The sequence below is a fragment of the Perognathus longimembris genome, chromosome 10, assembly GCF_023159225.1.
Source record: "Perognathus longimembris pacificus isolate PPM17 chromosome 10, ASM2315922v1, whole genome shotgun sequence".
Lineage (NCBI taxonomy): Eukaryota > Metazoa > Chordata > Mammalia > Rodentia > Heteromyidae > Perognathus > Perognathus longimembris.
This window is the reverse complement of record NC_063170.1, coordinates 70,564,280-70,688,950: the sequence shown is the minus strand read 5'-3', so window position 1 is coordinate 70,688,950 and position 124,671 is coordinate 70,564,280. Positions and strand designations below refer to the sequence as shown.

At 62.7% G+C, this 124,671-nt stretch overlaps 2 protein-coding genes and 1 long non-coding RNA gene across 5 annotated transcripts; 2 read left to right on the top strand and 1 right to left on the bottom strand.

Annotated features, from left to right (window-relative positions):
* Positions 1–8,327: 8,327 nt before the first annotated feature.
* On the bottom strand, positions 8,328–9,588 carry LOC125358856. Its single transcript, XR_007212410.1, has 2 exons — positions 9,362–9,588; positions 8,328–8,792 (listed from the first exon to the last, which is right to left on the bottom strand). It is a non-coding gene; the product is annotated as an uncharacterized LOC125358856 (long non-coding RNA).
* A 2,052-nt stretch (positions 9,589–11,640) lies between these two features.
* Positions 11,641–26,095, top strand: Hdac11 (histone deacetylase 11). The gene is made up of 10 exons (XM_048356342.1): positions 11,641–11,823; positions 12,604–12,752; positions 14,952–15,052; positions 20,708–20,824; positions 21,601–21,643; positions 23,195–23,271; positions 23,744–23,806; positions 24,524–24,620; positions 25,395–25,573; positions 25,788–26,095. Coding segments are annotated over exons 1-10 (1,044 nt in total). The 5' UTR covers positions 11,641–11,821; the 3' UTR covers positions 26,004–26,095.
* A 30,549-nt stretch (positions 26,096–56,644) lies between these two features.
* Positions 56,645–97,172, top strand: Fbln2 (fibulin 2). 3 transcript variants are annotated; one of them, XM_048356332.1, is made up of 18 exons: positions 56,645–56,717; positions 69,895–71,232; positions 79,304–79,415; positions 80,350–80,479; positions 81,831–82,011; positions 83,740–83,949; positions 84,366–84,479; positions 84,575–84,676; positions 86,274–86,414; positions 89,002–89,136; positions 90,006–90,143; positions 90,967–91,110; positions 91,199–91,327; positions 92,191–92,316; positions 93,885–94,001; positions 94,353–94,481; positions 95,109–95,232; positions 96,420–97,172. In XM_048356332.1, the coding sequence occupies exons 2-18, from the start codon at positions 69,909–69,911 to the stop codon at positions 96,775–96,777; spliced, it is 3,714 nt and encodes a 1,237-aa protein (XP_048212289.1). In that variant the 5' UTR covers positions 56,645–56,717; positions 69,895–69,908; the 3' UTR covers positions 96,778–97,172. The 3 variants fall into 3 exon arrangements, with proteins under 3 accessions (XP_048212289.1, XP_048212290.1, XP_048212291.1); XM_048356333.1 differs by lacking the exon at positions 86,274–86,414; XM_048356334.1 differs by lacking the exons at positions 91,199–91,327; positions 92,191–92,316.
* The last annotated feature ends 27,499 nt before the right edge of the window (positions 97,173–124,671 follow it).

Genomic DNA, 124,671 nt, shown 5'->3' with positions numbered 1-124,671 from the left:
TCCCGGGGCGGCCGAGGGGCGAGGGGCCAGGGCCGGGCGCGCTCCCGGGGCGGCCGAGGGGCGAGGGGCCAGGGCCGGGCGCGCTCCCGGGGCGGCCGAGGGGCGAGGGGCCAGGGCCGGGCGCGCCCCCGCGTGAGGCGGGGGGGGGGGGGAGGAGCGGGCGCGCGCCTGCGGAGCACCCCGGGGCCTCGCCGGAAGCCCAGGCCGCCTTGGCCCCTCCGGAACTAGGGGATGGGGGCGCCTGAGGTTCACCCCCAGAGCCTGGGGCAGGGGGAGACGGTTCCGTCCCTGCGGGCAGCCGGGGCCTCCCGCAGGGCATACGCGGACACGGCTGAAGGAATCCTGCGTGTACACGGCAGCTGCCTGTGCGTGCGCCCCTGGCCAGAAGGAAGGTGAGCCCGTGAGCAAAGCCAGGCCGGGCCCCGGCGCGGGAGGGCGGGAGCCATGGCCCATCAAGGAGACATCAGTAACACGGATCTCAGGCAGCACCTTTGGGTTGTCAGTGATGGCAGGTAATGGTTTACAAAGAAACATTCACATTCTTGGACAGGTAGCCCAGAGAAAGGAAAACTAAGATTCACACAGGTTCATACACCTAAGAGGATTCGCAGTGAACCCCACTTCCTTCCGTGGGACCCTCCTCGGGGTTTCTCTGAGGAGAGAGGGAGCTAAGCACACCATTTGTCCCCGAGGCACAGAGACCTTCAGGAGCAGAAGAAATCACAGACTAGTGTGAGACAGTTTGTCTGCCTGGCAAATAAAATAAGGAAATATTTCCTGCAAGCTGCTATCAGTGCCTCCCAAACTTCTGTCATTTCCTAGCACCCTAAAAAAATTTTTTTACAGTATCTGAATACCACCTGTACTGTTATTTCCTGTTTGTCTTTAAATCGAAGTGTTTGCAAATGTTTAAGAAGCAAGATTTACTCTTTCTATAAATAGAAAACCAGTATCTGTTGCCAAAATAGAAATAGAAATAGCCATGAAATAAATAAAGGAAACAGAGATGTTAGCCCATTACAACAACCTGCTGTTTCCTGTGGCAGGCTCAGGGCCCGAGACTCACCCCCAGTGCCCAGGGCTCGTTCTCAGGGCCCGAGACTCACCCCCAGTGCCCAGGGCTCGTTCTCAGGGCCCGAGACTCACCCCCAGTGCCCAGGAAGCTCCCAGGTCCCTTAGTTGGAAGTTGTCAAACACAAGAGCCAGCCACACCAGCCTGTCTATAGCATGTCAGTATTGAGGGAATTTTTTAAGCAATTAACTTTTTCCTATTAGGAACAAGTAGTATTTTTTTTCAAAATCATTTTACAAGCTGAGCTTGATGGCATCCATCTGTAATCCTAGCAACTCAGGAGGCTGAGGCAGGAGGGCTGAGAAGTTTGAGGCTAGCTTCAGCAAAAAGAGGTGGTGAGGGCTGGGGATATGGCCTAGTGGCAAGAGTGCTCGCCTCGTATACATGAGGCCCTGGGTTCAATTCCCCAGCACCACATATACAGAAAACGGCCAGAAGTGGTGCTGTGGCTCAAGTGGCAGAGTGCTAGCCTTGAGCAAAAAGAAGCCAGGGACAGTGCTCAGGCCCTGAGTCCAAGCCCCAGGACTGACCAAAAAAAAAAAAAAAGAGGTGGTGAAACTTTGTCTCAAAATAAATAACAAATAGGCTGGGAGATTTAGCTCAAGAAATAGAGCACTTACCTAGCATGCACAGGCCTGGGTTAATTCCAGAATTCCATTGTGCCATGGTGGGGAGAAGGGAGGATAATTTACATTGGAGAGCCTCAAACAGTTACAGAAGTTGACAGACTACGAGAAAGCCGAAGTGTCCATTGCCTGCCACAGGCCATAGCCTGCTCTGCCCCTTCTGCAGCCGGGCTTCCCCTGTCCCATTTGGAACAAAGAAGGACATCCTAGCCTTCCACTGGTGTCTCTACAATATGTATATTTACAGCCACAGTGCTGCCACAATGCTGCTTGAGGGCCTTGGGCGATTTTCTCAAGGACTGAGAGCACAGACATGACTAGATGTTTGCAGCATCACTGATAGTAGCCAAAAGGTGGGGCGTAACCCAGGGTCATCCACAAACGGGCCAGCAGACATGCTGTGTGCGCGTGTGGAATGCTGTGCCGCCCGGAAGTGGAAGGGAGGCAGTTCTGCCGCATGTGACAACCTAGCTGAGCCTCAGGCGCCCCGGGCTGAGCGAAGGAAGCCAGCCGGAACAGGACAGCCCACCCACGATTCCACTGACCCGAGGGTCTCAGAATCCTTGCATCCATAGACAGAACTGTGACTGCCGAGGGCCGGGACAGCGGGTACGGAGCGCAAGAGTTGTTCCTTAACGGGGCTCCCCACACCTCCATTTGTGAGATGAAAAAAAAAAAATCAGGAGCTTGGTTGGAAAACAGTGTGAACATAGTGAATACTACTGAACTGGATACACTGAAAAACAAGATGGTAGCCGGGCCCTGGGGGCTCACGCCTGTCATCCCAGCCACTCACAAGGCTGAGATCTGGGGATCATGGTTTGAAGCCAGCCCAGGTAGGAAAGTCCATGACACTCTTATCTCCAATAAACTACTCAGAAAAAGTGAGACGGGGCGCTGTGGCTCCAGTGGTGGAGTGCTAGCCTTGAACACAAAGACGCTCAGGAACGGCACCCAGGCCAAGACTTCAAATAAATAAATCAATAAAAGTGGTGGTAACTTTATGTTAGGTATATTTTTATCATAATTTCAAAAAAGATTTGGTTAAAAAGAAAAGTGGCAGCAGCTTTCGAACTCACACCAGGGTTTTGTTTTTTTTTAGGGATGTGTATCTCACTTTCTTCTAACATTGTTTAATGCTGTCTGTGTATGGCCATAAAACAACCTTAAGTCCATCTGTATAGTTGTGCATTTCCCCATGGACAGTGCCCACTCTGCCATCTCCGGAGTGGGCTGAGCCCACACCCACCGAGAGCAGGCTGCCCCGCCACACACACTGGGCAGCTCACAGGGAAGCCCTGCGTGCAGGCAGGCCAGGCTGGGGCTCCGCTATCCACTGGCCCCGTGCCTGAGAAGGTTACTGAGTTACTAGCAAGATTGCCAGGGGCTTACGCCTGTTATCTTAGTGGTTTGGAGGCCAGCCTTGGGTAGAAACCCACGAAACTCCCCCTCCACACGCAATGCCCAGCCCTGAGTTCAAGCCCCGTGACTGGCCAAAAAACCCAACAGTACAAAAAAGGCTGGAGGCATGATTCAATCGTAAAGTGCCTGCCTTGCTAGTTCAAATCCAGTACCGCCAGCATAAAACAAAAGGATGATCACCTGGATGTGAACTTGGTGTTGGGGGGGTATAGTATAGGGGCAAAGGTGAATTACACACACACAGAGCCGACACCCTCTAAGGTTTGCTGCAAAGAACTGACAATGGGATTTAATAGGAGGAAATGAAGTATTAATATGCAGAATGAGGGGCAATCACAGTACAGGAAGGAATTGTATGGTGTGATTACATATCGGCCCGACATGATCCGGGAACTGCTAGATCCCTCTTCCTACAGGGTGGGGGTCAGAGGGACGGCTAGTTGTGGGGCCTGTGAATGGCTTGGAGAACAGAGTGGGACAAAGCCATTGGGCGGGGAGCAGACCGAGCACGTAGACGGCAACAGTGGCTGACTGGAGGGGGACAACTTCATTCTCTAGGAAGAAGAAGAAAAAAAGTCAAATTGTCAACACACAGAAGGAAATCACGGAATTGCAGCAAGCTGTGTTTTTCTTGTTTCTGAAGAATCTTCCCGAGGATGATGGTAGCAAGCCTGGGCAAAGACTGGGGGAACTGAAAATTGCCTCTTCCAAGTTCAGGGAACAATTTGGTCTGCTAGCCGTTATTGGAAATATTTGAGACCAGATGTGCTGCAAAAGGTATTCATTCTAGGGGCTGGGAAGGTGGCTTAGTGGTAGAGCGCTTGCCTAGCATGCATGAAGCCCTGGGTTCGAGTCCTCAGCACTACATAAGCAAAAAGCCAGAAGTGGTGCCATAGCTCAAGTGGTAGAGTGCTAGCTTTAAGCAAAAGAAGTTCAGAGATGGTGCCCAGGCCCTGAGTTCAAGCCCCAAAGGACTGGCCAAAGGGGGGCAGGGAGAATGAATTCATTTTAGATGGCAGCAGCAGTGGGGGGCGGGGGTGGAGACCATCCTTATGTTTCTACTCACAAAGGCTTAGGAGAAGCTTCCTTTGCGGACACACTGGGGTTTCTGTAGTCAAACTAAGATGCTTACTATGCCGGGTGCTGGTCACGCCTGTAATCTTAGCCACCAGGAGGCTGAGATCTGAGGATCGGGGTTCAAAGCCAGCCAGGGCAGGGCAGGAAAGTCCAAGAGACCCTTATCTTAGTCAACCATCAAAAAGTCAGAGGTGGAGCAGGGCCTACTAATGAAAGGGTTAGCAAATAGCGGGGGGGGGGGGGGGAGGGGAGGGGGAGAATCTTGAAGACATCAAGCTCAGTGAAAGCAAACAATGAAAGCAAGGCCAAATTCCCCGTGACTCCATGTCTGCCAGGTGTCAGGGTGGGCAACTCCATAGAGAACGGTAGGTGGCTGACAAGTCAGGATGAGGAGGTGGGGGACAGGAGGGGGTGAAAGGGAGTGACAGCCTGGCTTTCCTGAGCAGAGAGGGTATTCTAACATCAGAGAGTGGGCATGGCGCACAACTCTGTAAATATACTGAAAACTACCAAGCACTAGTCTTTTTATGATTGCATATTAAATGTCCAAATGGAGTTTTGTGATTATTTCCACATATATTATTATCTTTTGGTTTGTGTAAGTCAGAAAAAGGCACACTTCAGCCCTAAATTCCCGGCCAAAGCTCCAAATATGTTACCAGAAATTTAGGGTCCTTATGTCTGGCAAGAGAATAATTCAGGCGACGCAAGTATAATAAAGGTGATAGAAAAGTTTATTAGAAAAGAAATATGGCAATGATTTACTGCCCCACCATCTTTATTTCCTCACCCTTTCGTCCTTCCTTCCTTGTTCTTTTGTAACCCCTGCTCCCCTTTTCTTGCCAGGCAGGTTTGGGCCTATCAGCTTATCTTGCCATCTGCAGCTTGTACAGGCTTCAGTTCCCGTGGCATCCCTAAGCCTCGACTCTCTTTCTCTGCTCTTTCTTTCCTAATGAACTTTCTAGTGGCTTGTTAATTCTGAGGGGGTTTTTTTTGGGGGGGGGGTCAGTTGTGGGGCTTGAACTCAAAGCCTGGGCGGTGCATGAACCTCTTTGTGCTCAAGGATGGCGCTCTACCACTTGAGCCACAGTGCTACTTCCGAGTTTTGAGTAGTTAATTGGAGATAGAAGTCTCACAGGGATTTTTTTTTTGGGGGGGGGGGCGGCGGGGCTGGCTTCGAAGTGTGATCCTCAGACCTCAGCCTTCTGAGTAGCTAGGATTGTAGGTGTGAGCCACTGGTGGCCTCCTAGATTTTATTACGTTCATTTCTTATGTACTTTTTAATTATAAAAATGTTCTGGGCACCGGTGGCTCATGCCTGTAATCCTAGCTACTCAGGAAGCTGAGATCTGAGATTGAGGTTTGAAGCCAGTTTGGGCAGGAAGTCTGTGAAACCAATCTCCAATTAACCACCAAGAAAACAAAGTGGAGTTGTGGCTCCAGTGGTAGAACAAAATAAAAGTGGTTGAGCAAAACAAAAGCTCACCGACAAAACCTAGGCCTTGTGTTCAAGCTCCAGCACCAACAATGTGTGTATATGTGTGTGTGTGTGTGTGTGTGTGTGTGTGTATTCATGCATGGGTTCCTGATTTTATCCCCAACACTATAAAGAACAACAACAAGGGACCTAGAGTAGAGCCAGGCACAAGCGGCTCATGCCCTATGAACCTAGTTCTTGGGAGGCTAGGAATAGGAGGATCCTATTCAAGGCCAGGCTGTGTGGAAAAGTTGAAGAGATTCCCTTCTCAGAAAACTCAGGTAAGAGTTGTGCTTAAAGGGAAAACATTTTTCATTCAAAGGACAAATTATACTCCTGAATTAATTATTGGGAGACTTAAGGTTCAAGTCCAACCTGGGTGAAAGGTTAGAAGAACCCATTTTAAACTATAAACCTAGCGTCTGTAACCCCAGTCACATGGGAGGTGTAGCTAGGAGGATTGGCTCAAGTGCAGATTCCCCAACTCCCCCCCAGATTCTGGCTGGGTAGGTTCTGAGGACTAGGGGAGGGGCAGGTTGTTGGGAAGGGGTGTATGTGGAGCACTGTCTCATCATTAGTTCCCTGCAAGGAGTGGTGGCCCCCACACCTGCCTTTCATCCACTCGCCTAGGCAGAGCCACTTAGAGCTTCTCAGTGTGCTCTTTACGGTGACTTGTTCAGGATCATTTGGGCAAGTATGTAAAAGACCACTTCTAAAAAGCAACTTGTGTAACGTAAGCTACTGCGACAAGATGCCTGTGACAGGAGTCAGCAACCCCCATCATCAAGGAGCAAGGCTGCGGATATGCCCCCCGGCTCCTGGACCCCCAGGACCTCCCTGGACCAGACCCCAAACATCACTCAGCAGGGACCCACCTGGGTAAGAAAAAAAGAACCTCCTGGCTCGGCAGGACTGCTTATCCACAGCGCCGCCTGCAGGCAGCAACGAGAACACCCGGTGGAGTAGGGTAGGAAAGGGCTCATCGGGTGGTGGGTGGGTGGGACTTAGCCAGCTAGCACAACTCCAACTGCACTGTAGTCCATTCACCTGTAGATCACCTCAACTAAGAATTCAGGACCCGCTACCGCTTGGAGGTTGCTCGTCCTCGAAGGCCCAAGTGTTACAGGCTTAGGCCCCAGAGGGCTCCACTGGGAGGTGAGGTGGGGTGCGGTGGGGGCTCATGGGACATCCTTAGGCCAAGGAGAGCGACTCCAGGGACTCCTTTTGACTCACAAAGGCCGTGCTTTGCACCACGTGCTCTCACTAGGATGTTCTGCCTTTGATACTAAAGACAACACATTCAGTCTTGGACTGAATCCAGTGTCATGAGCGATAAACCTTGATTCATAAGTTGATTTCCTCTAGTGTTTTGTTATAGTGATGGAAAACTAAGAGAACGTGGAAGCCTGAGAATTAACACCCTCTCTACCACCATCCCTTTTCCTGGGGCTTGAACTCAAGGCCTTAGTTTAGCTTTTTTCTCTCTCTCACACACACACACAATATGGTCTCCACCCCTTGAACCACACCTCCACTTCTGGCTTTCTTGCTAGTCAATTAGAGATAAGAGTCTCCAGGATGTGTCTGCCCAGGCAGACCTTGAACTTCCATCCTTAAGCTCTCAGCCTCCTGAGTAGCTGGGATTGCAGACGTGAGCCACCAGTGCCCAGTTGAAAAGGAGACTTTTCATCGTCACTGGAGTCCAGAGAGAGGCAGAGGCCCACCCCGTGACAAGGGGGGCCAACTGCAGAGTTCCAGTGCCTGGCCCCCAGGTTCACCCTCCGTGACAAGGGGGGCCAACTGCAGAGTTCCAGTGCCTGGCCCCCAGGTTCACCCTCCGTGACAAGGGGAGCCAACTGCAGAGTTCCAGTGCCTGGCCCCCAGGGCTGAACCAGGGACTGGCTGTGAAGCCCTGGGAAGCCACTGATGTTGAGGGGAGCAGCTGCTTCCCCTCTCTCTGGGTAGCCTGCAAGCCCCTCCCCTCCCAGCTGTCCTGGGCAAAACCTGAAGCAAGGCCACAGCTGTGCAGAGCTGGCAGTGCTGACAGGGAACTGCTGAGAGCACAAACGCTCAGGAAGCAGCTAATTAAGCAGGAGACTCCAATTAAGAAATCATTCGATTGTCTGAAGCACACCCCGGCAGCCATGGTGTGGCAGAACCAGACAGAACCAGACGCTTGCTCATGCATTAGCACCCTGCACGGCTGCTTTTTCCGGGGCTATGAAATGAGGACAGTAGGCTGGGGGTTACTGGGGTACCCCTCTGACCTCACCGTGAGGGCAGATCGCTTCCCCCAACGTGGGAAAAAGTCCCTCTGCATTCATGCATCTGCCTTCCCCTCTCCACTTTCATCAGGATGCCAACTATTCTCTCAGTTCCGGTGGATTTGCATTCTAGCCTATGAGCTTAAAATACCTGAGTGCCCCTGCCGGTATTGGGGCTTGAACTCAGGGCTTGGCACTCTCACTTAGCTTTTTTACTCAAAGTTGGTGCTTTACCACTTGAGCCACACCCCCACTTCTGGCCTTTCTTTGGTTAACTGGATGTAAAAGCCTCATGGAGTTGCCTGCCTTTGAACTTTGGCCCTAAATCTCAGCTTCCTGAGAAGCTAGGATTATTGATGTGAGCCATTGGTGCCTGTCTTTATTTTTTGTAATACTCCAACTTAATTCCTCTGTCCAGATCTCATGTCTGACCATTGAAGGATGTCCCACCCCTCTCCCTTCTCTCTGGATGATGCACCCAAGCCCCAAAAGGATTCAGTGTAGTTCCAGGTCCCGGGTAGAAAGAGGTCAAGCAGCCCCCCCCCCCCCCCGTGAAGCACCGTGGCTACTCTCTGGGCCTCAGGCGTGGTCGGTGGCTGGTTGCTATGGAGATCTTCTTTCAATCTGCTGAGGGCAGTGTGTGGTAAATGGCAGCAACGAGAGCCCCAGTGATTTCTGCTTCCTGGTGCTCCAGTACCTTGGCAGTGTCTCTCGGGCACTGGCTGTAGCCTTGGCCATGTGACTTGTTTTGGTGAATGGAATCAAGGAGAGTGAATCTGAGAAGAAACTTGGAGGAGCCTTTAATGGCTGTGGCTGTGGAATCTTGCTGCTTGCACGAGGACACACTGGGCTAGCTGTTTGGGGCAATGCCAGGGCATGTGTGAACTCTGTGGAAATATGGCCAGATGCCCAGGGACACCAAGGACCTTCTGAGGCATCTGAGAGCAAAGAAACTAGAAATGCATGCACAGGGACAAAAGACAATCGTGCAATGGAATATAGCATGGGCATTAAAAAGGTAGTAGTAGACCAGGGCCTGCTGATGTTGGGGTATCTATAAAGATGTGCTTTAGATTTTAAAAGGCAAAGTGCAAAACAACAGGCAGTGTATTTCTGTGTGTGCATCTGGGGTGGCGAGTGGCAGTTGTTTGGTGTTTGTCTCTCTGCATCCGTGCAGCTAGGGGAGCACATGTCATGTTTGTTGCTGGCAGCCCTGTGCGCTAATGAGTTCCCACAGCCCTGGAATTCCCTGAGCACCAGTCCTTACAAGGCAGGGCAAGCCTTGGGCTGCCAGGACCCCGGAGCAGAGGGCTGGCTTCACGCCACCAAATATGTCAACGTCCCTGAGGATGAGGCTGGAGCCTGGTGAGGTTGTACAAGGGGTTACAGTGGAGGCAAGGGCTTTAGCTTTAGGGGGCACTACCTGGTCACCAGGATGGACCAGCTCCTTCATTTAGGGTGCACATGGTGGGCAGATGTGGCTAGGATTGAGGCCCAGGTTTCCTTGGTGACAGACCCTGCGATGCTCCAAGTCAGCAAGGCCTCTGCAGGAAATACAAGGGGCAGGAGGCAGGGGCATGTTAAAGGCCAACTCACGCCTGCTGCTGAGTTGGCTCAGGGAGAACTGGAGGAATCTTCAAATTGCCGAGAACATCAGTGGGTTTTTTTCCCCCTGCTTAACTCCTACCCTGTACCTCACTTGCCATGTGTGTTAGCTTTCTATCACTGTAACACATGTCTGAGCTAACAAAAAAAAAAAGAGGGAGGGGTTAATTCTGACTCATAGTTTTGGAGGTTCCAGGTTGTGATCTGTTGGGCCTGTGGTTTTAGGCCTGTGGTAAGGCTCTAGGAGTATGTGGTTGAGCAAAGATACTCGCATCATGGCCAGGAAGCAAACGAGAAGGTAAGGAGGGACCTGGTCCTTGTATCCCCTTCAAATCAGTCCCAATGCCCCCACCCCCCGGCCCCAGGTAGTCAGCTCTATTACCAGGGCAAAATAGCTGAGATGGCCCACTTAACAAAAGGAGAGGTTTTTTTCTTTCCCTTTTCCAGTCCTGGGGCTTGAACTCAGGGCCAGGGCACTGTCCCTGAGCTTCTTTGCTCAAGGCTAGCGCTCTACCACTTGAGCCACAGCACTGCTTCTGGCTTTTTCTGTGTATGTGGTACTGAGGAATCGAACCCAGGGCTTCACTAAGCCACTTTCCCAGCCCAAGAGGAGAGGTTTGTTTGGCTCCTGGTTTCAGAGTTTTCAGCCCAGGGTCAGTTGGCAATAAGTTACAATGGGGTTGCATGGTGGGGGAAACCACTCGCCTCCTGGTGCCTGAGATGCAAACATAGAGGGGTGGGGACAGGGTCCCAGTGAAATGGTAAGTGTAGGTAACTGTAATAGGTAAATTCAGAAGGATGTGTTAGGGCCCAGGGCTTTTAAAGAATCATCTTGCAGTGGAAGGCATTGCTGGCTAGGTGAGTGGAGACCCAACTATGGAAAATCCAAAATTTACTTCAAAAGTCCCAGCTGTAGAGTAATGTCCCACCCCGATATCCTTCCTGATCTCTCAGTCTTGGCAGGGGTTGGGAGGGGAGGAGGAGATAGACCCAACTGAGAACTACAGTTCAGATCTGCAGACCCACAGCTAGACATTACTCACGGGTGCAGAAATAGAGGACAGGAGAGCTGAAGCAACTTGCCCAAGGTCATTGGGCTGGCACGTGGCCTAGGCTGGGTTCAGTTCAGGCCTGAACCTCACGGTAACATCGATGTGTTGCCAGCACCCCTGCCTGGTAGGAGGAAGCTTGGAGCACCAAATGCCACCATACAGTCATGGGCAGTCATGGGTAGAAGGTACAGGGCCACGCTTGGCCACCCCACCCCCCACCCCAGGAACCCCAGTGCCCGGCTCCTGGCAGCCCTCTGGTCAGCTGCTTCTGTTTGTTGGCAGAGACAGCTGGGCCAACAGAGGTCCATTGTCTCTGTCCTCTGGGCTCTATTGTTGGGCCTCCTCCCGTGGCAGCCCGCAGTCACCCCCAGTTGTCCCTCAGCTCAGCCTGTGGGGGGCTGAGACGGGGAAGGTGAGGTTCCCTTACTCTGTCCTATCTAAGCAGGAGGGAACCGAGGCTCACAGAGGACTGCTGAGGGATGGTGACCCCAGGCCCGGCTGCCAGAGAGGGCCGCCCGGGGCTCCGCAGGTCAGATGACAAGTAGCCCCCACCAACCTCTCATGGTCCAGAGAGCGGGGAGACCCAAGCCCAAGGTCACACAGCGAGCTCGGGGTCAGCTGCCGGGAAGGCAGCAACGTTCCCACCTCCCAGCTTCTCCCAGTTTCTCCGCAGCTCGCAGCTCGCAGCTCGCAGCTCGCAGCTCGCAGCTCGCAGCTCGCAGCTCGCAGCTCGCAGCTCGCAGCTCGCAGCTCGCAGCTCGCAGCTCGCAGCTCGGGAGAAAGGAAAAATAAGCTGGAAGCGTGGGTGGGTGGGGTTACGATGGCCACGCCTCGGGGGCGGGGCGCCGCCGCGGGTTCCACCCCTCGCGACGAAGGAGCTACAACCCCACGTGGCCCGCCTACCCAGGGGCGTGGCCTTCCGGGCCAGGTGGAATCCCATTGGGTATCGGCCCGAGGTAGGCGGGACATCGCGCGGGATCGGCTCCGGGGGCGTGGCCTTCTGCGGGCCGGCGAGCTGGGCTCGGGATTCTAGTGTCTGTGACGCAGCGCGGGGCGTGGGACGGGAGAAGACGGACCTACTCAGGCCCCGCCCCCGGCAGCGGCGCCGGGGCGGCCTGGGGGCGTGTCCTAGGCGGGCCACGCCCTCCCCGCCCGCCCCGCGCTGCCCCGCGCTCCACCCTCCGGGCCGCGGAGCTTCGGCCAGCGCTGGGAGGGCCGGCCCCGGGATGTGAGTGTGGTGGGGCGGGGGCTCGGGGAGGGGCGCTGGGCCCGGCCCGGGGGGCTCCTGGGCGGGGAGCGAGTGCGCGGCCCACGGGCCGGGCAGGTGCCGGCCTACTCGGGCGAGCGAGGGCCGCGCGGGCCCGCACCCTCGGCCGCCCCGGGCGCCCGGCCAACCCGCGACCCGGGGGGGCTCGCGCAGGACGGGGGTGGGGGGCTAGCGCCCTGCGCCGGGCTGAGGCCCCCCCTCGCCGACCCCCAGCTGTGAAACGCCCCTTCACGGGGGAGGCTGGAGCGTCTCTAGCTAGCACCTGTGTGGCCGCTGCAGGGGCGCGATGCGGGGGGGCCACCGCGCGAGGAGGGCCTGAGGTGACCCCGCTCCTGGCCGGCCCGGGCTGAGTCCCCGCCTGCGGTCTCCGAGCGCCTTCCGCGCGCATCTCCTTAGATACACGAGCTCGGTCTGTGCCACAGCCGTGCCTCCCGGTGGAGGAACTGAGGCCTAGGGCCCCACGGCTGCGGGGTGCCGAGGTCTGGGGGCCGCGGCTTCTCCACAGACCTGCTGTGTGACCTTGGGTACACCTGGTCCTTGAGCAGCCCCTGGTGGGCTTGGAGTGCCTGTCTCCCAGGCTGCTGGGTGGACCAGCTAGGAGTTGGGTTCTAGGAAAAGCAGGCAGGGCTCCGTGAGGATCTGATCTTATTCCTGTTGCTGCAGCAGTCCGGGGTAGGGGGTAGGGGAGGGGCGGCCTTGATCCACACTGAGGTTTTCCTGTCTGTCCTGTGCATACTGAAGGCCACACGTGACCCAACTGTACCACCATGTGTCAGAAAAGCGCTGGCCCATCGTGTACTCTCCACGCTACAACATCACCTTCATGGGCCTGGAGAAGCTGCACCCTTTCGATGCTGGAAAATGGGGCAAGGTGATCAATTTCCTAAAAGGTATGCAATGCCCTTCCACCCCCAGCCCTTCAACCTTGCTTCCTTTGGCCCACCTGTCCTCCCCAAACTCGTCTCCACACGAGCTTCAGGACCCTCACCCCCAGCTGCAGACCCCAGACTGCCTTCTGCACCTGCTGTCAACACGATCTTGGCAGTAGAGTCCTAAGCCTGACATGTCTTGTGTCACCCTCCCTCTGGTTCCTGTCACTGTGGACATATGTCCCGCCTCTGCCCCAGAGGCCCAGTAAAAGGAGCTCATTAAAGCTGTACATGGGAGGCTGGGCACTGGTGGCTCACACCTGTAATCTTAGCTGCTCAGGAGGCTGAGATCTGAGGATCGTGGTTTGAAGCCAGCCCGGGCAGGAAAGTCCATGAGACTCTTATCTCTAGTTAACCAGCAAAAATCCAGAAGTGGATCTGTGACTCAAGAGGTAGAAGGCAAGCCTGAAGCAGAAAAAGTTAAGGGACAGCACTCAGGCCCTGAGTTTAGGTTTCACCACTGTCACACATACATAAAGCTGGACATATGGAGGCTGAACTTTGGAGGAATCCAATGTCCCTTCTGAGAGTCCAGCCCTGTTGATTTATCCACGGGGGAAACTGGAGCCAGAACAATTGGAACATGGCCAGAGCCACACAGCTGCAACGTGGGATTATGGTGGGGAAGTCAGCTCCAGGACCAAGGTTCCTGGCTCGTGTTTGGCTATGGCTCTACTGGAGGCACTGGAGTGGTCTGAGTTGGGGAGGGGTTTTCCTGCACCGGGGTCCCTTCTTTGGAGCAGCAGGAAGGATTGTCTGGCATACGATGAAGCACTGCATGTTTTAGAAGTGCCCGCCCATGCTGTGGAGGAAGTTTTGCTTTGCAGCCAGTCCATCTTTAACACCTAAGCCCATCTCCCTTCGAAACAGATCTAGAGCAAGGAGTGGGCATCTTGCAAAACTTAGCATCAGCTCAGGGATTAATAACACTGTTTGCTTCCATTGGACTTTTCATTTCTGGCTCTTCTATTTATGGCAGGGGATACTGGCTTTCCATTTACAGTAGTGAGCAAACTGAACACTCAAAGAAAAGACGATGTAGAAGGAAGGAACATGGATAACAGGCGATGACGGAGGGCGAGAATCATCCTGCCTCTTGCCTCCTGCCCTGTCCCCTTTGCCCTTCTTGGGGGCCCCTGTATCACCCAGCAGCTCCCCAGAGGGACTCCCTGTCTTCCACTCCTGGGAGCCAACAGTTGTTTCTGTTCCCTTCTCTCCTCTGGGGATGAAGGGAAGGGAGGTGGGGCCACATGGCTTGGGGCCTTGGATGCGTGGATGCGTGGCAGGAAAGGAGCTGGCCCTTTGCGGGAGGCACTGGAGACCGTGGGGTGTTGCGGGAGGGCTCCCCACCTGGATCTGTATGTGGAGAAGGTTTGCAGCCAGTTGGTTTCAAGTCAGGACTCATTGAAGCTGGTGATGTGTAGAGCAGTGCTGTGGTCCAGCCGCGCGGCGGGCGCGGTGGGTGGGAGACCCGGCCCGCTCTCAGCCGCGTTGGTGAGGCCTGGAAGCGGGGCTGGCCTCTCAAGCGTAAGCTGCCCGCCTCTCTCGGGACTCGGCCCTCCCCTCACACACTTGCTCCATTATTTACTGCATACTGCCTCTGACTCTGCCTCTATCTTAAAGACTAATTTAAGTTGGTTTTAAAAGGAAACATTATGTCATCTGAGTGGGAGAAGGCAGTTTTACTCGCTTTAAATAGAAGGCTGTGATTTAAAAAACAAAACAAAAAAAGAAATGCAATGAAAACAGAGAGTAATTCAGCCGTGGCTGTCCTGGTGTCCACAGGCCATGGGTGGCAGCGAGGTCCCTTGCTTGTGAGGAGAGGTGAGCGGGGTCGGTCAGGCTGTGCCGAGGTCCCCGAGGCCCCTGGTGGAGGCAGAGTGTGAGCGTGGGCGCTGGTGGCCGTGTGCCGTCGGCCTCGGGAAGCCATCCACCGGCACCGGGGCTCCCGGGGGTGGCACACGAGGACGGCCGTGTGCCCAGCGTTCAATGTCCTGGGTCAGAGGGCCTGGCCATCTCCCCCCCCCGCCCCCCCCCACGGGGCACGGCAGGCAGCCTGCTAGCCAGCAATGTCTATCTCTCCTGCAGCCAGCTGGGGGGTGGGGGCTGGGCTGGGCCTTGAGGTGGCAGAGGGAACCACAGCTCCCTTTGTGGTTCCAGAGGAGAAGCTCCTGGCCGACAGCATGCTGGTGGAGGCTCGGGAGGCCTCGGAGGAGGACCTGCTGGTGGTACACACAAGGCGCTATCTCAACGAGCTGAAGGTACAGGGCGGTGACCGGAGGGCGGGGGGGGGGGGGAAGCGGGGGGGCGGCCAGAGGGAGCATGGGCGTCTACTCCGTGGATAATGGACCTCCGTGTCTCGGGGTGTAGGAAAGCAAGGATGGTGGAGGCAGAAGCTTCCAGGGGCTGGGGGCTCTACGGACAGGTCTTGCAGATCTCTGCCTGGATTGGCCTGTTTTTACGTTGGGCTCGAGTTGAAGTTCTAAGCGCTTCTTGTAAAGACTTGTTGAAAATGTGTGGGCTAAAGACTGGTTTAGAGCTCCCCCGGGGTCTGGCAGGGAGAATAAAGAAGCAGTCAGGCACGAGGTCGCTGGGGTGGACGGCAGAACTCCAGTCCTCCCCACGTGGGTGTCTGCCACAAAGCTTCTCTGTGGGCCCCACAGGACCAGACCACCCAGCTTTCCAAGAGAACCTTGAAATGCAGATCCTTAGGCAGAGCCCCCGATTCCTTCTTAGTGCAGCTCGGAAGTTTTCAAGCCCCAGCAGCCCACACTGGGTCTTTAATTGCTGGGTTGCGCTCTCTTTCTGGGGGGTTCACGGAGCTCCCCCCGGGGTCCACACTGGGCTTGTCACGGGGTTATCAGCACCTGCAGCGGCCCGCCCGGGGAGGGTGGCGGCCGACCCGCCACTGCGCCTCTGCCCCAGGCTTCCTGCCCTGGAGGTTAACAGCACCCTCCACGCAATGAGAAGAAAAGCCCCGGCTCAGAACCAGGCTGGGCCTGCTCGAGGCCACCTGGGCAGGGCGGGGGTCACGCGGGGTGGGGGTGGGGCGGAAGCTCTGCCCGAGCATCCGTCATGGCGACTGCTCTTCCTCCTCTGGTACCCGTCCCGAGCCGTGGCAGTTCTAGATGGAGCTGTGAGCTCCTGAAAGATTACCAGGAGGAGGGTGCGGCCCGCCTCCCGGGAGACGGAGGTGTGTGAGGTGTTGGCAGAAAGCCTGGTGCGGCTGCCCTGGTTTCCGGGGGCCCAGGCATGCGCGGTCACAGGCCGCAGCCCGGGGGGCCAGGTCAGAAGGACAAGCTGCCCCAGTCCAGAGGGCGCGGAGAGTGTGGGACGGGGCTCTGAGGCAAGACAAGGACAGAGCAGAACAGAGTAGGGCCAGGATGAGGCCAAGAATGAGGAGATAGGCTCTAGCATACCCCCCCGCCCCCGTTTGTAGGGCCTTATGGGAAATCGCAGGGCAGGCTGCACGCCCTGCCCTGCCCTGCCCTGCCCCCCTCCCCTCATTTCTGAGAGCAGGCTATTCTGTAAAATAATTATTCTGAAAGATAATTTCAAAAGCATGAACAGGTAGTGTCCCAAATAGAAAATCAAGGTCAAGGGCGGGAGAATTCAGACATGCCAGCGCAAAGGGCTCCACAGGTGCTGGTGGAGCCGCACACTGCCTTAGAACTCCACACAGTGGGAGCAAAAGCAACAAGATGGTTTCTGTAACACCCCAGGCCTGCGGGCTGTGGAAGCAGTGTGGGTTTTGTTCTGGGTACCATGGACAGTTGTGGGAGGGGGAGGGGGCAGAAGGTGTGGCATTAGGGCTATAGTTCAGAGCGGCCCCCTCTCCTGCCTCTCCCTCCTCTGCCCCACGCCGGCTCTGGGCTCATGCCTGCCCCTTCACTGCTGTGGCCTTTGCCACTCATTGATGATTGGAGTTGGAATAGCGACCTATGATCTGCAAGGTGACATCAGTGCAGGGAGCACCTGCTGTGTGCAAGGCCCCGTGGAGGGGCAGTTGGTTGGGCCGGGCCAGCACTGGGTCCCGGTCTTCCGCTGACTCCAATGAAAGTTTGCCCTCGGGAGCAGGGCAGTGTGTGCAGCAGCCAAGAGCGTGTCACTGCACGCTGCGTGCAGCCAGTGCTCAGGACGTGTCTTCCAGCAAGGACCCCGTGAGCACGACACTCTATCCACAGCGCCCGTGTCCCTCCTGGGATGGAGGGGAAAGCCGCGCAGTCGCTGCTGACCCCGCCCTGTCCGGGCAGCCTCGAGCTTTTGGTGCCAGCCCCCGGCACCCGGCCCGTCTTGAGCATTTTACTTTCTTACGTGTGTGCCGGTACTGGGGCTTGAACGCAGGGCCTCATTCTCTCATTGGCCTCTTGTGCTCAAAGCTGGTGTTGTACCGCTTGAGCCACAGCCCCACTTCCAGGTGGCATGAATATGGTATGAAATGAAAGTCCAACTTCTCCCCTCCCCACGTTCCTCCTTCCCCCCTCTCGTCCCTCCTCCCCCCACCCCATGCTTGTGGACATTCACTCCCTACGGCATCACTTGTTAAAAACTGAATTTTCCTCAATGGATGTTCTTGGGGCCTTTGTAGGAAATCAAATTGGACAAAAAATATGGGCTTATTTCTGGATTTTCATTTTTAAAGTTTTTTTATTGTAAAGATAATGTACAGAGGAGTTATGGTTATGTAAGTCAGGCAATGAGCACATTTGTTGTTGTTGTTGTTATTCGTAGGGCTTGAACTCAGGGCCTGGGCCTGGTTCCAGAGCTCTTTTGCTCAAGGCTAGCACTCTACCACATTAAGCCACAGCTCCACTTCTGGTTTTTGAGTGGTTAATTGGAGATAAGAGTCTCATGGGGACTTTGAACCACGATCCGGATCCTCAGATCTTAGCCTTCTGAGCAGCTCGGATTACAGGGGTAAGCCACCAGCACCCAGCTAATACATTTTTTTTCTTGCCAGTCTTGGGGCTTGAACTCAGGGCCTGGGCAGTGTCCCTGAGCTTCTTTAATTCAAGGCTAGCACTCTACCACTTGAGCCACAGCTTTTTCTGTTTATGTGATACTGAGGAATCAAACCCAGGGCATACTAGATAAGCCCTCTACTACTAAGCCACCCTCCCAACCTGTACATTTCTTTTTGAACAGTGTCACACCTCCCTCATTTTCTCCCAGTTTCCCCCTCCAGACTGTTTGGATTTTCATACTGTTCATTTGCTCTGTGTGTCTGTTATGTCAGTGCTGTACTATTTTGGTGACCGTAGCTTTGTAGTAAGGTAAAATGTGGAATTGTAATCCTCTAGCTTTGCCTTTATCAAGATTGTTCTGACCATATCCAGTCCCTTAAGAGTCCCATGACGCACAGGACCACCTCCTTGAAAGCCTTGGGTAGCACAGTGTTGCACCGAATCTGTAGGCCTGTAGAAGTTCTGCTATCCTAAGGAAACTTGGTCTTCAAGTGCATAAATGTGGACTATTTCCCAGTCATTCAGGCCTTCTTGATTTCTCTCAGCAATGTGGTAGATTGCTGTGGGTAAGTCTTGCACTTCTTGTATACACTCATTTGAGACATTTTTATTCCTTTTGATGCTATTGTGAATGGGATTGTCTTCTTCGCTTCCTTGCTAGTGCCTAGGAATGCAGCTTCTGGGTGTAGATCGTATATCCTGCAACTTTGCCAAATGCGTTTTTGTTTTTTTAGCTTTAATAGCTCTGTGTGCATGTTCCTTGCACTCTTCTATGTATCACTTCACACCCTTGGTGAATAGAGACCATTTAACGTCTTCCTTTACAGTACAGATGCAGCTGATGGATTGATGATTGATCGGTTTTTCTTGCCTAGTCCATTTGGCTGGAACTCCAGACGGTTGAGTAGAGATGGCCAGGCAGGAGACCCTGTGGAAAGCTTTCAGTCTTCTTATTGGGTGTGCTCACTGTGGGTAGTTGGTTTGTTTTTAATAAATGCCCTTCACCGTCCTGGGAGAGTTTCCTTCTCCAAGTGGGTTTAGTGGTTTTTATGCTAGACAAGTGCTGGATTTTTGTCAGACTTTCTCTGCACTTGCTGAGGCGTGTGCTCCTGGGTTTCCCTCTTGTCCTCTCTCCTCCTGTGTGCTGTTTGGCTGGTGGAAGGGCTCCCCCAGACGGTCGGGGGGGGGGGCACTCTGAGTGGGTTTGCAGCCAATCCCTCCCCGGAGCTCTTCTTGTTTTAACCACAGTGGGCCAGGCCTCTGCCTGAGGAAGTCGGGGGACCCCTGTGCACCCCTGTGAACCTGAGTGGCGGGGATCAGGTCTCGGGTGGGTTCTGCAGTTTGCGGTGCCCGTCGGAGGCTGCTTAGGGTGGAGGCCCCGTCATGGAGCAGCGGAAGCTGCTGGGGCATCTTCAGGGAGCACGAGTCACTCGGCCTGTGGTGTGCCACGTTCCTTACGGCGGTGACACGTCAAATCAGGCCCGCATCAGAATGGCTGGAGGGCTTGCCTCAGCCCCACTGACTGCTGGGCGCACTTGGCTTTGAGCCCTGACATCCGGGGCGGGCTTTGAGGATCTGCCGTCTTCACACATCCTCAGGTGACACAGAAACTGCACACTGGGGACGCCACAGTCCAACAAGCAGAGCTACGGGTTGGGAGCTGGGTGACTGTGGTATCAGGAGAAACTTATGGCAGCTGCGGAGGGTGCTGGGCACTTGGGAGCCCACACAGGCCCCAGGGGCTCTCGCTCTCTCTCTCTCCCTCCCCTCACCCCCCCCCCCGCCCCACGCTTTTCCTTCTCTCCTCCTTGCTTGTCATGAGAGGGCTTGAACTCAGGGCTCAACGCTGCCTTGAGCTACCACTCTACCACTTTGAACCACAGTGCCACTTCCGGTTTTCTGGTGGCTAGCTGGAGGTAAGAATCTCACTGGCTTTCCTGGCTAGGCTGGCTTCCAACCAGGGTCCTCAGATCTCAGCCTCCTAGGTAGCTAGGGTTACAGGCGTGAGCCGCTGGCTCCTGGCTTCTTATCTCCTTTTTCGTCCCTGGAGATACTAAAGAAGTCGGGGACATCACTGGCGGTGGCTCTCTGCTGCTCTGCGTGACCTGAGAAGCTCGCCTGACCTGTCCTAGCTCCGCCCACTTCTCATCCTGGTCTTGCTTCTCTGCCCCAAGTTGCCCTTCTACCTTGACCCTTGTTCCCTGTTCACCTGCAGGGGGCGCCCCCTCCACCAGGCCTGCCTGTCTCCCTCCCTCCCCTCGGTCATAGTGCTTCCCATGCCCATCAGCACCGCTGGCTTGTTCACCCTGCCAGGCTCCCAGCACGGCAGGACCCCACGGCCACCGGCATTGTCTCGCAGGCCCTGGCTCTGTTTGCAGTGAGTGTCTCCAGACCTCATCCAGCTCCCCCTGCTCTGCCCCGGCCGCGGGAGAGCCGGGAGAGCCCTGTGCATCCTCAGCGGGGCAGATGATGGCTTCCGCTGGGGGCTGGAGGTCCACGCCACGCCCTGCCCCTGGCCTTGGGACACGTGTGTCTGGGTGCTCGGCAGACCCTCAGCAGCTGGGGCAGAGACGGGGTCTGGAGGCCTTCCCACGGGGGAAGGAGGCTGACGCCCCCCTTCCCAGCCCCAGTGCCACCGTCTGGACGGCTTCCTCCGGCCAGCCGAGGTCTGTCCCCTGGCGTGAAGCTCTCCGCAGTCCTTGTTCTGGGCACTAGAGGGCGGCCGCGTGCTTCGGAGTGCTTCCCAGCGCTGGGGAATTCGGAACTTGCTCTAAGAAATACCCAACTGCTTCTCCCTGCACCCAGAGCCCAAAGCGTGGCTGGCCCGGTGGGTGTCGGGGTGGCTTGGGCTCTACTTTCTAACCAGAGAAAAACGCCGACCAGAAGGGGTCTCGGGGAGCCTTGGGACCACCCCCAGGCCGGACAGGGGCTGATTTCCATTTCTCTCCACAGTGGTCCTTTGCCGTCGCCACCATCACGGAGATCCCCCCTGTCATCTTCCTTCCCAACTTCCTGGTGCAGAGAAAGGTGCTGAGGCCCCTCCGGACCCAGACGGGAGGAACCATAATGGTAGGCGGGACAGGGGGCGCAGTTCCCTCCCCACGTCCCCTGCTTCCCCCTGCCCCCCCACCCCCACCCCCACCCCCGCCTTTGCCCCGCACTCTCCTTCCCACTGAGCAAAATCCCAGCCATTCATTCCTCCAGACCCAGCAACCATGAACCTTTCTGCAGAAAGCTTTCTTGTTTGGGGAATTGGACTTCGGGGGGCTCTTCCTTCCCCACCCCCCAGCACAGTTACCGTGTTTGCTGGTATAGAAGACCCACCTCCACATCCCTCACCCCCACCCCAGGTCTGTTCTACCCCTGGGCTCTCGTGTACATGGCACACGGAGCCAAACGGAGGGACATTTAACCCACCGTGAAAACAGTATCTCTGAGCCACTCACTGCAAATTAAGTTTTCCTGCAGGATTACAGCAACAGGTCCCACCATATTTCCATGACAAAACACGCTCTTGTTTTCTTCCTCTGAAAGCCACCTTGAGGCAGGTCACTGGAATGCATTGCTTCCTTCCACTGCTTGCAAGTCACAGCGGGCCTCGGGCCGCCCTCGGTGCGCCTCCCCTCCCGCCCGCCTGCTAAGGGCTCCGGCCTGCTGGGCTGACCCACTGGGCTGGTGGGTGAGGCGCCCCTGGACCTCACCTTGCAGCCTCTTCCCGCCCCAGAGCTGGCCAGAGCCCTGGCGGGCAGGGGGAGAGCTCAGGGAGGAGGGAGGGAGGGAGGGAGGGAGGGGAGGGGCTGGCTGCCTGCGTCCCTCACGTCCCTCACGCGATGCTTGTCTCCAAGGCAGGGAAGCTGGCCGTGGAGCGAGGCTGGGCCATCAACGTCGGTGAGTGCCCGGTCTGGGAGCCCCCGAGCCTCCTTAGGAGGGCGCCTGAGGGGGGCCTGCAACCTCCTGATGTCTGCACCCCAGCTTTCACACCCCCAGGGGCTCCCTTTCCCCCTCCCAGTCAGTCCGTCCTCCTCTGTGTGGAGCGATTCATCGCATCCTGGGGCCGCCTGCTCAGGGGTCCTAAGAGGTACTTCATATAATCCAGTCCCACAGGATGGGCTGGGGGGGGCGGTCCACACACACTCCTGTCCCCGTCATTGCCCCTCCTGGAGCACAGCAGCATGCCACAGGTGCACAGGCCCTTCCCTCCCAGCCTGGGGTCTGAGCTGCATAATTGTCACCAGGCCATGGCGCCAGTGAGGAGCTGGCCCGAGCCCCGTGGCCCGGAGCCCTGGCTCCTCTGTGAGCTTACACGGCCAGCCTGGTTCTCCTGCTGCTTGGCGTCGCCGGGGCCCAGTGAAGTCTGGTCTAGCGTGGGGTTCTGATGTTCTGCTGCACAAAGCAGTGATTCACGTCTGTGTCCACGGCGTGGCGGGCCCTGGGCCCGCTCCCCGCCTGGAAAGCGTTATGGCCCTCCTTGAAGTTAGGAGGCCGGACCCGGGCCACCCTGGGTCTGAATCCTCCTGCTGTCATCACTCGGCTGTGTGGCCCTGGGAAAGTTGCTGGTCCCCTCTGTGCCCGGCTTAGGTGTCAAGTGGGGCCGGTGATGACGGCATCCTCTCCTGGCTGTAGGGAGGCTTCTGCAAGCTGAGTCCAAGCCCAGAGGCTGGTGGCCTGTGGGTGGAGACCCGTCCTTGTCCCTGCCTGTGGTTCCTGCCTGTGGGTGGAGACTTGTCCTTTGTGTGCACACTTGCTGGCTGGTGGTGATACAGGGAGAGGCCTGTGGACTCCGGGCCTCTGGGCTCACTCAGATCTGAAGGAGGACAAATCATCCCCTTTGCCATGGCTGCCTTTGGGCAGCCATGACCAACTATGTACACCCCCTAGCTCTCCCCAGCCCCCCGCAGCAGAACCCGGGCCCAGGGCAAACTAAGCACACCCCCCCAGCTCTCCCCAGCCCCCCCCAGCAGAACCCGGGCCCAGGGCAAACTAAGCACACCCCCCAGCTCTCCCCAGCCCCCCCCCCCGCAGAACCTGAACCCAGGGCAAACTAAGCACACCCCCCCCAGCTCTCCCCAGCCCCCCCCCCACTGCAGAACCCAGGCCCAGGGCAAACTAAGCACACCCCCCCCAGCTCTCCCCAGCCCCCCCCCCCCCCGCAGAACCTGAACCCAGGGCAAACTGGCTCTGGGCGACTGCCTTCCAGATGGGGGCTGCCAGGGCTAGCCCAGCGTGGTGGGGACGCCGAGGGGATCCCACCCTCCCCGCGGGGGGCTGTGAGTGGATGCCGTGGCTGGCAGGCAGTCTCCTTGGGAGCGGGGCGGCTCGTGTGGCCTGCTCAAGCGCTCCACCCACCGGGCAGGCTGGTCGCTGGGGAGGGAGGGTGGGGACTGGGTGGGGTGTGCCTCCACCCCGCCCTGACCAGGGCTGCCGTCCGCCCTCCCGCAGGGGGCGGCTTCCACCACTGCTCCAGCGACCGCGGCGGCGGCTTCTGCGCCTACGCTGACATCACGCTTGCCATCAAGGTGTGTCTGAGCGTGTGGGGCCTCGCCGCCGAGAGCTCACCCCGGAGTCCTCCCCGGGGCCCCCAGAGAAAGGAAGTGGGTCTCAGGGTGGGGTGGTCACCAGCCCTGAAGCATGGGGTAGGCCGCCATGACCCCTGCCCGCCTAGGGCTTACGGAAGCTGGTGAGCCAACAGAGCCGGCACGGGTGCGGGCAGAGCGGGAGGCCTGGCAGGCAGGGGAGGGGCACCAGGCCTTTGTCTTTGGAGGGGGAGCAGAGTTGGGGGGATGAAGTGGTAGGGCTGTGGGGTTCCCCTCGTGTCCCAGGGCAGCCTGGGAGATCGGGGCCTGCCCTCCTCCGGGGCCGCCCTCACCACCGGCTGCCCACACCTGGGCGCGGGGCGCCTCCCTGCCGGCCTGCGGGCCCCAGGGCCTGTGACCTCCGTGGACGCTGTGGCCCTCTGTGGACTCCACGCCTCCTTTCTTCCCTGGGCAGTTTCTGTTTGAACGGGTGGAGGGAATCTCCAAGGCCACCATCATTGACCTGGACGCGCATCAGGTGAGGGTCCTCTGGGGCCTGCTCTCCCCCCCACCCCGGGGACTCCCTCCCTCGGGCATGCTCACGGCGGGGGCTCCTGCTTTCCTCAGGCTGGAGGTGAGCCCTGGGCGTCCCAGTGGAGGGGGGGAAGGGCCTCCTCGGTGCCCTGGAGCCCTGGGCTCCGCCCTCCCGCCCGCCCCCCACACTGGGATGGCCCTCCCTGAAGCCCAGTCCGCCTGTGCAGTGTCCTCTGCTCGCGAGCCCCTGGGGTGCCAGCTCCTGCCCTGAGCTCCTGTGACTGGGGACCCGCCCCAGCAGGCTCCGGGGTCCCCAGGCCCCCGAGGCTGTCAGAATTGATGGTGTCCAGGTGCCCCTCGCAGGACTCTGAACACAGGGCTCACTGCGCTGGCGGTCGGGGCGAGTACAGTGGGCGCCCGGGGGCTCCGCACCCCCGCCTGTTGTGGACCCTGTCCCGAGTTCCCGTGGCACTAAGCCCCGGAACCAAGTCTCTCTCTCACGTGTACACGCACGCACGCACGTACCCCAGTTTCTACAGAGGATTCACTTGGTGCTGTGACCGGGCTGCCAGAGGCCCAGGGGCTGGGTGTCTAGGTCACACCTCTGTGGAGCAGCTCCTGCTGGGAGACCATTGCCCAAAGGGCGGATGGGAATGCCCAGGCGTGGGGGGTCCTGGGGTCCAGAGGGACCTGCCGTAGCGGCGGCCGTGGCCTCCCACAGGGCAACGGGCACGAGCGAGACTTCATGGGTGACAGACGTGTGTACATCATGGATGTCTACAACCGCCACATCTACCCCGGAGACCGCGTCGCCAAAGGTGAGCTGCGGGGCAGGTGGGGCCGGCGGGCTGCTCCGGCCTGCCCGCCCGCAGGAGCTCTCCCAGAGCGGGCTGGGCCTGGCTGCGCACACCAAGGGGGTCTGTGGTTCGTGGGTCTGTGGTTCAGGGCCAGCGCTCGGTGCAGAGGGAGAGAAGGTGAGAAGAGGATACAAAACTAGGCGGAAGCAGCAGTTCAAACAGAGGACTTGCTCGAAATAGATAAAGGTGGGCTAAGCTTAGACTCAGAAGGCAGAGATTATTGAGCCAAGTGTGCAAGACAGACCCTGCCCACGTGGCAGGTGGGGGGCCTGGCGGTCAGGCGCCTGGCCGGGCAGCAGGTGGGGGTCTAATGGTCAGGTGCCAGGTGCTCTTCATCCCCTTACTGAAAAGGAGGCATGGTTGCTGGCTCCTGGTTCCAGGGGTTCATGGCTGCTAGCCCAGGTAGCCTTTGGGTCTGTGGTGAAGTGCACCACCCCTCCAACCCTTCCCCCACCCCCCTCGGAGATGTGAGGCAAAGCTGCTCGAGGGAGTCTGGGAGCAAGGGGGCAGCGCCTTCGGGGTCTGCGCAGTCTCCGGGCGCGCAGGTGAAGTGGCTCCTTCCCCCCCCCCTCCCCGCACCCCAGCCAGCAGCTCTTGCTGCTTTTCCAGCTCAGTTGGAGAAATGAGAGGCCCACTGGTCTGACGTCAGATCCATGAGGAGTCCCCCTACCATTTCCCATCCTGAGCCTCCGTTTCCTGCCCTGCCCACTGGGACTCTGGGTGTCTCCCTCCCAGAGGCCATCCGGCGGAAGGTGGAGCTGGACTGGGGCACGGAGGACGAGGAGTACCTGAGCAAAGTGGAGCGGAACGTGGAAAAGGCCCTCCAGGAGCACCTGCCCGACGTGGTGGTCTACAACGCAGGCACCGACATCCTCGAGGGGGACCGCCTCGGGGGGCTGTCCATCAGCCCAGGGGTGTGTCCCCGCGCCCCTTCCCAGGAGGCCATCTGGGGGGGGCTGCTCACCAGCACAGGGGTGCATGCTGACCCTCGGATGTCCTCGGGCTCAGGGCGTACTCTGGGGATCCAGCAGCAGCCGAGAGGGTGGACCTGGGCAGCCGTGCCGAGAAGGACGGGGGTAGACTTAGGGCAGGACTTCCATCTGAGCCGCCCTCCCCACCTCCCCGCAGGGCATTGTGAAGAGGGATGAACTGGTATTCCGGGTGGTCCGGGGCCACCAGGTCCCCATCCTCATGGTGACCTCAGGCGGGTATCAGAAACGCACGGCCAGAATCATCGCAGACTCCATCCTGAATCTGCACGACCTGGGCCTCATCGGGCCCGAGTCCCCCAGCGTCTCGGCACAGAACTCGGACACGCCGCTGCTGCCCCGCACCGTGCCCTGAGCGCCGGTGTCCCGCGTCTCCCCGCCTGCCTCCACCCTCGCGCGCCGCCCTTGCTGCTTACTGTCGTCTAACTTCCCGGGGCTGCGGGGGCAGCACCCGCGAGCCAGCAGGGGCTGGAAGGGCCGAAGGGCCGAAGGGCCGGGCCCGGCAGCTCCTCCGCCCCCCACCCCCCACCCGGTGCCCAGGTTCTCTAGGTCTCCTGACGTGGCAGAAGGCAGAGCCAGTTCCGGGGAAGCCCCCACGTGGGGTGGTGGGCAGATCGGCATTCCCGGAGGACAGGTTGGGCCCCGGCTGCAGGGAGGGCCCCCGGGGTGCCGGGGTGACCAGGTCCGGTGGAGGAAGTGCCGTCTCTGCCTTCGCTCCCCCGGAGGGCGAGTGTGGACAGGCCTGGCGCGAGGGGCCAGGGCACGGCCTCGGCGGGCTCCGGGCTCCCGGCCAGCAGGCAGGCGCCCCGGGCGGGTGTGGGGGCCTTTGGAGAGCAGCTCAAGGGTTCCCAGTGGGATTCCCCACAGTGAAGCAAGGCCCGGGCTTGTGGCGAATGGGGGTCCCGAGGATTCGCACCTCCCCCTTCGGTCGCCCTGCTGGGTCCCGGAGGCGGTCTCGGGAAGAATTCCTGGCTCCCAAAGGGGCAGCGGTCCTGGAGGAGGCCGCTGAGGAGATGGGGGGCAGAGGGGGCCGGCGGCCCAGCAAGGGCTGCAGGTGCTGCGCCCGGGAGGGGCTTCCTGGCGTCGGGGGCCGGTCAGGCCGGGGCGGGGCGCAGCCGGGCGGGCTTGGGGGCTGCGCGCTCCACGGGCCTCACCCGCAGTGCCCAGTTCCCACCTCTCCCTGTCCAGGGCCTCGGGCGTGTCTGCCCCTACGCCGCTCTGAGGAGGCTGAGCAGGGGGAGTGTGCGCCCTCCTAGCCGGTGACCGCCGCCCTGACCAAAGGCGCAGGGGGAGAGCCCAGCGGCCAGCCAGGCCGCGTCAGCCTTGGTGAGCCCCACCCAAGGCCCGTGGGTCGTTACCATCTGGGGTGCTTCCCCCTCCACAGTGTCTCACGCCCCCTAGGCGGGAGGATCACAGGTTGCCCCAAATCTCGACCTACTAGGCCAGACCCCGAGCTCTAACTGCACAGAGTCATCCCCTTGTCGTGCCCTCTGCCGGACTCCAGGCCCCCGCGGGGACAGCTCGTCATGGGGTGTTTCCTTCCTAGAGAGTCGCGAAGCGTGGTTGGACAGGCCGCTGTGTGTTCTTGCGGTGAACAGCCCCTGCCTTCCAAGAACTACTGGAAATAAAGGGTTTAACTTCACAGAGCACAAGACTTGAGTGGGGGCAGCCACGGGCGGGCGGGGGGTGGTGAGGCCAGGCACTGTCCCCTGCCTCCGTGTGCCTGGCGACACCGCTGGCTGCGGGCCGCCCGGGCTCGGGAGTTGGGGCTCTGCTCTCCATGTGGCCTGGTGGAGATGGCTTCCAGCAGAAAACAGCAGTGCCCAGCTGTGGCAGCCCCCCTCGGGGCCCCCAGGAGTCCCGGCTCACACAGTCCTAATGGGGAGGGGGGCAGACACGGGAAGAGTGGACCCGCCCGGACGCCCAGGGCATAAACAAAGGCTGGTGCTGGCAGGGCCCCCCTGCCTAGCGGGACTCCCAGGCAGATCTGAAGGAGGCCCCTTGGCGGCCTGCCTCTGTTCTCTCAGCCAGGACCTCCTCCGGGTGGCTGCCCTTGAGTCGGGTCCATTCAGCCCAGCCGGCCCTGCCCAGGGACGCCCTGCCACCCCAGAGGGGCTGTCACGTGACAGCGAGGCGACAGAACTCAGCCTCACCCACCCCTCGAGAGCGGGGCGACTGCCTCCCCCAGCCTTGGTGTACTCATCTGTAAAATGGGGTGAAGTGACTTAACGTTTGCCAGGTACTTAAGTAAAGCACGGGGTGAGCACCCCAGGTTCCTGTGAGAAAACCGGGGTGACAGGCGCAGTAAGGGGCAGTGACGACTGACCACACGAGGTGTGGCTGACATCCGGCCCCCAGCGGCGGGGGGGGGGGGGGAAGGAAAGACAGGTGAGAAGGCAGGGGAGCAGGCGGAAGGGAGGGGTGGGGGGAAGGAGGAGGGGCGGAGGGGGGAGGCTGGGGCCTTTGGAATGCTCATCGGCGGGGAAAACACACTGAGCGTCCTGAAGGCTGTCTGGCTTTCTGCTTCCATTTTTGAAGAACGAGGCGGTGGTTTCTGGTGGAGCGGAGCGGCAGCTGCGAGGTGCCCGTGGCTTGGCATATGCTGCCCTGGGGACCCCTGCTCCACCCGCACGGTGGGTGCTGGGGGCTGCGGCCGGCCAGCCACGGGGGGCGGGGAGGAGGCCACTGGGGTCCCCGCTTCGCTCTGGCTCTCTGCAGTCAGATTGTTTGATGGGGAACATGCGGTCCAGTGAGGCTTCTAGGAGCCTTCTGGAAAGCAGGGCCCACCTCCCGGAGGGCGGGGCCCGTGCCCAGCATGCCCTGCGAGCCACGCTTGGAGTGGTCAGTGTGAGGACCCGGGAGTCCAGCCCCGTGAGTGCCGACTCCCAGCAGGCCCTGACCCCGGTCCTCGCAGCTCGGGGAGCCTGCAGGCGTTGCCCAAGCTGCTCCATGCAGACGCCCCCCACCTGCTGAAGTCTCCCAGCAGACCTGGCGGCACGTGCCGCCTCGCAGCCCCAGGGTACATGGAGTGAGTGGCCTTGAGCTTGAGCGGCCGTGCTCTGCACGCGAGGGGGGACGGCGTCTTCTGGCCAGCGTGGTAGCGCTGGGTGGGGAGGGGTCCTGGGCTCTCCTCCTCCTCCCGGAACATCCCGGCTCCGAGAGACAGGCTGCAGGTGTGCGCTTGGACCTGGAGCCCAAGGCACGATGGGGCTTGCGGGGGGCTCCTGCTGGGAGGGAGCGGAGGGGGGGGTGGTGCCAGGAGCCCACCTCCTCCTCGGCCCTCCAGCGGGTGTGCGCAGCCCAGGCTGGCCGTCTGGGTAACTGATACCCAGGCAGCCAGACAAAGTCGTGGCGTGCGCCTGAGAGGCTATTTTGTCTAATATGCTAAAAGGCCTTTGGAAATTCCCGAAGCCCATCTGGTCCTCGTTACCCCAGCGTATTGCTGCCTCTCCAGCCCGCAGACAAGGGAGCACTTTTATTTCTGCACTTGGAGCTCAGGAATGTGCCTCAAACGCAAGCCCGAGTTCCTTGATCGCACGCCCCCACGCCCGTCATTCTTTTACGGGGCCACTGCTCCTTCCCCCTCAGTCCTAAGGTCCCACCCCCCCCCCCAAAAAAACCCAGAGTGGCTTGGAGGCCGCCCCCTTGGCTTTGTGATGTTCCCCAACTCCTGAAACACCGAGTACCGGCCTGGTGCACGGTGGATAACCCTACACGCGGGCTTCCAGCAAGTTCTGCCGCTAGCTTTGTAATGGGGAGGGGATGCGGGTCCCGTCTCCCCGGCCCCTCGGCCACCCAGAGCCTCCCCCAGCACCAGCCCCGGTGCGCAGAGCCTTCCGGGGGGCCAGGCCGCCCTGCACTGGCCTCTGGGTCCCTCGGGGCTCCCACGGGCCGCGCCGAGCCACTCCCTCACCCAGGGCCCTCCCCCGTCAGGCGGGCTGACTCGGTGGTCTGGAGCCAGCCGTGTCCTCCCCTCCCCCCTCCCTTCCTGGAGGAAATTCAAGTCCGTGGGCCCAGGTGGGAGCTGTCACACCGGCCCCTCAGGAGCCGCGTGGGGTCAAGCGCAGGTCGTACCACGCGGCGGCTCCTCCACTGGGCAGGGAAGCACCTCGCTGGCCCCTAGGAGGTCAGAGGTGACCCTGGCTCTGGGGACCCCATAACTTCCCCCCAGAAGCCTGAAGAGCCGTCCCTGGGCTTCGGTGATGGGGAGGGGCAAGGCGAATAAGCTGCTCCTCATTAAAGTGGGGTTGACACCCAGGACGAGTGAAGAAAGCCTTGTCCAGACCAGGAGAGTTGGGGGTGGCTTGTTACGGAGCATAACTTGGCCTGACCTGACCGATACAGTGTGACTCCAGCTGTCCCAGAGTCCCTGCCTAGACAGATTCTGAGTTACTGAATTCTCACCAAAAAGATAGTCTTCCTTCAGTGTGAATGAGTATAACTCGAGGAATAAGAGAGAGAGACAACGTGTCTACTTCATTTCTCCTTAAAATGGCTATATTATAACTGTTGCTGCTTAAAATAGTTATAACTGTTGTTGCTTAGAAGGAGAGGTGGGAATTACCTGGGGAGTTCACACATGTGAGGCTGAGGTTGGATACATAATAGCACTGTAGAGGACAGGGTAGTGTCTGCCGGGGTCCAGGTCCCAGCTGCCCCCGGGGCAGGGGGAGCGGCCCCTCTGGCTGAGGCCCTGACCCCACTCCCAGTGTCCGGACAGCTCTCTCCCACAACCTGAATAGCAGGGGCTCCGGGGAAGGCTTAGGGGATGGCTACGACTTTGGAGTCAGAAAGTCAGAAGCGGGGTCTTGACCCCTTGATAAGCGACCCCCACCGGGAACCGCAGGGACCATTTCTCTGAGACGGAACTGCTGATTCTGTGTGAGGGACCAGGTGTGTGTGTGTGTGTGTGTGTGTGTGTGGTGTGCGTGCGTGCGTGCGCGTGTGTAACAATCGGGGCACACGGGTTCAGCTAAGTGGCCTCTGTCAGCAGGGTGGTCTGGCAAGCTCGAGGTACGTGGTAGGGGCTCCGCCTCGGGGTTTGACTCTTGATGCTTCGCTGAGGGCCCGTGGCGACTTGTTTCTCCCCTGGGAGCCTTGGGTTCCCCGCCTGTGCCACGGGGAGCCCCCATGGGAGGGGTAGGCAGGTGGAAGGGGTGTTCTCGCTACTGCCGGTTCCACTGCTTTTCCTGCTGGACAGTGCGGGGCAGGGTTGGGCTTGTCTCCACCACATGAGCCACCAAACAGACTCCCGGCGAGCACCCTGCGGTCCGCTCAGGGCGTGGGGGGGGGGGGGGTACCTGCTGGTGCTGTTGGCGGGGTTGTCGGCCTGCTTGTGGCCCCCTACCTCTGGTGCACCTCCGAATCCGTGAGCCCCCTCCTGCCCTGAGCAGGCCTTCCCCCCCCCCCCCCCCCCGCCCAGCTTCTGGAGCCAGCTGCTTGGCACCAGCAGGACGTGGAGGAGGAAGGGAGCCCCGGGCCCCCCAGCCACCCTGGCTGGGCCAACACCACAATTGTTTTTCCACGCGGAGCGTCCAAGGAGCGGCTGGCGGCCAGGCGTGTGAGGCGGAGGCTGGGGAGAGGCGGCCGGCGCGGAGGAGCCAGATTCTCCCCGCGGATCCGCAGGGTGCCGGGCTGGGGAGGACCGGACGGCGCTGGCCAGGGACCACCGCCCTCGACGGCAAGGGGGCCACCTGGCCCCGACCGCCTCTGCCCGTGTGCAAATGGGGAGAACATGGGCAGTCAGCCCTTGGGGAGGCACGACTGGGGGGCCTGGCGCCCGATGAAGGGCTGCAGGAAAGAGGTTGTGATGTGCATTGCGATTGCGAGTCGCTCCAGCCCGGGCCCAGCCTCACCGCGGAGGCCCGTGGCTGCCTGGCGTGGCCTCTGCGTACCACAGGTGCCACATGCACCGTCCGCACCGCAGGGGCGGCCGTGGAGGGGACTCCTTCCCTCGCGGCCCCTGGCCTTGGAGGGGACCCACAAAGTAGAGACAGGGCCCTGAGCCCTGCGAGACCTCGCACCCCAGCAGCCGCGGGCACCGTGGAGCACTGGTGCTCTGGAGAGCCCGCGTCCCACCTCTCATCACACAGGAGAAAAACAGCAGGGGCGGGGCCGCCGGGTCGCCCCGTGCAGCTGGACAGATGTCCAGCGGAGCCAGGGTGCGGCCAGGCCACGCTCCCCAGGGCCCGGCTGGGGAACACGCCGTCCCGACCTCTGGCTGCTGTCCTTGCAGTTGTTTGGCGGCCGCGCTAGCTCCCACCCTGCCCTCGGTGCGGGGCCCAGCTCCCGGGCCTGGCTGCTCCCGCATGACCTGGGCTTGTGTTCTGGGTTACCTGGCATGGGCCCTGGACCTCGCAGGGCCGCCATCTCTCACCTCGACTAAGAGCCAGCCGTGCCCTTCCATCTTGAGGTCCCGGTTGGCCAGGAAGCTTTCGGTGGGAAGCGGAGGCAAGGAGCCAGCATCCGCTCAGAGCCCGTCGGGCCCGGTGCCCCGCGGGCCTTTCCTCCCCTGTTGGTATCAGGTGCCCGGCATCTGGCTCACCAAGCGGCCCCACCCTGCCTGCTCCGGGGCAGCTGTGCCCCTGCCCAGAGCGGGCGCAGGCGGGGAGAGGGCTGCACGCCCCCGCGCAGGGCCGGGCCCCAGGGGCCCAGAGACGCACCAGTCCAGCCAGAGCCTGCCAGGCTGAGGCCCGTGTGAGGAGGGAGCCGGCGGAGGTCCAGGAGCCGCAGGGGAGCGGGAAGGGGACACACCAGCTGAATGCGGGAAGAGGTTTGGCCACCACAGACACGAAGGGCCGGGAGGTAGCTGGTGCTCAACGCAGAGGGGCTGGGAGCAGGGGTGGGGAGGGGGTGTGTTGGGGCTGGGGGGAGATGTTACAGTCACTCAAGCATTGGCTTCCAGACCTTGCACACCTGCAGGCCAGTCCTCCATGCACTCTTGAGTGATACCAGTCGGTTCCGGGCTGTTCCAGCAGGGCAGGTGAGGAGGTGGGGAGGAAAAGGCGAAGGCAGGGTGGAGGTGGGGTCGGGGTGGGGGTGGGGTCGGGGTGGGGGTGGGGTCGGGGTGGGGGTGGGGTCGGGGTGGGGGTGGGGTCAGGGTGGAGGTGGGGTCAGGGTGGGGGTGGGGTCAGGGTAGGGGTGGGGTCAGGGTGGAGGTGGGGTCAGGGTGGGGGTGGGTCAGGGTGGAGGTGGGGTGGGGTGGGGGTGGGGTCGGGGTGGGGGTGGGGTCGGGGTGGGGGTGGGGTCGGGGTGGGGGTGGGGTCAGGGTGGAGGTGGGGTCTGGGTGCAGGATCACCCAGGACTCGCACCCACGACCAGAACATCAGCAGCACGCAGCCCATGGGGCTGGGAGTCCTTAGCTGCGCACCGCGTCTGCTCTCCACCATGGGATGGTAAAGATCAGCAGGGAGCCGCGGCAGGGCTGGGTTTTTCAAGGTAGAAGCGATGCATTCGACAGCACAGACGCAGGGGTCAACACAGGGGGCAGAGCAAGTCACAAATGGGTTAAGCAAGCCGTTTACGGAAGCAGAAGTTTGTAGTCAGGCTGACCTTATATCAACTTCATTTTAGCAACTGTTACCATGTACCCCTGGTATCAACTGAGCAAGCAGGAGCGGGCTAAACCAATCCAGTACTCAGTCATACGTGAGCCAACCTGGCAGTCGCCAGGGCATTTCTGTAACAACTACTATGGTTATTTGTGTAATGTATTACTGCGATCATCGTTACAATCCGTCACTATGGTTGCCACCTAGATACAGAGAGGAACAAGGGCTACATAGGTTTTTAAATGTCTCACAGGTGGGGCTGCAGCCCTCTGGCATGGAGTCACCAGAATGGAGTTATAGAAGCTAAGAGTTAACTCGAAGACAGTGACATTTTACAAGCCCTATTGTTTCTAGGTGCTGTGGGGGGTGGGGTGGCGGGGGGGCTGCAAGGGAGCCCGCGGGGGGTGAGCTGAACATTTCCCAAAGGATGCCTGGACTACCACCAGCTCAGCGAGCTTCCAGAGGTGGCGAGACACACGAGGGTGCTGGGCGGGAGGCGGGGGCACCTGCTGGGGGCGGGGGGGACATCCAGCCAGCTGGCAGCCAGAGGTGAGAGCCAGGGAGCCGGGACCAGGCGTCCAGGCCTAGGGCTGAGTCTGAATGGGCCAGAGCGGCTCTCGGGGCGGGCTGGGGACAGCTGGGGACAGCCAGGCAAGCCGCAGCCTGAGGCCTGGGGCCTAGCAGCGGGGTGCTCTGGGCTCCGGGTGCCTCGAGGGCCTGAGCCGTGCTCTGGGCTGGGCTGTGGGGCCTGTGGCGCTCTCCCTCCCCCGTGACTTCAGCCCCCCTCCTGCTGGCAGCACCCCGAACCCGCTTCCTCCTGCCACTGCGGATATGCCAGCCAGCCTGCTGCCCCTCGGCCCCTCCTCTCCCTCCCTGTGAGTCCGCTCCCCTCCCACCCCAAGCCGCGCCAGGCTGAGGCCTCCCGGGAACACCCTCCTATCGGCAGCACTGGGGACCGGCAGGAAGAGGGCTGGGTGGGGCTGAGGGCTCGGCTTCTGTCCTCTGTACTGCCGGAAGACTGGGGACCTGGTCAAAACTCGGATGGGCACGTTCTCAACACAGTGCCGGCAGCCATCCCTCTGCGAATTCTCCAGCTCCGCTTTGGGGGGAGCAGGGGCATTGGGGGGGCTGCCCGGCTGGGGAGCCTCCACGTACGGATGTCGGTGGTCCACAAGCCTCCCCAGGCCCATCCTGGAGCCGCCCAGCGGAAGCAGCGTTCCCCAGGGACACCCCCAGGAGGAGGGCACAGGGGACGGGTGGCCCCGGAAGCCATTCTAGCACAGGAGGTCTTCCTGGATGGAGGAAGAGACAGGTGAGATATGCCTTGGAGAGAAAACAGTGCGTCCTTGTGTTAGGAACAGCATTCTAGGTAGAAGGAATCGCATGTTCAAAAGCCGAGGGGCATGGAGGAGTTTAGTATCTTCCAGAAACGGTAGGTAGGCAGGGGCTGGAAGCCTCGGGGACTGAGGACAGGGGCTGAGCACTAGTCCTTCGGTGCTTCTCCCTGCTCCAGGTCCCTCCCCTGCCCCCCCCTTGTTTCAAAGCCAGCATTTCTCTTAGGGAGCTAACGAGCTATAGACTTGGGGCGCTCCTGAGCCCTGCCACTCACTAGCTCTGAACCAATTACTGTTTCCGGGTTTTAGTTTCCCTAATCTAGAAAACGGGCGTGAGCCTCCTTTCGCTCAGAACCGTTGGGAGTTAAAAACACCTACGCTTTGCTAAACGGGCTCCCGGGACTGGCAGAGTAGAAGCCCCAACTGGAAAAACAGAACAAAATAGAACATGGTCAGAGCGAGTTTCTCGCTCTCCTCCTCCCCCTCCAGGCCCCCATCCAGGCAGAGCCGCGGGCCAGGAACCTGGACGCGCTGTCATCCCCGAAGGACCCCGCTGCCTCCGCGAGCCGGGCGTCCACATCTGTGAGTGGTGTTGCCGCAAGGATCCGTTCAGAGTGTCGGCAGCCATTCCCCTCACTCAGGGGTGGCCCCCCTCACTCAGGGGTGCTCCCCCTCACTCAGGGGTGCTCCCCCTCACTCAGGGGTGCTCCCCCCACTCCCCTCACTCAGGGGTGCTCCCCCCACTCAGGACCATGGCGCTACCCAGGTGGAATTCAAGCGGCGAGGAGAAGTTCCCACAGCACTGCCGGGTCCTTGGGCGCCCAGCGGGCAGGGGCTGAGCTGCAGACCCAGAGGCTCACAGTTCCGGCCCCGGAGGGAAAGGGGGCTTAACCCAGGCTTTAGCCATCGGCTGCCCTTGCCATTCCACAACGTGGCGCCTAGCCATGTCCCTGGAGTCCCTGGAGCACCGGTGTCAGAGCTCTCAGGCCTGCCGTGGTTGGGGTCCTTGTGGTCAGGTGTGGCTGTTCCCCGAACTCTTCTCGCCACCAGAGCCTACGGTGCCTTCTCCGTAGCTCTTCACACCTTCTGTCCTTCTTAGCCTTGGCCCGCCCTCCCCACCTCTCCACGTGTGCCTCCACTGGGCGTCTCTCTCCCCTCTGTTCCAAACCCCTCCCAGGCATCCTTGTGCCCTGTGGTTGCCCGACGGCAGGGCAGTGGCTGGTGTCCGTCTCTGCCTCCACTGCTTCCTTCCTGTCATACCTGCTATGGCTCCTTGAGTCCTGCTCCTCCTATAGCCGGAGCGGGGCGGGGCGAAGGCGGCCCACCATCCCAGCAGCCCCGCCTGCACGGAGGGCCGTGTTTGCCCGGTCACAGGAAGCGCGGCCCCTCCGGCCTGGGTGAGACCTGCGGCTCGCTCATCCTGCACTGTCTGCAGCTGCTCTGGCTTCGCCGCAGCCCCTGGGCCCGCACAGCTGGAACTTGTCCCCAGATGTGCGGTGGGGGTTCCCCAAAGCTGCGGCGGGGTCCTCAGAGGGACGGCAAGGTGTCCACAACGGCCAGTTGCCACTCGAGGACCTGCCGGGCGGGCGGGCGGGCCTGCTCAGGGTGCCTGGTCCCCAGGAAGCATTACAAAAGAGTCTTCACAGCAAAGAACCAAGGGAAGCTCAACACAGTACCAACAACCCGAATGGACTCTAACAGTGCTTAGTGATGCTTCCCTCCGGCCCCAGTGCCCAGGGTGAGGCGGGTCTTCTGGCTGGCTCAGTGACAGTGGCCCACTGGACTGCCCGCCACTGAGGCTGGGAGGAACAGCGCCCGGTAAGATCCCAGTGCTTCCCCAGCTGCAGAGCTTTCCAGGCTCTTCCGGGAAGTTCTTATTGGATGGAGGGATTCCAAGGCACAGGCAGGGGAGCGTGGGAAGGAGGCAGGGGTGCCTCGTCCAGGAGTAACAGGGTGAGGAGCGGGGGTGCCCAGTCTCAGAGGCACCCACCTGGCCCCTGCCCAGCTGGCTGAGAGACCTGTCTCCTGTCCCCCCACCGCCATGGCCTTGCCCGTCTCTCTGGCTCCTCGGGAAGGTATCAGTCCCCAGACAGAGATAACAGGGCCGAGGGAAGCCGGCGACACCTGAGCTGTGCAGCCAGATAGATCCCCGGATAGATCCCTACGTGCCGGGGCCAGCACCCCTTCCCGAGAGCCCCAAGACGCGGAGCCTGTGGGCTGGGGGCCCCTCCCCCTGCGGGGCGGCACACTGTCCCCAGCCAGGCACTGGTGGGGGTCTTGTGGCGGTCACAGGCAGTGGCAGGCGTGAGGCTGGGCAGTTCACAACGGGCTCTACTTCCAGCGATTTCTGAGAACAAAACTTGCCATGCCTCTGGCAGTGACCAACTGCATGCACAACAAAAACTGTCCATCAGAGGAAAAGCAGTTGAACAAAACGTGGTCTGTCCATCCAGTGGAATAGGATTAGACCATGAAAAGGAAGGAAGCATTGTCTGTGCTTCAGCTGGGATGGCTACACTTAGTAAGAGAAGATGACTGACTGTCACAACAGCGCACATCACGTGTGGTTGCCGGCAAACCCATAGAGACGGGGAGAGCAGGGGGAGCGGGGGACAGGAGGGCCACTAGATAAGCGTTCTCATCTTCCTCATGATGATGGTTACGGCAAGGTCCACCCCGGAGGGCTCCATGCAGAGGCCCCCCACCTGCTCAAGTCTCCACCCAGTTACCTGGGTAACCAGCAGACCTGGAGGCAGTTACCTCCCCCTTCCCTGAGGTCACATGCTAATCCACCTGCCCCTGCCCTAGATAAGCCAGGGCCCGTTGGAGGTCGCCCCTCTCTCTCCTCTCGCCATGCCAGCAGTTCGGTAATAAACTTTTTTTCCTGCCTGAATACCGCGTGGCGTTCTCCTTTATCAGCTACCTACCTTAATAAACCTAACAGTTATACTAAAGCCACTGACTCACACTCCTCAGCGGCTGGCTTGTGCAGTTTGTGAGTTATATCCCGGTGGAGATAGCTCAAGTGTTGTGAGGTCCACGGACCAACAGGCAGCGAGACACTCATTAGAAAAATTAAACAAAGAATTTTATTGAGCGAGAAAGTCCTGGCACACCAGGACTGCAGTTTGGGATCTCAAGATACAGTCCTGGGCCACCTCCGAAGGCTGCTTATATACCCAGAAACCACAGGAATTTTTCCCTTTAGCTTAACCACAGGGACTTGTTACGTGGGAGAGGTGTCAGTCACACAAGTCAGGGCATCCTGACCTTCACTGGAAGTTATCTAACAACCAGGTGGCCAAACGGGATGAAACTTGGGGGGCGGGGCGGGGGGGGCGGTTACAGGTGTAATCAATACAGAGCAAAACAAGTTCAAAGCAAGTTGGGTAAATACAACTACACAACTTTACAGCAGGGGCCGGCTTCGGGACAGCTTCACATAGAACGCTACAGAACAGTATTAGCAATACTTTGCTGTTGAAAGCTAGCATAGCAGCAGATGCATTATCTTTATCACGTCACCGGAACGGTCTTCATTTGTTAAAAACGAGTGAGCTGGTTTTAAACAGCGAGGTCCTTTGAACATCGTCAAAATGCGATGGATGGCCTTGGAGTTAATGTGTGGGTGCCTGTGGGTGCTGTGCCCTCTGAGCCTCGGTTTCCCCGTGCGTGACACGGGGGTCGCCACTGAGCTCCTCCGCTCTCGGTGTGCAGTGTGTGGACAGCTTGAGCTCCGTGCCTGGGGCCATTGTCCTCCGTCCCCGTCCCCGTGCTGGTATTCGCAGGGTCCAGACCATGTGGATAGCAATCCTCAGACGTGCTCTGCCCGCCCCCCCCCCCCCAGAAGATTCACAGGGTCCAGACCATGAGCATAGCAATCCTCAGCCGTGCTCCGCCCCCTTTCCCTTGCGGTCACTGGCATGGAGGATGTGTAAGGCATGAATCAGGGCCAGGGCACAGTTGTACTTGTGGCCATGTGGTCTGTCACTGCAGTCATTAGCTGCATTAATCTCGACACTCGAGTACGCATCTTTGTCACATTCTGGGAAAGGGTGCCGAGCGCGGTGACCTTCGCCTGGAATCCCAGCACTGAGGAAGCCGCGGCCTGGGGAGGGCGGTGGTTGAGGACGGCCGGGCCTCCGTGCGCGAGGCCCTTGTGAAATGAGGACACCAGGAACAGATGGAGTATAACGGTCTCTTGGAAAAGCATGGGTGTTGTCTGAGTTGAATGAATTAGCAAGCTGTTTATGCGGATTTGTTGTTTGGCAGATCCTTTCTTGAAAATGAGAAGAAAAAAAAAAAAGCCCTGAATGAAATGAATTGTCACCTAGGGGAAAACAACTGACAGGGATTTGTTGCCAGTGATAAAATTCCAGCTTTCAAGTGTAAATTCGGATGTTTGCGAGCTTGTGTCCCCAGCAGGAGTCAACACTGTGACTTTTCTAAAGAGATGGACGGGAGATCAACAACCACCTGCTGTGTTTAGTTCCGGCGGCGGGCGGGCCCCCCATCCACAGGCCGAGGTGAATGAACGCTCCCCCAGAGGGTGCTGCTGCAAAACCATGTAGCCCTCCCCCCCGCCCCCCCCCCAGCCCGGAACAGGGTCAACCGCTGAATTTCCAAGTAACCAAGAGGAATATGTCGTCCGTCCGTGTGGCCGCTGATTCCACGTTACCACATGTCGAGTTGGGGAATGATAGCAAAGGAAAATATTTATAATTAATTATCTGACGCAGTTCTTCAAATACTCCACCCTTTCCAGACTCCGTATCTGCAGAAAGCCAATTTCCTCACACAGTTCAATGAAATCCCATGTCGTAACGTAGAGACACAGCAGCTGTTTCCAGTTAAGCCAGGCACTAAAGGGATTGGAAAAAAGAATGCACCGTTTCCCTGTTCATATTGATTTTTTAATCTGAAAAAACTAGCTATTTTTATAAGACGTTATTTATGTAAACGTGTGGTTCTTATCACTTGGAAATAAATTGAGAAGCGAATGTCTCAGCGTTTCCGTTTCTGTCTGTGATGACAGAGCACCCGTCCATACGGTGACAGACACGAGGCCCCCGAGGACTTCAGAGCCAGTGCAGCAGGCTTGCGGGGGACCCGGGGCCTGTGGGAGATCTGTGGAGCTGGTCGCCCTTCCTCGGACACATTGAACCGGGCATCTTGTATTTCATTTACAAATGCCATCTAGCAGCCTGCGAGAGGGAGAGGCCGGGCCAGGCTGAGCTGCCCTTGGCCCTGGGCGCGTGTCCGGGAAGAAGGGAAGCTCGGGTCTGCTCTAGGAAGTCGCGTGTCCATGCTTCTCCCAGCGCCGTGCAGCGGGCCGTGGCACCGGGGCGGTGCCTTTGACCTTGACCCTAGAGCCCATGTTTCTAGTCCTTTCACACTGCGGGTCCAAGGCGGCCGGCCCAGAGCCTGGCACGGCTGATGCTCCCCAGGAAACTTCCTTCCTTCCTGGAGAGGACAAGGAGCCATGGGGGAAGGGATGGCCCAGGAGCAGAAAAACAAAGGCCTCTTGTGCTGGAGGGAGGCCCGGGTTGGCCTTGCGGGCCAGGGATTAGGGTCATCAGTCTGCTGAGCGGGCCTGGGCTGACCCTGGCTCCCCGCTGCGCTGCTCCAGCTCGGGTGGGGGTGGGGAGCTCAGGGCCGCAGGAGCCGGGCAAAGCCTCTTCCTCCCACACCTCCTGCCCGCCACCATGGTTTGGAACCCCTGGGGTGGGCCAGGCACAGTCTGTGTGGGGCACACAGTCGGTGTGAGGCTGGCCGGACCCTTCCCCAGCCGGGGTGGCGGGGAGGGGCCCTCTGTCGCAGGAAGTGTGGGGCACACCTGGAAGTCAACTAGCTGGCCCCGAGACTGACTGGCGAGGGGGACCAAGGCTGGGGCTGGTAGGAATTGTTGCCCCGGACGGGAGGGTGAGATGGCAGAACAGGGGGCGCTGCCAGCAGCTGGCTCCAAACAGCCCCGCACACAGGACTGCAATCGATAACGCACCTGAGCCAAAGCCAGTCGGCTCTGCTTTTTATCTTCATCTCGCTGGACGCAACGCAAAAGAAGAGAGAAGCAAACTTCTCCCGGCAGCCATCATAGCTGTCACGCACACGCACACGCACACGCACACAGCGGTGTGTGCTTCCCATTGGCATCTGTATACTTGATTGTAGTAAGGACGGAATTGAAGGGCGAGTCCCAGCCCCGCAGGCAGCCCCGGCCCGGCGCGCGGGAGTCTCCCGTGAGCACATGTGTGGGGATGTGGGGGGGGAGACTGTGGGGTGTCGGGTGGGGATGTGTCCAGGGGGCTTCCGCCAGGGTCACGGGAGCGGCCTGCCCCGGCCACGTGGCCCATGGGCGGCGGGTTTCACTCAGCCAGCGGCCTCTCCTGTGGCTCTAAGGGCCAGGAAACAGGACCCGAGTGCCTTCCCTCTGCTTTCCAGAGCCCCATGGGGGGTCCTTATGGGGTGTCAGGGGCAACAGGGCCAAAGGCAGACCCGGGACGAAGTGCCCTTGCTGGCAAGTGTGCCTTTTAGTTCCGACATAAGATGTCATCATTTCAGGAGTATTACTGAAAAGAACTTGATTGTTCAGAGCCGGGATTTTGAAAACAACCCACTCAGAGTGTACAACCTTTCTGTGGCCAATCATAAGAACCCCGGGGGGGGGGAGGGAGGGGGAGGGAGGGAGAGGAGGGAGGGAGGGAGGGAGGGAGAGGAGAGCCAGGTGTGGGGAGAAGAGGACAGAGCGTGTTGCCAGTAGGGGATAGAAGGAGGAGTTTGCCAGGGCCACCGCTCCGTGTTCTGCACAGTGTGACTCTGTTCTGTGACCCATGGCCATTCCCCTAGGTGGACAGCTGTGCCGGTGCTGCGAACGGTGACCGCCTTGCTGGCCTCCTACGTGGGGCTACCAGTTTCCCAGTCTCCTTCTCTTATACAGAGAAGCCTGTAGCCTCCTCCTCCTCCTCCTGGTCCTCCTCCTCCCACCAGATCCCCTGACGTCCTACTCTTACTTTCAAATAAACTTCCCTCTGCTCCCACTTCTCCTGCCGTATAATTTTTTATGTGGTAGAGACAAGGAATTCAAGATTGAAAGGATAGATCCTGCCATCCCAGAGGACCATGCGGAGATAATCACAGGCAGGAGAAGAAGGTTCACAAGGAGGTTTATTAGTGGGGCCATAGTTCCCACGGGAGAGGGAGCTACATGGTGCCTGCACCTTATCCGGGTGGCAGCTTCCCTCTGGGGGTAAAGGGGAAGTAGGTAGGTGGTGAGTAGGAGTGGCTCGTTAGGTATGGGTGGATCTGGGGCTAATGGGAGGAGCTGAGGACCTGAGGCTAGGGAAATGCTAACAAAGATCCTAAGATGTATCATTAGCTCTTCCACTCAAGGCTGGAGCTCTACCATTTGAACCACAGCTCCATTTGGCTTTCCATTTGGTTAAATGAAGATCATCGTCCCTTGGATTTTCCTGCCTGGACTGGCCTCAGATCTCAGCCTCCTGAGTAGCTAGGAGCACAGGCATGAGCCGCTGGCCACGGCAGTTCGTGGGACGAAGGGAAAGCAGACTCAGGAGGCTGTGGAGGACTTGAACATCCATGGGTTTGGGCCTCTGAGGGGCCTGGGAACCAAACCCCTGAGATGGGAGGAATCCAATTAAGGAAGTTCCTTTCCATCCCTGCCTTGTGCGATGGTCCCTTTCATTAAACCACTCTAGGATCTCGTGCCTATCTTCTTTGTTTGCCACCCCGCTGAGCCAGAGGCCAGGCTCCTCGGGTGTTCAAGGGCCTTGGCGTGCTGTGCTATCTTTTTTGTGACAGCTGCCTTTCCTGGGCTACTGATTGTTTAATGTCTGCGGGTGAGCCTGGCCTCTCCTTTTTTTATTTTTATTTTTGTGTAACATCCATTGCTCAACCAGAGGCATCAACCCCACCCCAAGCTGGGCTGGCCTGGAGACTGAGGGCCAGGAGAGGGGGGTGGGGGGTGACTGGGAGTCTGCATGGGAGGGGCTTTCACAAGCCCAGGAGGCCAGCAGTCACTGGTGATGTCACCGGAGGGAGCCTTTTCGGGGGCCTTGACTGGGGGGTGGGGGTGGGTGGGGAGTGGGGGGGTGGGGGGGACCTCACCCTTCTGCTTACCCAGTGGCTCAGGCCTGTAATCCTAGCCACTTAGGAGACCTGAGGATCTCAGTTTGAAGCCGGCCTGGGCAGGAAGGTCTGGGAGACTCTTATCTCCAATTAACCATTCAGAGTACCCCTCTGCAGGGGCTCCGAATGGAAATGCCATCATTTATTGAGCGGCTTTGGAGGCTCTGGGGAAACAGAAGAGAAAGAATTTTCTTTTCCTTCCATCTGCCCCGGGCCCTGGCCTCTGCTGACCCCGGTGTTCTCCGAGTGTTCAGCTAGAAGACCTGCGCAGGCCGCTGTCACCTGGGAGTCCCTTCCCCTCTCCGCCTGGCTGGGTGGCCAGTGCCCAGGGGCCTGGAAAGGACAGGGCGGTGCAGACCGTTGTTCTCCAAGGCTGGAGATGGAGTGGAGGAGGCCAGACTTCCTGCGTCCTCCACATTCCACCTTGGTGCGGCCTCTGTCTCGGGACAGCAGGGTCTGCTTCTAGAAGCACTGGCTCTGTGGGGCAGGGGTGGCCCCTTGACCCGAGGGCATTGAGGGCATTGGGCTGCTGGACGCCCCTCCCCCCAGCCCAGCGCCTCCTCCCATCAGGACGCTGGTCCTCCTGGTCCTCCCTGACCCGGCTTCCGGTCAGTGAGTGCCGCCTTCCATTGTGGGGGCCACCCTGAGAGTCTGAAGGGACCGTTGGATGGACACCCCCGCGGCCCGCTGTGCCCTGTCCCAGAAGCCAGGCGCCAGAGCAGCCCTGGCGGCTCCCGACCCCTAGGAGCCACGCAGAACGCGTCTCAGCGTTGTCCCTCCAGGGGCCAGGGTTCTGGGCGTTGGTTGGTCCAGCAACCCTGCACCTCCCTTTTGTGGGCTGTTCCCGGAGGCTGACATCCACCCTGCACGCGGGCGGGCCCTGTGGGGGCCCCTGTGACCGGGGCTCACGTGAGAGCAAGGGCGGAGCACGAGGCCGCAGCCCTTCCAGCCGTCCTTCAGAGACGAAGGAGGAGAGGAGCCGACCCTCGGGGCTGCGGGCCGCCGCCCGGTGCACGCTCTTCCCCGGCCCGCGTGGCCAGGGTGTGTGCAGGCGACTCCCTCAGAACTGGAACGTTCTCCTGCAGCAGCACCCACACTCAAAGCCCAAGCGCAGTCACCTGAGGGGGCCTATGTGGTCCAGGGACGGAACTCAGGCCTCGTGCACACCAGGCAGATGGTCCACTACTGTGCCCAGCACCCTGCCCGGACTCCTGACGGCTCAGGTTAGCGTCGCTCGCGGTAGGAGGCTGCAGACAACAGGCTCGCCCGGCTTCGATCATTCACCTCTGACATCTCTGACCCCAGGCTGCGGGTCAGTTGCATGGGGGCTACGGCGTGCAGCTGTGAGCTGTCCCAGCTGTCCGCGGACCCCCCACCCCCAGCCCCCTGGGGACAGACCGTTGGGAGGTTTCGGGGCAGGGGTCCTGGGCGCTGCCCAGAGGAGTCTTCTGGTCTGAGCCTGGAGGACACGCGTTCCTCCTCCCGGTAGGAAGTTGGGAGCAGTTTCTGGGTCGTGGCGCGGTACGTACACGTGTTCTGCTTTAGGCCTTCCTGCCAAACGGTTTCCTGTGACTTCCCCTGCAGGGGATGGGAATGCTAGTCGCTTTATTTCCCTGCCCACACTCACTCTTTTGGTCTTCTGCCTTTGAGTAGGTGTGTCCCCGGCCTCCTCCCACAGTGCTGGCCTCCTCCCTCCGTGGCCTCCATCTGCTTCTCGCAGGCAGGCAGGCAGGCAGGCAGGCAGGCGGGGAAGGCGTGGAGGGCCCGTCCTCGCTGCCCACCACTCGGGGCCGGGCTCTGAGGTGGGTTCTGCAGCAGACCTCCGCCGTGGTGAGGACCAGCAGATCTCTGGACAACGGTGTGCGGATGGGGGATTCCGTCCCTGTGAGAGGAACTCACTTCCCCCTGGGCATCTGGGCAGGGGCCAAGCACGGTTAGAGCCCTTCGAATAGGTCAAGTCACTGTGCATATTAATGGAAGGCTTTTATTGCAGACATCCTGACAGCTGTGAGACCTTTCCTGGTGCCTGGAGCAGAGCACTGAGGCCGGGCCGACTCCACCGGCCGACTCCACCGGCTGGATGCCCTCCCGGCAGCCCGGCCCCGGCCCGAGCACAGCTCCAGCTCCGGAAGGCTCTGTCCCAGCAGCTCAGCTCTGCCCTTTTCTCCATTATAAACCACAGGAAGGCAGGACGGCCCTGCCGCCATTCCCACCCAGGCCAGAGGGGGGCGCACTTCCCCTGGGGGGGCAGCAGAAGGCAGTGATTGGTGCAGACACAGCACTTCATTTGCATAGAGGGCTACTGTGATTGGTGCAAGCCCAATCCCTCATTTACATGAAGGTCTACCACGATTGATACAAACTCCTGCCACATCTCCCTTCTAGCTATATAATCAGGCTGTTTGGCTCACTTGCCAAATTAGCTAGGAGGCACCTGCCTGTCTGGTTCTCCTGGAGCTGCCACATTTAGGCCCAATAAAATCTCTCCCTAACCAGGCACCGGTGGCTCACGCCTATAATCCTAGCCACTCAGGAGGCTGAGATCTGAGGATCACAGTTCAAAGCCAGCCTGGGCAGGAAAGTCTGTGAGACTCTTATCTCCAATGAACCACCAGAAAACCAGAAGTGGCGCTGTAAAGGCTCAAAGTGGTAGAGAGCTAGCCTCGAGCTGAAGAGCTCAGGGACGGCACCCAGGCCCAGAGTTCAAGCCCCACAACCGACAAAAGCACATTAAATAAACAAATAAAATTTCTCCCCGGTAGCCTGTTGCTGCGCGCTGTGATCTTTGTCGTTGGTAGAGCAGTGGTAGCTGCGAGGCCCCACCCTGGCTGACGAGCCGGGGGCAGAAGCCACTGCAGGGGGTGATGGAGGCGGTGAGGGAGGGCAGAGAAGGCTGAAACACTGACTGCTGGAGGAGCCGCCAGGCCCGCACTCCCGAGGCCTGCCCAGGAGCCACCTGCTGCGGCTTCCCACCGCTGCGGGAACCGGGCACTGCAGCTGCTGGGGCCTCTCAGGTGAGAATCCTGGGGCTGAAGCCGCCCTGGCTCCCGGCCTGGAGCCCTCAGCCTCTGGGTCAGCAGTGCAGCCTCCGAGCCTGGGCCCTCGGGGGCCAAGGGGCCTGGGGAGCAGAACCCCCGCGGGCTGAGGGCAGGCTCACCTGCGCTGACCCCTGCCGGGGTCCAGGCGGGGCTGCGTGGAGGAGGATATCTGCCCCAGAGACTGTTGGGAGCTTGGAGGGCGGGGGGATGTGCTCGGCGGCAGAGAGCGTGGAGGCCGTGGGCGGGGGGTGCAGTCGGGCGGGCCCCCTCCTGCTGGCTGACCTTGAGGGCTAGGGCCTATGATGGCCGAGGCCCCCCCAGCTCCTGGGCTGTAAAACGGGCCTGGTAGCCATCCTGGAGAAGATGGCGCGTTGAGTGGGTCCCTCCGCCTGCCGGGGCCGGGGCTGGGGCCGGGGCTGGAAGGGGTGCTCTCCCAGGAGGCCGTCGCATCTGGAATTCTGGGCAGGAGAGGCACTGGGATGATGCTTGTCCACCGCCTCCTCCCCCCACATGTTGGCATCTGGTTTTGTTCAATTGGAGCCAAGCTGGGTGGGGGGCGGGGGTGTTCCACCCACAAACCGAGGGAACAAGGCTCCTTTGTCTGGTCCTGGAGCCCGGAATTGTGGGTTGGACCTCACGCCAGCCATACAGGGCACTGTCTGTGGTGGGAAAGACACCCGCGTTCCCCTGTACTCGATGGAGAAACTGAGGTAGGGAGGAAAGATAAACCCACCCAGAGAGTTCCATGTGCTGTTAGTGGGGCAGGACCAGACCCCAGCTCCCTGGCCCCACACCGTGCTCTCCACTTCCCCCCCACCCCCGCCAGCTCCTGTGGGCTTCCGGGGGGTCCACAGACCCCTCCTCAGGCTCAGGAGCGGACTGTGCAGGGCTGCATGGCCAGAGACGGGCAAAGGCAGAGCCCGCCAAGCCCACTGGTCAAGACGGCTGGGGCGCGTGGTCTGGGGGGGGGGCGGTGGGGGGGCCAGGAGAGCTCCCTAGAGGAGAAGATGTGGACACGGAGACCAAAACTGAGGAAGACGCCTGGCAGCATGGGCGTGGGGCTCCGGGGATGGGGGGATGGATGGGGGGCGTGGGGCCCCGGGGATGGGGGGATGGATGGGGGGGGCGTGGGGCCCCGGGGATGGGGGGATGGATGGGGGGGCGTGGGGCCCCGGGGATGGGGGGTGTGGCTGGCCAGTGGCACGGCGGCGGTGGCACCCACAGTCACAAAGGCCGCAGAGAGCAGGGCCAGGGAAGCAAGGGAAGGCAGAGCGCGGCTGCAGGGGAGAGGAAAGGGAAAGAGGCAGGAAATGGCTCTTATCGAGCGTGGAGACACAGGCTGGAGCCAAACCATTGCCGGGCCCTGCTGCAGGGCCAGGCCGCGGGGCGTGGGCCTCCCTCCCAGGCCCACGGGAGCTGGGGGAGGGGGGGAGGGCGGGGGAGGGCTTCACCCGGGTGACACCGCTCAGCCAGACTGGGCTTGGGAAATGGTGATTACGAGTAAGAAAACAATGTTTTAAAGGGCAAACACCATGAGCAGGAACCTCACAGAAGGGGAACTGCAGACAGCTGGCAGGCAGACGTCCAGTGTGGCACGCACTCTCCTCAGCGGGGAGGAAGGGGCGTGCGCGCTACAGCCGCACCCAAGAGCCGGCCTGCCTGCCGCGCCTCCCAAAGGCAGGTAGTGGGGAGGAGGGGGGCAGGACGTCGGGCGCGAGCCGTGGAGGGGAGCGTGCGCAGACCCCAGACCCGGCACCGCTGTCTTACAACACCGTGCATACGTCGCCGGAGACACGCAGAACAAGCTCCATTTCAGCCGTCAGGAGACTAACTGAACGTGCTAGGGCCCGTCGGCGGAGTATCACGCAGCACAGATGAAGGACAGCGGCACCTGTTCACGGCTGGCTCTGCCCCGCCCACGCGGCTCGGGAAGGATGCTTATATCTGGGTCTCTGTATCAAGTTCAAAGGCAACTTGAACGCGGCCGGCTAGGTCACTTTCCACGGAAGGGAACGAGGGGCAGCATTGGCACTGAGCAGGACCGTGAAAAGGAGTGTGGTTGGGATGTCCCTGCTTTTCACGGCCATCTTGCTGGGGATTTCAGCTATGGGAAATGGGCTCCTGTCCCGTTCCCTCTGACAGGCGGACATTTTTTCAATGGGTGTAACCTGCTTTTGTAATTACTAATCACTGACCACAGGCGAGTCACTTTCCCCCCTGGGCCCATCAAGCTCCTATTGTGGCTGCCAGGCCTCTGGTACCCAGCCTAAAGAGGGCCCCAGACCCGCCGTGGGTCTCTCTGGGCTCCGCTGGCCCCTGCCGGGAGCCCCTCGCGGAGGAGCTCGATGGGGTTCACTTGCGTCTGTTGGGGATTCTGCAGAGAGCACACTTTTTAGAGTGTGTGTTAAGTAAGTCGGCGACAGTGTCGGAATCCACTGAGGAAGTCAGTGGCCTGGTACCCCAGGGTGCTGATGGGAGGCCCTGCCGGGGCCGTCTGAGGATTCCTGTCCGTCACCTGCTGTGGAGAGGCACCGGCTCCCTCGGGCATCAGAGGAGTGAGTGCCCGGGTCGGAGCGGTCGGCACAGCCCATTCCGGCTCTGTGATTGGTTCAGGCCCGAGCACCCGCCCCAAGCCCTTCCAATGGGAGTGACTCTCAGGCCCCGTGGGCGGGCTCTCCACTGGGCAGGACTGGAAGAGCTCCTGGAGCTCCTGGACATCTCAGTGAGCATGGGAAGCGGCCTTGGTGGAAAATGGAGAGGAGCAGGGTAATGCGAAGGGACAAAGTGCTCGTGGTGACGCGGCTGAGTCCGGTTCCCGCTGTGCTTCAAGTCCCCCCTTCTGATCTCTCAGGACCAAAGTCACGATGATCTCCCTTTTGCTGACGCATACGGAACTGACGCGTACTATGGCTGGTGCAGGAGGCCCAGGTGGACGCCTTTCCCAGCTCACCAGTGATAACCTTTTGATCCTGAAATGGGGTGGGGGGCTCACTCCAGCTCATCCCTCTCCTGGGCTCCCAACATCCCTGCACACTTTCTCTCTGAGGGATCCTCTGGATCCTGCTATTTTCTGGGGATCATTTCATCTTTGGAACACCTGATCACGCGGAGACAGGGTAGAGAATGGGGCTTGGAGAAGGCAGAAACCTCGGTGAGCAAGTCGCAGCCCGGCGCAAGCCTGGCCCTCCCCGGCTCCCACCACGTCTCATCCGCTCTGTGAAATCTGTGTCGGCTCCTCCTGCTTCCATCTCCCTGTGTGCAGCCAGCGGCGAGTTACTCATCTGCTGCAGGGCCCCGGCAGGGCCAGAGACCGGTGCTCGGGGAACCCTGGCTGCGTGCTTACCATGGTCCAGCCTCCTTCCAAGCACCTCACCAGCTGAGGCAGGCGGGCATTTTCCCCTAAGGGGGGCCATCTCTCCAGGTCCCCAGGCTAGTGCGTGCAGAGCTGGGACACAGAGCTCAAGCCTGGGCAGCTGGGCAGCTTGAGTCTGCTTGTCCCAGCATGTTCCCCCGCCCTCGTACGAATGGGGGGGTGGACGGGTGCTGAGGCTGCGCTCCCACGAGAGCAGTGCCAAGGGCAGGGTGAGGAGCCGGGACTGGCCTGTCAGGAGCCCAGGCTCAAGGCTCAAGGCTCAGCTCACGGGGGACATCTCCACTTCCAGGGGCGGAAGCCAGCTAGCCAGCGTGGTCAGAGGGGTGGGTTCTGCCCGGGCCTGGCCAGAGCCTTGGCGAGGAGGCCGGAGGGAGAGGCTTCCTGTGGTGAAGATGCTAGATGGGCTGCAAAGAGAGCACGGGACCAGTGGGGCGGGTTGGCACGCCTGCCCTTGGTGGCCAAGCCGGCTGTGGGGTGGAGGGGCCCGCTCGGTGAGGTGCTTTGATGCGCCATCCCCAATGGCCACCACCAGCTCAGGCCGTACGACCTGGGGACTAAGCAAAGGTCGCGGTGTGCAAGGGGAACTGACTCCATGAGCTGCGGGCAGGGGGCACCTCGCTGCCGTCACCGTCCCGGGGCAGGGACACAGACAAATGCCCCAGTCCTGGCTGAGAAGGCTGGAGCAGGCAGGTTTAGAGGATCAGAGGACGAGGACCCCGAGAAAGGACGGGGGACCCCAAGGAGAGCCTCATCTCTATGCGAGGAAGACGCCTCTCAACATGGAAGCGTGGGTCCTCACTCCCCATCGCCTCCTCCTTCCTAGCTGAGGGGCCTCGGCTCCTCCCCTAAGGCCGGGGTTCCGAGCCGCATCCCCGCTGGCCTCAGTGGCAGAGGAAAGCCTGCACCTGCTGAGCACAGCCCTGGAGGAAGGCAGCTGGGACTGAGCTGCCCGGCAACCCCCTGAGGGGGAGCAGGACCGGGGTATGACCCCCCCCAGCTTGTCATCTGCTGGGGAGGCCAGGGGGGGCACTGGACAACCTTCAGGGCAGGAGGTGGGGACACAGGGGGTGGCTGCTGTTCGTTTGTGATAATTTTGCCAAGCTAGGGAGAGGCAGGGAGAGGCTCTGGGCACAGCCTGCCTGGCTCTGACACTTGTGCTGGGTGAGGAGGAGGAGGAGGACCGTGGGCAGCAAGGCCTGGCGCCTGGCTCGGTCCCTAGGACGTCAGCCGGCTGACCCGGGCGCCGGAGAAGCTTCCTGCTGACCAGGGCGGGTGGGAGGTGCTCCACACCTACAGTTTCTGTGCTCTGTCCCTGGCTGGAAGTAGCCTGTAGTCAGACATGAGGGTGGACCTACCAACGAGGGGTCGGTCACCTGGGCAGCTGCAAGGATCTGAGAGACGCGTCCTTGTCACAGTCATCTGATGGTTCTGATCCTCAGTCAATAGATTCAGGTGGGGCCTGGACCTGCCAGGTCATGGGAAACTTCTGGAAGGAGATTCCTGGGAAATCCCACACCACCCCCAAGGCCCTGGGCTGGTCCTTGGCCTGGGCTGTATGGGGTGTGGTGGCAGAGAGGCTCCAGTGAGACGGGAGGGGAACGGCGATGAGAGTGTTAGACGCGGGGTTAAGAACCCGAGGATACAGGGAGGACAGGTAGGTTCTATTCCCGTGTCAGCCAGAGGAAGCCATTCCAAGCACAGCCCCGGAGCCCGAGAGCCCAGGAAAGTACTGGTAACACCATCTCCACCAAATTAAACAAAGACTCCGTGTGCAGAAAGTTCCCAAGTGGAGCTCGGACCGGCTCCTGCAGCGGGAGCCTGGCAGTGCAAAGCTGGGCCTCGCTGGTGTATCCAGAGAATTCCTAGAAATGATGGAGGGCTGCCTGGGCGGCAGAGCAAGCCCAGAGGGCGTGTGCCAGATCTCAGGGGTGCCAGCGGCAAAGCCAGTGCCACAGCCGCAGCCCCCCACCCCGGCCAGGGCCAGGAATGGGCGCCGGTGTGGGCTGGGGGAGCCGGTGCCACCTTGGGCCATGAAGACCAGAGGCACTTGGGTTCTTCTCTGGTCCTTGGAACTTCTTAGAGGTGGCCGGGTGCCCCCAATGCAGATGTAAGGTTGCTCTTTAAATCACTTCCGTTTTCTCTTTTGTTGTGCAGGTCCTGGGGATTGAACTCAGGGTCTGAGCACTGTCCGTGGGCTCCTTTTTGCTCAAGGCTAGCACTTTGCCACTCGAGCCACAGCGCCACTTCTGGCTTTTCATGTGATTAATTGGAGGTGAGAGACTCGTGCACTTTCCTGCCTGGGCTGGCTTCAAACTACAATCCTCAGACTCTGCCTCTTCCGAAGCTAGGATTACAGATGTGAGGTACAGGAGCCCAGGCTGGACCCCTGCCACTTGAGCTAGAGTGCTTTCAACCTTTTGCTGATTGATTGGAGACCAAGTTTCTTGGATTTGCCTGACCAGGCTGGCCTGGAACCCCAGTTCTCAGATCTCAGCCTCCTGAGAGGCTTGGATTATAGGCGTGAGCAACAAGCACTCAGCTTACATATGTTTACCAAAATCACAGCCAGCCTTTCCCATTTCTCAGATGGGGAAACTGAGGCTCCGCGTAAGCAAGAGCCTGGCAAGCCCAGGCCTCCCATCTGCAGGCTGACTCTCCTGGTCCGTCGGGGTTTTGCTCTGTGCGCTCAGGCAATGCTTTCCCTCTCCAGGCTGCTCCAGAGGGAGGGGCCTCCGAGACCCCTCAGCCCGCTTCCCAGTCTCTGAGGTCAGTACCCCGCCCCATCCCTCTGCCGGCGGGGCCAAATCTCCTCCAGGGTGAGCAGAGCATCTGAGAAGTGCCAGCGACTTCATCAGGCTCCGCGGAGGGCTGGGCGGGCTGAGTCATGACTGAGGGGGGCCACGGGAGGTAGGGCTGACCCTCCCCAGACGGGAGGCGTCAGGCCGGGCAGCGGTCCTGGAATAAGCAGAGAACTTGGGAAAGGGGAGGAAAAGGAGTTCTGCCTCGCCCACCGACTCTTTCTTTCCGTGCACCCCCTCCATGCACCTTAATCCCCCCCCACCCTCACGACCATCCCCCCTCCCCTGCTCTAGGGAGGGAGACCGTACTAGCCCAGCTGTGCATTGAACTCCAGTGTGTGTGTGTGTGTGTGTGCGTGTGTGTGTGTGTGTGTGTGTGCAAAATAGCTAACTCAGAATAAGATAGCCCGGCCTGGTGGAAGCTTCCAGAGGCATTTGTGGGCTCCTGGAAGGGAGACCTGGGAGTGAGTGGAAGGGAGACCTGGGAGTGAGAGGATTCAGGCTGTGGACAGAGGCCTGGCTCTGGCCTGCCCTTCCCTGGGGGGGGTCTCGTTCTGGGGGTGGTGCTGCGTCTTCTGGCCGCAGGCAGAGCCCCTGGCTGGGTGCACACCCTCTCCTGAGCCCAGTGCTCCCGCTAGGGGCAGACGCCTCCCGGGGGCCGCCCCTGAGCCTGGTGCCCACCGGGACGGGGAGGATTCCCTCCCCCCACGAGATCCAGGGGGGCCCAGAGTAGGGAAAGGCGGCTTCTGTGGGCTCTGTGAAATGCAGAACGGACCCCCGTCTTCTGGGGAGGGGCTCCACCCCCACCCCACCCCCACCCCCACCCCCATGGCCTGTGCGGGAGCCTGGAGCCTGGCGCTTGTCTATGGCGTCTTCGCAAGGCACTGGACTAGATGTCCATTAGCAAGGCTCGGGTTAGGCTGCTGTAACAAAGAGACCCGTAGTGGATTCCATGGGGCCAGGCCAGGCCAGGCATGGCGGCAGCTCCTTCCAGGCAAGCGGGCTGGGACCGGTTATGCGTGGTGGGGAAGGAAGGGGTGGCTCTCCTCTCCTCTCAGGGCAAGCGCTGGAAGTTCTCCCCATCACTTCCGCTCCATCCCATGGCCCGGCATGTTCCTGGGCTTGCCTGCTGGGGAGCCTGGAAACCGCAGCATCCATCCATCCATCCATCGGAAGTTCCCACAGTGTGGATGGCCACGGTGGTGGGGGGGAGGGCCCGGGAGGGTGGGATGAGGTTCATGGACAGCAGGGGAGGAGTCTGGGACGCCCTGTGTGGGCAGCCAGCTCTTCCATGGCTGGGGACTCGGGGTGCAGTGCAGGCATGGAGTATGAATTGCTGGGGGGTGGGGGGGTGGGGCTGGGACCACAGAGGCCCTGAGTGTGCTGTGCCTACATGTCCAAATCTCATTCACCCCCCACCCCCACCAGCCTTGGCCTTGCGCCGGGCCCTGGGCAGCCGGTGTCCTCTCTCACAGTCTCCCATGGCCTGGGGGAGGGGCAGGCAGGAGGAGGACACAGGGGGGCTCTCCTCAAACCATGGCTTTTCATAATCAGTCAACTGAGGATTGGAGAAACACACTCTCCGGAGACTCGGGTTTATTGTCCTGGAGTGGCGTCTAGACGTTGGTATTTCCAGTGCGTGCATACGCCCCACGGATGCTCACGGGCTGTCCCAAAGCTCCGGCAGCGGTGAGGCATAGGACGGCAGGGGGTGCCCGGCACCCCTGGGCGGGACAGGGCCTCCAGTTGAAAATCACTGCCCAACATCCGTGCAGAGCACCTTAATCCCGTTTCCGTTGCTAGGATAAAATCCCTGAGGCTGGGTGTGCCGTATGGAAAAGAGGCGGATCCCGCTCCGGGGCTGGAGGGGGAGATCCCCTGGTAGGACAAGAAGCCAGAAGGAGGCAGGGGCCACTAGGCTGGGCCCTGGGAAGGACATGAATCCTTTCTGAAGGCAGTGCCCCATGACCTAACCACCTTCCATGAAGCCCCACTTCTGGAAGGTTCCACTACCTCAACCAAATCCCCAGCCTTTGTCCTGGGGGGGGAGGGGCAACAACTGGTATCCGAATGAAAGCAAAGGCATGCTGGGACCCTGGAAGCCCCCACACTCCCTCTAGATGGCCCTGGGGCTGGGACACGGCCTCTCTTCGCCTCCCCTGCAGCCGGGGGCCCAGCTGACCCACGCTGCCTCCCTGCCCTGCGTCCTCCAGAGGGAGGTAAGACAGGACTGGGAGCTAGCTCAGTGCACAGCCAGGGCCAGGGGCGGGCAGGGAGGCTCTGACAGGAGTCCTGGGCCCCTACACCCCGTACCCAACAAGTGGGGGCCATGTTACTGACTCTGTCCCCTGCCCCCGAGCTTGGTTCCCAGGGCCCATGTGATCCCGTGCCTTGCGCGGCTTAGATGGTCTGCAATGAACGCCAGCAGCAGCAGCAGCAGCAGCAGCACTTCCTAGAGAGCTTGCTGCTGCCTGGCCCCATCACAGCACCTTCACGCCCAACCTGTGGAGACAGACTGGATCTTGCACAGGAGAGCGTGGAGGCCAGAGGGGACCTCCAGCGGCTGGAGTCACCCAGGCAGGCAGACGCAGCTCTAACCCCAGGCCATCCGGTCCCAGAGCCCAGGCTCCTAAGCCTTCAGCGAGTGGCGTGTGAGGTCTGGTTAGTGTTACACTCATCTCTCAGATGTTCGGACTGGGGCTTGGAGAGGGGGTACCTAGTGGGGAGACAACCCCCCCAGAAAGCCAGCCAGCTGTCTCCTCCCCTCTGGCCCCGACGCCTCGGTGCCAGGGAGCTGGTGAGATCGTCGTCCCTGATGTAAAAGACTCCGCTGCCCACGGCGACATGCCTTGGCTTTATCAGCCGGCGATGCCCCCCACGGTGAGACAGCCGGGCCCTGGGCCCCAGATTCCTGGGGGGTGACGCGCACTGTGCACTCTAGCTGCGATAAGAGCCCTGCCCCGGCCGGGTGGAGCAGCTGCCGCGGTTGTGTCTCCGGCTCAAGTAACGGAGGTTGGGAAGCGCCTCCACCTTATCTGCTGGAAAGCCGGCCAGGCCAGGCCTTGGCTGTCCGTCTCTCCTCCCGGGCTGGGGCATCCCGTCACCCAGACAGCGAGTGGCTCCGTGCCTGCTGCCTGCCGGCCCGGGCGGCCTTCCCCTGGCGCAGGAAGGAGTCAGCGGCTATCACTCATCAGATACTTTCTGTGTCCTCTCTCGGTGCAACCCTGTTCCAAACCCTCTTAGGCTTCTATTCATTCACTCTTCCCGCACACCTGAGCCAGGAAGTCGTGCTTGCTTTGTATGATTGAGAAAATCGAAGCTCGGGGAGGTGGAGTAAGTTGCCAACATACCACATGTGGCAGAGTGGGGTTTTTGTTTTTCGGTTGTGGGGCTTGAACTCTGGGCCTGGGCTCTGCCCCTGAGCTCTTCAGCGTAAGGCTAGCGCTCTGCCACTTGGGCCACAGATCTACTTCTGGTTTTCTGGTGGTTCATTGGAGATAAGAGTCTCATGGCCTCTCCTGCCCCGGCTGGCTTTGAACTGCCACCCTCAGATCTCAGCCTCCCGAGTAGCTAGGATGACAGGCGTGAGCCACCGGCGCCCACCCAGCTTGTGGCAGAGTTCTTAACCACCAGGAAATTCTACCGATAGTTATTTGTGAATGAGTTTTACAGTCAGTCAGTGACGGGGGCTCTGAAGAGAAGCATCCTAACAGTGGGGGCAGCTGCTTCCTTGGAGTGAGGACATTTCAGCATCACAGTGCAAGGAGGAGCCAGCCGTGTGTGGGAATAGCATGTGCAAAGGCCCTGGGGAATAAGCAGGAGAACGGATGGGGAAATAAGGAGGGAGGGAGGGAGGGAGGGAGGGAGGGAGAGAGCACTCGAATATGCTAGTCAGCGGCAGGTGGAAAGATAGCCTGCCTCTACTCTGGCCTGTGGACCCATTCGGGGCTCGTGTGTAGAGTTCAGGTCTGCAGGGCCAAGGCCCAGGCTGCCCCCCCCCCCCCCCGGCTCCTGGGCTGCCTTTGTGCTGGAATGTGCCACAGGCTGGCACATTTGGGTGTTGCTCCTGTGGGTCTGGGCCCTTAGCCAGCAAGAAGGAGCTTGCAGGTAGCCGCTTGCCAACAGCCTTTCTGCAGGCAGGGGCTGTGGCCCCCGTGCTGTGGAGGGGACCAGCCTGGGGCTGTCTCACCTTGCCTCTGTGGGAGGGGCGGAGCTGGTCCCCCAGGAAATGGGGCACGGGGCTCCCAGTCCTCCTGTGGACAGGAGTGAGCAGCGACTGCCCGGAGGGGTCAGGGCCTGGCTAGGGCCACACAGTGCGTGGTGGGAGCCACCGGGCTGACTAAGAAGAGGGCAGCCCCCAGCTGCCCGGGCTGCAGTCTGGAGCTGAGGGACCTGTGGGGGGCGGGGGGCGGGTCCTGCTGGGTCTGGCCTCTCACGCCCCCACCCCCCAGCGGCCCGGCCCCAGTCCTCCAGCTACAGACAGAGGCCTAGGCTGCCCCCCCTCCGCCCCCCGCCCCCCAAAGCCGCAGCCAGGGCCGGGAAAGAAGCCGGGGTGGAGCTCTGCCGCCACCGTCCAGGGGTGGCCTGGAGGCCTGGCTTCCAGCAGCAGCAGCAGCGCGGGGGCCATCGCCTCCTTAGAGGGGATCCCAGGCCCCGCCCGAGGGGCGGAGGCTGGGAGGGGCGGAGGCGGAGGGGCCCCGCCGCGCGCCCCGCCTCCACCCTATCCCCACCGGAGCGGAGCCGCCCGGCACTCTGGGCTCCGGCTCTCCGCGCGGAGGCTGCGGCGGGACAGACGGAGGGACAGACGGACGGGTGCGTGGCCTGCAGCCTGGTGAGTGCTCCCAGACTGATGGGCGGACCGACCCACGGACAGACGCCCGCGCTCCCCGGTGCAGCCAGCCCCGGTCGGGCTCTCCCGTGCAGCCCCGGGGCGGGCTGGGGACCCCCCCGCCCCTCAGGTCCGCCACCCCCTCTACCTTAGAGCCCGTCCGGCCGTTCATCCGCCCCCGCCCTGTCCCCCGGGAACCTCGTCCTAGAGGTCCCTCCGCGCGGGGCTGCGGGTCACCCCCGGGGCCCGAGGGGGGCTGGAGACCGGGGCCACCACCTGCAGAGCCCAGCACGACCCTGCCGCCGCGCCGCGCCACGCCACCGGGCTTCTCACGCTCAGGTCCTCAGTCCTGTTCACACGCGTGCGCGCACACACACACACGCGCGTGCTCCATCCACACGCACGTGCAGACACACATCCTCTGCTATGAAACAGTTGTGTCTGTTTAACACACGTGTCTCGCTTGCGTCCTCCTCTCTCTCTCTCTCTCACACACACACACACACACACACACACGTCCATCACACGGGCCACGCGCACCTCCCACGTGGCCCGCACTGTCACCTAGGCCAGCCACTCTGTTCCGGAACACCTGGGTCCTCAGGCCGCCCCGGGGAGGGGGCCCCCTGCAGGCGGCGCGGCTCCCGGCTCGCCGGAGGGCCCGGGCTCCGGGCTGGGCGTGCACAGCGGGGCACCCTTCCTTCCCCGCTGGCCCCGGTGCCAGGCTCTCCGGGGACCTCGCCCCTCTTGGCTTTGGGAGTCACTGGGGCGGGCGAGCCCGCGCGGAGCCAGCAGGTGTCGCCGTGACCGCCGGGCAGAGGGGAGGGAGAGGCTGGCTTTGAGGTGCCAAGGCTGTGGGTCCGGAGTCACTGGGGACGCCCGTGGCTGACGCGGCGGGCGGGGCGGCCGCGGGGCTCCTGGGCCCGGCGCGGCGGGAGCCCGGGCGCGCCCGGCGGGGGTGGGGGGCGGGGCGGGCGCGCGCGGAGGCGGGGGGCCGGGCCGCGGGGGTGCAACCCGCCCGCCCCCGCTGTGGCTGGCTCTGCGTGTTTTGTTTGGCTTTCACCCCGTTATTATTATTTTAAAAAATTTAATTAGCTGCCAGCATGTACAGATTGGCAAGTTTCACACACAAGTCCGGATTTCCGTCTTCTCTTGAAAAATCACGCACCCTGGCGGCTCAGGAGCCCGCCGTGGCCCGCGGGCCAGTGCGGCGGCCTCGGCCTCCGGCCCCCGGGGAGGGGGGCACGGCCTGGTCAGCCCCCGCCGGCCCTCTGGCTTGTCGGAGGCGGGGGCCGGCCCGTGGAGGCCGCCTTGGCCATGGCTCCGTGGCTTCGTCCCCCTCGGGTCCGGGAGCCCCGGTAAGCTCCCCACACGGGGGGGGGGGGGCGGGGGGCCTCGCTTACTGGAACAGCGTGATGTCCAGGGCCCTGGGCCACAGTGTGCGTGCGTGTGTGTGTGTGTGTGTGTGTGTGTGTGTGTGATGGTGGCCGGCGCTTTCTACTGGGCTGTGGGGAGCGGGGGGCTGAGCCCCCCCACCCCCTGAAGGAAGAGCACGTCAGATGGGAGTCAGGCCTGTGTTGGCTCTTCTCCCCGGCTGCTGGCGCTCCCCGGAAGGCCTCCGTGATGTCCCTCCGTCCCCCACGCTAGCCCACGGCAGACGCACGTAACGCTGGGTCAGTGCTGCGGCGCGGCTCTGAGGAATATGGTCGATGTCTGGCGCGCGGGACCCGTGAGGGTGCCTTTCATCCCACGACACCCGGTGCGGGGTCCTTCTTGAGCACGAGGTCACCATCGCCGTGACCCCTGTGACCAGACGGGCCCAGCCCAGCCTCTGCGGGCGGGCGCCCCGCCCAGGGACCATCGAGGCTCCTGCTCTGGGCAGCTCCGTGGGGCGTCCTTGCACTCAGAGGTGGGGAGCGTGAGCCTCTTCTCCTTGAGCCCGGCCGGCCTCGGAGAGGGACAGCTCCTGTTCGGGTGCTGTGGCGGCCATTGTGTTAGCCCGAGTCCCCTCTCTCTGCTTATTTATGTAAGCCAAGTGGCCCCGTGGAACATGGCTGCCTGGAAGGCTGTCGCCTGAAGACCAGCTTTGCCCATGGCATGGTGGACCTGGACGTGCCCAAGGGGCGGGCGGCCCGTAGCTAGACTCTGGGCTCCATTCCCCGCAGATAATCCCCACGCCACACAGAACTAAAACGCGGTTGGTGGGTGGATGTCCACTTTTGAGTTGGTTTGGTGGGGCGTGGGGAGGGTGTACCGGCACGTGGTGTTGGGGGGCCTGGGGGAGCTGAGGCAGACCCCGCCCCCGCACAGGGAGTAGCTGGGGGGGGGGCATCCTAATTCAGGCCTGAGGATTGATGATAGACAGGCTCGGGATGTTCTGAGCCGGAGAGGGACAAGGCCAGGCCCGCAAGGTTGCTTTATAGCCCGGGCCTGGGGACAGGGCTTAGGAGGAGAGCAAGATGGCAGGTGGAAGGCCCACTAAGTAGGAGGGAAGGGAAACTGAGGCCCAGGGTGTGTCAGCCTGTGAGTGGGAGGAGGACCTGGGAGAGGGCCAGCTGCATTCTCCTCCCTCCCGATAGCCGCCCTCACCTCCCGTGCCGGGAGGGTCAGCCTTTGCGTCAGCCGCTCCATTGTCCTCCCCTAACTGTACTTTGGAGATGTTGTAGGCATGCCCTCGCTTCCCTTGCCCCGGCCGTCGGGGGAGGTTACTTCCTTCCTTGAGGGTGGGGAGCCGGGTTTTAGGAGAGTGGCTCCATTGTCCTCGGCCGGCCCAGCAGCCCTGCCCAGGTCTTGCTGCTGGGAACGTGTGCCACCCACCACGCTGGGCTGGGGCCGGGGGGCAGTGGGGGGGGGGTGTGGGACCCACAGGGAGTCACGTCTCAGGAGGCCCTGCCAGTCCCCCTGGCGAGTGGGAAGTATGGAGGAGGGGGCCAAGGCCAGGCCCGCCCAGGCACCCGCCTGGGCCTGGGCCGACCTCAGCGTCCCCGCCTGGGCACCCGCCTGGGCCTGGGCCCACCTCAGCGTCCCCGCCTGGGCGGGGGGGTCGGGGGGGGGGGAGAGGGGCGTGCCCAGCTGGTTCCCACGCCCCCGCTGGCAGGTAGACAGCGCTGAGGTCCTGCCACCTGGACTCGGTGTGCCTGGCCTTCCTCTCCTGTCCTTCACACCATCACCGGGTTGGGCCAGCCCTTGGCCCTGTGATTGGGGCCCCTAGCGGCCCCCTCTGGCCCCCTGTTCACTCGGGAGCCCCGCCTGCAGCACTCAGCCCTCTTCCTGGTCCACGTGCGCGTTCAGGTCATCAGGGCAGCTCTGTTCTTTGAGTCAAGAGCTGGGACCACCGAACAGTTCTTCCTGGCCCCGACAGGTCTGTGACCTGGGTCCTGGGCCACAGTGCCCGGGGTGGCGGGGCAAATGGGGGCCCGGGGAGGGGAGAGGGGTGCCCAGACCTCCAGGTCACGGCGCTGGGACTGTGATCTGGAGACGCACAAACTCTGAGGACGCAGCCTCACACACGTGCGTGCACACACACGGACACACACACAGAGAGAGGTACACACTCGCTGGGCATGCACACATACCCACACAGGCACATACAGACATAAGAACGCCCTTACACACACACACACATACACAGTGCACACACAAGCACACATTCTTATCTCCCGACACGCTTATAGGCGTGTGCACACACACACACTGCAGTCCCACTCGTCTCTGGTCTCTCAGGCAGCATCTGGGCCCCTGGCACGGACGAGGCAGGGCTGCTCGGGGCCGGGAGCCGCCAGGGCTCCTCATCTGCTTCCTGCTGGTCTTGGGAAGCCAGTGAATTTTGCCACCTTGTCTGGCACTGTGGCCTCCGCTCCCTGGGCACGGGGTGGCGGGGACAGGCTGGGGGGCGGACGGTGCGCGTTGCTGGGGGAGTAGCCGGGGCGTCGGCTTCCTCTCCGGCAGAGCGGGGCTGGGCCGTGTGAAAACTGGGCTTCTGCCTCCTGCCCCCCCGCCTCGACATGACACCCAGTGCTGCTAAGAAAGGCCCCTCGCTGGTTCTGCTGACCCTGGGAGTGGAGACCTTTGGCTGGAGCTGTGCAGAGATTGGGGGCACAGCCCAAATCCTCAGACCTGCGAGCAAGCACAGCGCTCACTAGGCCCAGCCCGCGCTCTGGCTGGGCTCCCGGCTCCCGGCCCAGGGCCAAGCCCTGCGGCAGTGGGCGAACCCACAGTGGGCGTGGAGTCACCGCCAGGGTCCTGAGAGGGCGGGCCCACGTGTGTTCCACGCCCGTCCTCAGCGGCGTCCCGGGACGGCCCACGCGTGTCCCCCGCCTGTCCTCAGCGGCTCTGCTTGCTGCGCCGGCCCTGCGCGTGTGCGTGCATCGCCCCCGCTGCCGCCCTGGCGGGCTGGGAGAGGCCCCCCGGTGGCCGGTGAGTGCGTGGTGTTTTCCGGGGCTCCGCGGCGTGTGTTCACCGGTGGGCTGTGAGGGGGGTGTCCCAGCATGGCGCCCTGGCTCTCGGGGAGCGGGCAGAGTCTGGATGGGGAGCCGGCTGGCGCTCGGGACAAGGGGCGGAGACCGGGGCCTGCGCAGGTGAGCGGGGCCTGCGGAGGCGGGAAGCGCGCCCTCGGGGCGAGCGGAGGCCCTGAGCGGCTAGAGGGCCGGCGGGAGCGGCCCGCTGCCCCCTGCCGCCCCCACCCCCGTGCCCTCTGGACACACGCCCCAGGGGGAGGACGTGGGCCCACGTGAACCCCACGTGCTGTGGGCGGTGGGCTCGCCCCCTGAGGCCTCGGTCAGAGCAGGGGCGGTGGGTTCCGGGGAAAGGTTCCCGGAGGGGGGCGCTGGAGCTGCTCTTCAGGGACCAGCAGGAGCTTGGGAAGGGGAACACGGTGTGTCTGGCAGAGGGAACAGCCTTTGCGAAGGAACAGGCCGGCCGCGGAGCCGCGGAGCGTCCAGAGCCTCTCCCCTCCCGTGCCGAGCCGTTCCCGAGCGCGGCCGCTCGTTGCAGCCTGGCAGGGTCTTCGTGTCGCCCCGAGTCGTGTTCACAAGAGGCCGGGAGGCCTCTGTGCGAGGGGGTGTGGGGGGGGTTGCCGGTAGGACCTCGCTGCTGTCCGGTCACTTGCCGCGGGTTGGCCGGCCGCCTCCGGGAGTGCTGGGTTCAGCCTCAAGCCCTGACCTCTGGGAGCCCAGCTGTCTCCTCGTGTACCCCTGCAATGGCAGCAGGCCACCCGGGGTGGGGGTGCCCCTGCTCTGCCCCTGCCCCTTCCCCCGGCAGCTCTGCCTGCCAGGACCGGACTCTGCCGGTTTTCACACACCCGTCGCCTCTCTGGCAGCCCCTGGAAATTCCTGGATTTCAGGCCCGTGCAGATCCGCGCGCGGGCCGGCTCTGGGCAGACCCCGGGGAGCCGCGGCCGCCCGCTCCCGTCCGGCCTCTTCCAGACGCGGGCCAAGGAGCTGGCGAGCCGCCCGCGGGGCCGCCCGCCCGTCTCCATCCCTGCCCGTCTGTCTGTCTGGTCCGTGCGGCTTCCCTCCCCGCTTCTTTCCTCCTCTCTCCCCGGAGATACCTGGCCCCGTCCCCCGCGTGTTTTGCCCGTCGCTTGCGCCCCCGGCCTCTGGGGACCTCCGCATCTGGGCTGCACCAGCCTCCGGGTGAGGCTGCGGGGCCTCCTGCAGGTGTGGGCTGGGAGGCAGGGTGGGCCGGGCAGAGGGGAGGGGGGAGAGGCGAAGGGAAGGGGCCGGGCTCGCCAGGTGAGCGGTCTGCCTCCCGGATGGCAGGCGGGCCCAGCCGCATCCTCTGCGTGGATGTGGCCCGTGTCTGCGCCCCGGCTCCGATGTCCCCTGACTTCTGTCCGGGGAGCAGGCGGCTTGCTTCCTCTGCCCGGGGTCACCGCCTGGCCACTCGTGAAGAGGGCGGAGGTCACCGTGCGGGCCGCCTGGCTGGCCCGCGTGGCCTCCCGGAGGGAGCGAGTGCGTTTTTCCTTCTCCGTCCCGGGAGGGCTGGCTGTCCATTCGGGGGTGGGGGTGGGGGTGGGGGTGGGGGGGAGAGCCACAGCGGCTACGCAGAGTGGGGAGCTGTCTGAGGTGCTGCCCCTGGGAGCCTTGGACCCGAGCCAGAGGAGCGGGAAGAACTGACCGAGGTCAGCAGCTCCTCCGGCTCGCCCGGCCCCTCTCCATCGCACACATGCCTGTCCCGAGTCTCCATCTGTCCACGCCATGGCCGTCGCGAGCCCACGCTAACGCGCCGTCCTCCCTCCTATCCTCTCTCCACCTCGCCCCTGCCCCCACCCTCTGCCTCCTCACCCCCTGTTCCCTCGCCCCTAAACTCCATCCCCTCCCCTACACGTCATGTCCCCGTCCATCTGCCCACCGACCGAGAGCTCGCCCCCAGCGGTCGGTGCGTCTTCTCACCCATCTGGCCCCCTTCTACCACCCGGCCGTCACCCACGTCTGCCTCCCACCCACGAGTCACCCACTCGTCAGTTCTCCCACACCCGCCCCTGTAGGCAGCCGCCAACCCACCTTTCCTTCCATCCCTGTCCTCAATCTGATACCCACCCCGCCAGCCAGCCACCTCCCAGTCCTGCCCCCTTCCACTCCACCCACCCATCCCCCTTCCCATCCACCCACCCATCCCCTCCACCCACCCACCCACTCACCAACTCACCCACCGTTGGTGCATTTCCCCACCTGTGGGGTTTGGCTTTGAGCGCAGGTAGAACTTGAGTGCTCAGAGTCTCAGAAGAAAAGGGTTCCCATTGCGAGGTAATGACACAAGCGAAGATGAGGGGTTGGGATCAAGAGTCCTAGGGCTGGCTGGGAAGGCGGCTTAGCGGTCGAGTGCTCGCCTAGCATGCATGAAGCCCTGGGTTCGATTCCTCAGTACCACATACACAGAAAAAGCCGGAAGTGGCGCTGTGGCTCAGGTGGCAGAGTGCTAGCCTTGAGCAAAAGGAAGCCAGGGACAGTGCTCAGGCCCTGAGTCCAAGGCCCAGGACTGGCAAAAAAGAAAAATAGTCCTAGGGCTTCGCAGGAGCTGGCGTGTGGCGGGGATGGGGGTAAGAAGGATTGCATGCCCCCTTGGGAGTCTCTACTTTCTCCCTGGGCCTTGGGTTCTCAGCCAGGGCCAGCGCGCGCAGCAGGGAGCCCGAGACGACCGGGCCAGCCGTGCAGGGGACGCACGTGCATCCGTTAAGAAGTTGGCTCGCGGGTGACAGAAAACCTGGCCCAAGTTAGCGTCCGCCAGACGGGTCACGTGCAGCCAATTCAGCGCCCAAGTTGTCTTCAGGTTGGCTGGATCTTTTAATTTTCAGCTGAAGGGTGGGGGCCTTCGGTGGGGACCTGGCGGCCCTGGCCCGGAGCCTGTCCCTGAGCCCCGTGGCCCGAGGGAGGGGGACAGCCGCCGCCCCGGGCAGGGTCCTCAGGAAGCGCACAGGCTGCTCTTGGCGAGAGCGCACGTGCTGGCCGGCTGGGAGCTGCCCGTCCCCTGCCAGGGCTGCCCTCAGCCTGGCTTGAGCTGCCCAGGGCTGGACTGGTGGGGAAGGGGAGCAGGGGGCTCAGAGGGGACGCCCCGCGGGGACGCCCGTGGCGGTGGCATCGTGCTCCACAGGGGGACCGCCTCCTCCCAGGGCCGTCCCCGGGGAAGGGACGGTCACCGAGGGAGGAGGGGACAGCTTCTGCTCTCGGTTTGATGGGAGGACACAGACAGCAAGCTCTGTAACTTCTCCCCTGCCCGAGGTGAGTGACTGCGGACACAGGGCCAGGTCTTCCCCGAGACTTCACGAGTGCTTCACTGTATTTTCTTCTGGTTTTGGGGGGGGTGAGTATGGGGTCCCCAGCACCCTAAGTCCTCCATTGCCGTACGCCTCCTAAGACACTGGGACAATGGGACTACAGGCATGAGCCACCGGCCCTCTCGCACGGATGCAGAGGTGGCTGCCTTCTCCTCCTCCTCCTCCTCCCCCTCCTCCTCCTCCCCTCCTCCTCCTCTTCCCCCTCCTCCTCCTCCTCCCCCTCCTCCTCCTCCTCCTCCCCCTCCTCCTCCTCCTCTTCCCCCTCCTCCTCCTCCCCCCTCCTCCTCCCCTCCTCCTCCTCCTTCTCCTCCTCCCCCTCCTCCTCCTCCCCCTCCTCCCCCTCCTCAGGGCCCCCAGGCGCCGCCGCCGCCTCCAGCCTTGCCTGCCCTCCCTGGCCCGCCTCTGCCCAAGCCCTGTGACCCCGGCACCCTTCCCTCCACCAGTGGGCTTTTGTCTTTTAGAGACTCCCATCCTAACCGCAGGAAGCGGTGCTCACTGGCTCCCCTCCCCACTGGAGGGGTGTGGGAACGGATCCCCTTCTTTTGTCCCTACTTGCCGGCTGCGGGGCAGCGAGCTGGTTCCTCCCGCAGGGCCTTGGCCCACGCTGCCACCTGAGCCAGTCAGGCCCTTCCCCAGCCAGGTCTTCCCACCACGGCTTGGCCGGGCGGCTCTCCCGGGCCCCCTCTGGCCTCTGTCACCCAGGGAATGCCCGCTTCCTCCTGGCTGCTTCGTGACTGTTCCTCGTCTCTTCCTTCCCGGGGCGGGACCCGTCGGTCTTGTTTCCTGTCGGGCCCCTGCTCCTGAGGCAGGGGGGGCCCAGTGGGCACCGTGGGCACCGTGGACACCGTGGACAGGCCTCATGCTCGACGGGCGGCACTGCTGGCTGGTCAGGCTCGGGTCCATATTCCCATGCCACATTTCCTGGGTGTGCGGCCCTGTCAGGTTCCCCCCCCCCCCCCCCGCCACCGCCTCCGGCTGGGCCTTGGTTTCCTCATCTGTAGAGCTGTTTGGATGAAGTCAGCATCACTGGAGACTCGGCCTGAGGAAGTGATATTAAATATGAACCCCATCAACAGCTAAGGCCTGGCTGGAACGTCGTGCCAAGAACTGGCTCATTTCCCCCCGTGAACTAGATGACTGCCTCTTATCAGACACGAAGCGCCGGGTCACCCTCTAATTTCCCCTTTGGCTTCAGCTGTCAGGAAGCTTGCTGCTGAGGGCAGGCCTCGGGGGCAGACCTCCTCTCCCGCGGGGGCTTCCTTCCCCCTTCTCCCCCGTGACTCGGTCGCTCACTTTGGGCTCTGGGAGGCCCTCGTGCCCGGTTTCCAGTGACTGAGTGTGTTTCCTTTGTTGTCCGGCCATCACCACCATCAGCTCCCGAAGCAGGTTCAAGTGGATCCTCCACAGATCTCCCGTCTTTTCTGTGTTCTCTCGTCCATGCGTGCTGTTGGTACCCGAGTCAGCGTGCCTTCCGCGGAAGGCTGGCCACGTTGCCGATGGCCCCCTGGGTTCCCGCAGGGCTGGGATTAGGGGCCTGCACCGCTCTTCCAGTCGTCGTTTTGGTGGTTCTGGGATTTAAACTCAGGGCCTTGTTCTCGCCAGGTAGCTACTCTATGACGTGAGCCCCGCTTACAGCTTCTTTTAGTGCTGGCTGGGTCTTATTTCGTGCATTGTGATTCTTCTTGTCACTTCCCCGTGTGGCCTCCGGGCCCGGCCGTTGGTTGAGAAGTCTGTGAGCTTTTCTGCTTTTGGACTTGGTTGCCTCAAACTGCAATCTCCTGAGTTCTGCTTCCCAAGTAGCTGGAATCACAGGTTTGAGCCACTGTGGCCGTGTCAATTATTATTATTATTACTATTACTATGACTACTACTACTACTACTGCATGTTCTTCCGGTGCTATGACTAGAATGCAGGGTCCTGCTGTCTCATTTGACTTTTTCACTCACACCTGGTACTCCCCTGCTTGAACCATGCCTCCACCTCTGTCTCTTTTTGCTGGTTTTTTGGAGATGAGCATCTTTTGGACTTGGGTCGGTCTGGGCTTGATCAGACGTTGATCCTTGCTTCTCCGTCACTGAGCAGCTAGGGGTCCTGGTGTGAACCATCCGTGCACCGCTGACGTGGTATTTCTAATCGGTCGCGTGTGTATCTTGGTGGGCCTCAGGTGATGCCAGGCTGATGTGCGTGCTCGCACGTCTAGGGCGAAGCCATTGAACCCGCAGCGGAGTGGCGAGTGCGTGTCCTCGTGTGTGGCCATCACGGTGGTGCGCAGGGGTGTGCCCAGGCTCCGTGCCTCACCTGGAGTTGCACTCGGACCCAGCTGGGCTAATAGCCCACACCTGTGCCTTCTCCGCCACCTGCCCCAGGTTGACGAGTGTCGCCTTCCCCCAACAGGCCTGCGGGGCAATTGTCCCTGGTCTTGGGCCGATGACCAAGTCACGTTCCTTTGAAAGGAAGGCCGGGTGCCCCTGGCCCGCAGGGCTCCCCCTCCTGGGGCTGGCTGGTTCTGGCCTCCAGGGGACCCCTGTTCTGGCCAGCTGGTCCCCTCTCCTGCCCCCTCTCTCCCTCCTCCTGAGAGCTCTGCCCACTGAACCGCGTCCCCAGCATCCCCTCCCAGGCCCGGGTACCCCTCCCTCCCCTCCACCTGCCCTTGGTGCTTCCTGCCTCCGCCTCCGCCCCGTGTTCTGGCCATTTGTCCAGACAGTGCCACTTCCACCGGAGCTTTGCCCTGCATCGGTGCCACACAGTACCAGCCGTCAGGTTCGGGGAGCCGAGACGGGACCCGGCTGGACCTTTGTTCCGCCCCGGGCGGCAAAGCTCTGCCTGGGAGGGCGGGGAGGGGGGCAGAGGCCGCAGGGCCCAGCACCCCTCTCTCCGCTCTCGCACCTGTCGGTGGCTGGCCTCCAGCCCGTCCGGAGGAAGGTCCGGGATGCACTCCCAGGGCCGCCTCTGGGCCCAGGGCTGCCTCTCTCGAGTCCGGAGAGCACGCAGGGCTTCGCCGGCAGAGCCTGGCTCCTGCCTCCCACCCCCGGGTGCCACCTTGTCTCCCGAGGCTGCCCAGTGTGGTGTGGCCTGCTGGGGCTGGGCTGCGGCCGCCCTCAGGGCCCTGCATGGTCTTGCCCCCTCCCTCCCCACCCCCTGCCCCCTCCTGGCTCGGCTCCCCTGGGAGGGGGTCAGCCCGCAGGGGCTCTGCTTTCTTCTCCTCTCTGTCCTGAACCCTTAAAAAAGTTACTGCTTGTAAAGGTTTTGAAACGACAAATGCCTACAAGATCAGAGACGCCATTCCAGGGCTTTTGTTTAAAACCAAAGCCGGCAGTTTTTGCCTTGTAAAGCCCTGGCGGATGGCGACAGTCCTTTCCTGTGACTTCAGTGTGCACTGAGCCAGCTTGTCTGCGGAGACCTGTGCCTACTGCAGGTGTGTGTGCGTGTGTGAGTGTGTACACGCGTGTGTGCAGGGCTGGTCAGGAGACCACAGGGCCTCAGCACCATGTAGTTAGGAAGTATGGGGGCCGCAGGCTCCAGGTCTGGCACCCAGTCAGGGGGGAGCATGGATGAGAGGGGGCAGAGGACGGGACGTGGGCAGGGTGCCTCCGCTTGCAGGCCCGAGGCCTGGAGTCTGAGGGCCAGGGCTGCAGAGCCCGGGGTTCTGAGGCCTCTGCCGGGGCGGGGCGGCCCGGCCCAGCTCCACACTGGCTGCCTCTGCCCAGCAGCCCTGGCCGAGGGGCCAGCCCCTCCTTTACTTTATTGCTACGATAGAGGTGACGTACAGAGAGGTTACAATCGCGTGAGTCAGCAATGAGGACCTTTCCTTTCATACAGTGTTTCCCGTTCCCTCTTCCCCTCCCAGCCCCTCCCTCCCGTGTCCACCCACGAGTGGTGGAATTCACTGTCTTCCACATCCAGTGAGCTTTCCACCCTTTCCCCTCGAGTTCTATACCCCCCACCCTCCCGAAGATAGACACGTGAATACGCCATACATAAGGAAAAGAAGAAAGAATCATAAAACACTTAAATAAAATTAAAAAAGGGGGGGGAAGAGAAGCCTCTTGTTTCCATATCTTAGAGTTCATTTAGTATGTACGTTATTTTATACAAATATGAAGAGACACTTAGACATTGTGCCTTTGTGGTTCTCTCCTAAGCGTGTCCTCTTTTGGTCTCACTGTGTGTGAGTATCTAGAATCCTGTGCACTTTGTCATATCTCATTGCATTTTAGATCTGATTTATGCCTATCAGAGAGACCATGAGCCATTGGTCTGTCTGAGCTTGCTAGCCACATTCTTAGAGACGAAGATCATTTTAGTGCTGGTGTATGTAGTCGCGGGCCTGAGGCTGTGCATGCAAGACCTCTGTGCCTGCATGCTGCACCTGGACACACGTGGCTGCATCTACACGTGGATGCGTGGTGGCTGTATCTGCACGTGGACACACGTGGCTGCATCTACACGTGGATGCGTGGTGGCTGTATCTGCACGTGGACACACGTGGCTGCATCTACACGTGGATGCGTGGTGGCTGTATCTGCACGTGGACACACGTGGCTGTATCTGCACGTGGACACACGTAGCTGCATCTACATGTGGTGGCTGTATCTGCACGTGGACACATGTGGCTGTATCTGCACGTGGATGCACGTGGCTGTGTCTGCACATGGAAGCATTGGCTGTATCTGCACATGGATACAGGTGGCTGTGTCTGCACACGGATACACGTGGCTGTATCTGCACGTGGACACACGTAGCTGCATCTACACGTGGTGGCTGTATCTGCACGTGGACACACGTGGCTGTATCTGCATGTGGATGCACGTGGCTGTATCTGCATGTGGATGCACGTGGCTGTGTCTGCACATGGAAGCATTGGCTGTGTCTGCACATGGATACAGGTGGCTGTGTCTGCACACGGATACACGTGGCTGTATCTGCACGTGGATATACAGTGGCTGTATCCCGCAGGTGGTGGGGAGATTGTTAGTGAGGATGCAGCACCGTGGCCAGAGTGCGCCAGTGTGCAGTGACTGGACGTGAGTGGGATGTAGCGTGTGACTGCGTGTGTGTGTCTGTGTGAAATGTGGGCACCAGGGTTCTCTCAGAGGGCCTGGGCTGGCACGCTGACTGAGGGGCTCCAGGGACCCAAGTGAACAGGTGTGGGGCTACGCTGGCAGTCCTGCGTCCGCATCCGTGGCACCTGAAGGGACAGGTGCTCGCCCCTGGGGGTCTCTGCCGTCTCTGTGTTCAGCAGGCCTGGCAGGGAGTGTGTGTGATCAGGGTGCCCTGGGAACGGAGGTGGCTGCGTCCCAGGCTCTGGGGTGTGGCATGCCCCCATCCATTCACACCCCCCCCAACTGTGTGTACCCCCTCTGTGCGTACTCCTGGTGCTAACAGGATTCCTCTCCATTCCCTAGGGCCTGGAAGGATCATGGCGCCGCTCCGGGAGCGTGCGGGGGCCTGGCTGGCCCTGGCCCTGGCCCTGAGCCTGAGGCCCGGCGCGGCGGTCCCGTGGCAGGACTGCACGGGCGCCGAGTGCCCGCAGCTGGAGAACTGCATCGAGGAGGCCCTGGAGCCCGGCGCGTGCTGCGCCACGTGCGTGCGGCAGGGCTGCGCCTGCGAGGGCTACCAGTACTACGACTGCGTGCAGGGGGGCTTCGTGGACGGCCGCGTGCCCGCCGGCCAGTCCTACTTCGTGGACTTCGGCAGCACCGAGTGCTCCTGCCCGCCCGGGGGAGGCAAGATCAGCTGCCAGTTCATGCTGTGCCCCGAGCTGCCGCCCCACTGCATCGAGGCCGTGGTGGTGGCCGACGGCTGCCCGCAGTGCGGCCGGCTGGGCTGCGTCCACCGCGGCCACAAGTACGCGGCCGGCCACACGGCGCACCTGGCCCCCTGCCGGGCCTGCCACTGCCCCGACGCCGGCGGGGAGCTCATCTGCTACCGGCTTCCCGGCTGCCGCGGGAACCTCTCAGACGCCGGGGAGGCGGACCCCGGGCGGCGCCACGAGGACCCGTACAGCTACGGCCAGGAGGCGGCCGAGGCCGAGGCCGCCGCGGCCCTGGCAAGCGAGGTCCGGGCCGGGACGGGGCCCCCCCCGGCTGCCCTGGGAGGGGGGAGCCAGCCCCTGGCCTCCCTCCGGGCGACCCTCTGGCCAGCCGCCCTCCCCCGGCCTACGGCGGCCGCCGCGCTGGGCCCCCCGGCCCCCGTGCAGGCCAGAGCCGGGACGGAGACGGAGGGCACTGCCGAGGAAGGGGACGGAGAAGGGGAGGACGAGGACGGGGAGGACGAGGAAGGGGAGGAGGAGGAAGAGGAGGAGGCGGTGGCCACTGAGCAGCCGGTGACACGCGGCCCCCTGGGGCCCGACGGGCCGCCCACCACAGCCCCCGCCAGACCCGGCCTCCCCGCCCAGGAGAAGGGGGCAGAAGCCGAGGCGGGGCCCGAGGAGAATCTCATCCCAGACGCCCAGGCGGTGCCCCGCAGCCGCGGGCGGGAGGGTGCGGGGCCCCTGCCCGGGTCAGGCCCGGGGGCTCTCACCACGACGACGTGGGCTCCCCCCAGCAGCTCCCCGGGGGGCCCCGACGCGCGGAGCACCCACCCCACCCCGCCTGCGCCCGCCGCGGGTGGGACCCCGGCCCCTCCCGCCCCGGAGGCGCTGGAGGAGGAGCCCGGGCAGGCGCGGGGGCTACCCCGACCCCTGGCCGAGGAGGACGTGGACCCCAACTCCGTGCACTCGGGCCCCAGAGGCAGCCCTGGAGGTAAGGCCCTTCTGCTTCCTGCAGGGTTGTGAGTCTGGGAAGGAACCACACCCCGGCCAGGACCCCCACTGCCCCGCCCCGCCTCGCCCCGCCCCGCCCCCACTCGCGCCTCACTCAGAGGAGAAGCGGCGCCCCCTCCCGTGGCCTCGTAGGGCTCTCCTGTCCCTTTCCCTCCTCCAGTCTGCCCAGCCCCGCTGCCCCCTTTCTGCCCCAGGGCCTGTGCCCCCCTTCCCTGCGGCTTGTCCTCCCCGCAGGCCCCCGCCCCAGGGACGCCTTTCCTGACCAGCCACCCTTCTCTTCACCCCGTTGTGATTTCTCTTAGCGACGGCTGACATGACAGGACCCGGTCCCTTGGACACGCCCCTCTTTCCATCTCTTGGCCTCCTTCCTCTAGTCTCCTTGCCGGTCCCGGCGGGGGGGGGGGGCGCCCTCTGCGCTCTCCTAAGACGCTTCCCCCACGGCGCCCTTCCCGGATGCCCTCCCTGGGTCTTCAGGGCTTGCCTCGTCCCCGCCCTTCCTCCAGCTGGGAGGGCTTCTCCATCCTCGCCGCCGGTGCTCCGGGCGTTGTGTGTTTTCTGGACGCGTCCCCTCCCACCCCAGGCTGGGGCCTGCGTCCTGTTCTACCTGAGCCTCACCTGCGCTGTGGGTGATCTGGGAGCCGGCCCTGCAGGGCTGGGGCCACGGGGCCGGGCCGGGGTGGCCTTGAGCCACGGGCCTGGCGCCGGGCCGGTGAGGTGCCTGGCTGGCGTCCCGGAAGGCTTCCCGGAAGAGGGGCCCCGAGAGGCCTCCCAGCTTCCCCACCAGCTACCCAGAGCGGCGTGGCCCGGGCGGCCTCCCGGCCCGGGCGGGGACGGCCCTCATTTTTGGGCGTTCCCACGGCACCCTCAGAACTGGTGTAGGGGCGACTTGGGGGCCCTGTGGACCCCTCCCGCCTGCCGCTCCCATTTCCAGGCCTCTGAGCCCAGAGCCAGGCTCCTGTCCGGGGCTGAGCCGGGTCTGTGAGGTGTGGCTGGGCCTGCGGGAAGGGGAGCGTGGCGGAGGGGCGGGAGGGGCTAATGAAGTCCACGTGTGTGCGGGGGGGGGGGGGACCGCAGCCTGGCGGGGGAGGGGGCTGCGCGCGGAGCTGTGGCAGGCACACCCCTGGCGGCCCCCCTCCCCGAGCCCACGCTGCCGGGGCCGGCCTGGCCAGGGAACCGGCCGACTCCCCCCCGATGGTGCTTTCCCCTGTCCTGGCTTTGTCAGATGGATTTGGGGGTGTGGCTTCGATGGGGAGCAGGGGGCCCCCACTGCGTGCCCACATCTGTCGGAGGGTTATTCTGGCAGCCACCCAGCACCTGCGAGGGCCCGGGGCCTCGTTGCCTCCGGGGGGTGCGGGCCGAGGCGCCCCAGGCCGCTGCGGCTTTCCGGGTGTGGAGGGGAGGGGAGGGGAGGGGGCAGAGGCGCGGGCAGGTGGTGGCCCAGGACTTGCCCTCCGCTGCCCCCATCTTGTGCCCGGGCAACCCGGGCAAGCGGCCTGCCCTGCCGTGCCCCCACTTCCCCATCCGCAGACAGCAAGGGGTCCCCGCTTCATGGGCTGCTTTGGGGAGCGAGCGAGCTCATGGTGTGCAGTGCGTGTGCGGGCCGGGTCCTTGCTGAGCCACGAGAGGGGTGTGGGGGTGCCCTGTGCCGCCCGTCACTTTGGGGGTGCCCTCTGCCGCCCGTCACTTCTGCAGCAGGCGCCCAGGGCGCCCTCTCTGTGCTGGGGGTTGTGCCGGCAAGCAAGGCGGGCACACCTCTCCCTTGGGGGCCCTCGTGGGGGAGGGCCACGGCCCGGGCCGGGGCCGGGGTGGGGGGGGGGTGGACTGGGGTCCGGGCACGGAGGGGCCCGGGCCGGGGAGCAGCCAGGGCGGCGGATTTGCCCCGCGCAGCCCTTGGCGCCGCCGGCTGCGGGCGTCGCCTCCGGCCCTGTCGCCATGGCAGCCCGGGCCCGGAGAGGGAGCGTCCCCGCCAAGGCCTCCGACCCGGCCGCGGAGGGGTCCCGCCCGCGAGCGGGCGCCGGGCCAGGGAGCCGGCCGCCCGGGCTGCGCCGTCCCTGCCGCTGAGCGCGTCCAGATGCGGCCTAATGGAAGCCACATGGCCGCTGCCTGGGCCGGGGAGGGGATCGGAGGCCCGCTGTCACTCGGGGGCCCGGGGGAGGGGGCACCGAGGCGGCGCCGGGGGGCTGGACCCCCTCCCGCGGCAGGGCTCTGACCGGAGGCTCCGGGAGCGCGGGTGGGGGGCGGGCGGAAGCAGACGGCAGGCCGGGGTCGGCGGACGCTGCTCCTGGCCGCAGATGTCCCGCGGCACCGCGTCTCGTGTGTCGGGCACCGCCACCAAACCTGGAGGCGTTTCAGCCCTCTGCCCGCCACACGCGGAGGTGGGACAGGCCACGCTGTCCCCACTGCCGCGGGACGTGGGCCGGTCGCCCTGACACGTGCCAGGCCGCGCCACGAGCGGTGCTCCCGTGGGGCACAGGCCTCGGCCCTGTATGGACGGCCACACGGCCTGAGCGGCGACCTCTGCTGCGGCTGGGATCGTAGGTGTGCTCCGCTAGGCCCAGCTTGTTTTGTTGAGTTGGGGTCTCACTGACGTTCTGCTTGGGTTTGCCTCAGGCCCCGGGAAGGAGCCGCTCCACGACTCCTCTTTGCTGCGTCCCCGGGTCGGCCGTCGGCTTCCCTGGGCGTGGCGGGAGTCTGCGGGGGTGGAGCGCTGTCCGCGGTGGCCGTGCTCGCGGGGCTGGGGGCCCAGGATGTCCTCGGCCGGGGAGGGTCGTCCCCTCCGCTCTCTGCGTCCCTCCCCATCTGTGCGGGGGGGGGGGGCACAGAGTCCCGCCCCTCCTCCACGCCGTCCCCATCTGTCAGTGGCCCCGTCTGTCTCTGAGCCGCGTGGTTCTCCCCCGCGGTGGCTGGCTTCACTCTGTTCAGGGAGAGGTGAGCAGGGCTCTGGATCCTGGCCAGTAGAGCCGGCACAACGGCTACTTTTCTTGCAGCAGTAGTGGTGGTGGTGCCTGTCCCGGGGCTCGAACTCAGGGCCTGTGCACTGTTCCTGAGCTTTTTTTTCTTTGTTTGTTTTGCTCAAGGCCAGCACTCTACTACTTGAGCCAGCGTTCAAGTCCTGGTTAATGTGGAGATAAGGGTCTCACAAACTTTTCTGTCTGGGCCGGCTCTGAACTATGGTCGTCGGACCCCGGCCTCCTAAGCCACGAGGATGACAGGCGTGAATCGCCAGCGCCCCGCAAGGACTGACACTCTTGTCCATTTCTGGTACTAGCCTGGTCAGGAGCTGGCCCGGATCGAGGGCTCCACTCTCGGCCGCAGTAATCACGCAGCTGCTGTGCGGAATAAGGAGGCGCAGGGGTGTGGGGTGGCGGGCACGCAAGCCACTCCTCCACTGCGCATGGGCCCCAGACCCTTCTCGGGGCGCCTTGGGTCTCACCTTCAGTGTCCCCTCCCCCGGGGTGGGCCAGGCCTGGAGCCCCCCTGTGTGCGGAGCCAGCTCTGGGCCAGGCCTGGCGGCCGCGGGGTCCTTTCCGGGGGGACGTGGGCCGGGGAGAGGCCCTCTGTCAGCGTGAGGCCGGCACTGTGAGCTGGGGCTCTGCCAAGCCCTCCACCGGGGTCCACCCATGGTTTCCATGCTAGGGGCCGCGTCACCCCGGGAAGGAGCCTGGCCCGGCCCTGGGGAGTGGACGCGTGCCTCTGTCCTAGCTGTGCAAGCCCCGGCAGAGGATTCTCCCTCTCCGAGCCTTAGCTCTGCATCTGTCCGACGCGGGTCGATGGTTCAGGGTTCCCAGAAGAAGTTCGCAAGATGTCAGTGAGCGCAGGGGGGCTCCTTTCTTTGCCTGCCAGCTCTGGGCTGGAACCTGGGGTGGATTTGTGTTTTTGTTTGAGTGAACAATCATGTGTTTTTGCTGGCCAGAAGCTGTCGCTCTGGCAGGCGCGCAGGGCCAGGCCTGCTGGGGACAGGCAGGGCGCCGCGTTGCTCACTTCCTGCCCCGCCTCCATTCCAGCTGCTCCCAGATGTGCAGGCCGGAGGCCTTCCCGCCCGGCCCCTCCCAGGCTGACAGCCCCTCCCTGCCTGTCCCGAGATGGACACAGGCGGGCCTTTGTAAGGCACCTGGGAGCGGCAACTCGGAGCGCAGGGACCCCAGGCTCAGGCGAGGACCCCGGGCATACGGTCACAGAGAGCTGGGCCTTGAAGCCCCAGGACGAGGCCACGGCTGCCTGGGCTATGGGGGCCCCGTGCCACCCATGACTTTGGATTTCCTAAGAGAAACTGTCATCTAGAAAGTCATGGGCTAGCTCCCAGCTTGGAAATGGAGGCAGTCAGTCAACGGCTTAGAGCACCGGGGCCGAGTAGCACCGCCCCTGTCTGTGGGATGGGGGTGGGGACCGCGTCACCCCGGCCACCCCCAGTCTCTTCTTCCGATCAGTAGACGGCTTCACTTGGACGATCCTGGTGGCCGCTTGATCTGCGGGCTGTAGGGGACTAGGCAGAGGAGGGGTATTTGGGGTGGGGTGGAAGGCGGACAAGACAGTGCGTGGTCAGTGTGCGGGGGTGGCCTGCGGACACGTTAGGCAGAGCAACCTGTGCAGCTGCTGGCCAGGGTAACGGAGTGAGGTTTGGGGAAGCTTTAGCCTGGCCACGGCTGGCTTCCTACTGGGGACACTGGGCCGCGGGCCCCTCCGGTGGGGCCACATGGGGTGACCAGGGTTCAGTGACTGGGGCTCAGGCCCCATGGTGGCCTGAGGAAGATAGGTGTATACACGCGCCCACATGGCTGTGTGCATTTGCCCCTAGACACGGTCACTACTGCTTGGGACCCGCGGTGTGAGCTGTGCTTGCACACGCAGCCGGCCCGGCACCCAGCAGATCTGGGAAGGCACGTCCGCCTCACGTCCGTGAGGTCCCCCCCTCTCGCTCCTGTTAAGGCTGCCGTCTGACTTAGGGAGCGGTGCCTGTCACTCAGCCTACTTTTTGGAAGGGGGCCTCCTGAGGATTCTCCTGGCTCCTCTGGCACACGTGGAGTCTCTGGGGCTTGACACGCTCTTGCACAGAGCAGTGGAATGCAGGTACGTGGCACGTAGCAAGGGAGCCGGATCTTCACTGCAGCCTGCTCTAGCTCGGACGGGTGTCGGGGTGCTTCCAGCACAGGCCGCGATGAAGACGCCGGCCGAGCGCTCCTGGGTGCACTTTGCAGGCCCCGGGCCTTGCTGACTGTTGGATGTCCACCCGAGGGGGCCGCTCCGGCACTGCCCAGGCACCTGGGTGGTCAAGGAGGGCCTGCCTGGCCCCCACCCCCCAGAGAGCACGGAGCAGGGGCGGGGAGCCCAGGCGGCAGCCATCTCTGGCTATTTGCCGAGGCTCTGCAAACATCCTGATCAAAGGGGGCGGTGCTGGCTGGGGGCCCCATCAGCCCTTTCCTGCCAGGTGGAGACATTCCTCTGCAGCATTCCAGGGCCCCTTCGTGTCCATCCGGGAGAGGGGGATGGTGGGGGGAGGGGGGTGGTATGTGGGGGGGGGGAGGGTCACGACCTCTGGGTTGGATTGTTCCGCACACCCATTGTCCTGTGATCAAAGGAGGTGAGGGTCATCCCAATGTCTGTAGCTGTTTATAGCCAGACTTTTCTGAATGGTAATACCTGCCTGCCAGAAAAGGCAAATCCAGAAAAATCCAGAGGGAGCCCTCAGAGGCAGGCCCACCCCCTGCCCTGGTCCCTCTCCCAGGCCAGGGTACCCAGGCTGGGCCCCCAGAGCCGCCTCTGTGACAGCGCTTAGTCCTCAGGGGGGGGGGGGCCAAGCCCAGCGCGCGCTCTTCACAGAGGGGGCGGACGCCTGGCCTGCAGCTTTCTTCCTGGCCCTTGGCTGTCACCCATGCCACAGTCATCTCTTGGCACTCGGGTCATCAGAAGGGAGGTGTCACAGCCACAGGTCTTAAAGTCGCCTTTCCAGTGTGTCTCAGAATTACCTAAGGTGAAAGGCACCGTGTCCCAGCGGAGACCAGTTAAGTACCTAGTACTCTCCATGGGGTGCACTGACCACAATTAAGTACCTAGTACGCTCGATGGGGTGCATTGACCACCACCATCCTCAGCCAGGACTTCTCTGTGTTCCCAGACTAAAACCCTGCCCTCATTCCCACCCGCCCCCCCACTACCCTCCCATCCCCCATTCCCACCCATCCCTCACTACCCACCCATCCCCCTTACCACGGGCCCCACTACCCACCTCCGCTCCAGGCTAGCCCCTCCCCACACAAGGGGAAGGAGATGATGGGGTGGTACCTGCCGTGATCTTGGCACTCTCCATCCTCTCCAGAGTTTGTGAAGTACCAGGTCTGGGGGCCCTGTGGATGGAGTCTTGGCCAGGAGAGGCCCCTGGCTGGGGTTAGGACTGCATGTCACCTGGTGTAAGTGAAAGCAGAGAGAGAGAGCGAGAGAGAGAGAGAAAGAGAGAGAGAGAGAGAGAGAGAGAGAGAGCGTGGCTAGGCCAGGCCAAGGCGCTATGAGGGGCTAGGGGTCGGGGTCCACGCTGGCCACACAGGCAGGGGAAACGGGCCCTCTGAGGAGAGGTGAGAAGGAGCCAGCCTGGTGGAGAGTGGGGGGTGAGACAGGCCCGGGGCAGGGCTGTGGGAGTCTAGAGGCAGAACCGACCCTGAAGAGATTCAGCAGGGAGAGGAGGGAGAGAGAGGTCAGGCAGAGAGAGACAGGGAGACGGAAAGAGAAGTCAGAGAACGGATTGGGGTGGGTGGGTGGTGGCAGGGACACCAGGTGAGGCTTTGTTAGGCAGTGGTGACACAGGTGTGGACACAGGAGAGACCCCTTGAGACAAGGGATGGGTGGGCTGGAGCGTGCTCGGAGGCACTGGGGTGAATGGCTGGGAGGCGGGGAGACGGTGCCTAGCCCGCGAGCAGCAAGGGGCGCTCAGGGCCCCGAGCCGGGACGGTGGGACGGAAGGAAGCGTGGGGCCGGCGCTCAGAGCTGCTCCTCCCGGGAGGCTCCTCAGCTTTAGGACGCGGGCCGGTGGTCTGGCGTGACCCAGGGACGCAGTTGGCAAGCCCTGGGCGGGGGGGGGGCGACCCTCACTTCCTGGAGGGGCTCTCGGTGCCCCTCCATCTCTTCATCCCACACGCCAGCGCCACCTGCCCCCACCCCAGGGGGCGGCCCCAGGCTGCGCTTTTCCTTTCCATGTGACACATGGCAGACATGCCACCTCTCCAGTGCTGGGGACGGACTCCGGGGCTGGAGAACCCCACCGCCACGCGCTTGCCGTGCTGGGCCCCGCGGCCGGGTGCAGTGGTCCAGGCTGAGGAAGGATCTCACTTGGGCCCCACGCCCCATCCGTGGGGGGTGTGTCCTATCGGTGTGTCCGGCCCCGTGAGTCTCTGTGTTGCGTGTGCACAGAGCGGCGTGTGCATCCAGTTTCTGACAGTTCCACACGTTTCTGTGTCCGTGTGTGCACAGAGCGGCGTGTGCATCTAGTTTCTGACAGCTTGCCGAGTCACCCGTGGGGGGGCGTCCCCCAATTGTATTCACCCCTCCCCCTGTGGTGGAGGCCCAGGCTGTCCAGCTCCTGCACAGCCCCTCCCCACAGGGCCTCTCCGTGCCGGTTGTTACGGGGCGGGAGCGCTTCCCTGGCGGGTACAAAGGCGCCTGCCCCTCCGGCCGCGCAAGCGCACCCCGTCCCGTCCCATCTTTGCTCGGTCGGTGCCTCGTTCTTTCTGGTTTCCCCAGGGCATCTAGGTGTTGTACTTCGGGGCAGTCTTCACCTCGGTAGGTTCAGGACCTTGGCGTGCTTTGGTAGATGGCGGGACCTTTGCGGTCTGTCAGCCGCAGGCTCAGGCTGCATCCCGGGGTCTCGGGAGTGTGGGTCGCCCCCAGCAGAGCCCTGGGACTTGGTCATTGGCTGTGGGGCTCTCCCAACCCCCACGGGAAGGCGGGGCTCCTGGGTGAGTCCCCCAAAGCAGGCCGAGAAGTTAGCGTGTATGTGGGGGAGAGTGGGGACACTTGCGTGCCCCCCCCCCCACGGCCCCCGACGCCCCCTGCTTCCCCTGCAGGCTCCACCAAGGACCTGATCGAGACGTGCTGCGCTGCGGGCCAGCAGTGGGCCATTGACAGGGACGAGTGCCTGGAGGTCCCCGAGGGCGGGATGGAGGGCGAGGCCTGCAGGTGAGGGGGCCCGGGGGGCACGGAGGGGCCCGTGGCCAGGCTGGTCACAGAGGGACCCCGTGACCTGTGGCCCGCCAAGTACCCTGCCAAGTACCGTACTGGGTGTAGTCACGGGGCACAACTCGAGGCGTGCTGTGAAGGCCTCTTATCACCCAGGATAGCTGTGCCCCGTTTTCCCCGCAGCTTGCTTTCCTTCCTAGTCAGCAACCCTGGACACCCCCAAGGCCTGGCTGCTCCCCTCCCCCGCCTCCCCTCCGCTGCCTGTGCCCACCACCTTTTCCAGCTCCAGAGTTCCCGGGTGAGGAGTCATCTACGCCCATGGCTGCTCCGCCAGGCCGAGCGAGGCGCTGGCCAGCCCCCCACCTCCCGTGCCTCAGGCTCCCCATCGCTCCACACGAGCTACGCACAGTTCGGGGAGAGCGCGAGTCCCTGCCCAGCTCCTTGGCAGCGTGGCCACCATTAGACCCCCTCCCTCCTTTTCTAGTGCCCAGCACATGTGCTTCTTCGCCTCTTTGCCTGGGTGTCTCTGCCCCCTTCCCGCTACCGGGCCAGTCTGGGCGGCTGGGAGGGAACCCGGGAGGCGCCTGCCCCGCCCCCCAGCGCCGAGCACCTCTCCAAGACCCCGGCCTGACTGTCCTGGCTCAGCCACCTCTGCCCCAGGGCCACCCCGCAGGAGGGCCAGGCAGGGGATCCCCCACGCTATCCGCGGTGCCGCGCCTGTCGGGTCAGGCCTGGCTGGAGGGCTGGAGGGGCCCGGGCCTCCAGGTTAAGCCTGGAGACGAGCCCAGTGAGCCGGCTTGGGTGGCGCTCAGCATGGCCCGCTTGCGGGCACGTCGGGCGGCTCCTCCCCTCGTCCTCCCCTTTGAGGTGGGACGGCTGCCCCCCTGGAGGGGTCTGTGGAGGACGGGGAGCAGCTGAGCCTCCTGCCTTACAGGACAGCCCAGAAGCACTGCTGCATCTCCTACCTGAAGGAGAAGAGCTGCGTGGCTGGCGTCCTGCGGGCCAAGGAGGGCGAGGCCTGTGGGGCCGAGGACGACGACAGCTGCGGCGTCTCCCTGTACGAGGTAAGCCTAGCCTGCCTGGCCCGGGGCGGGGTCCGCGCCCTGCAGGCAGAGCCCCTCAGGGCCAGGTGGCACGTCTTGGGGGCTCACGGCGACATCTTCAGTTAGTACATTGACCACGGAGTGTGCCAGGGCACATGCAATCCCTGGGCATGGGAGAGCGATGGTGGTCGGTAGGAGACAGTGCCCACCCTTCCGGTCATGGGCCAGGGTGGGATGTGCCAGAGGCCGTGGCGCTAGAGGTCCGTGAAGGACCGTGTGGCCCCTGGTGCCAAGTGCGGCCACAGGCAGTGGAAATCTCGGAAGAGGACACTGGCTTTTCTCATGTTGGGGGTCAGATGCGGCTGGTCCGAGCTGGAGGAGGCAGGCTGCAGCCCCACAGTCCCTGGGGACGCAGACTCCTGTCCCCTGCACTGGGGACAGCACCACTTAGCTGCGCTGTGGTCCAGACAGCCGTGTGGACAGCCCCAGGCTGTGGACACGGTAAAGAGCCAACAACTGGAGCTGTTGCTGTAAAAAAAGAAAAAAGTAAATTAAGTGCCAGCCTGAGATGGGGTAAGGCTACACAGCATCTTCTATCTCAAGTCATTCCATGACTCAATGTGGCTGCAAAAGCTCCAGCCACCCAAATGTGCTCCATGAAGGGGGAAGGTAAAGACAGAAAGGATGGACTTCATGGTAGAGTCAGTCCCCATGAAAGGCTCTCTTGGGAACTCTATCCAGTGATCTAGCTGCATGGCCCTGGGCAGTGTGGCTTCCAGCTGCCTGACTAGAATGGAGCTCTGCTGGTTAGGGTAGGGCATGATGGGCACTGCTGTGGGTGCAAGTAGAATGTTTTCTGCAAAAGGCCATTGATTTATCTATGAAGACTAGCATAGCCCTACCCTGTGTTAGGCCCTGGACTGGGGGTAGACCTTCCGCAGTGAGACAGAACATGCAGGTGAGCAGGGGAGACCAGGCTACATTTAATAGAATAATAGAACACGCGTGTAATCCCAGCTACTTGGGAGGCAGAGATGGGGAGGACTGTGGTACAAGACCAGTTCAGGCAAAAATACTAGCTAACCCCAACGCCACCAGCAAGCTGGGCATGGCAGTGTGTGCCTGTCACCCCTAGATAGGTAGGAAACATATCTAGCAAGATCTTGGTCCTTTCCAGCCAAGGGAAAAGCACAAGACCCTACCTGAAAAATACCAAGAAGCAAAAACAAGTAAATAAATAAAAGAGAGCTGGTGGCTGAAGTGGTACAGTACTTCCCTAGAAAGCACAAGGCCCTGAGTTCAAACCCCAGTACCACCAAAGAAATCAGATAAATCCTCAAAGCATTGACGGGCCCCTCTGCGCCTCCCGCAGACCTGCTGTGACTGCTGCAGTCTGGGGCTCCGGGTGAGGGCCGAGGGCCAGTCCTGTGCGTCCAACCCCAATCTGGGCTACCCCTGCAACCACGTCATGCTCTCCTGCTGCGAGGGCGAGGACCCCCTCATGGTGCCCGAGCTCCGCCGGCCTCCCGAGCCCGAGGACGCCCCACGGCGAGGTGAGTGCGCCCCGCCCCATGGGGCCGGCTGGGCAGCGGGGGGACGGTCTGGGCTCCTAGCCACGGCCAGGTGGCCTCTGTGGGTTCCACTGTTGTCAGTGGTTTGTGGAACAAGCTCTTCTCTCTACTGAGTGCGGAGGCCTCTGACGACGACGACGGCCGTCACCTTGTTACTTCTGAGACGGAGATCTCACCATCTATGCCACAACCAACCCGGCCACCGCCCTTTACCCTAGCACTTCCTTATCACCCTCCCAGCTTCCATCTTCTATACCTACTCGCCCAACCACCCATCCACCCATCTTTCCACTCACCCACCCACCCATCCACCACCCATCCATCCACCACCCCTCTATCCACTCACCCATCCACCCACCCACCCATCCACCCATGTTTCCACTCACCTACCCACCCATCCATCCACCCACCCATCCACCCACCCATCTATCCACTCACCTACCCACCCATCCACCCACCCACCCATCCACCCACCCATCCACCCACCCATCTATCCCCTCACCTACCCACCTTCCAGGCTTCGCTCTACGTGGGAGGGGGTCCTGGGCTTGTCTGCCTCTTCTGTGTGGGATCCTTTCTCGCTCTCTCACGTCCCCCTGGCCAGTAGGGATTAGTCGCGGAAGCGGGAACCCAAGGTAGCCTCAGTTCGCGTGTAGTTGCAAGACCCCATGCCCGCCAGCCCAAGGAAGACATGGGCACGTGGGAGTCCCGGAGAAAGCCTCTGGGGCGTTCTGGTTTATTCAAATGAGGAGCCAACAGATATACCCCCAAAGGCGGGCACAGGAGAGGGACTACTGGTTGGCTACAAGGACTGTTCCTCAGGTGATGTCACGGGACTTCCTCTATGGGTGGAGACCACAGCCCCCAAGGACCGGGCCTCCGCCATTGCCCACGTGGCCGAGCCGAGAGGCAGGGCTGCTTTGCTTCTCTTCCGGCAGAAGCCGGAAGGTGGGAGGGACTACCTTCCACACAGCCCCAGGGGTGGGGGAAGGGCAGTGTCTCTAAGGGAGCCCTAGTTGCCCTTCCCCCCTTAAGGTCAAGCTGAATCCCCAACACCCACCCATCCACCCACCCATCTATCTACTCACCTACCCACCCTCCTCATCCACCCACCCATCCATTTACTCACCTATCTACCCATCCATCTACCTACCCACTAATCCACCCATCCATCTACCCATCCATCCACCCACCCACCCATCCACCACCCATCTATCCACTCACCTAACCACCCATCCTCATCCACCCACCCACCCATCCAATTACTCACCTATCTACCCATCCATCCACCTACCTACCCACCCACTAATCCATCTACTCATCCACCCACCCACCCACCCACCCACCCATCCATCTGCCCATCCATCCATCCATTCACCCATCCATTCATCCTCCACCAATCATCCCATCTATTAGTTTAACAACTTTCTACCTACCACCAGGCCATTGATCCATCCATTCGTTCCCACCACCCACCCATCCCTCTACCCACGCGTGTATTCATCCATGCATCCACATGTCCATCCATCCACCAATTCATCCATCTGTCTCCTCACCCACTCACCCACTCATCTACCCCTCATCCATCCGTCTCTCCATCCATCCAACCTTACTGACTGCTGGACCTGCACTGACTTATGGGGACTTGTGTGCTCTACCCCCCGTTTTGACCGGCCTGGGTCCACCCTGAATGCTGGTCCTCCACTTCAGTTTCTGAGGCAGAGATGGCGAGCCGCGAGGCCCTGTCCCTGGGCACAGAGGCTGAGCTGCCCAACAGCCTGCCGGGCGATGACCAGGACGAGTGCCTGCTGCTCCCGGGGGAGCTGTGCCAGCACCTGTGCATCAACACCGTGGGCTCCTACCGCTGTGCCTGCTTTCCTGGCTTCTCGCTGCAGGACGACGGCCGCACCTGCCGCCCAGGTGAGCCGGGGGCTGCGGGGCTGGGAGCCGGGTCGCCCGTGGGGATGGAGGCGTGTCCTGCTTTACTTCCTGCTGCCCAGTGTATTGGAATCAGCGGGAGCCAGAGCCCCCGGGAATTCTAGAGGCTTCTGTCCTGGAGCTCCCCCTGCTGGGTTGGTCCAGATGGGCTTTCTCCATGCCAGCTGTCCAGGATGGAGTCATTTTTGGTGTAGACTCTTCTTCCCTCCCTCCACCCCTCTCCGTCCCACCTAGCGGGGAGCTGATGCTTGCCTGAGCCACTCTGCACTCTGGGCCTCCGTTCCTCCTGGGGGGGGGGTGGGGGGACAGTGAGGCCGTCTGCCCAGCGTGGTGCCCAGGCAGGAGGAGCCTGGTGGAGGATGGGAGCCCCCCCCCCCCCTGCTGTCTTCACATGCCAGATGGAGACGGCCCCCAGCCAGGCGCCGCGCGGGAGTCTGCACGGAGGCCGGCGAACGCCCCGGCAGCCCCCAACACCATCCCGATGCCCGTGCCCCAGCCCAACACCTGCAAAGGTGAGTGCGGGGGGTCCCCGCGGGGTCCTCCGGCACCGCCCGCCGTGGGGCCGGGGCCTCCTGCGCTGCCGTCTCACCCCCGCCGTTCCCTCCAGACAACGGGCCCTGCAGGCAGGTGTGCAGCATCGTCGGGGGCTCGGCCACGTGCTCCTGCTTCCCGGGCTACGCCATTATGGCGGACGGCGTGTCTTGTGAAGGTGAGGATCCTGGGGCCCCCTCCCCCTGTGCAAACCCGGCCGACCCGGGGCGGGGCTCCAGCTGGGACCGCCGGGCTCGGCTGCCCTGGCCGAGCCCAGAGGAATGGCCTACGTGGTGCCCTCCGGTGTCGCGAGCAGCGTGCTTGCATCCTTGCCTGGACCCAGCACGCTGCTCCCCAGGGCCAGAGGCCAGGCGCCTCTGTGGCATCGTTCCACTGTGTCCTGAGCCATTGCTCAAGCTTGAACAGGCATTCAGGGCACCTGCAGATCAGGCTGTACAAACTCCTGTGACTCCCACAGGCGCCCCAGAGACCCCGACCAGGAGGCCCAGCTGGGCCTGGAGGTGTTCTCCCTCCCTCCCTCCCTCCCTCCCTCCCTCCCTCCCTTGTTCCTTCCCTTCCTTCCTATACTGGGGCTTGAACTTACAGCCTGGGCACTGTCCCTTAGCTTTTTACCTTAATGCTGGCATTCTACTGCTTGAGCCACAGCTCCACTTCAACTTTTTGGTAGTCAGTTGGAGGCAGGAACTTCCCAGACTTCCTTGCCCAGGCTGACTTTGAACCACAACCCTTAGATCTCAGCCTCCTGAGCAGTTAGGATTGCAGTCGTGAGCCACCAGTGCTCCTGACAGGACCCGGGGCTCTCTTGGCCATGCTCGCATTGACCCTGCCTGTGGGCCATCCCTGAGCACGTGGCCAAGGCTGCACATCGCCGTCTCGGCCCCGGGTGGAGGGAGGGCAAGGGGGCAGGGATGTCGGATCGTGTGACGGCCGTGCCCAGCCGTGCCCTCCTCCCTCTTGGTTGCTCACCCATGGGGCTAGCAGTCAGGTCTGCTTGGTATGGTCACCTCCCTCCTGGATGCTCAAATCCACGTCCATCCCTTCTGCCAGGACTGGGGTGGCACATGGGCCAGGACCACCCCGCAACCACGGCGCAGCGGCGTGGGCCAGGGCTCACGGCGTGGGGGGGCCCGGTAGGGCTTCCTCTTCCAGGAAGGGGGCAGGTCCGTGCCCTGGGCCCTGCTGACCACTGCCTGGCCACTCGTCCTCCTGGGGAGGCCCTGTAGGAAGAGCTTGGGGTGCAGGCCAGAGAGTTCTGAGTCCTGCCCTGCTCTGCTGTGTTCAGGATAATCAAATGAATTACCAACCAGGAAAAGCTCAAGACCTTCCAGATTTTGGGTTTCTCTGGAAACGTCCTAACACCGGCCGCCCTCCGGCCCGCGTCGGGCAGGCACGAGCCCTGTGGTGCCGTGGGGCTTCTCCGGTGGCCCCTTCTCTTCGTGTTGTCAGCCTGTCCCCTGTCATCGCTTGAGTTCACAACTCCTTCTGTTGTGGGGTTCCCTTGGCCACTGCAGGGTGGGGGGAGGCTGACAGCCCGCCCTCCCATCTCGCTGGCCTCGGTGTGTCCTTCCTGGGGGGAGGGAGCTCCGTGCTGCCGTCTGTGGGCAGACTTGGCCCTAAGGCCTTGCTGTCCCCCCGAGGTGGGCTGGGAGGTCCTGGTCGGCGGGGGCCCCCTCCCCACCTCCGCCCCACCCGAAGCCCCGGGCGGGCCACGCCTCTAACCGCCCTTCTGTTTTTCCCCTGCTGGCTGGCGCTAGACCGCGACGAGTGTCTGCTGGGCGCTCACGATTGTAGCCGGCGGCAGTTCTGTGTGAACACCCTGGGATCCTTCTACTGTGTCAACCACACAGTGCTGTGTGCCGAGGGCTTTATCCTCAACGCGCACAGGAAGTGCGTGGGTAAGCGAGGGCCCCGCCGCGCCCCGCCACGGCTCGCGCTCCGCTCCACGCCACGCCCGCCACGCCGCCACGGGCCCGAGGGCCTGCCCCGCGCACGCGCGAGCCCGCCCAGCAACCGCGTCCCGCCCCGCGTCACCGTCCTGTCTCCCCCATCGCTCCGCCCGCTTGTCTAGGGAGCTGCTTCCCCAGGGACGCGCCTGGGGCCCGGGAACCAGCTGGTGTGTGTCCCGGCCGGTCAGCGGCCAGGGCAGCGCGAGGGGTCGGGAGGCAGGCGCCGAGCCCGGCGAGGCGTGCCCCGGGCAGCCCCGGGCTGTGGACAGCGTCCCGTGCCCACCGTGGGCTCCACAGCTGTCCGCGGACCATGGGGCGTGGGCAGGGGGCACGGCGGGGGCGCGGGGAGCCGCTGCTCGGCAGCGTGGTGGCCCTCAGGTGCACGCAGACCCTCGCGGTGCCCGGCAGGCGCCGAGCCCGGCAGCCCCAGCGCTGAACTGGCTCGCGGTGGGGGGGGGGCCCTCGTCTCTGAGCCGCGTGGGGTCAGGGCTGGGTAGCGGCTGTCCGCGCCTGCCGCCCCGTGCTCTGTGGACGTCTGCGTCTAGGACTCACGGTGCGCTCACAGGGGGGTCCCCAAGCCGCCGGGGGCGACAGGCCCGGCCCACGGGGGCTCCGCAGCCCAGCCAGGCAGGGGGAGGTCACGCCAGCGCCGGGCACTTCCTGCAGAAGGCAGGACTTGTGCCTGTCCCCTGTCCAGGGCGCACAGGCTGCTGGGGGGCGGGAGGAGCGGCTCCAAGGTGTGGGGAGGGCAGGTGCAGGGCGTGCTCGGGGCCTGCGACCAGAGTCTCGTCTGTCTTCTGTGTGCTTGGGGACCATGTCCGGGCCGGACATTCCCCCGCCTCCTCCTCCGCTGGGCGGCTGGGCTGCCGTGCCGGGCCAAGCAGCCCCGCACACATGTTTGCCCAGGCCTCAGCCGCGGGCACAACATGGCCTCCCGATGTGCTTGTGGCCGTGGGCAGCTCGTCCTGGGTGGGCCGGGTCTGTATGTGCCTTGGGGAGGGGAAGGCCGAGCCTCGGGGTGCAGGCCGCCGCTGGCCCGGGCGCCAAGCTTCCTGCCGGACACGGGCGCCTGCGGCTCCTTCCCGCCAGGAGCAGCCTGCGTGCTCCACACGTGGAGTGAGCCGGAAGGTGAGACAGAAGGCCCGCACCCAGCGTGGCCGGCACGTTCTACACATAAGCCCCGCGCTCCGCGGAGAGGGAGGGGGAGGGCCCACGCCCCCCTCCGTCCCTCCACGCCCGCGGGGCGAGTCCATGCAGAGAACTCGGCCAGGGGTTTGGTGTCAGCCGGGGCGCAGGGCGTCTGCCCCGGGCTCCCGGTGCCTTGTGGGCCCCGGCTAGGTGTGTGCTGAGCGCTGCCAGGGCCGCCCTGGCCCCGAAGGGAGTGTTCCAGGTGGGGTGAGCAGCAGGGGGGAGCGGAGGGGAGCAGCCCCCGTCCTGGGCTCCCTGCCGCGGGCAGTGAATGGCCGGGGAGGGCACTGTGGGGGCCTCAGCGCTCGGCCGTCCAGGGCCCCCGGATCGGAGAGACCCATTTCCGTATCCGAACTGGGGCCGGTCCACCTCACTGTGGGAGAATGGGGCTGCCCGGGGCCCGCAGGGACTCTGCCAAGGAGCCTGCTCCCCCTTCCCATGGTTGGGGGGGGGGGAGGGGGAGGGTGTATGTGTGTGGCCTGGGGCCCTGCCAGGCCCGTGTCTGCCGGAGCCCATTCTCGCCCATGGCAGATGCGTGGCGCCCTCTGCTGGTGAAGGGCGAGGGCGGCACGTTGGCATTCCCCCAGCCTCCTGCCTGATGGGCGGGGGAGGGGGGGCAGCGCTGGTTGCTGACCTCCGCTCCCCACGCATCTCTTCTCAGCTGCCCTCTCCCTCCCCGGCTTCTTACCACGCAGGGGCTGGAGGCTGGTCCTTGGCCTGTCCCCATGTATTCAGCCATCGGACCTCCCCACATTAGCGTCTCTCCCAGGGACCCTGCGGGGGCTCGGCCGCCCCGCACCTCCCCACCGGGGTGTCAGCACCACCCCTCGGCTCGGCCCCCAGCCTTTCGGGGGCCTCTGCTCTCTCTCCCTGGCCTTCACCTCCTCTGTCAGCGGACCTTGGTTCTGCCTCGCTGGTCTGCCCACGGTCCAGCCGCCCCCCTCTGCTGGCCGGTTGTTATCCTCACCCGGCCTGGCCTCCCTCAGTTCTCCTCTCTCCCCCCTGCAGCCACGCCCGCCTCCCGGCCGGGGTCCGGTCACTGCCCTCTGCCGGGACTCCGAGTAGGCCCCGCACACTCTTGCTCTGCGGTCCCTCCCGAGATGGCCTCTGCCCAGGCCCGCTCACCCGCTGTTTCCCGGTGCCCTTCCCCGCACCCCGCACTGGCTCCTCAGCCGCCCTCTCCCGCACCCGCTGCCCCGAGACCGTCCCTCGTCCACGCCCCATCCCTCCGGCCAGGAACGGCGCCTGGCACACCGCCAGGCCCCACAGCTCGCCGACTGGGGGGAGCGCGGGCGGGGCCGGGGCCGGGGCTCTGACCGCGCCCCGCCCCGCCCCGTCCCCCTCGCAGACGTCAACGAGTGCGTGACGGACCTGCACACGTGCAGCCGCGGCGAGCACTGCCTGAACACCGTGGGCTCCTTCCGCTGCTACACGGCGCTGGCGTGTGAGCCGGGCTACGAGCTCAGAGAAGGAGAGTGCCGAGGTGAGGGGCCGCGCCCCCGGCCACGCCCCCGGCCACGCCCTGGCCACGCCCCTGCCACGCCCGCCCCCAGCCCCGCCCCGGCCACGCCCCGGCCACGCCCGCCCCGGCCACGCCCCGGCCACGCCCCGGCCACGCCCGCCCTGGCCACGCCCCGGCCACGCCCGCCCCCAGCCCCGCCCTGGCCACGCCCCGGCCACGCCCACCCCCAGCCCCGCCCGGGCCCCCTTGGGGCGGTGGGTTTGGGTAGGAGCAGAGGAGTGGGGGGGGAGTTGGGGTGGACAGTGGCCCCGGTTTTCCGATGACCTGCTGGGAGCCCCTCAGTCCTCCCCGCGCCTCCATCTCCCGGGGTCCCATGGGAGAGCACTTCCGTCTCTGTCACCGCCCAGTTCTGGCCTTCTGAGAAGAGGCCAAGCTGTCAGCCATTTCAACAGCGCTTTCGGAGCTGCTCTCATGCACGTGGCAGGGTGCTGGGTGCCGGGTGCCGGGGGCACGGGGTGGGGGGGCCCTCTCTGACCCAGGCCTGGGTGAGCCGGTAGAAGTGGGGGCCTGTGGGCGCTGCCGCCCAGGTGAGCCCGTGGGCCGGGCTCTCGACCCCACTCCCGCCCGCGCCCGGCAAGGGCAGGGCGGAGACTGGTGAGTGGGCGGCTCCGACCAGACTGCCTGGGCCCTGGCCCCGCCCAGTCCGTGCCTCCGTTTCCCCCAGGGTGAGCTGGGGCGGGGCGTGGCCTCTCCCCGAGTGCCGGAGGCTGGCTTGCACCCGCGGTTGCGCCAGTATCAATGGGGGCGTAGGCCCCGCCCGCTTCCTCTGGGACTCCGAGGTCACGTGGGCTTCGGGTCCATCCACCGCTGACACCGTCTGTGTGTGGCAGATGTGGACGAGTGTGCAACGGGCACACACAACTGCCAGGCCGGCTTCTCGTGCCAGAACACCAGGGGCTCCTTCTACTGCCAGGCCCGCCAGCGCTGCCTGGAGGGCTTCCTGCTGGACCCCGAGGGCAACTGCGTGGGTGAGCGGGGCTTCGAGGGTCAGGGGGGGGCACCAAGGGCTTGGAGACCGGGCAGTCCTGCCTATGGCGGAGGGTATATGCACCACACGTGGCCGTGGCGCGTACGCGGCCCGGAGGCCTGTCACCAGGGGAGCCGTTCTGCCTCCCCTGGGAGTCAGTCAGTCCCTAATGACTGAGGCCCTGGGGACCCTACAGAGCCCAGGGCCCCCCTAGTTTGCCCTGGGGCCAGTCGTCCGGGCCAGGCCAGGCCAAGACCAGGTGGGGCAGTGGCTCCAGGATTTGAAACGGCTTCGTGGAGATTTGTTTGTGGACAGTGTTTCCTGAGCACAGGAACTCTACTAAACGGTCAGAGAGGCAGGGGAGACGTTGCGGAGGCAGAGCCCATCTGCCCGGACTCGTCCAGGGCCTGAGAAAGCAAGCCCGCCCACCACCTAGCCACCAGGGGGCGGCAGTGTGCCAGGGCAGGAGGGCAGTGTGTGCGAAGGCCCAGGGGCAGCGCTGTCGGGGGCCAGGAGGACATGGGGAGTGGATGGCGTCCGTGCAGGAGAGCTGGGAGTGGCGTGGGCTGCCGGGCCCCTGCCCTCCCAGGTGGGCAGCCCTGGGAGGAAGTGCGGCCGGCCATTGTGATCCCGGAGCTGGGCCTTCGTTTCCCCTCTGTCTCCAGCCGCTTCTTCCTCAGGGAGGGTCTGAGCACAATACGGGCTCACCCCGTGACGGTCTGGGACCTGGGGTGGACCGCGCGGGTCCTGGGGCGCCGGGTTGGGGCACTCTGGCGTGGGAGCCCCCCACTGTCCAGTCTGCGGACTCCCTCCCGCCCCTGCAGACATCAACGAGTGCACGTCGCTCCCCGAGCCGTGCCGCCCCGGCTTCAGCTGCGTCAACACGGTGGGCTCCTACTCGTGCCAGAGGAGCCCGCTGGCCTGCGGGCGGGGCTTCCACGCCAGCGAGGACGGCGCCCAGTGTGTGGGTGAGGCCGCCTTCCCTGTGCCGCCCGGGGGGCCAGGCGGGGAGGATGCCTGGGCCTCAGGGCGCCCCGCTTGCCCCCTCCCCCCCAGACGTGAACGAGTGCGAGACGGGCGTGCACCGCTGCGGCGAGGGCCAGCTGTGCCACAACCTCCCGGGTTCCTACCGCTGCGACTGCAAGGCCGGCTTCCAGCGAGATGCCTTCGGCCGGGCCTGCGTGGGTACGCGGCGCCGGGGCCCGGAGCTCCTGAGAGCCTGGGCGCCCCCGGCCCCCTCGGGGCCTCCCGTGCCCCTCGGCCTTCCTGCCCTGCCTGCCCCCGCCCAGGCCCCTCCCAGAGGCCCCCGGAGGCCCCTGCGCCTGCCTGGCACGGAACCCGCGCTCAGCTCTCCGTGCTCGGCTCTCATCTCATCCGCTGCTTCAGCTCCTCCTCTGCCCTGGCCTTCCCCGGTCCTCCCGGCCTCTGCCCTGGCCTTCCCCGGTTCTCCCGGCCTCTGCCCCGGGTCCTCCCGGCCTCTGCCCTGGCCTTCCTGGTCCTCCCGGCCTCTGCCCTGGCCTTCCCCGGTCCTCCCGGCCTCTGCCTGGCCTTCCCCGGTCCTCCCAGCCTCTGCCCCTGGTCCTCCCGGCCTCTGCCCTGGCCTTCCCCGTCCTCCCGGCCTCTGCCCCGGGTCCTCCCGGCCTCTGCCCTGGCCTTCCCCGTCCTCCCGGCCTCTGCCCCGGGTCCTCCTGGCCTCTTCCCTGGCCTTCTCCGGTCCTCCCAGCCTCTTCCCTGGCCTTCCTGGTCCTCCCGGCCTCTGCCCTGGCCTTCCCCGTCCTCCCGGCCTCTGCCCTGGCCTTCCCCAGGTCCTCCCGGCCTCTGCCCCGGGTCCTCCCGGCCTCTGCCCCCGCCTCCCTTGCTCCTTGCCTCTGCTGCATCTGTTGCCCTCGCAGCCCCTCGCCTCCCGCCCTTGCTGCCACCCAGTCTCTCCGTCTCTCCTTTCCCCCGTCCTGGCCTCTCCCACCCCGGCCTCCCCCCGCGCCCTGTGGTTCCTGGAGGGCCACCTCCTCACAGGCTGCCCTCCGGGCTTTCTGTCCCCTCCACTGCAGATGTGAACGAGTGCTGGGTCTCCCCGGGCCGCCTGTGCCAGCACACGTGCGAGAACACGCCGGGCTCCTACCGCTGCTCCTGCGCAGCCGGCTTCCTGCTGGCCGCCGACGGCAAGCACTGTGAAGGTACTGGGCCCTGCTCCCGCCTGGCCCGGCCCCCCTCCGGCGGAGGTAGCAGGCCTGGCTGCCCCCACGCACGAGGGGCGTGCGGGCAGAGAGGGAAGGCAGGGGTGTGGAGCCCCACAGGGCAGGGGGCACAAGGGGGCTCGGCCCCGGGACACTCCCACTGGAGCCAGCGAGCACTCGAGCTGCCCGTCACCCGCGTGCCTGGCGCCCACCATCCTGCAAGCCAGCTGGCTCTCTCCACGCTGCTGATGGGTCTACGCTGTGGGCAGACCCGGTGGGAGGCGTCCAGCACGCGTGGACGGGCCCGGCCCCGGCCGCGGGCCCTGCGCTCCTGCTGAGGGACGGACACGGCGCCGAGTCCTCTCCTGCAGGGCCCGGTGGAGGGAGGCCCCGCGGGGCTCAGCGGGATCCCTCAGCCTGGCTCTGCCTCCCCCCCCAGCTGGCAGGGGCTCCCCACGACTGCCCTCTGGGCAGCAGGCTCGACTTCCAGACGGGCCCTCCCGGGGGCTGGGGCACGAGTTCGGGGGTGGGTTCCCAGCCGAGTGTGACCCAACCCTCGCTTTTGCCATGTGGAGGGCTCCTCTCATGCTGGCGTGGCGTGGCGTGGCGTGGCGTGGCGTGGCGTGGCGGGGGCGTGGTGGGGGCGTGGCGTGGGGGAGCCCGTGGCTCCCAGGCCCACAGAGCCACAGCCAGGGCCTCTCTGCCTCCACCCGCACGGCCACAGCGACGGGCCGTGCGCACACGCATCCGTTCACGCACCCACGCATTCGTGCACGGCACGCTCTTCTTGAATTTTTACTTTGTTCTGATTATAAAGGTGATGCACAGAGGCGTTACAGGGACACGAGTCGGGCAAAGAGTGCATTGCTTTGCTTTTTTTTTTTTTTTTTTGCCAGTCCTGGGCCTTGGACTCAGGGCCTGAGCACCGTCCCTGGCTTCTCGTTGCTCACGGCTAGCGCTCTGCCACTTCCGGCTTTTTCTATCTATGTGGCGATGAGGAATGGAACCCAGGGCGTCATGTCTAGGAGCCGAGCGCTCTACCACCAGGCCATCTCCCCAGCCCAGGACTGCATGTCTTTTCTGGACGGTGTCACCCCTTCCCTCGCCCTCCCCGCTGCCCCCTTCCGTCCCCACCTAGAGGTTCATTTTCCACACGGCGTCCAGTGAGCAGCACCGCACCCGCTGTTGAGAGTGAACCCCGTGAGCACTGCCGGGCCTGGAGGGTTTGAGGGGGCTCCTGCGGTGGGCTGGAGGGGCGGCCTGATGCCCGGCCCTTGGGCCCAATGCTCCGTCTCACGCCTGCTCCTCACCCTCTCACGCGCCTCTTCCACACTCAGCCCCGCAGACCCGGGCCCGTGCGTGCAGTCCAGGGTGTCGGAGTGCTGACAAGCCCGCGGATGACACCCGGGGGCCTCCTGGGCCCGGCGGGCGGCCCTGAGCTTCCGCTGGGGACCCCGGGCCTGCCCGCGGGGGCCAGAGTCTCCCCGCCCTGGGCTCCGCGTTCCCGAGACGGGCCCGTGCGCGCGGGGCCGGGCGGAGCCGCCCTGACCGCAGCGCCGTCCCCACAGACGTGAACGAGTGCGAGAGCCGGCGCTGCAGCCAGGAGTGCGCCAACATCTACGGCTCGTACCAGTGCTACTGCCGCCAGGGCTACCAGCTGGCGGAGGACGGGCACACGTGCACGGGTGAGCGCCGCCCCTGCCCGGGCGCTCGGCGGGGGCCTCGGGGAGGGGGCTCCGGCCCGGCCTCGGCCCCCGGAGACGGTGACGCGAGGCCCGGCCTCCGTCCGTAGTGGGGTGCGGGCCGGATGCCGTGCGGCGGGGGCAGGCCCGGGCCACGCCCAGCCCCCCCCCCCCCTCCCCGCGCAGCGCCGAGCTCCTGGGTGCCAGGCGCGGCTCGCCGTGCGCTCTCGGGCTCCGCGTCCGGGGCCCCCGGCTCTGGCTGCGGCGGGGCTGCGGCGGGGCCGCGCGCGGGCCCCGGCTGGCCGGGCGCATGCGTGGCTGGGCGGCTCTCACGCGCGGCGCTCCGCCCCGCAGACATCGACGAGTGCGCGCAGGGCGCTGGCCTCCTCTGCACCTTCCGCTGCGTCAACGTGCCGGGGAGCTACCAGTGCGCATGCCCGGAGCACGGCTACGCCATGCTGGCCAACGGCCGGTCCTGCAAGGGTGAGCGGCGGGGGTGCGGGGCACGGAGTGCAGGGGCGCGGGACGGGGCGGGCTGCCGGGGCGGCGCTCCGCCTCCACGCCTGGGCGGGGACCCGCGTCCTGCGGCTTGGCGTGGACGGTTCCAGACGTGGCCGCACTCTGGACTCTGTCCTGTGAGCAGCCGGGGACAGCGTGGGGGACAGAGGGATGGGGGACCCCGCCGCGAGGAGTGCAGAGCCTCAGGGGTCCCGGTCCTGCCCACGGCTGCCGTGCCCCCGAGGCCGGCAGGCAGGAGGGAGGTGGGCGCTGGGGAAGGGGCCGCGGTGGGCTTCTCCAGGAACAGCTGCGCGGTGGGGAAGGCGCCCCTCCGCGGGCGTGCATGGGGTTCAGGGTCGGGGTGGTGGGCGGCCTGGGGTGCCACTGCAGCCCACGTGGAAGGGCCGGGCTCAGGGAGCGGCCACAGCGGCCCCGCCTGGCGCGGGGGTGGGGGTGGGGAGGGGGGCCAGGCCGTGGGTTTTCCCGTGAGTTGGGCCCCGGAGCTGGGGAGACGGGGGCCTGGCGCAGGGCGGCTCGTGAGCCGAGCCCCCCGCCCCCGGCCCGCGGGAGGGGCCCGGCGGGCCCCTGCCAGCCTCTCTCCCCTTCCCCCAGACCTGGACGAGTGTGCACTGGGCACCCACAACTGCTCTGCCGACGAGTCCTGCCACAACATCCAGGGGAGCTTCCGCTGCCTGCGCTTCGAGTGCCCCCCGAACTACGCCCGAGTCTCCGAGACGTGAGTGACCCCCGGCCCCTGTGACCAGAGGCCTGGCTCTGCTCCCGGCCAAGTGGCGCGTGGCCCTGCCCGTCCGGCCTCCCTGATCAAAGAGAGTAGGAGGCCGGGGCGGGCGTCGAGGGCCCGGGGCTCTGAGTTCAAGGCCTAGTGCTGCCCAAAGCCAATAGCCATACCTCGCAGACGGTCCAGAGAAGGAAGAAAAGACTCAGAGCCTCCCTCTGCCTCTGTCTGGGCGCCACAGACTATGCCCACTTGTCACTGGGAATGGATTCCTCAACCCCACACCACAATCGTCACCACGGTTCCCAGGCCGGCAGCCAGGAGCAGCTTTGGTGCGTGGTTTGGCTCAGAGGTTCCTGAGGCCACAGCCAAGTTGTCCCTAACACGGGACTGTCCCCACCCCCACCCCCACGCACTCAGCACCTCAGCACCTGGCCTCCCCGCGGGGCTTTGCTGGCGTCCCACCGAGGGCAGCTTATCCGGAGAGCACGTGACTACACCCCCACTGCCACGCCACGTAGCCCACGCCTGCCAGAGGGACGGGTGTGCGTGTGTGCACGCGTGTGTGTGTGTGTGAGAAAGAGAAAGAGAGAGAGAGAACTGGCGAGGCGTGGCTGCCAGCAAGTGGAACAAAGGTGTGCTAGGAGGGAGAGAGGCAGTGAGGAGAGGTAGAGCAAGGAAGGAAGGGGGGAGGAAGGAAGGGGGAGGAAAGAAAGGGAAAGAGGAAGGAAGAGAAGGAAGGGAGAGAGGGAAAGAAAGGGAAGAAGGAGGGAAGGGAAAGAGGAAGGAGGGAAAGAAGAAAAGAAGGGAGGAGAAGAAAGGGAAGGAGGAAGGGAAGAAGGAATGAGGAAGGAAAAGAAGGAATGAGGAAAGGAAAGAAGGAAGGAAGGGCAGGAGGGAAAGGAAGGAAGAAAAGGAGAAGGAAGGAGGGAAGGGAGGGAGGAAGGCAAGGAAAGGAAGGAAGGGAAGAAAGAAGAGAGGCAGGAAGGGAAGGTGGAAGGAAGCGAGCTGCGTGTGTGGAAGCTGCTCACAAGTTGAGCCAGTGTCTCCAGGGAAACCCAGAGGTGGTGGTTCACCTCTCGCCGAGGGGGAGACTGAGGCCCGGCGGCGGGCGGTCACCGGCCCCCGAGGCGGCCGCTGGGAGGCCGGGGGGCTGCCACCCCGCCGACCCCCCTCCATCCCCACAGGAAATGTGAGCGGGCCACGTGCCAGGACATCGCCGAGTGCCAGAACTCCCCGGCACGCATCACCTACTACCAGCTGAACTTCCAGACCGGCCTGCTGGTGCCCGCGCACATCTTCCGCATCGGGCCCGCGCCCGCCTTCGCCGGCGACACCATCGCCCTGGCCATCACCAAGGGCAACGAGGGCGGCTACTTCAGCACGCACCGCCTCAACGCCTACGCGGGCGTCGTCTCCCTGCAGCGGCCCGTGCTGGAGCCCCGCGACTTCGCCCTGGACGTGGAGATGAAGCTGTGGCGCCAGGGCTCCGTCACCACCTTCCTGGCCAAGATGCACATTTTCTTCACCTCCTTGGCCCCCTGAGGGGCGGCGCCACCTGCCTGCGCCTGCGCCTTCCTCCAGGGGGCGCCCGGCGCCCCTGTGGCTCCCCAGGGTGGCTCCCGTCTAACTTTGTAACTTAAATTAATTTTGCTAACTTGGTTGCTGTCCGTCTCCTCTGCCCCCCCGGGGGGGAGGGGGGACACAGCGGTGGGATGTCAAGGTCAAGGTCACTGTGAGGCTCTGGAGGTGAGTGGCCAGAGGCTGGATGATGCTCTGTGGCCCGGACCCGGCGGCCACGTCAGGACCCCAGACACACTGGTGACCGCCACAGCTGACGGCCCATCCGTGCCACTGGGAGTCGTTCTCTTAAACCATTTTAGAGTTTTGTTTCTGTTGTTTAATTATGAGGATAATACACGTCATGGGTTTTTCTTAAAGTAACAGAGTAAAGTGTGTCTCCTTTTGTGTTGGAGTTTGAGAACTGCTCTCCATCCCCAGTCTCGGGGGTCTCTCAGTTTGTGGGGATGTCCTTCCTTGAAGTCTCACCGGGGTACTTAGCCCTTGAGCCAGGAGTGCAGGGGTCCCCACCTCACCCAAGGCCAGTGCTGGGACCCTTTCTTCTATTTCTTCATTTCCTGAACCCCGTCCTACCTCCTACCTCCTTCCCCAGATGCAGACCCAGCTTGCTGGCCTGTCACGGGGATACCGTCCACAACGCCAGGCCTGGTCCTTGTGGTTCTGAGACCAAAAGACAGTGGGCCAGGGTGGGCCTGGGCGGGAGCAGCAAGGCAGGGAGGAGTCGGGGTGGGCGGGGCCTCCGAGGTCAGCGAGCGTCAGCGTAGCTCCTCCCCGGTGTGAACCCCACGACGCCCCCACTACCCCTTTCACAGGGTCCAAGTTCCCCAGGCCAGCATCCTGCCCCCTTAGCCTGGTGGCCAGCACTTCCTGTCTGTCCTGTCCCTCCACCACCCTGGCCACTGGCCCTTGCCAGCTCCTGCCAAGCCCTTTGTGCATCCTGGACCTTGTGCTTGGAGCACGTGACCAAATCCCATTTCCCCAGCGATGCCCGGCTCCGGTCACCCCTCAGGGGGACGTCCCTGTCCTCTCCGTCCCCCGGCCTTCCCGTATCTCTGAAGGGTGGCCTTCTCACCGCAGATGCAGGCAGACGTTTCTGGGTGGCTGGCACCTGGCACCACCCAGAGGCCCAGCACGAAGCGGCACCCATCAGTGCTGAGTGGAGAGGCCAGTGTGTGCGCTCCCCACCCGGCCTGGGCTGCCAGAGAGAAGGGTGGGTGTTGCTCCGCCACTGGGGGATGATCTGCGGGTCAGAAGGCCCAGGCAGTTTGGCGTGGGGGTCTGCAGGCCTCTCCCCAGCGTGAAGCAGGTGCTGGGGGCGACCTTGGTGTTCCCCCACGGCTCCCCCGGGCGCCCTGGGGCTTGGCCTCTGAGCCCAGAGTGCCCGCCGAGCACAGTCAGGCAGGGCGGGGTCTCATTCGCTGTTCTGTCCACTCACCAGGCCAGAAGCTCAAGCCGGCTCCTGCCCAGCCAGGGCTGGGGGTGGGTGCTGTCCTCCTACCTGAGGAGGGGGCAGGGGACAGGGAGGTGACCACAGGGCCTCTGTGGAAATACAGGTTGAGCCCTAAGCCCTCTCCCTGTTGGGTGGAGGAGGGCGGGTGGGGTGGGGAGACGCACTGGTGGCCACGGCTGCGGCCAGGCCTGCCAGGCTCTGTCTCCTCGGGCGGGTGTGCGGTGAGCCCCGCTGCCCCAGGAGACACGCGTCCACGGGACGAGCGTGCGGGAGCCCGGGCGCCGGCCCCTTCTCCTCTGGGGACTCCTCACCGGTGGCCGCCGTGGATTGTCTCCTGCGTGATCGCCGCCAGGGGGCGCTGCGGCTCCGTGCACGCGCGGGGCCCGCGGGGATGCGGATCGCCGCCAGGGGGCGCTGCGGCTCCGTGCACGCGCGGGGCTGGGCGCCTGGCCAGCCTCCGAGCCTGCCCCAGCCCGCGGGGCTCCGGCTGCCAGCCCCGCTGCCCGCGAGGAAGCAGTGTTCTGGGGAGGGTGGAGACCTTCTCCGAGGGCGGCTTCCGGTACAGGTGGGAGTGGGTGCCGGCAGGCCCGGTCGGCGCAGGCGATGTCAGGGGGCACAGGAGGGAAGGGTGCGGGTCGGTACAAGCGGGCCCCGGTGGGCGCAGAGCAGTCCCGACGCCCGGGAGCGGGCCCGAGTGCCCTGCCCTCCTTCCTCTCCAGGAACCCGCGGGGCTCACAGGTGTCGGTCATCTCGGTGATTCCAGCCCTCGTGTGAATCCAGGGCCCGCGCCCTTTGGGGCTCCGAGTGCCTGGCGCCCGGAGCCTCATGGCGAGGGTTCACACCCTGCCTCTGCCCGTTCTCACCTGTGTGCCCCTAGGCGAGTCCCTTGACATCCCTGGGCCTGGGTGAGACAAGGCTACTGAGGGTACGACACTTAGTGCTGACAGCACTAAGCTTCACGCACTGCTCGCTGGGGGCTAGCCCCCGCCATCGCTAGTGCCCAGCACCCATCTCTACACAGACGCAGGAAGCAGAGCGCTCAGGATGCGGCTTCTGTGTTCTGGGGGGAAAGGAACGGGGTGGCCATGGCGGGTCCGGGGGGGGGGAGGCCTCGCTCTGGTCCCCCCTCTCCTAGAAGAGTCAGGTCGTCCTTGGAAGGTGCTGGCCCGCAAGCCGCCAAGCGTCCCTCCGAGCTGCACGCTCTTGTCCCTCTGGGTCCCGAGGCGGAGGCGCGCGCTGAGAGGACCTGAGGCCGCCCTGGCCGGGGGACCGCTCGGGTCGCGGCCGCACCGAGGGGGCGGGACGGAGAGGGCGCGGCCCACGTCCCCCGGGGCACATCGCCAGGCCAGGCCTGGTCCATCTGCGGGTGGGCAGTGGAACTGATTCAGCGTGCCGGTAGATGGCAACCGATGGGAGCAAAGGAGCAGGGCTGGGGCCGGGCCACTGCGCGGGGCCTGGGCTAGGCAGACGGGACATCGCAGACCCAGAGGTGAGCAGCGTGCGAAGGCAGGGCGGGTCAGACTCGCAGAGCGACACCTGTCACCATGGCCACTCACAGCGGAGACCCGAGCCAAGGGTCCTGCAGCCCGGGCAGAAAAGCCAAGCAACCAACAGAGAGCCAAGCTGACAGCATGGTTCCAACGGTAGACGGCAAGAAATGCGAGGCCCCGAGTTAAGAAATAAAGGTGGGGGGCTGGGAAGGCGGCTTAGCGGCAGAGTGCTCACCTTGCATGCACGAAGCCCTGGGTTCGATTCCTCAGCTCCACATACACAGAAAAAGCCAGAAGTGGCACTGTGGCTCAAGTGACAGAGCGCTAACCTTGAGGAAAAAGAAGACAGGGACAGTGCTCAGACCCAAAAAAGGTGGGGGAGGTGGGGGAGTGTCCCAGACAAAGGTTCCTGCAAGGGCAAAGACTGGACGGTGGGGTGTGCCGGCTCCGCTACACAGGGAGCTGTGGCGAGGGCGGGGTGAGCAGGACTCCGGGGCGGCCCTGGGCCCCACACGGTGCCTGTCCAGGCCGCCCTCGCCCTCTGCCCAGGGCTGCTCCACGGCCGCCTCCACCGCAGGGCCACACGGGGGCAGCAGAGGACATCGCTGGGCAGAGGGACAGGTGGGAAGCTGCCTGGGCCTCGGACAGGGCCCCATCTCCCCTCCCTCCAGCCCCCTCCCGTCCCCTCCCCGCCGCAGGAGCAGCCCCCCCCCCCACCCTGCAGTGATGTGCGTGCCTTGGCCCTGAAGCTGCGTCTCTGGGGCAGCGGGCGATGCCCTTGGGGTCTCGGTTTCCCCGTCTGCGATGCGGGCACAGCGATGAGCGGCAGCGCGGGGATTTGGCGCGGGAGGGTGGACGCGGCGTGCGCGTGGCGTGCCTACGGGCGCTCAGGAACACTTGCTAGCGCTCTAGTCGTGGGGTAGCACCTGTGCAGGTGGGTGTGGGGTGAGGGCCAGGAGGGAACATGGAAGCCGCTTAGGAGAGGGAGGGTGAGAGGCCCCCAGGCCCCCGGCACTGGGCACTGGGCAAGCGGAGACACTGAGGCCCGGAGCCCGGCCAGGTCCTGCAGCAGACACGGGTCCAGGCCGGGGACGCGGCTTCCCGGCCGCACACAGCCCTGCGGTGACGCAGGCTTCCTTTCCAGGGCCTGGCGGTCTGTTCCCGACGCCTAATGTGCCCATTGGCTCAGAGGAGAGAGAAAGAGGAAATGAGAGAATGAGAGAACGAGACAGGGGGGGCTGCCCTCTCCGCTGTTAGGAGCCCCCCCCCATGCTGGCCCCCACTGTGCTGTCCTCTTGGCTTGAAGCAGAAGTGACTCTTCAAGCTCCCTTGAGCTCTCCACGCTCTCGAGAGAGCTGCAGCCCTCGTGGATTGGCCCCCCCCCACAGCCACCCCCCCCCCGCAGCCGCCCCCCCCCCCCCGCCCACCGGCTGTTCTCCTGTGGTCACGGTGGTATCTCCAGTGCACACAGTGATGGAAGGGAATGGCAGAAATAATGTCAGTGTTTCTACTTTTGACAAAAATGGGAAGGCAGGTGGTTTCTTGTCTGTGATAAGCGCATCTGCTTCTGCAATAATTACTATTTGAGATAATTATGAAAAAGAATTTAAATACTCGAGGCATGCGCGGGGCCAGGACAGCGTGCCTTCGCCTTAGTCCTCCCTTCTCCTGCAAGTCGGAGTCTTGTCCTGACTGGGACACTGGGCGGGTGGGGGCGGCAGCTCAGACCCCACGGCAGGGTGGGGTGCGGTGGGCAGGCCCCAGACGGGGGCCATGCAGGGGACACCCCGCAGGGGTCACCGCTGGGTGACGGCGCTCGCCCGTTCTCCTTGCACCTCGGATTCCTTATCTGTGGCCCGAGGCTCATGGTGGGCTCCCTGGGAGCCTTGTGAAGTCACAGCTGCTTGAAACGGAGCCCACCCCAGGCGTGCCGGGCCTCGGGCTCCTGGGTCCCCCCTCTTTGTGGGGCCTGGACACGGAGCCCCGTCCCAGGTGGGGGGGTCACAGGGCAGGGCCCCGCGGCCATGGCCAGGAGCTCAGAGGCGAGTGGCCCCGGGGGCCCCAGCCGGCAGCCGGGGTGGGGGTGGGGGCAGCAAGACCAGCTCCGTGGGGGGCCGGGCCCCCAGCTGAGCTCAGCAGCGCTGGCTGGCCAGCGGGGGAGACGCGATTTCCTTCACCCCAGCTGTCCAGGCCGCACCGGGTGTCCAGGCCGCATTAGCCGGGGAGAGGGGACCCCTGGGGGGTACTGTCCTGACGCCAGGAAGCTGGGTCCCAGGGCTGTGAGGGAGGAAGGAGGCAGCTCAGTGGGCCTGGGGGCCTGGAGCGAGGGGAGTCCTGTCCAGGCTGCTGGGGGCCCCCGTGGGTGGGAGTGAGGCGAGGGCCGGCCAGGGGAGCCCGGAGCCGTGGGTGGGCGGGAGGCAGGTGCCACCGTTCTGCCCGGGCTCCACCCTGACCCATCGTCTGCACCTGGATCCGTGTCAGGCTTGGAGGCCGACTGTAAGGAAAACCCCAACGTGCAAGGGTGGGAGCCAGGGCGGTTCCCGCCTCTCCAGCCCAGGAAGCGAACCCCAAAGCGCGATGGTGGAAGCCAGGGCGGCCCCCGTCTCTGAGCCCAGGGGTAGGTGGGACAGGTCTGACCGGCCATGCAGCTTTCTCCCAGCTCCTGGTTCTACACAACCCAGGAGGAGGGTTGCTCCTTAGAGGCCAACAGGGCTGCAGGGTTTCAGCTGTCACATCTGAGTTCCAAGTAAGCGGGAAGGAAAGGAGGTGAGGAAGGAGCGCCACGTGGTGAGGGGTCTTTTGTAGGCGGATTCGAAGCTGTGACCCACTGGCTTGCGCCCTGCTGTCTGGTGCTGATCCCAGGACCACAGCGAGGCGCGAGACAAAGCAGGAGGGAGGGCGAGGGTGGGACTGGGCCCCGCCAGGCTGCTGGAGGCCGGTTCCTGGGCCTTTCTCTGGGCGAGTCTGCGGTGTGGAGGCCCACGTGGCTACAGCTCCATTTCTCAGGACGGCCGTGGGCACCGCATGGGAAGCAGCAGGCTTTGCAGCGGTGGAGGCCTGGGTTCCGGAACGCCCCGGCGTGGGCCGGCACACACGTGGCTGGGCAGGGCACAGGGGCTGGTGGGCACCCTCCGGGCAGGCTTTCACTTGGGGTGCAGGTGGGAAGGACATGGTCTAGATTTTGTGGGGTGCACCCGGCTGCACAGGACAATCCAGGAGAGGCCGATGGTGGCAGTACAGCCCTTCACCCACTGACCGCCCCCTCCAGACCGCGGTGCTCCAGGCCCCCCGCCTCTCCCTCGGCCTCTGGTCCTCCACAGCCAGTGCGCCTGCCCAGGCTGGATTCTCCCCTTCTCTGGTTCTGAATCCCCTCAGGGTGGCCCGGTGGGCACAGTGGTCCCAGCCCTCACTCAAAGGGTTTCCAGTAGAGCTTGCGGGAGTTCAGATCACATCACAGATTGGACCATTTCTGTGCCAGTCATGGGGCGGGAAGACGCTGGGCTCTCATTGGCCTGTGCTAGTTTATCCAGATTGGTCATCGAGGCAGGGAGGTGGGCTGCTGCAGACCAGGCCCGGCCCCCCAGCCACGGCCCCAGGGCACGGCCTAGCCAGGCTCTCCTCGCCACTGTGTCCCCAACATCACGGTGCCCACAGTCGCATACATGCTGGGAAGGACCCTGACTGGGGGACAGAGCCCTTCTCACGGGACAGGCGGGGGCCTCGCCCACCCCAGCCTCCAGCCTCCACCGCTCCCCGTGGGCCCTCCCCAGGCCGGCGGTCTAGCTGGCTGGCTTTCGGCGGTTGTCATGAGTGACCACAAGAGTGGGGCTCCGACACCACACACGGCTTTTCTTCACAGTTCCAGAGCCACAAGTCCATTGTGTGGTGCCAGCCGGGCTGCACTGTCTGAGAGCTGTCTCCTGCCCTTGGGCAGCTTTCCTGCACCCGGCCCAGCAGCCTCTGCACCCCCCCCCCCGCCTTGAAGGACCCACCCCCGCGCCCCCACTGCCTGCCTGGTGCCCAGGCCGAGTCCCAGGCGGGCATCCTTCGTTCACCACAGGCGGCTGTCCCCCTCCGCCCGCAGGGGCCTCCCACCTGCTCTCCCTGGCAGCAGGCTGCTCTGATGGCTCTGGCAGGCCTGGGCCGTCCAGAAGGCTCTGGCCCCGCTGTGCCCCCACCCCGCCTGGGTGGCTTCCGGAGGAGGCCCGGCGAGGCTTCCCCAGCCCAGGCCCTGAACATCTGAACCCGCGGGCCTTCGCAGCCTGAGACTCCTGAGAAATAAAAACAAGATGGCGCCATTGCCCACTGTCCCGCCCTGCTGCTGCTCCCCGCAGCCCCCATCTCCCCAGGAAACGCTCCCTCTCTCCCCCGTCTCCTGTGATGGGCCAGGGCCTTGGCAAGTCCGCCCTTTCCTGGGCCCCAGGGCACCTGTGCCCACCGCGCTCAGTGTTGGGACAAGAAGTGCAGTGTGCCTGGAGGGGGGCCCCCGGGTGCGCAGCAGGGCAGGGCTGGGGGACGCGTGGCGGGTGCTGCTGATGCCTGGAGAGGGGCCCCCGGGCGCGCAGCGGGGCAGGGCTGGGGGCACTGCCGATCCCTGTGGCGTTGCCTCCAGCACCCAGGCCTGGAACAGAGTCCCCGTGGCCCCCCAGTCCACACCGAGCCCAGTCTCAGACGCCTGCGCTGCCCCTGGCGCTCCCCGGATTGGGAGCCGTGGCCCTGTGAACAGGTGTGTGGCCTGGTGCCAGGCCCACCGGCCTGCTCTCCAGCTCGCTGGCTCCGGGGTGCAGCCTGGACCTGCACTTGGAAGCCATGGAACACTGGGTGCAAACCCATCTCTGCCCGGCCTACCTGAGCCTCTGTTTGCCCCTCTGCAAATCCAGGCGGGCACGTCCCCTCCTTGCGGCCGGGGCTCACTGTGGCAATGGCCCTGAGCCTGAGTCACTAAGCACCCCGATAGCGGAGGCCTCTGCGCACCTGGGAGCCTGCTGTCTGCCTTGCGCTGGCTGGCTGTCAGGCCCAGGGCAGGTGTCCTCTTCCCTGCTGCAGGAGGTGGGCACCTTGCTGGGCAGGCAGCTCAAGGGCATCTGGAGTCAAGGCCCCTCCTCCACCCACAACGGCACACGAGCCAGGTGGCAGGGACTGGTATCACCGCCGTGCAGGCTCCTGAGCTCACCTGGCCTGCAGTGAGCCCAGCAGTGGCCCCCACTGTAGCCCTGGGAGGCAGCCGGAGGGTCAGTGTTAGGTGGGACTGCCCAGGGGGAGGGGGAGGAAGACCAGGGGACTTGGGCACTGCCAAGAGGTATTGATTCCAGGCATCAGGCGCTGTGTTGGGACCCAGCCAAGAGATGAGGTCATGAAGGACAGGCTGGTGACTCCGGGGACGGTGGTGTCCCGGCCAATGATGTCATTGCCAGGCGTGAGGAATCTCTGCCTGGAAGATGCAGGCTGCCTCCTTCCTTGTCCTGGAGGAGCTGCTTACCACTGCATCAGGTCTGAGGAGGCCCTGCCCCCACAGAGACAGGACAATGGTGATGTCCCCACAGTGACAGGACAGCTGTGATTTCCCCACCATAGCGACAGGACTGCAGTGATGTCCCCACAGCGACAGGACAGCGGTGATGTCCCCACAGCGACAGGACAGCGGTGATGTCCCCACAGTGACAGGACAGTGGTGATGTCCCCACAGTGACAGGACAGTGGTGATGTCCCCACCATAGCGACAGGACAGTGGTGATGTCCCCACAGTGACAGGACAGCGGTGATGTCCCCACCATAGCGGCAGGACAGCGGTGATGTCCCCACAGTGACAGGACAGTGGTGATGTCCCCACCATAGCGACAGGGCAGCGGTGGTGTCCCCACCATAGCGACAGGGCAGCGGTGATGTCCCCACAGCGACAGGACAGCGGTGATGTCCCCACCATAGCAACAGGACAGTGTTGATATCCGCACCACAGTGACAGGGCAGTGGTGATGTCCCCACCATAGTGACAGGACAGCGGTGTAGTCCCCACCATAGTGACAGGACAGTGGTGATGTCCCCACCATAGCGACAGGACAGTGGTGATGTCCCCACCACAGTGACAGGACAGCAGTGATGTCCCCCCACAATGACAGGACAGAGGTGATGTCCCCACCCCCCGCCACGGAGCCACAGCCCAGCCCGTGCACTCCTGGACTCCGTGTTGATGCAGAAGCATGAGGTCATGTGTCTCTTTGACCCTTCCCTTCTAACTGAACTTGGGTAGGGAAGTGCCTTCACAGGGAGAAGACATGGAAGCAACAGAAAAACGAGATCTCTATGCATGTTCTCCCCGGAGCTGACGGGGCGCCTGTATCCCATCCAGGGTGTAGGCATTTGTATCTAGAAAGTGGGGTGGCGCTGATCTCGAGCTGATGGGGCGCCCGGGTCTTGTCCAGGGTGTAGGCAGTCTGCATTCAGGACGTGGGCCACGCTGACCTTGAGCTGCACAGAGCACACGGTCCCACCTTCTCCTCCAGCATCACTTCCCATGGCCAGCAGCCTTGACCAGTGCCAATGCGTGTGGGCACGTGGGCATTTTCTAGGTCCTCTGCTGCAGTGAACCCCCACCCGGGCAGTCCCCTCTAACAGCGGTCACTATGTGACTCAAGAACAGGGCAGCACAGCTGGGTTGAGGTGGGGGCAGCCCATGGCTGAAACCGCAGGACTCAGGATTTCTTGTTATTCTGGCAGTAATCATGTAAAGTTAGAATACATGTCAACTCCAGAACTAGAGTCTAAAAAGAAACCAGCGTAAGGTCAAGATAGGAAGCTCTGGCTTAGTATGGCTGTTTGGTGTAGTCGAGAGTTCCGTCTGTGTGCGCCCAGAGGGCAAATGCATCCAAGGCTGTGTTACCTAAGGCTTAGAACTTACCGTGGAGGAGGTGATTGTTGCCCCCAGTCTTGAACTCTTCAGAACCCGTAAATGCTGCAACTGGAATCTGTCAGGAAGGGGCAGGTGTAGTCTTGGGTGTGTTCAGATGGGGCTGCTGAATGGAGAGGTCTCACTTAATGAGACCAGTGGGAGGCCCTGGGTCACTCAGTGTGTACAGGCAGCCCCGGCAGGAAAGTCCATGAAACTCTTACCTCCAATGAACCACCAGAAAATCAGAAGTGGTGCTGTGGTTCAAGTGGTAAAGAGCTAGCCTTGAGCTGAAGAGCTAAGGCACAGCGCCCATGTCCAGAGTTCAAGCCCCATGACCAAAACAAAACAACCAAAGTAATGGGCTGGGGTGGGGTAGAGTGCTGGCCTGGAAGCCACAAAGCCCTCAGTTCAAACCCAAACACTACTGCCAAAATGCTCCCCGAGCCTTGGGGAGGAAAGGAAACCCGTGGGCTGTGACCCCCTATGTCTATGTGTCTGACACTGAAGGAGACTGATAGCTCTGTCTGTGTAAATGCTTTTCTCAGCCCTAGTTTCGGGGAAAGATATGGGTTACGTTGGAAGATGAGTATTCCATCTATCGTTCCATCTGCTCACCTACCAGCTCACTCACACATCAACCATCTGACTATTTACCCCTCCTTTTACCCACGGACTCGCTGGTCTGCCTTCCCCTCCACCGAAGCGCCCTGGGTTTTCCTGGGCCTGTGCGGTCGCGTGAAGAGGCAGCTGCATGGCTGCCACACGTGGGAGGCATCGGCGCCAACTCTGTGTCTGTTTGCTTGTTTCTGGAGTGGGTATTTCAGGGGCTTCCCTTCACCACCCTCCTGCCGCTCCGGCCGTCAGGGAGCCGGGGTCCCGACAAGCAGGCCGAGGGGAAAGCTCACCTCCGGGCCGTGGGCTGTGCAGAATGGCTCCTCGCTCCGGCTGCAGCGGCGACCGGCCGATCAGCAATGAGCATGTGCAAGGGGACGTGACGTAATCATTGGGTGCCGCGGGGCGGTCACGTGGCCAGGACAGGCCAATAGGGGCTCGCCCCGGGATTCCTCGGGGCCCGCCCCCGGCGCCATCTTGCTCTCCGAGGCAGAAGGGCGCGAATGGCAGCGATGCCCGAGGAAGCGGGCCGGCCCCGATGCGCTGGTGGAGCCCGGGTCCCTTGTTGGGGCCGCAAAGGCGGCTCCGGCGGATGCTGTGCCCTCCGGCAGCCTGGCTGAAAACAGAACGGCGCCCCCGCTGCCGGGGCGGAAGTGGCCCGCCTTGGCCGGAAGTGCCTCTGTGGCCCCGCTTCTGCTTCCGGGGCGAATGGGCCTCAGGGCGGTACTCAAGCCTTTCAGGGCACCGCGGACCCTGGAAGGCCTTGGCATTTGGGGTAAGTGGGCCACGGGGGAAACAACCGCACTTTTTCTCTTAAAAAGTTTACCTTGGTGTTTCCTTGAATAGTTGGTTTTGTTTTTTGCCAGTCCTGGGGCTTGGACGCAGGGCCTGAGCACTGTCCCCGGCTTCTTTTTGCTCAAGGCTAGCACTCTGCCAACTTGAGCCACAGCGCCACTTCTGGCTTTTTCTGTATATGTGGTGCTGGGGAATCGAACCCAGGGCTTCATGCATGCTAGGCAAGCACTCTACCACTGAGCCACATTCCCAGCCCTCCTGGAATAGTTTTACTTGAGAAATAAGGTAGCCAGGAGCTTGTAATCCTCACAGTTTGGGAGGCAGAGATGGGTAGGATTGAAGTTTGAGGCCAACTTAAAAGAGTAGGCTAGCCAGCAAAAAGTTAGCAAGACCGATAGCTGGGTGAGAGGGTATGCATCTCTTAACCCAGCCACAGGGATGTGCTCACCGTTCAAGACTGAGGTCCTGCTTTTGTTAAAAAAAAGGGGGGGGGGGCTGGGGGTGTGGCGAAAGTGGTAGATTGCTTGCCTAGCAAGGCTGAAGCTATGAGTTCAAACCCTACTACTGCAACAAAAAGAGAAAGAAGGGAGATTGGGGTTGAGTACTAAAAGAAGTTGACTGTACACAGAGAGAAAATTTGAAGCTGGGCGCAAGAGATGGGATTCTGCAGGGTCTCCAGGAGAGGTACGCTGGGGACTAGCTTTATGGGTGACTGTGGCTGAGTGTTTGCCTGATGTGGTTGGTGGTCTCTGGGAGCTGGCCAGTTTACAACTCTGTATCCCTAGCCACCCGCTGACTGCCTCATCCCCACCGCCACCTTCATTGGAAGGAGGGGCCACTTCTGCGTTTATAGAGAGGACAGATGAATCAGAGGGCACAGCTGCTTAGAACTAATGCAGTTCCAAGTCTAGCTCTGTCATTCCTTTGTGCTCTGAATGAAATTCCTCCTCAGTACATCCCTTGCAGGGGAACACACACACACACACACACACACACACACACACACACACACACACACACACACCCTGAACGGGAAGTAAAGAAACTAGGGAGATGAATTGATCTGATAATATCAAACAGTTAATTTTTGAGCTCATTCCGGAGCTGTCAGGGTCTGGAAGACTGTGAGCCATAAATAACACATTTTAATAACGGGGACTTTGATTCCTCTCTGGGGGCTGAGAGTGTATTGTGATTTGGGCGGTGACTTGTCAGGGCGCCAGCTTGGGGCTTCTTGGGCACCTATTAAGGGATTACACATTTTGGGCATGTTTGGGTCTTCATGGTCTACTGAAAAACCATCCTGCTGAAAATGCGTTTGACCCAAGGAAATGGACTTTCGTAGAAAACTACACCCTCCCACTCCAGGTTCATTGTTTGTTGGTTTCACTCTGAATTTGGTTGAAAGTTGTTATTAATTACTTTCCCCCATCCCCCAGGCTTACAGCACCTCTGTGACTCTGTGACTCAGGGACAACTCTCGTCTCCCGCTTCTTGAATCCCCATTTCCAAGAGTGGAATTTGGGGACCCTGACTGAGATAAGCCCTCTAGAGAGGGCTAAGCTCTCTCTAGACTAGGTTTCTCATCTGAGATGTGTCTCTGAACACACAGGTTCCAATCATTGCCGTGGTTTGCCCTGTGATCTCTGAGGCACGCCTCTCTCTGGGTGAGGAAGCGAGCCCAGTGCCTCTTTGGTGGGATCTTCTTTCAGGAGAATAGGCTTTTTTTCCCCTCTCCTTTAAAATGGAGGTGGCCGACACTGTCTTCATATAAGGAACACTTGATTTCTTTTGAGTCCACCAATATTTGTTGGACCTACTACTTGCCAGGTTGTGCTGAGAATACGAACACAAAGCACAAACCAACTAGCTGCGGAGTTCTGGCTGCATGGAACCTGCAGGGCTTGCATGCTGCATCCCGACAGGTGTGTCCCGGAGCTGACCAGGGAAGATGGCTGCCATTTCCCTAACTGATGCTCATCTCTTCCTGTCCGCCGTAATATGGCTCAGATTTTATTCAGAGCTTTTATTCAGATCATGCCCAGTGATTACATTTGGGGTGGGGCATTGCAGCTTATGCTTATAAACCCAGGTTCTCTAGAGGTGAGGATTGGAAGGATCATAGTTTGATACCAGTCCAGGAAAAAAAGCTAGTGAGACTCCCACCTCCATCTCAAAACAAAAACTACCTGGGTGTGGTGTGTGGTGTGATGTGCCTGCCGTCCAGCTAGGAGGGAGGTGATGCAGCAGGCTTGTGGTCCAGGCTGGCCAAGGCAAAAGCTGACCTTACCCCTGCCTGTCCCACCAGCCCCTTTCATTCCAGCCCCCCATTTCTCTCTTCCTAGCACCCCAGCTCAGCTTAGCTCACCCACCTTCACAGCTTAAGCACGTATATCCAAAACCACCACGATTCACCCTCCTGTACACACCCTCCGTGCACAGCTCACCTCCCCCCCCCCCACTACGTCACAACTCCGGACCCTTTCCCTCTGCTGCTCACGGTTTCACAGCCTCCTTCCTCTGCCCCTGTGCGGCCCCTCCTGCTCCCTGCAGTCACCCAAGCCCACCCACCCACACTCCCTTCACTCCATGGTCTCCCCTACACAGGCACACTGTCTGGACCCCCTCACTGCACCCACCTGTCCTTCCTGCACCTGCGGCAGGGTCCCCGTCTCCCTAGGTAGTAGAGAGAAGTGGAAAGCCTCCTGAGGAGACCGCCATTGTCTCCCCTTCACCAGGGCAGGGCTGGGGGCGGGGCCAGTGATCCTGAGGAGATGGGAGAGTCATGGATACCACCCCAAGCCACATGGAAGGGGAAGCCGTGCCGGTCAGAGCTGGCTGTGCAGGGAGAGAGTGCCCAGCCATGGGAGAGAGTGCCCCCCTAGCCATGGGAGAGAGCACCCCCTCAGCCACAGAAGAGAGCCCCCAGCCATGGGAGAGAGTGCTCCCCCAGCCATGGGAGAGAGCCTCCAACCATGGGAGAGAGTGCCCCCCAGCCACGGGACAGAGCGCCCAGCCACGGGAGAGAGCCCCAGCCACGGGAGAGAGCCCAGCCATGGGACAGAGTGCCCAGCCACGGGAGAGAGCCCAGCCATGGGACAGAGTGCCCAGCCACGGGAGAGAGCCCCCAGCCACGGGAGAGAGCCCAGCCATGGGAGAGAGTGCCCCCCCAGCCACGGGACAGAGTGCCCAGCCACGGGAGAGAGCCCCCAGCCACGGGACAGAGTGCCCAGCCACGAGAGAGAGCCCCCAGCCACGGGAGAGAGCCCAGCCACGGGAGAGAGTGCCCCCCCAGCCATGGGAGAGAGCGAGAGAGCCCCAGCCACAGAAGAGAGCCCCCAGCCACGGGAGAGAGCCCCCAGCCACGGGAGAGCCCCCAGCCACGGGAGCGCCCAGCCACGGGAGAGAGGCCCCAGCCACGGGAGAGAGCCCAGCCACGGGAGAGATCCCCAGCCACGGGAGAGAGCGCCCAGCCACGGGAGAGATCCCCAGCCACGGGAGAGAGCCCCAGTCACGGGAGAGATCCCCAGCCACGGGAGAGAGCGCCCAGCCACGGGAGAGATCCCAGCCTCGGGAGAGAGTGCCCAGCTACGGGAGAGATCCCCCAGCCACGGGAGAGAGCCCCAGCCACGGGAGAGAGCCCAGCCACGGGAGAGATCCCCAGCCACGGGAGAGAGCGCCCAGCCACGGGAGAGATCCCCAGCCACGGGAGAGAGCCCCAGTCACGGGAGAGATCCCCAGCCACGGGAGAGAGCGCCCAGCCACGGGAGAGATCCCAGCCTCGGGAGAGAGTGCCCAGCTACGGGAGAGATCCCCCAGCCACGGGAGAGAGCCCCAGCCACGGGAGAGAGCCCAGCCACGGGAGAGAGCCCAGCCACGGGAGAGAGGCCCCAGCCACGGGAGAGAGCCCCCAGCCACGGGAGAGATCCCCCAACCATGGGAGCGCGCCCCCCCCCAGCCATGGGAGAGTGCGCCCAGCCACAGGAGGCGTCAAGTCGAAGCAGACTCGCTCCTTGACTGGGTGGGCGGAGGTGGACTTGTGGCCCCTGCAGGAGATGCGGAGGGAGGGGTGCTACCGAGGCCCCCAGCCTGACCCCCATGGAATCCTGGACTGGCAGGAGGGGGAGGGGCTGGAGGGGACGGTGGGGGGGGTGGGGATGGGGGGGTGAGGTGGGGCCGGCAGTCCCAGAGGGTGAGGGCTGTCTCCCTGCGGTGGCCATAACTCAGCCGGGATGGGCAGTTTCCTTTCTCCTGCCTGATTTACGGCCTGCGTGGAGGGGCGAGGCCCATTCTTTGAACTTCAAAGGGTGTGGGGAGCCTGTGCTTGGGTGACAGCCCCTTTTGCTGCGGGGAGAGGGGTGTTCCACGTCAGCCCCAGCGGCCACTGGCCACGGAGAAGCCTTCCCCGCCTCACTCTCCTCCTCTGTAACGCGGGGGCCCCCACCGCCCCCAGAAGGACGCGCGGCAAGGCCCCGTGGCAGCTGTGGGGGCTGAGGGCCGTGACCCCAGGATCCGTGCCCTCTGGCCAGTGGGTCGGGCGGCCTCTGCTCAGCACAGGGGAGGGAGCGCGTCTCTGCTGCTGCGGGGAACTTGCGGGCTCACACGCGGCCTGTTCTTGTCTTCACAGACACTAGGGGGAGTCGTTCCTTTCTTTTCTTTTCCTTTCCCCATTTTGCGGGTGCTAATTGAGGCTCTGCGCTGTGAGACCAGCCTCCTCACCGTGCAGAGAGCCTCTGGCCCCGGCCCCTGGTCTTTTCCCCCACCCTGCCCTGCGATGTGTGTGCTCGGCTCGTGTCTGCTCAGAACGCCCTGCTTTTGGCTGGAGGACCAGAGGGCCCCGCCAGCCACTGGGCCCGTGTGGGCGTGGCTGTCCTCCCCAGGCCTCGCTGCCACCTCTGTGCAAGGGGCTGCGTGTCCTCCGGGACTCTCGATGAGCCCCGGACTCTGGACTTGGGTGTCCAGGCCAGACCTGCTAATGTATTTTCTGTGTTGTCATCTGGCAGTGTTGAGGACTGAAAGCACATTTCCCATAAAAATCCAGCTAGACAAGTGCTCTGCCACCGCCATACCCCGGCCTTTCTGCCTTCTCTAGAAGAGCAGGACCTCAACAAATTGATGTCCTGGTTCCCAACTGGAGGGTGACTAGATACAGCGACTTCAGATGGAAGGCTGCTCTGTAGCCACCCACACCCCTCCAGCCGCTGCCCACACCGACGGGCTCCCTCTGGCTCTTGAGAGGCCTAGCTCCTCTGCAGGGACTTGCTTTCTACCCTCTCTCTGTCTGGGGCAGAAGGAGAGCTCAGGGCTGTGCTTCCGCTCAAGTGTGTGCTCTTGGATGGAGTTCCCAGCAGTTTCTGGCTGTGTGACCTTGGGAATTGAATTAACCTTAGGCTGCTCCCCCTTTAAGCTTCACAGCAGAGCAGTCTTGAGATTGGGAAGTGCCTGGCTGCGCAGTTGGGCCACCAGCGGTGGAGGGCCTCTGGGGTCAGGACCGGACGGCTCAGACCACCGCCAGTGTGGGAGGGAGATGCCGTGGTGCCCGGCAGGTGGCCGGGAAGGAGGACTGGGAAGGAGGACACTGCCGGGGCCCAGGGCTGTGCGGCACTGGGGCTCCTGTCTGTCCCTGGAGTCACGTGTGAAGAAAGGGTGCACCTGCTGCCGGGCTCCATTCTTGAGGGTGGAGGCAGTGTCGTCCCCCCGCCCCCATAGCACCTCTGGGGCCTGGGCAGGCATTGCTGCCCTCGAAGCCCCACCAGTCATCCTGTTTCACCCCGAATGCCGGTCCTTCCCAAACATCTGCTGAGGGAATGGAGCCGGGACTTTGGGGTTCAGCCAAATAGGGGTGAAATCAGCCTGGTCCTGTGTGGGACTGAGATTTCCTTGTGCCCTTTGAGCCTCTGTTTCTAAGTCCTTGAGACTCAAGGATGACACTTAGCCTAGAAGTTTCCTTTGTGGGTGGGTACGCCCCAGCTCCTCATCTTGAAGGATGAGGAGGGATAAGAGGACACCTACTTCAATCCCCAGTGGCGAGCATGCAGTCAGAACTGAGGTTGTCTGTGCTGCAGGTAGATGGGGGGTGATTAAGATATTCTAGGGGAGCAGAAGGGGGCCATCTGCCCCTGTTGCTGCTAGGCAGAAATAGAATATGCTAACCCCTAGAGCAGGCACGGGGGTACCCCAAAAGTGTCTGCCTTGGCAGCTGCAGGCTTTCTCACTTGGCTTCGGGCTGGACCAGAAAGAAGCCCTCAGTTGAGAATGTGTGCTGTCTTTCAGGAATGATCTGGGGGTCATAAATTTTCGGTGGCAAAGCAATTCTCTGAGTTTTCATAACGCTGAAGAGTTTGGACTTGTCTCGGAAGGGGAGCAATTTCACCCAACTAGCGCACCAGCTCCAACTATTTGTTATTGCAAAGGTGATTTTTTTTTCCCCTTAAGGTGGAATCCTCAGATTTCATGCTCTGCTTTAACTTGTTTTATTTTTCCCGGAACACAAATAAAAATAGCCCACAACATACACGGATCAAGCTGAGAGAAGTTCCTTCTTTCCTCTGGGTGGACGGAATGTTTGTTGAGTGTTTATTATGCGCTGGGGCCAATTCCCTGACCTTGTTCCTCCCTCAGAGGCTCCAGGGCAGGACGGTCTGGGGGGCTGTCTCCAGCTCGGTGAACCCCAAGCTTTAGCCACTCCGCAGAGGGTGAGGGAAGCCCTGTGGCACTGGTGGCCTGTTACAAGTCCCCCACCCGGGCACGTGGGGGCCCACGTGCAAACCGAGGCCTGTGTGGCTCTCAAGCTTGCGCTCATTTTGGGCTGAGTCTCCACTCAGCATTGGGCTCTGAAATTTATTTCTGGTGTCAGGAGGCCTCTCTGGCTGAAGTGGAGACTGGAGTGCTAGCAAGATTGCAGAGAGACAGGATGCTTAACATAGTTGGTTCCAGGGCTGGTTTGAAGTCTCCTGAGCACCTCAGGAGCCCTGTTTCCATGCCAACCGTTGCTGTGCCCCTTGTGGGCACTCTTCTCTATTTGCTAGCACGGGCCCTCATAGGATGTCAGGGAAAATGCTTTCTGCTTAAAAGTGGCTTATTTGCATGTCATTTGCATACTTGGTAATTTTTCTGGGTTCTCCCAGAATGAGCCAGCTGACACAGTGAGTGCCTTGTCTCTTAGCTGACAGCACAGGATAAAAGGTCTCAGGGGCGCGCGCACGCCGTGCGGGTGCGGGGAGCCCGGGCCTGGCCCGGGGGGAGGGGCGCCTCTGCAGGCTGCCCCCGCCATGGGAAACCCGGAGCCTCCCAGGTCCACCACCGGCCAGAATGTCCTCCAAGCAGAGCTGCTGGCATGGCTTCCTTTGATTCTGAAAATACGTTTGGAAGCCTTTGTTAGTGCCCCAAGGTGTGTCTCTGCTCCCCTGCCTTCGCCCTCATTCCGAGCTGGAGGGAGGGGAGGCCACTTCCCCTTCTCCAGGCAGAGAGGGGCTTTGAGTGACAGTGCTGGGCGCGTGCACGCCCCCCCCCCCCCCCGGCGGGGACGAGGCTGTACTTAGGCTGCCAGAGCCCAGCACTGCAGACCGGGGGTCGAACCCCACCCACACCCCTCACGACATCTGCCGTGGAGACTTCCCACGCGTGCTTTCTCCAGAGGCGTCTCTCCTTGGCCCGCAGATAGCTGCTGGCGGCCGATGTCCTGTTCTTGAGAGGATGTCAGGACGGGTGTCTGCAGCAAAGACCCTCTTATGCAGGGTGCAGCTGTGTCTGCGTCCTGAGCGTCACGACTCGGTCTGCCACAGGAGACTGAGTCACACTGTGGAGGGAGGGGTGAGGGGAGGGTGAGTGGCCAGGAGCCGGGGTCTGAAGTCCGCATCGTCAGGCTGAGGGCCGGGCCCTCCTACTTGTGTGGGGCCACAGTCCCCAGAGCAGGGAGCTGTGGGATACAAAGCGGGTTTAGCCACCTGAGGGACCTGGTGGCCCGCGGAGAGTGCCCTGCTCAGGTGTGGGCAGGCTTCCTTTCTGGGGGGTTATGGGCTTCCATCCTGAGAATCACCGATAATGGGTTTAGGAGCTGGTGGTTTATTTGGGGTGCTGGCCAGGGACCAGGTGCGGCAGGCAGGTCAGGGAGAAGGAGGCAGGGAATAGGAGAAGTCAGTCCAAGGGGGCTGCTCCTGAGGGCGGTGGTGGGGCCTGGGCCTGCGGGGGCCCTGGGAGACGTGTGCCGGGGCCTCGTGACAGTCCCCATCCCTGGACCGCCTGCCGCTCTTGGGGCAGGCCCCTGTGGGTGTGCGCAGGTGCACCCTGGTCTGGGGCTTCGGGGTCTGTGCTCTATCCTCCCCTCAGCCTGAGTGGCAGGGTCGGGGAGGGGGCATCCTCCAGGCGGGCGAGAAGTGTCCACTCCCTCTTAGGGAGGCCGAGTCCGCCTTTCACTCACTGGGTACCCACCCATCACCGTGTGTCTGCCACGCTTGGCCCTGTGCTGTGCCAGGCCGGGCATGTAGAGATGAGCTCCAGGACATGATGCTCTCCTGTGAGAAATGCCGGGAAGAGGCCTGTGTAGACGGCAGGCGTGGGGCAGGGGCCTGCCCACCAGGGGCCTGCAGGCAGGAGGAGCAGGGACGGAGCACAGAGCCCACATGTGCGCCTCCGGACTGTCCCAGATGCGCAGTCTGAGCGCACACCCCGGGCCAGCGTGCGTGCAGCTAGTGACCGAGGGCTGGCGTCACACTGCAGGCAGCAGCCAGTTCTGTGCCCCGAGGCCTGCTGTTCACTGGCAGCATGGTGGCGGGGTGGTCTGGGAGCCTCGTATAGCGAGGACGCTGGGGCCCAGGGTTGAAGGCACTCAGTCCCAGAGTTACTGCCTGGAGCCAGGCTCCCTGGCCGGAGAAGGCCTCCACACTGACGAACCGCTGAGTGCAGACTGCTGAATGCTAACACAGAAGCTGAGGATGGGAGGTGAGTGCTCCCGTGAGCTCCGGGTGGAGTGGGGGGCGTTGGTGTGCAGTGACGGGCAGAGTGGAAATGGACAGGGAGGCCCTGACAGCTCCACAGCCCGCGCTGTGACGTGGGCAGAGCTGGTGTGACTGGCAAGGCAGAACACGGGGCAGTCGCCTCTCTCGGGCTCCAGAGGAGGCGGTTGGAAAGGCTGAGCTGACGAGCGTGTCCCGGCTACTAGTGGCTGCGTTTCGTGGCGGGACAGATGAGGCCTGGAGAGTAAAAGCCAGGCTGAAGCAGAAACAGAGGGGAACAGAGCGGTTGTCAGGGCGGAAAAGCTAGCTTCCGGACGGGAAATAGTAGGAAGTCAGTCAGGGAACAACCTCAGTCTGCAAAAGGTGGGATGAGGGATGTGACACCTCCTCGCAGTGCCAGGGCCTCGAGTGTCACGCTGGAGTGGAGGGAAGAGGAAGGAAGCAGGGAATACGCACCTGGGGCCCAGTCATGAATGTCCGTGCACCAGCCGAGTCCTGGGTGCGGAGAGAATTGTCTTGGTAAGGAAGTGCTGATGTTGGGTCTAAGAAGTCCCCTCTGTCCACAGCTGTCTATGGCCTGGAAGTCAGCTCGGGAACTTCCTCGTCATCGTCCACTGCCCGTGGCCATGACGGGCAGCTGTGAGGAAGAGCCATGGAGGTGGAGACCAGCGGGCAAGGAGTTCCAGGAGCGCAGAGCCCGGGGGCCGCCCTCGCCGCTGATGAGATGCCATGGACCCCTGCTCCTGGGTGGCTGCTGTTGTCTCTTTCTTGGAGGGTGAGTTTTACTGAGGTTCTCACCCTTGTTCTACCCTCACACACTGTGTGTGTGTGTGTGTGTGTGTGTGTGCGCGTGTGCACGCAGGTAAACTTCCTGGTAGTCTACAGCCACTCGATTGGCAGGGGCTGGTGGGATTTGGTTGTGTCCTTGGAGAGAGGATGCTTGGGTCTGTGTGCAGGGTGGAGAGTGCCGGAAGGGGGATAGATACCCGAGGGTAGACTGGCAGAAACTGCTGGGGTGTGCTGACATCCACACGGCCTTTCTTCCTGGGCCCCGGCCTCCAGCCCCTGACCGGGGTCATGACCTCTCCACGCTGGCCTTGGGAACCTGCGTTGTCCTCCTCCCGTCCTCTAGTCACGGCAGGAGGGGGCTGGGCAACCCGAGGCCCACAGGCTCAAGTTGGACGGATCCTGGGTTCCTGAGTGACCGTGTGGGGTGGAACCCCCGGGCAGCCCACATTGGGCGGTAGAATGAGCAAGACAAAACCTTGGTTGCCTCACTCCCCTTTGATTTGAGCACCCCATTATAGCATCTGTGCGTAACAGCTGACACACACGGATGCCGGCCCCTCCTTAGAAACCGCGGGACTGGTCCCAAGGCTGGCAGCCCTGCGAGGAGCCCTTCCCACACCCCTCACGGCGGGGTGGATGTCGGCCTGGTGTCCCACCCCTCCTCTCTCCCAGTCCATGGCCCCTGCTCTCCGATCTCACTGGCCTTCTCTTGCTCTACAATCCCTCAGGATCTTTCACACTGGCAAAGTGTGGGCTAAATAAACTTCTTTTCTTCCTAAAGCATTCCGCTTCCGGTATTTTGTTATGGTAACAGAAAATGAACTGATAGTGGCAGATTTCCAGGCAGAAGGAACAAAATGAAGATCCTGAAGTGTGGTGTTGAAAACACTTGGGGAAAAGTGTTTATTTCCGCTGACCGGTTAAACTTCTGTGGACTAGGACTGAAATAGGTGTGAGATACAAACAAGTCTTGAAAAGCTCTTTGCATCACACGAGGCTGAGGACGGAGTGCCCCACAGGTGCTGTGCCCAGTTGCTTTCCAGGTGCGAGGCACGTGGGACCGTTTGCCTGGAGTCCTGTGCGTGGATGTGTGTGCGAGTGTGGGAATTTACACTTAGGTGTATTCATGATGGTGTGCACCTGTCTTTGTGCATGTTCTGGGGAGTCCCCACCCCCAGCCTGGCCTGCGCAGGGCCCTCTCCACCACAGCGGGCACTTTTGTTGGTCCTCCTTTCATATTCAAATGTCAGCAAAGGCCTCCGCGGCACTGACAGGCCCGGGAGGATTGCTGGAGTGGTGAGTGGGTGACCTCATTTCTCGGTTTGTGATGGTAATTCTTTTTCTGAGCCTGCTCCCAGGGCTGGTCTCAGTCCTCCCCCACCCCATCCACGCATACCAATCACTGCTGGGGAGCTTGGACTGTTCACTCAACATGGAAAACTGGACTACCATAAATAACTAAGGTGTGTTTCATGCGGTGCCAAACACCACGCAACACCTGCTCTGCGATTTATTTGATCTCAGCTCCATTTTGGCCGTGAGGAAACTTGAGGCAGAGGTTGATGCCCAAGGGAAGACTGGTAGGATTTGAACCCAGGTATCTGGTTCTCAGACCTTGTGTGGCCTGTGCCTGGCTGGCTCGCAGTGGCTGGTTAGTGGGGATCAGGTCAGAGCCCTCTGAAGACTGGGCCCACCGGTCCTCCAGACCCTGTCATGCTGGTTGTGGCCCTGTGTCCTGCCCAGCCCTGCCCCCAGCTCCCAGGAGCGTCTTCCCAGTGTAGCTCTGAGCACCCTTCCCGAGACCTCTCTCCTGAGCCGCGTCTCCCCGTCTCCCCTCTGTGCTGCCGCAGGTTTCTCCTGGCATTCAAGACCCACTGGAATATGGTTCTCAGCAGAGTCTTGGGAGGATTTTCTTGGGGCAAGGAGAACAGGCAGGGTCCAGCACTGGGCCAGTGCTGTGTTCCCGGTGGGGCAGGGATGCCAGCGAGATTTCTGGGGGCGTGGATTAGATGTGAGCCTGTTGGCAGGATGGAAACGGGTGGGCAGAGCCTAGGCGGCAGATGGCTTTGTGAGGACTGATTCTCACCCGGGAGGGGGCAACAGCACAGCGCAGTCGCTGGGACATCAACACAGCTCTCCTGAGAAGGGCTGGCGCTTTTGTCTTTTTCTTTTTTTTGGAATTTTAATCATACTCACAATTGAGCTCAAGGCCTCTCACTGGGTAGGCAGGCTCTTTACCGCTTGAGCCATGGCTCCAGTTGCTCTTTTCCATTAGTGGTCCTGCCTTATGCATAGGCTGGCCTGGGCTGTGATCCTCCTGCTTGTGCTTCCCTAGGTGCCGTTTTGTCACCCATCGTTTTACCCCAGAAGCTTGGGGCGATAGATGTGCCCCGCCACACCCAGCCGATGCTTGAGGGGGAGTCTCAGGGGCTTCTGCGCCCAGCTGGCCTTGAGGATCAGTGCCCAGCTCCAGATGACAGGCGTGAGCTGGTCCTGTTCCCCGTTCCTCTCAGGCTACCGTTTTTATGTTGTTACCTACACGGGCAACCCTGCAGAAGGCACTCTGACCTCCTGGGCACTCGGCGTTCTGCCTTTCTGGGCTCGGTCATTCTAAACGTCCTCTTCTATCGGCGTGATGCTGTGATGACTGAGTCTCAGTTCACCATTCAGGAAAAGGAGAGCCTTTGTCCTAGTCTGTCTCAAAGGTTCCCCAAGGGCCGCGTGTTAAAGGTGTGGCGTGCCCTAGAGCTGCCGCCACCTCCAGCACTGTCCTGTGTCACCAGCTCGCTGTCACCGCGTGCTGTTGTCCTGCTCCCGGCCCCAGAGCATCAGGCAGGGCCACGCGAGCACAGCCTGAAACCTCTGAAACCACGGCACAAGTAACAAAACCGCTTCTTCTTCTCTTCTCCAGTGTGTGTCACCGTGCAGGAAAGCTGTGACACAGGGGTGGTCTTGTTATGGGGCAGGGGATGACAAGGTCTTAGCACCAGGCAGATGCTGTCCTCGCCTTTTCTTCTCTTCCCCCTCCAGCCTGTGCCTTCCCTCGCCAGGAGCGTGTGCACTGGGCGTTAGAGGGGACTTGGCTGCTTCTCGGCAGGCTGGGCTGAACGACAAAGTCAGGGATCCGGTTGCTGTCAGGCAGGACCCAGAAGATCACCACCTGTCCAAGCAGCCAGGACAGCGCGCGTGCTCCGCGCTCCCCCTTCCCGCGTCATCCGCCTCAGCCTCTCTCCCTGCACACTTTGAGCACGGGAAGCGCAAGCCCGGTGAGGCACAGAGAAAAGAAACTCACCTGTAACAGCACTGAGGGCTGAGCCCCACACCAGGCTGGTCCACGCGCATCTGGCCTGATCCCGGCAGCCAGGAAACCCCATCCGCAGCCCAAGAAGCCCAGCCTAAGTCCAGCGGGTCCTTGATCTCTTCCTCCTCCTGGCAGGGTCTCCTTCGAACTCCATCCAGCCTGAATCCTTCCGTCTCCATTCCTGTGCGTCTGGGGAGATGTCATTTGGCTCAAGGCTTCAGAGGTTTCAGCCCGCGGTTGCTCGGTCCCATCGCTCCGGGTGTGGTGAGGCAGAGCATCATGGTGGAGAGTGAGTGCAAGAGCAGAGTTGCCCCCCTCTTGACGGCTGGAGGGGCACACGGGGAAGAGGCTCAAGGGCATGACCTCCAGACACCTCTTCCAGCTGGGTTCCCACCACCTCCAGTAGCTTAGCAAGAAGGGAGTCCATCAACGGATGGTCAGTGGATGGGGTCAGAGCGCCCCGACCCAGGCCCTTCCCACAGCTCCACCTCTGGGCACTGCTGCGTTGGGAACCATGCTTCCAACACTCGAGCTCCTAGGGAGCATTCCGGCTCCGACCATAGCAGTTGAGTCCCTTTTCTTTTCTGTCCCACCCATACCAACTTGTGGGTTGCAGTGGACAGAGAGAGGTGTGTCTCCAACGGAAAAAAATGTGTGTCCCAAGTGAGATAGGAACAATACGGGGTCTTGCGAGCATGGGGCCACCGTTGGCAGGAAGCTCGCAAAGGCGGCTTATTCGGCTCAGAACCCCGTGTGTACCTGTGCCTAGGCGCACACACCCCATCCCGCACACCACACACATCTCTCACGGTCTCAGGGAAACAGGTGCAAAGAAGATGCCCCGTGGACGGGGCGGCGGCCTCCTGTCTGCCACCGTGGGGAGCCACCATTCCTTCTCCAGCTGCAGGCCTTTATCTGGATTCCAGGGGCGGGGCCCCAAGGCTTCTTGGGGTTGTGGCTCTTAAGGGGGCCGAGGAGTAGAGACTGGATTTGGGGTTATGTGGCTGGGTTCATAGCCAGACTCCAGGTTTTCAGATGTGTCTCCTCAGGGCAAGTTATTTACCTGTCTGTGCGCACACCTGGAAGATGGAATGAGGACCGGGAGGAGGAGGGGGAGGGGCAGGGTCTCTCACTGGGCAGCCCTGCAGACGGAGCGGTGTGGTGTCTGCTGTTTCTGGGTGGGGGAGGGGGAGCGTGAGGAGACACTCCAGAGGGGCAGGTGGCTGCCTTGGAGGGGGTCCTCACGTCACCTCTTCTCAGATGAGCTCCGCCCGGGAGCCGGGGTCTGGAGGCAGAGTCCGCTGACCGGGCCTGACCGGGCCGCCCTGGGACCAGACCGGACACGGTGCGTTGACGGGAGCCCACGGGGCCGAGCGAGCTGCACCACACCTGCTGGGAGCCAGGCTGGCCGCGGAGGGTGGGGCGCGGGCCGGGTGCCCAGGAATCCAGCCCACCGCCACAGCCAGGGTGCAGGGCAGGGCAGCCCCGGCCAGTCTGGCGTCTTCTGAGTGAACATTACGACAATTTATTTCACGCTTGTCTTGATTTTAAATTTATTTTTTCATTTAATTTTTCTTTGGATCTGAGCTGCTCACATGGTTCAAAAATCAAAAGTGTAATCAGTTTGGGGCGAGTCTGGCTCCCGTCTGGTTTCCTACCCCCGGCCGCTCCCTGTGGTCATGGCTGTTGTATGGCTGCCTTCCGCCTAGTGCTATGCCCTGCCAAGATTCCTCATGGCGTATTGTGTTTTAGCCGGCTGTTTTACGGAGGTGAGTGTAAGTGAGAAGAATCTCCCACCCCTTGCCTTCCATAGGAGGGGTGGTAACAGGGAAGGGGCGCAGCTGCTTGCTTCCAGCAGATGCCAGAGGAACAGACACCTGGCCGACCCTTCTGCCGGGAATCACCCCAGGGCCCACGGAGACGTGGCAAGAACCTCCTCCTCCACCTGCCAGCACATGCCATCCCATCAGTGACGGGAACTGCATCGCACAATCTCTAGTCCAGTAGCCTGGGCACCTCACATGGGTAAACTGAGGCTCAGAAAGAGAGACGTCTTAATGACCAGGCGCGTTGTAGTGGATCATAGACAAGGATTCAAGCCTAATTAGTCCATAGTCTCTGGGACACAGGGAAGGGCTCTGTTTGGGAGAATGTGCTGACCCCCTGCTTGATCACCAATCCCTAGCTTACCCCCGATCTTTGACTTAGCAAACCTCGCGTGTCTAGGTTGTCTAATTTTATACCATCCAATTATTCACTGTATTTTATTTTGTTTTATTTCTCTAAGACTAGCAGTAGTATAGGGCTGGGTGTGGAGTCTCACATCTGTCATGCTAGCTACTCGGGAGAGGGAGATTTAGTGGGTCCCTGTTGGAGGCCACCCAGGGCACAAAGTTATCCAGAGCTCATCTCAGTCAGCAAGGCGGAGATGTGTGAGAGCGTGATCCTCATTGCACACGAGGCATAGGTGTGAGGATAGTGGTTTAAACACTAAGCCACACTAGGGCTGGGGCACGCTCGCCTGGGCTCGCCCCATGTCTTACCTGTAGGACTAATACTGCAGCAGCCATATGTCTGAGGCTCTCTTTGTGTGTTTGTTCCATTCCTGTGGCAATGTCTAGGTCATGTGGACGTCGTGTTGTTGTTCTTTTGAGGAATCTCTCTGCTATTCCCTATGGTGGCTGCACTGGTCGACGTCCCCCTCACAGTCCATGCTTTCCTTTGTCTACACATCTACCCCAGCTAAAGTTGTGTTTTGCGTTCCTTGTACACTCTTGCCCGGAGGATGCTTCTCCCGCTCCGCGGGTTGTGTCCCCGCTCCGTTGGTTTGGGGATTCTCGAGAGCTTGCTCGGAGGCTCTAGCGAAGAAGGCCAGTCCTCCTCTGTCCGGGATGGTGGTCCTCTTCCACCGAGGGCGCAGCTTCAGGAGGGGTGCGCATGGAGCCATCGGGAGGCCGGGGCACCTGCCTAGCCGGACAGGGGAGCCCGGTCGACCCTGGCGATCGCTGGGGTGGCAAATGTGCAGCCAGGCGGCCCGCCCCTGCCTGCGATTCTTCTTTAAACTCAGGAGAATCCGTTTCTCTTGTTGCTTTCAGGATTCTCTCCTTGTCCTTGGATTTCTGCCCTATGTTTTGTCTGTAGATCTCTTCTGTTTCTTCGACTTGGAGCTTATCAAGCTTTCTGGATGTGTCAACTAACGTTCTTCAGTGAATGTGGGCAACTCGAAAGCCATTGTTTCCTGCAGCACCTGCAGCACCTCTCCCGCGCTGACCTTTGCTCCTTCTAGCTCCCCAGGTACGTGTACCTGGGCATGATGATGCTCACATTTTTCCGTGGTGCTGTTCATTTTTTGTTATATTTTTCCTGTCTTTTTCAGATTTCAAAATCTGGGCTGGGAATATGGCCTAGTGGCAACAGTGCCTGCCTCCCATACATGAAGCCCTGGGTTCAATTCCCCAGCACCACAGATACAGAAAGTGGCCAGAAGGGGCGCTGTGGCTCAAGTGGCAGAGTGCTAGCCTTGAGCACAAAGAAGCCAGGGACAGTGCTCAGGCCGTGAGTTCAAGGCCCAGGACTGGCCA

Coding starts and splice junctions, on each gene's coding strand:
- Hdac11 (XM_048356342.1), top strand. Junction 24,621..25,394: donor CGGAGACCGCGTCGCCAAAG/GTGAGCTGCGGG, acceptor TCTCCCTCCCAG/AGGCCATCCGGCGGAAGGTG. Junction 25,574..25,787: donor GGCTGTCCATCAGCCCAGGG/GTGTGTCCCCGC, acceptor ACCTCCCCGCAG/GGCATTGTGAAGAGGGATGA.
- Fbln2 (XM_048356332.1), top strand. CDS start 69,909: ATGGCGCCGCTCCGGGAGCGTGCGGGGGCCTGGCTGGCCCTGGCCCTG. Junction 84,677..86,273: donor GGACGGCGTGTCTTGTGAAG/GTGAGGATCCTG, acceptor GGCTGGCGCTAG/ACCGCGACGAGTGTCTGCTG. Junction 90,144..90,966: donor CCCCGAGGGCAACTGCGTGG/GTGAGCGGGGCT, acceptor CCGCCCCTGCAG/ACATCAACGAGTGCACGTCG.